General features: G+C 42.0%; 6 protein-coding genes, 2 long non-coding RNA genes, 2 other non-coding genes and 1 pseudogene across 20 annotated transcripts; 6 read left to right on the top strand and 5 right to left on the bottom strand.

Annotated features, from left to right (window-relative positions):
- Positions 1-1,842: 1,842 nt before the first annotated feature.
- Positions 1,843-2,783, bottom strand: LOC140687058 (olfactory receptor 2C1-like). Its single transcript, XM_072942551.1, is given in 2 exon segments — positions 1,843-2,721; positions 2,724-2,783. Coding segments are annotated over 2 exon segments (939 nt in total).
- Positions 2,784-24,130: 21,347 nt separating this feature from the next.
- LOC102532017 (zinc finger protein 75D) lies at positions 24,131-35,693 on the bottom strand. Of its 2 annotated transcripts, XM_006204305.4 has the most exons (7): positions 35,479-35,693; positions 33,632-34,148; positions 32,289-32,484; positions 31,501-31,592; positions 31,101-31,227; positions 27,517-27,624; positions 24,131-27,330 (listed from the first exon to the last, which is right to left on the bottom strand). In XM_006204305.4, exons 2-7 carry the CDS (start codon positions 34,040-34,042, stop codon positions 26,651-26,653), a joined length of 1,614 nt encoding a protein of 537 aa, XP_006204367.2. In that variant the 5' UTR covers positions 34,043-34,148; positions 35,479-35,693; the 3' UTR covers positions 24,131-26,650. The 2 variants fall into 2 exon arrangements, 1 of the variants encoding a protein (XP_006204367.2); XR_004193876.2 differs by lacking the exon at positions 31,101-31,227 and having other exon boundaries at positions 27,196-27,330.
- Positions 35,694-35,701: 8 nt separating this feature from the next.
- Positions 35,702-41,047, top strand: LOC102532268 (uncharacterized). Its single transcript, XR_012061108.1, has 2 exons — positions 35,702-36,294; positions 37,999-41,047. It is a non-coding gene; the product is annotated as an uncharacterized protein (transcript).
- On the bottom strand, positions 38,623-42,387 carry LOC140687061 (uncharacterized). Its single transcript, XR_012061109.1, has 2 exons — positions 42,168-42,387; positions 38,623-39,070 (listed from the first exon to the last, which is right to left on the bottom strand). It is a non-coding gene; the product is annotated as an uncharacterized lncRNA (long non-coding RNA).
- A 3,489-nt stretch (positions 42,388-45,876) lies between these two features.
- Positions 45,877-85,034, bottom strand: ZNF263 (zinc finger protein 263). Of its 7 annotated transcripts, none has more exons than XM_031687004.2 (7): positions 84,852-85,034; positions 51,907-52,823; positions 50,840-51,020; positions 50,340-50,413; positions 49,996-50,122; positions 48,373-48,489; positions 45,877-47,862 (listed from the first exon to the last, which is right to left on the bottom strand). In XM_031687004.2, the coding sequence occupies exons 2-7, from the start codon at positions 52,291-52,293 to the stop codon at positions 46,694-46,696; spliced, it is 2,055 nt and encodes a 684-aa protein (XP_031542864.1). In that variant the 5' UTR covers positions 52,294-52,823; positions 84,852-85,034; the 3' UTR covers positions 45,877-46,693. The 7 variants fall into 7 exon arrangements, with proteins under 7 accessions (XP_031542864.1, XP_072798629.1, XP_072798628.1 ...); XM_072942528.1 differs by having other exon boundaries at positions 51,907-52,743; XM_072942527.1 differs by lacking the exon at positions 84,852-85,034 and adding an exon at positions 53,055-53,154 and having other exon boundaries at positions 51,907-52,743.
- On the top strand, positions 53,473-58,164 carry LOC140687060 (uncharacterized). 2 transcript variants are annotated; one of them, XR_012061106.1, is made up of 2 exons: positions 53,473-53,983; positions 56,522-58,164. It is a non-coding gene; the product is annotated as an uncharacterized lncRNA (long non-coding RNA). The 2 variants fall into 2 exon arrangements; XR_012061107.1 differs by having other exon boundaries at positions 53,473-54,271.
- Positions 69,024-80,246, top strand: MEFV (MEFV innate immunity regulator, pyrin). The gene is made up of 9 exons (XM_006204307.4): positions 69,024-69,595; positions 71,608-72,444; positions 73,948-74,327; positions 74,761-74,856; positions 77,304-77,534; positions 77,915-77,937; positions 79,471-79,586; positions 79,766-79,798; positions 80,150-80,246. Exons 1-9 carry the CDS (start codon positions 69,160-69,162, stop codon positions 80,179-80,181), a joined length of 2,184 nt encoding a protein of 727 aa, XP_006204369.3. The 5' UTR covers positions 69,024-69,159; the 3' UTR covers positions 80,182-80,246.
- Positions 80,198-80,889, top strand: LOC116284124 (pyrin-like; annotated as a pseudogene).
- Positions 85,035-85,130: 96 nt separating the features above from the next.
- Positions 85,131-100,551, top strand: ZNF200 (zinc finger protein 200). 2 transcript variants are annotated; one of them, XM_006204308.4, is made up of 5 exons: positions 85,131-85,290; positions 86,039-86,370; positions 87,000-87,091; positions 87,394-87,517; positions 98,268-100,551. In XM_006204308.4, the coding sequence occupies exons 2-5, from the start codon at positions 86,124-86,126 to the stop codon at positions 98,984-98,986; spliced, it is 1,182 nt and encodes a 393-aa protein (XP_006204370.1). In that variant the 5' UTR covers positions 85,131-85,290; positions 86,039-86,123; the 3' UTR covers positions 98,987-100,551. The 2 variants fall into 2 exon arrangements, with proteins under 2 accessions (XP_006204370.1, XP_006204371.1); XM_006204309.4 differs by having other exon boundaries at positions 98,265-100,551.
- Positions 93,235-93,307, top strand: TRNAA-AGC (transfer RNA alanine (anticodon AGC)). Its single transcript has one exon. It is a non-coding gene; the product is annotated as a tRNA-Ala (tRNA).
- On the bottom strand, positions 99,178-108,258 carry LOC116284123 (olfactory receptor 1F1-like). 2 transcript variants are annotated; one of them, XM_031687007.2, is made up of 2 exons: positions 107,347-108,258; positions 99,178-99,210 (listed from the first exon to the last, which is right to left on the bottom strand). In XM_031687007.2, exons 1-2 carry the CDS (start codon positions 108,256-108,258, stop codon positions 99,178-99,180), a joined length of 945 nt encoding a protein of 314 aa, XP_031542867.2. The 2 variants fall into 2 exon arrangements, with proteins under 2 accessions (XP_031542867.2, XP_031542866.2); XM_031687006.2 differs by lacking the exon at positions 99,178-99,210 and having other exon boundaries at positions 107,317-108,258.
- Positions 108,259-108,559: the final 301 nt, after the last annotated feature.

Here is a 108,559-nt window from a genome sequence, read left to right as displayed (position 1 = left end):
CTTCTGAGTGAGTGTGTATGGCAAGAGAAAGATCTCCCTCTCTTCATCTTCTTATAAGGTCAACAATCCCATCAGCATGGGGCCCCACCCTTATGATACCACTTAACCCTAATTACCTACTAAAGGCCCTAGGTCCAAATACAATTACATTTGGGGTTAGGGCTTCAATGTATGAAATTGTGGGTGAGGACACAGTTCAGTCCATAGTACTATCTGATAGCATACAATGAGAAGCATGCAACATCACATCTGTGGAATTCCTACCAAAGATGCTTAACTAGAATTTGATTATGAAGAAACATGAAACCCAAATTGAGAGATGGTCTACAAAACTATGGGCTAATAACATTTTAAAGTGTTGGGGCCACGAAAGTCAAGAAAAGACTGAGAAACCACTTCATACTGACAGAGATTAAAGAGACAAGACAACTACATGCAATCTGTGATTCTAAACAGAATCTTTTTGCTATGAAAGACATTATTAGGACAATTGGCAAAAGTTGAGTGGGTTCTAAGGATTAGATAATATAATATATTAATGTTCATTTAGCAATTTTGATGGCTATGTGGTGTTCCCATAGAAAAATGTCCTTGTATCTCTGAGATACACCTTAAGATATTTGGGAAAGACAGAGTAAGTATCAAGTTGTCAACCTACTCTCAAAATATTCAGGAGGAAAAAGTCCTTTGTATTGTGATTCCAACTTTTTGGTTTATTGATGATTATTCAAAAAAGATAAACATATATTTTGAAAAGCACAAGCTTCAGAGTCAAAAATAATTGGTTTTATACTGAGCCCAACGACTGTGCTGTGAGCAAGTTTCCTCTTGTGCTCCAGTGTCCACATCTTAAAATGAGGATGGTATATGTTGCTATGAGGATTAAGTGAGTTGATTCATGTAAAGAGTTTAGATCATCATCTAGCACTGCGTAAGTACTCAGTAAAGCTGATGTAGTCAAATCACCAATAAATAAACTCGACATTTTCACCCAATCAGTAAGGGAGATTCCAAATTAGTCTGTAATTTAGCACCCACATACTAGAGCATGAGGTCATTCAGCCAAAGTCCCTTTTAATTCCTATTTCCCACCATCTCCTTTATTCCAGCATCTCCTAACCACAGCCATGGAATTGAGACTGAAGGCTGTAAAGACAGAAAAGGGATTGACTCCCTTCACTGGCAGGTTCAAAATTCAGTCATTTGATTCAGGTATTCATGCACAATTTGCTAGTTCACAAAGCAGTAGAGGATTTAGACAGACTCTATGAGATGGGCTCTTAAACTCATTTAAATCCACTGACTAGACTAGCATTTTCAAATGCTGTCCATCGCTGTTTTACTAAGCTTGTTGAACCTTCTACAATTCTTAGTATTTCTTTTGTTTTCCATTTTTAAAAATTTTACTGCAAGTGGAGGTGCTTTCTATATGAGTACAGAATTCTCTAGAAATACATTAGTATACATGTAATATTTATTACACATAATAAATATGTAATAAATAACAGGTGGGTAGCAGAGACAGTGAGCTAAGTCAGTACTAAGTCAACAACCGCTGAGCCATTGATGGTACATATCTGAATCGGCCCTGTTATTTGTGGTCCACAGTAGGATTTTTGGTAAAGTGTAGAACATTAGAAATAACACTAACAATATAACATGAAATCAACTACACTTCAATTAAAAAAAGAGAAAGAATACTAACCATATACCAACAGCTTAGGATTGTCAAGAACATGCTTGGACTAGGGTTAGTATTCCGCGTGTTCACCTGTCCAGAGAGAGAATGAGAAACAGTGTGCAGAGGTGCAGATGTGGTAAATGACGGAGTTTTCCCTTCTTTCAGCTGATTTCCCTTCCCCTCCCCAGCAGCCTCCTCAGTGCCCCCTTCACCTCCTTGTTCCTCAGCGTGTAGATGAGAGGGTTCACCGTGGGTGTGACCACAGAGTAGAAGAGGGAAATGAATTTCCCCTGGTCCTGGTCGCTGGACTTAGCTGGAAGCAGATACCCATAGACGGCTGAGCCGTAGAAGAGCAGCACCACCACCAGATGGGAGAGGCACGTGTTAAAGGCCTTTTTCCGTCCCTCGGCCGAGCGGATCTTCAGCACTGCCTGAGCTATGTAGCAGTAGGAGATCAGGATGATGCTTAGTGGGATGGCCATGAAGAAGGTGCAGACACCATTGAGCACGGCTTCATTGAGACTTGTGTCTCCACAGGCCAGTTTGATCATAGCAGGCACCTCACACAGGAAGTTGTCCACACGCCGGTGCCCACACAGAGGGAGCTGCAGGGTGAATGTTGACAGGATCACAGAGTTGCCCAAGCCCCCGAACCAGGCAATGGCAGCCAGCAGCCAGCAGAGCCGAGGGTTCACAATGGTGGCATAGTGCAGGGGCCGGCACACTGCGACGTAGCGGTCAAACGCCATCACCACCAGCAGGATGCACTCAGTAGCCCCTAGCCAGAGGAAAACATAGAGTTGGGTCACACAGCCACCATAGCTGATGGTCTTGTCTGATCCCCATAAGTTGATTAGCATCTGGGGGACGGAGCTAGTAGTAAAGGCAAGGTCCAGGGAGGAGAGGTTGCTGAGGAAGAAGTACATCGGTGTGTGGAGCTGGACATCCAGGCTGGAAAGCAGGATGATGGTTGAGTTCCCAATTAGGGTCAGCAAGTAGGAGAAGAGGATGATGACAAAAAAGATCATCTCCAGCTGATCCATCTCTCAGACACACCCAGCAGAAAGAAGTCCCCTAGGGATCTGCTGTTGGCCCTTTCCATCTCTGGTTTCCTTCAGTCACTAGAGGAAATCTGTCCAGGGAAAACCAGGAGTAAAGCAAGTGAAGATGCTACTGGATAAAGCTGATCTGCATCAGGGTGTGTCTGGTAGTCTCTGGGCTTCACAGTTAAGTACCAATTAAATTTTATGATTGCAAGCTTTCATTGCAATCCTCAAACACTGGCAGTCCCAATATGAATGGAAACTTTATTCCCTCTGAATATGAAATCTGAGCTATCACAGAAATGAAGGAAGGTCCTTATGAAGAACAAAGAGATTAGGGCTCTTCAGTTCAATACAGTGGTTCTAACAGGCTAGTGGGAATCCACTATTAGAATTAAATGTGGAAAGTCTCAAAATACACATTTCCCCAGCCAAGCTTGTGGTATACTCAGGGAAGGAGGAAGCTTCCCAGAAGCTTCTGATAAATTTCTTCCCTTCTCTTCAGTATCCTTCCCACCCAAGTGATGACTCCTGGTTTAGAAAGATGAAGCCTGAGGGAGAACATGATGAGTCTATAAAATAACGAAAAGAATGGAAAGCATGAATATTGACTTATTCAACAAATATAGAAGACACAAAGATGCGAGTTAAAAAGAGGTGAATATAGAAAAAAACAAGACTTCACTTAAGCCCAAGTAAGTGTAGGTCAAACAGGCCAAAGACATAAACAGGGTTTACCTAAAAGAGTAAAATCACCTACTTCAAAGGAGTTAAATCAGCTATAGGATACCCATAATTAGTAAAGGAAAATAGAAAACTTCAGAGGAGATTCCCCCCAATTTTCATGGTACGTGACCACTATTCCCACTTCTAAACCAAGGAATAATTCTTAACATCGCATGAACAAAAGGTAGCTCTTGTTAATAATGGGCCAATTACCATCTCCTTTCACTGGGCAAGACCTAGGCTTTTCTGAAGACCATAAACCAAAGCCCTTCCACCTTCTTTGACTAATAAATGAAAGGATCTGAGAAGAATACAAAAATTGTCTTGGGTCAGCTGTCCTCATCTGGACACTGAAGACTGGGGATAAATGCTCTGCCTCTTTCTCTGGACCATGACCTGACCCATAGGAACCCTGGCCGCCACACACAAAGAGCAGGCTTGATGGGGACACTACTCAAGGGAAGCGTGCAGTTGTGCTTATCTGGTTCCGGTGCTCCAGACAGGGACAACCTGGTTACACCTCATGGCTAAAGACCCTGAGAACTGTCCCCTTCATCAGTAAGAAGCAAAAATACTGGAAAACCTGATGCTAGATTCCACCCAGAGGTCAGGCAGGAAATCTCTTTTAATGATCCATCTCGTTAGGTCAGCAATGTGGCCCTATTGAATTTGGGATGATAAGGATTTCAGAGCATTTCCCCACCCTCCTTCATACCTCTGCCTAAAACTTAAGAAGTGACTACATATTCTTTCATTTAGGACTTAAGGGAGCTGAGGAACTAAGTTACCACTCTGATAGCTTTGGCTTTCCCCCTTCCAAAGTTCCTGATACCCATGTCACTACCTCCTCCTACCAGAAGTGTTTATCCTCTGGTATCCCTCTAAGGGAAAGAAACTCAGACAGACATGGCCCATCTTCTTCCATGAGTTGTCTGGTCTTGTGGCTGCTCAGTGATGCTAAAATTTCCTTCATTCTCCACTCTATGCATACCAAGTAGTTTTTAGCCCAGGAATAAGCCAGGCAACATGGAAAAAGGAAAGATATACCTACAGCAGGAAGCGGTTGACCCCAGCCACTCAGACAATTCAGGAGGAAATATCACACCAGCTAGATGCTTGGCTTGAGTCTGGCCAACAACCCAAGCAAACATGACTGTCACTTCAAGTTTGAATTCAGCAACTTGACTGCTACTCAGGCTATTTTTCTTCCTGAAAGGGGCCTCTCTACTTAGTTCCTGTTCTCTTGTAACCTGGAATGTTAAATGTCTGCATTTTAAGAGGAGCCTAGACAGGAGACTACTGAACTCAGAGGATGAGCCATATATGATGCAATTTAGGAGCACCATGATGGAGTTTGCTTGGGTACAGAAAGATTTTTAGGAATCACTCATGTGATATACAGATGGTTCCCATCCCAGCCTGCCTGTAAATTTGGTTTGAACTTGCAGGATACTGAGAAAAGATGTCAAGACTTGCTGCTTCTTAAAGAGAATCCTGGATGTTGTAAGTGCCCATCTGTGCCCAGTTTACCGCCCATTCCTCCCTTAAATTTCACAGTTCTCCATTGGCCACTGTGACACAGCCACAGCAAATCTGGAATTCAGAGTTGGCTTTCTCCTATCACAGAAACTGCTCCTGAACTGTCAGCCCTCCCCATGTGTGGGTATAAGTTCTCAGAATTCAAGCCTTGCTTTAATATTAGTCTGGAGGGGGAGGGTGTAGCTCAGGTGGTAGAGTACATGCTTAGCATCCATGAGGTTCTGGGTTCAATCCCCATTATCTCCTCTAAGAATAAATAAATAAATAAACCTAATTACCTCTCCCCACCAAAATAAAACAAACAAAAACCTAAAATATTACCCTGAGCAATAAAGGGAAAGGGAATCATTAAAAAATAAAAATAAATACACAAACCTAATCCTGAATTCCTAATTATGGCAGAGAAGTTTTTATATGTTTTATTTATAAATATTTCTTTTTTTGGGGATATGGCTGATAGTGATTTTCCTGAAGCTAAGTTTGTGCCTTTCTTGGATTTAAGTTCTAAGTTAATCTTTTCATGAGGACTTGGAAAGAACTGGAGATACGGTTTTTCCGGGTAGGATAACACTGGGGCAGTATAGCAGGCAAGAACTACACAATGAACAAACTTTGTCTTGAAGGATGAGGTCTAAGATGGAATACAACACAATCAAAACCTCTCCAATCAGAAAAATTTAAGGTATTTGATGAGTGAACAGGAATTCTATCCCAAATCTTAGAATTCAAGAATTAGAGGTAGGGGAGTTTGAATCTTAAAAGAAGTAAATATAGGACCAATATGGATGTGCCCACAAAATAAAAATCATAACATAGTTCATAGTCAGCCTTTGGAAATTATTACTAAGAGGCATCAGAGTTTAAAAAAGCAAATTGAAATGGAAGAAACAGAGTTAAAAAGGGAAATGAAGGGAATCTACACTGTCTGGAGGGGACTCTACATTTCATGTCCGCATCAGGGAATGCAACCAAGCTTCCCTAAAATTGACTTCTGATGCTACTGTTGGGAAAAGAGTGGTGGCCGCATGGACTATAGTCTAGCTCAGGTGGCAGTTCTAATGAGCACAGGACCTTGCAAAATTAAAAGGCGGCTAAATGCATGGCAGTACATCAAATATGTATAAAAATTCACCACCACAAACTCAGACTGGAAAAGGCTGGATGAGCATAGTGTTCCAGGAGTAACTCTCCAGGGTCCATTTTTGTGCAAGCTGAAGGCATATGGCAATGAGTCTCCAAAGGGAAAAACGGACAGAGGACTGCTAAGGCGAGGGCCAGGAAGTAAGCTGTCTTGCTAGACAGTTCCTTACTGGACGGTCTTACCTGATTGCCTGACATTTTAAGTAGAACATGGAGATTATGCAGACTTTTACAGAAGGGAGAATAGGAGGAAATAGGTTCTATGGAGAATGGCTAAGATGTTAGCTTGTTTAAGAAAAAGAAATTCAAGAGAGGATTTTTACTTCCAGTAATGTCTTTACTATATGATGAGCTTTTAAATATGCCTGGGTGCAGAGCAGGTGCCCTCTTATCTAGGGAAAGCAAAAATAGGCTTAAATTAAAAGCAAGAGAAATTGCAATTAGACATTTTGAGATTTCGGCATGATAAAATATGGGTAAATTCCTTGGCAAGAGAAAAAGGATTAGAGATTTTGTGTTTAGACCTTTGCCTGATGAAGGGCACTGGGCTGTACCTAAGTCTTCAATGACCCTTTTCTGCTGGAGGATTCTGTTCCTAGAACATGGATGTGTCCACCAAAGACACTTTTTTTTTTTTTTGCAGGTGGGGCAGGTAAGATTTTTCCAGCTTGTCTCCTGGACCGTTCTAGAGATGACTTTTGTTCTTAATTTGTAGTTTTACAATTCCTTTGTGCAGTTTAAATATTCTTCCTTCCATCTCTTGTCTTAGGTGATAGAGAAGGTCACACATGTGGTTTGGGGCCCAAATACCAGGTAACCTCCAATCTTTTCCAGGAAGGAAGAATCCAGAATCAGAGCCTCTAAAAAGCCATTTCACAATCTCCCTCTTTGCTCTCTGATCCACATACCTGCTCTTTCCTTCTCCGTCTTTTTCCCTCTTTGCCTTTCTTTCCTATACCCTGGATTCTCCATTCATAAAGTCTACAGATTGTCTACGGAGATGTACCTTTGGCTTCAGGATTCCACCTGAATCTGTTATGCTGACACCGGCGCTGGCAGGTCAAGTTGGAGAGAGTGTGGAATTAGGACAGAGGCTGCGCTGCGAAGCTGCCCCCTTACCCACCAGCTGGCACTGCAGGCTTTTAACCTTGGTGGCCCTGCCACCTGGAAACCTGGCTCGCTCTGGCTAATTCTGCAGAGTCCAAGGAGGAGGAGTGGGGGTGTGCCCTGCAGGCAATTAGCACAAAGCACCTGCCTGGCCCAAATGCAGGAAAAAGGCTGTCCCTGAAGAACTGACTGGTTCTGTTACCTGAACTCAGTCCCCAAACACAGATTCCTAATTGAAATAGCAATAAGAATAACTGAATTTGTTGAAAAATTACTTGTTATATAATTTTATTCTTTTCATGGTATTTCACATAATATAGCTTAGTTCTTAAAGTGCTTTCTGTGGTAGGTGGTAGATGAATAAACCAAGCATAAAATGAGGATAAAATGACTTGCTTAGTGTTGAATTGTTTTTTTTTGTCACTAGGCATAAACAGAGCATTTTCCACAGAGTAAAAATGTTTTTGAAGTGTAATTGAATTACAATCTTATGTAGTTTCAGGTCTCCAACATAGTGATTCAATATTTTTTGTAGCTTATACTGCATTTAAAGTTATTACAAAATGATGGCTATATTCCTGTGGTGTATAATATATGCTTGTTGCTTGTTTATTTTATACATAGTAGTTTGTATCTCTTAATCTCCTACCCCTCCCTTGCCCCTCCCCCTTCCTTCTCCCCACTGGGAACCACTACTTTTTTCTCTACACCTGTGAGTTGGCTTCTGTTTTGACATATTCATTTGTTTTATTTTTTTAGATTCCACATCTGAGTGATAACATAGAGTATTTGTCTTTCTCTGTCTGACTTACTTCACTAAGCATAATACCCTCTAGGTCCATCCACGTTGGTGCAAATGGCAGAATTTCATTTTATTTTATGGCGTAGTAGTATTGCACTGTATGTATAAAACACATTTTCTGTATCCACTCATCTGTTGATGGACATTTAGATTGCTTCTATATCTTGGTTATTGGAAGTAATACTGCTATGAACATTAGGGTGCAGGTATCTTTTTAAATTATAATTTTTGTTTTCTTAGGATATATATGTAGGAGTGGAATTTCTGGATCATATGGTAGGTCTATTTTTAGTTTTTTGAGGAATCCCCATACTGTTCTCCACAGTGGCTGCACCAATTTACATTCCCACCAACAGTGCATGAGTATTCTCTTTTCTCCAGATCCTCGCCAAAATTTGGTTTTGTAGATGTTTTGATAATGGACATTCTGCCAGGTGTGAGGTGGTATCTCGTTGTGTTTTGCATGTGCATTTCTCTGATAATAGCAATGTTGAGCATCTTTTGTATGCCTGTTGGCTATGTGTATATCTACTTTGGAAAAATGTCTATTCAGGTTCTTCTGCCCATTTTTAAATCAAGTTTTTTTTTGAAGTGAGTTATATGAGCTGTTTATATATTTTGGACATTAACTTCTTATTGATCATATAATTTGCAAATATTTTCTTCCATTCAACTTATTTGTGTCTTTGGATCTAAATGGAGTCTCCTACATGCAAATGGCCAACAGGCACATCAAAAAATTCTCAATTTCACTAAATACTAGAGAGATGCAAACCAAAACTACAAGGAAGTATCACCTCACACCAATCAGAATGGCCATAATTTTAAAGTCCACAAGCAATAAAAGCTGGAGGGGGTGTAGAGAAAGGGAACCCTCCTATACTGTTGGTGGGAATGTAGTTTGGTACAGCCATTATAGAAAATAGTATGGAGATTTTCTTAAAAACAAAAAAATAGATGTACCATACAATGCAGCAATCCCATTTCTGGGCATGTATTTGGAGAAAATTCTAATTTGAAAAGATACATGCATCCCAATGTTTATAGCAGTACTATTTACAATAGCCAAGACATGGTATCAACCTAAATGTCCATCTTCTTTATCCAACCAACCAAATGACTGAATAAAGAAGATGTGGTATGTGTATATATGTGTGTGTGTGTGTGTGTGTGTGTGTGTGTGTGTGTGTGTGTGATGGAATACTACTCAGCCATTAAAAAGAAAAATAATGCCATTTGCATTAACATGGATAGATCTGGAGATTGTCATACTAAGTGAAGACAGAAACAGAAAGAAAAATACTGTATGATATCATTACATGTGGACAGCAAAAAAAAATGAGGCAAATGAACTTATTTAGAAAAGAGAAACAGACTCACAGACATAGAAAACAAAATTGTGGTTACCAAGGGGGAAAGTAGGGTGGAGGGATAAACTGGGAGTTTGGGATTTGCAGATACTAAATACTATATACAAAATGCATAAACAGCAAGGTCCTACTGTATAGCACAGGGAACTATATTCAATACCTTGTCATAGCCTGTAATGAAAAAGAATATGAAAAAGTGTGTGTGTGTGTGTATAAATATATATATCACTAGGCTGTACACCAAAAATTAATACAACAGTGTAAGCCAAAAATATTTCAATAGAGTTTCCTGTAGACAACATAAGTTAAATCCTGTTTTTAAAATCTATCTCTGCCTTTTCATTGGAGACTTACACTCACATTTTTGTAATTACTGATAGTGAGGAACTTACTTCTACCATTGTGCTATGTTTTCTACATATAAAATCTATTTTTCCTTCCTCCATTACCATCTTTTTAAGTATTTGATTTTCCTAGTGTACTATTTTGATTCCCTTATCATTTAACTACATATTTTTTAGTTAGTAGATAAAATGTGAATTATAATATATCTTAATTTAATAAAATCTTGTTTGAATTCACACCAAATTAGTTTCAATAGTACTTAAAACTTCACTCCTACATAAGTTTTTCATCCTTTATGTTATTGTTACAAGTTACATCTTTATAACCGTGTGCCCATTAGCATAGATTTATAATCATTGTTTTATGCATTTGTCATTTAAATCATACAAAAAGAATTACAAAAAATACAACAATATTGGCTTTTATATTTACTTACATAGTTATCTTTACGGCTTTGAGTTACTGTTTGGTGTCCACTCCTTTCAGCCTGGAGGACTGCCATTAGCATTTCTTATAGGACAGTTCTATTAGCTACAAACTCCCTCAGCTTTTGTTTTTATGAGAATGTCTTAATTTCTCCTTCATTTTGAAGGATAGTTTTGATAGGTATAGCATTCTTAGTTGACAGTTATTTTTTTTCCTTTCAGAATTTAAACTATATTATCCCCTTTCTTCTTGCCTCCATGGATTCTGATGAGGAAAAGGCTATTGATTTTATTGAGGTTAATTTGCACATGATGAGTCTGTTTCTTCTTGCAGTTTTTAAGATTCCTCTCTACCTTTGGCTTTTGAAATTTTACTGTAATGTAACCTGGTGTGGATTCATTCTTCTTCCATTGTTTCCCTGTCTGATGTTACACAAGTGCATTCTGTTTTTACTACTATGGATTTGTAGTATGTCTCAGAATAAGGTAGAGCAACTGTTCCTGCTCTTTCCTCATCTTTTTCAAAACTGACCTGGCTTTTTGTAGAAGTTTTTCTCTCTGTTAATAACTGTAGAATGTTTATAGCATTCCTTGAAAAATACTGCTAACATTTTTATTACAATTCACTGCATTTACAGATAAGTTGGGGAGTAAGAATTGATACTTTACATGTGAAATTGTCACATTGGAGGATATGTTACATAACTATACTTATTTAAGCTTTCTTTTATATAACTTAGCAGGGTTCAAATTTTCCCTTTAAATGTTTTGTGTCTTTTTTCTCATGTTAATTCCTAGACGTTTTAATTCTGGTTGAATTGTTTGTTTGTTATTGTTAATAGTATCTTATTTTGTTATATTTTCTAGTCGATATGGTGGAATGGAACCTATTGATTTGTAAGTTGATCTTGTTCCTAAATATTTTTTTTAGTCTGAGTAATTCACATGTTAAAACTTTTGGATTTTTTTCCAGCACAAGCAGACTTTTACTCAAACTGTCATAAATCACAGCTAACCTTCAAAGGCCAAACCAGTAGGGATGCCCCCACACTGGGGGTTGTAACTCTGACTACACCACTGGCCCTCCAGGAGCTGGTCCCATATGTCTTGTCCTCAGAACTGCCTTTGGGGCTCTTTTTCACAGGGAACAGATCTGGGAATGTGAAGGTCTGTCCATGCACAAGCTGTACATAAGCCATCTTGGTTTTTTCTTCCTGACATTTCTGTAATTCTTCTTCATGCTGGAACTGTGCTGTATTCTTGCCTGCACTGTGGCCACAGGCATGTGGGAAATGTGCTGAAAATAACTCCTGAGGTCCACTCTGGTTGCCTCCGTGGGGATACGGAACTGCACAGTGTCCTCAGGATAGGCCGGGCCCCACCAGCAGAATGAAGAAGTTGGTGTGAAAGACGTGGAGCTGAGGTTCGAGCAGCTGGTGCAGACAGCACAGCATGTTTGGCACCATCGTGGGCTTCCAGGGCTGAGTAATCTTTTGGATTTTTTAAAATGTCAGTCATAATAATATCTACAAACAAATACAAGTTTGTATCTTACCTTCCAATCTTTCAACTGTTATTTTCCTACCTACTTGCAATAGTCAGAATCTCCAGTAATATGTAGAAGAGTAGAGGTTTTTGTGTATTTTCTAAAGGAAGGAACGGAAAATTAAAGTCTCTCATTAATCATGAGCTTACTATACTTTGTAGGAGTTTAGTATTTGTAGGGAAGAATCTTTCCTTTTTTCCTTGTAGTCTGAAAAAATTTTAAACTCATAACTAGTTCATGAAATTTATCAAAAAGCTTTCTCTGTGTAAAGATATCATCATATGGTATTTCCCATTTAGTCCATTAATGGGGTAAGTTATATTGAAAGATTTTCTGATTTTAAACCTCCATGAATTCCTGGGACAAGGTGCACTTAAACGCAATGGATTATGTTATAATACATGTTATATTTTGTTAGCTAATTCTTTAATATACGATTTTTGCCTACATGCTCATGAATGAAGTGAAATTTGTTCTGCATTCTCCTTATATGGCACTTGCTTGGATCATGGTTATATTAGACTTATACAATGAGACTTTTTCTTTCTTTGATAGGATTTTGTTCTACAGCTGCATGAGAAAACATCCCCAAATCTCAGTGGCTTATGATCACACATATTTATTTTTCTCACAGGTCTGCAAGTCACCTGAGTTAGCTCTGCCTCAGACTGCAGGTTATCAGAACTGTCCACATGTCTTGCATCCTGGACTAGAAGCAGAAGTGCAACAGGGTGAGAAGACATACATAATGTTTCTAAAGGCCCCAGCTCAGAACTGGAACAATGTCATCTCTGCATTTAGTGCACTGGCTAAAACAAGTCACTAGGTCAAGCCCACTGTGAAGGTGCTCGGGAAGTTTCTGCCATCAAACAAACCATGACAAGGTGAGAGAGGAATGGAGAATTATCGACAAAATAAAACCTACCAGGATAGTTTCTCTCCTGCTCACAAATATCCACTTACGTTCTATAGAAGATACACCCTTCCATTCCCTTAAGACATCCCCAAACTCTCATCTAATCCTGTAAGAGGCTCAAAGTCAAGATCCTGTAATTGTCTACATCAGGACTGAATGTGGTTCCTCTTGATCTAGAGATCTAAAATTTTTTTAGAAAAGTCGTGTGCCCTACACATGCCAAAACACTTAAGTAAAATAAAAGCAGCAAAAACTTAATACGTACTCATATTCGAAAGGCTAATATTGATACATATAGTAGTTACAGGCCTAGATTTTCAAGTTTACTGATACTTTGAAAGTTTGTAATTTTATTTATTTCTATTGTGTCTACTTTATTTTGCCATATCATCTGTATTTTGTACAGTAGTTAAAATGAAAGAACTAGAACTACAAGATTAAACATGGATAAATCTCAAAAATCTAATATTGAAAAGAAAACTAATTCAAGAAAATATCCAATGGATGGAAACAACCTAAATGTTCAGATGACTGGATAAAGAAGTTGTGGTATATTTATACAGTGGAACACTACTCAGCCATAAAAATAATAAAAGTATGCCATTTGCAGCCAAAAGGATAGCCCTGGAGAATGAAGTAAGCCAGAAAGAGAAAGAAAAATACCATATGATATCACTCATATGTGGAATCTAAAAAAAAAGACAAATGAACTTATTTATAAAACAGAAACAGACTCACAGACATAGAAAACAAATTTATGGCTACCAGGGGGGAAAGGGATGGGAAGGGATAAATTGGGAGTTTGAAATTTGCAGATACTGACTGGTACATATAAAGTAGATAAACAAGTATATTCTATAACACAGGGAATGATATTCGATATCTTGTAGTAGCTTATGATGAAAAGGAATATGAAAACGAATATACATATATTCAAGTATGACTGAAGCATTGCACTGTACACTAGAAATTGATACATTATAAACTGACTATACTTCAATAAAAAGTATAAAAAAGAAAATATCCAATGGTATGAAAATATTTGTATAAAAAACTAAACATGGAAAACAGTGCTATATACCATTTGTTGATACATGCATACACATACATACTGCTTTAATATAACCAAAAATCTTCTAAGCATTTATCACTAATTAATTTTACCAAGAACCTCACAAGGTAGCCTTTATTTTTTTAACTTTCACTGTACAAAATAGAAAACTGAAAAATGAAGAGTTTAAATAAATTGCTCCAGGTCACACTGCTATTAAGGAGTGGAGCTGGATTATGAATGCAGGTAGTCAAACTCCTGAGTCATTGCTCTGAACTACAAAAGACACAATGAATACAAAACTCAAGGTAGTGGTTGTCACTGGGGATGGAGGAAGAGGAGTAAGCATGAGAAGTGTAACAAATGATTTTCAGTCATACTTGTTATGTTTTACTTATTAAGTTGGGTAGAAGGTCCACAGGTGCTCACTGTATTATTATATTTAAGAAAACAATCACACATATACTGCAGGTATTATGATGAGATACAAAAAGAAAAAAACAGATAAAAAGGAAAAACCAGTAAAATATGGAACAACAACAAAACTACAAGTTAGTTTGTTGGGAAGATTAATAATAAGAGAAACCCATCCCTGGCAAGGCCGATAGAGAAAAAATGGAATATAAAATCATAAGATACAAATTTCAAGAAGGAAAATGAAAGAGACACAAGAAAAATTATATGAGCAAGTGTGCAAACTAACTACTTTTAAATAAGTCCAGAAAGAGGATCAAAGGAAGGAATGGACACCAAGGAAAAGGAGAGAAAATTCCTCATTAAGAGGAAGTATGGCACCAAATGAGGAAGAATACAGAATAGGAATATTAAATTTCCACTTCATTTTTCATGTTAGCAGTTACAAAAATGTGATGGTTAAGTGTTAATTGAAAAGAAATTTAATCAAGCAGGAATGCTTAGAGGAAAGTGAATTGTAACAAATTCTAATGTTTTTTGTATTCATTTACACATTATGCCTTGGGGAATAAAAGATAAAAACCAAAAAAAGTAGGTAAATAAGGATACTATGAGCTCCTGGGAAAATGTCCTATATAAATATGTTAGAAAATAATTATTATGATTATTTTGTTTTTAGTGGCTTCCTGGAACTAACAATTAACTGTTGCCACTGAACTCTTAATGAGTGAATCACTCTGGGGCTTGTTAAAAGTTAGTAGTTGAAAATGTAGTTTCAACTTATTAATAAGTTACTCTGGTGTTGATTACAGGCATCCAGTATCCCTTCTGGACCACTCTCATTATGAGGCATTTGGGTTGCCTGTTGTTCTCCTAAGTGGATACCCCAGGGAGAAGATCAAGAGGGTCCTCTTACAAAGCCATTTTGAGAAGCTGCCAGTCAAATTCTAGTTGCCTTCTTAGGGAGGAAAAGGCAGCTCCCATGTTTGTGATCAATCTTGCCTCTTGTGGGAGGGAAGGCCACTGCTGAATGGGAATTCTTTCTCAAAGATGGGTTAGGGCAACATTGCCAAGATTTATCCTTTTCAAATGAAACTATTTATGCATGAAATGTTGTAATGTCTGAGATTTGCTTTAAAATACTTCAAAACAAACAAACCCCCCCAAAACAAACAAAATTAAAAAAAACTGGAGAGGATAAATGAAACAAGATAGGCAAAATGTTGATAACTGTTGAAGTCTACATAGAGGTTCGTTGTATTATTATTTTACATTTTATGTGTGGTTGGTAATTTCTGTAATGAAAACTTTTAAATAGGTATATATAAAACAATTGTTCGTCTCCTAATATATGTTCATAAATCAGTTATTGCTTTATGTATTAAAACTCTTTCAGTTATGATGAACAGAAACCCCAATTCACACTGGCTCAAACAATAAAGGGAAATGTATACATTCACGCAGCTGAAAAGTCCAGGGCAATTCTAGGTATCAGGGGATGGTTTGATCTTACAGCTCAACAGTGTCACCAAAACCTGCATATTTATCACTCTGCTCTGTCTTCTATGGTGTTACCTTCATCCTAAAGCTTATATCTCTCCTGTTTCAAGAAGCCTGTCAACATCTACTGGGTTCCGTGTAATATCCAGCAAGAGCTGGATTTGTTCTATCATTTCCAACAAGTCATGATGGGACCGGCTTAAGGTCATATGCCTAACCCTGAGCCATCTTCTAGCCAAGCAGGTAGAACCTCCTCTTTTTAACTTGGTTTAGGTCACATTCTTCCTCATAGAAACCAGGATCAGGAACCTCAGAGGTCTCCAAATTGAATCAGAGTTGTTAGGAAGACGAAATCGAAAAATGGAGGCTACGATGCAATCAATAAATGTCTACTACACTCCCCACCTGTTAAACTTCCAGTAGACTAGAATAGAGGGCACTGAATGTCATCTTCTAAAACCACAATATAGACAGACGTGAAGCTGTGGTCAGAGATCAGAGACCTGGCTAGTCCAAAGAGATGAACGATAACCTTAATGAAAGGACATGCAGTGTCTTGGGTGGATGGGAATAGTGCTGAGTAACTCTGAGACAAGCATTACCCTAATAAAAATGATTTAAAAAAAGGACATTACAGAGCAGTATTCCTCGTGAACACAGATACAAAAATTCTCAACAAAATATTAACAAATCAAACCCAACAATGTATAATAAGAATTATACAGTGGGGTTTATTCTAGAAATGCAAGGCTGATTCAATACCAGAAATAAATTAATGTAATCCATCTCATCAACAGGCTAAAGAATAAAAAATCACACAATTGTATCAATAGATGCAGAAAAAGCATCTGACAAAATCCAACACCCATTCATGATAGAGACTCAGAAACCTAGAAATAGAGAATTTCCTCAACTTGATTTGAAAAAAACTACACAAAGTATACAACTAATACCACACTTAATTGTGATAAGCTAGATTTCCCATTAAGATAAGGAATAAGGCAATAATGTCCCCTCTCACCACCTACCTTCAACATCATACTGGAAGCTCTAGACAATGTAATAAGAAGAAAAAAGGAAATAAAAGGTATACAGATTGAGAAGGAAGAAATAAACTTTTTTTGTTTACAAGTGACATGGTCATCTATGTATAAAATTTCAAAGAATCAACAAAAACTCCTAACACAATAAGGCATATGTATCAAAGCTGCAGGTTACAAGGCTAGTATACAATAGTCAATTACCTGTGTACTAGCAATGAACAATTGGAATCTAAAATTAAAAACATAATACCATTTACATTAGTACCTCCAAATATAAAATAATGTGCTTAAGTATAAATTTAATAATGAATGTACAATATCTACACAAAGTAAATTCAAAGATGAAGGAAATAAAAAAGAACTAAATAGAGAGATATTCCATGTTCATGGATAAGGACTCAATACTTTTTAAGATGTCAATTCTTCCCAACTTGATCTATAGATTCAATGGAATCTCAATAAAAATTCCAGCAAGTTATTTTGTGGATAATGACAAATAATTTTATAATATATATGGAGAGGCCCAAAACCCAAAATAGCTAACACAATATTGGATAAGAATAAAGCGGGAGGACTGACATTACCTGACGTTGACTTATTCTAAAACTACAATAATCAAGACAATGTGCTACTGGTAAAAGAACAGACAAATAGTTCAATGAAACAGAACAGAGAGCTCAGAATTAGACCCACTTAAATATGGGCAACTGACTGTTGACAAAGGAGCAGAGGCAATAATATGGGTGAGAGACAGTCTTTTTAACAAATGGGCTAGAATCACTGGACATCCACATGCAAAAATAAAAGGAATCTAGATGCAGATTTTATACTCATTAAAAAATAACTCAAAATGGATTCCAGACCTAAATGGAAAACAAAATGACAAAACTCTTAGAAGATAAAATATGGGAGAAAACCTAGATGACCTAGGGTTTCTTGATGACTTATAAATACAACACTTATGGTATGCTTCACAAAAGAAATAAGTTGGACTTCATTAAAATTTAAAACTTTAAAAAAAATATTTATTTTTATTCACAAGTGACAGACTGGGAGAATAAAATAGCAAAAGATATATCTGATAAAAGAATTAACTAAAACATACAAGGAACTCTTAAAACTGAACAATAAGAAAATAGACAACCTGATTTTAGAAAAATGGGCTAAAGACCTTAATAGATACATCACCAAAGAAGATATATAGATGGCAGATAGGTATATGAAAACATGCTCCACAACACATGTCCTCAGGGAACGCAAATTAAAACAATGGGATGCCACTGTACACCTATTAGAATGGCCATAGTCTGGGACACTGACAACATCAAATTAATGCTGGTGAGAATGTGGAGCAACAGGTATTCTCATTCATTGCTGGTGGGAATGCAGAATCATATAGCCACTTTGGAAGACAGTTAGGCAACTTCTTACAAAACTACACAGTCCAACAATCATGCTACTTTGGATTTACCCAAAGGAGTTGAAAAGTACATCTATACAAAAACCTGCACATGAATATCTATAGTAGCTTTATTCATAATTGCCTAAATTTGGAAGCAACCAAGATATCTTCAGTAGGTGAATCAATAAACAGTGGTACATTCAGACAGTGGAATATTATTCAGCACTAAAAAGAGATGAGCTATCAAGCCATGAAAGGACATGGAGGAAACTTAAGTGCATATTACTAAGCAAAAGAAGTCAATCTGTAAAAGTTATATATTATATGATTTCAACTATATGCATTCTGGAAAAGGCAAAACTATGAAGACAGTAAGAAGATCAGTAGCTGCCAGGGGTTAGAGTGGAGGCAAGGATGAATAGGCAGAGGGTTTTTAGGGCAATGAAACTGCTCTGTATGATACTGCTATGGTGGATGCATGTCATTATACATTTGTCCAAACCCACAGAACATACAATGTTGAGGAGTGAACCCTAATGTAAACAATGGACTCTAAGTGATGATGTGTCACTGTAGTCTCATCAATTGTAACAAACATACCAATCACTCTGATGGGAGACGCTGATAATGGGAGAGGCCATGCATGTGTAGGGGCTGGGGTAGGGTATATGGGAAACCTCTGTACTTTCCATTCAGTTGTGCTATATATGTAAAATTGCTGTAAAAAATAAAGTTTAATTAAAATGTTTTAAAATTTAAAAAAAAATTTAAAAATAAATTTAAATAATTATTTTTTTGAAGGGAAGAGGTAATTAGGTTTGTTTGTTTTAATGGAGGTGCTGGGAATTGAACCCAGAACTTCCTGCATGTTAAGCATGGGCTCTACCACTGAGCTATACCCTCCCTCCTAAAATTTAAAACATTTGCTCTGCAAAAGACAGTCAAAAGAATGAGAAGACAGCCACAGACTGTGAGAAAATATTTGCAAAATATATATTTGATAAAGGACTTTTATATAACTTATGCAAAAAACTCTTAAAATTCAACAATAAGAAAATAAACAATTTAATTAAGAATGATTTAGACACTTTACCAAACAGGGTACAAAGACAGTAAAAAAAAAAAAAAGAAAAAGAAATCAAAACCTGCACATTATGTCATTAGAGAATTGTAAGTTAGAGCAACAAGATACCACTATGCAACTATCAGTATGGTGAAAATCCAAAAACACTGACAAGAACAAATGCTGACAAGGATGTGGAACAAGAGGAAATCGTTATTGCTGATGGGAATGCAAAATGGCACAGCTTTTCCTATTATTCTTCTGCAGGTCCCAGACCACTTTGTGCCTGTGAATGGTTAGAGGACAGACTGTTTCCAGGTTCCAGACTGTGTACAGGAAAAGAAATGATATTGGAGGGCAACGGACCCTGGTTAACTCAAAGGGATTAGCCAGCGAGAAAATGGGGTTCCTTCTGGTAACAAGACTATCCTTAAGAAAGGATTCCTGGCATTTGGGGAGAGAGGTGAGAGATCATGATTTAGTTGAGAGTGATGGTACTTCCTACAATGTCAGTGCCCTGGTCTCTCCTTTTCCTCCTTCTGAGACAGTGAAGGCTGATATGAGTGGTCAGGATGGTGGTGGAACAGAGCCTGGACTGACTGTCTCAGAGAGCAGAAGGGGAAGAATGGGTAATAAGGAGTCAGCCAGGAACCTTGACTCCTAAATCCTGCTCCACAACATGCATGGACAAGAATTTTCTCTCTTCCTAGAGCCCTTGTTGTATCGGAACTAAGAACCAGCAAACTCCAATTCTCTCCCCACATCTTCTCCATCACATCTTAAGACAACGACTTCCTTTCATTTAAATGTCTTATATGCCTGACCTCTCAAGTGGGAATGATGATTCCTGTTGTTCACCCCTCCTGAAGAGTAGATGAAGTTCAAAGATGTACTGGTTTGTCAGCTTTGTAAGTGCCACCTTCCAAAGTGTTGTGTGCAAAATACACTTTGCAATGGCAGATGGTGAAAACAATTGTCATTGCTAAAACGCTTAGATCTTCTACTAGGTACAGAAGATACCAAACACAATTGCTGCCACTTACCATGGAGAAACAAATTCTTCGGCTGGGCCATTGCCAGAGAGAGGTCCCCAAGTCCTCTCTTAGAAAGAGGGTGAATGGGTACTGGATACTAGTTCTACTGTGCCCGCAATATTTAACCATGGGACCTGAACTTCCTAATGTTTAATGGCAATGCTGGCCCACTACCCAAGAGGCTCTGTAGTGTGCAGGAAAGGGCATTTAATTGTGAGTCAGGTGATGTGGGAGCTAGTTTTGTCCCACTAATTCAGACAGTCTCTCAGTTCCCGTAACAGTGAAAAGATGAACTAGGTCAGTGTTTCCCAAACTGGTGTTCCACAAAGCTGTCTGAGAGATGTTAGGTGTAAATGTCACATACACCACCCCCACCACAACGATCACATAAGGCTGACAATCACCACATGCTTATACACCTCTCCCTTGACCCAGAGATTATACTGTACACTTACCATATATACTGAGAAGTCCTCCTATAACAAAACATTGACTTTAACCTATTGTCTCTGATTTACTTGGGAGCAGAATACGTTTTTCATGGAATAGCTCTGCGTATCTCACTGTGCTCCTGTCTACAAGTTTGGGACCCACTGACAGACCAGACTGCCTCAGTGCTGAGAGAGCCCATGGGAAGAGAGGTGCCAAGTGCCTGCAAGACCCCTAGGTCTGTGTGGGTATTCAGGCCTTTGCTACTGGCAAGTGCTAGAGAGCAGACGTGGTGGGGGTGGGTGCTGGGAGGAGAGGTAACATGAGTGGAGATGCCTTTCCTGGGGCGCCCACGGAATCCAGACTTCCTTTTCCAGGGTGAAACTCCCTAAGCTCCACGCTGGAACATCCCTGCGGACAGAATGATAGCCTTCAACATTCCAGTGTCCCAACATATGAATCCTCTTTGCGTCCCTTCAGAGGACCTGCTTGCTCTTCTCTTCCCTCTCTCCTGGTAAAGAAGAAGACCAGGACTGTAGCCATTACACATCTGCCAAGCACTTAATACCTGAAGAAGGAAGACTGCTGGGCCAGGGGGTGCTGTGAGTAACCAATGCTGATGCTCAGGAGACCATGGCAGGTTTTCCTTCTTGATGTAAGTTGACCCTTGAAGAGCATGGGTTTGAAGTGTGCGGGTCCACTTACACACGGACTTTTCAATAAATAGGTACTATAGTACTACATGGTGCATGGTTAGTCGAGGCTGTAGGTGCAGCACCACACATCCAGAGGGCTAACTGTAAAGTTATACATGGATTTCCGACTGTGGGGGAGTCAGTATCCCTAACCCACTGTATGTTTTTTTCATTTTTGTTTTTATTACATATTTTGATATGTCTTGTGTTTGACAGTGAAGATTCAAGGCTACACAGTTCAGACACAGCCGCTGCCCTCCTGATACTTCCATTCTAATGGGCTCAGACCAAAACAAGTAAACAAACCAAAGAACTCTACCTTGTGACACGTGCTATGAAGGGAATTAACTCAGTGCTCAGAGTGGCAAGGGCAGACCTGACTGCTATAGGAGTAAAGGTCAAGGGAAGAGAAAGCCCTTCTGCAAGCTTGGATTTCAAAATGTGGGAGCTCTGGAGAGATCCAGAGGATACTATAGAAGTGCCTCTGAACTCAAAGAGTAACATTGGAAATATGAGCTTCTCCTTTAAGGAGGTTAAACAGCTTTGATGCTGGGTAATGCTTACTCACCATAGTTATAGGATGAAGGAAATATAGGGAAAACATTTCCCTAACTCCTCTGTGTAAGTAATTATTATTCCTTATGCTACTAACATTTTTAAAAAGATTGTTCTAAAGTTAAAAATACCTGACTTGTCTCTTCATAAACATTAATGATCCTTTAGTTTTTGGGTTTTTCAAAAGCTTTCAAACATTAAGTGTTTGTACCAGTCATGGACAAATGCTTAGTGTAAAAATTATGACGCTGAAAGTATTATATCCATGGTTGAAAAAAATCCAACAGAAAGATTTCTTACTAAGTTTTTCCCTAAAAGTGCAGCATATTCAAATACTATTACCCTTACACTTTTGTGTTAGTGCTTAGGCCTGTGCAATGCGAGATTCACCATCCTACTGTGGGGGAAATGGGAAGTCATTCTGATAGCTCTCCTAAGTCTGAGACTGAGTGAAAGACAAGAGCTTGCTTGTATAATTCCTCTCACAAGAGCTGCTTTAAGTGCAGTGCAGGAGTGATCAGACAGGAGTGAGTCACACAGCAGGAAAGCCTTACAGACGCTTGCCTGCAGAAGGCACTTCAGTACAGCTGGGGATCACTGGGCAGTGGAGATTCACATACAAAGGAAACCCGACACATAGACATCAAGGTCGGCAGATGCTTCCAAAAGTGCTCCAGCCTTGCTCCCCACTGAACCCAAAGGAAGAAACTAGAAAAGTGACAAGTGTGGAACAGATTCAGCAACAGCAATATATTTTTGTACTTCTCTGGGAAGAACCTTAAAAACACAGTGTGGGTAAGGCTTGATTTCCTACTGAGGGCACTTCAGAGACTCTGTATAAGCAAGAACCCACAGAAAGAACCACAGACCTTTAGCAAGTAATCCACTGTGAGGAGTAGAGGGAAAGCTCCTAAGAGAGAAGTAATGGGCAACCTTGATCCATTACACCTGAGTGGGAACGAGCCCGGAAATGAGAAAGTGCTTAGTAAACACCTGTCAGCAGAGGGACTTAGCGAGTGTTTGGAAAATTCTTTATGGCATTCAAACCTTTCACGTTATCCCAACTGTACAGGTGAACAGGCTGCTTAGATTCTTCCTCTAGCTCTCTAGGAAAATTAAACACTGTCCTCATAGTTGCAAAAGCTGATCAAAACCCTAGCTGTTTCAGTTTTATCCCAGTTCCCCTCTGGTTAAAAGACAGCTGAGGGTCTCAAGATCAGTATGAGGTTATAGTCAGCTTAGTGGGGAGAACTCTGCGTATGGGATGGTCCCAGGACTGGGGCCACCGAGACCAGTGCAGAGAAGGGATCGAGGACTTGGGGACTAGACTAGGTCAGTGATCCAATTCTCAGAACCAACCCTGGAGCCCCTGTAAGGCTGTTAAGTGACACACTAACAGCACCTTCTGGTTTGTCCTAGAAATCATCTGGTTATGGAGGTCACAGTAGTAACAACTTTAATTCTAATGTTTGAGGCTGAACGTAGGGTTGTGTCTTAAATTCCACTTAAACGAAGCCTCAACAGTTTTGATTTTAGGCTGTTGTTTTAGTAATCTGCTCTCACCCCTGTGACGACGTACAGAAATGCCTTCTTCCCACTTCCACACATCCATCCCATGACCCAAACACACGGAGTAGTAAGACGTTGTGCTGCTGAGTAGCTAAGATTTCCCACTGGAGGTCTCTCAGTCCCCAACAGGAGGGTCCTGCTCCTCCTTTCCTGCCCAAGTTTCATCCCAACTGTCACCTTTTGGTCCAGGAAGAGAAGCCACCTTCCTCTCTACATGAATCTGGGGAAATTTGGTGACTTGCATCCTGTTTATTGAGGCACAACTCACAGATGTACAACTGAGGTATTTAATAAACCATTCCTTGAAGTCTCCTGTACCAAAAAGAGAAATGGAAAGCAACCCGTACACTCTCCTTAACCCACTGATCAACAGAAACTTGTTTTCTGCATGTGGAGCTGTGGGACAGAGTGGGACAACGATGAGGAAGTGGCGTAAGGCCGGAGAGGGAGGAAGAGATCATTGTCTTGGCCATTTCAACAACTGACCTCTTCAGGATTTGTCCCAGGTAAGCAATCAGTCTTTCTTTCCTATCACCCACAGTCTTGGAAGCTTCTAAGTGTTCCCGTCAGTGCTACATTAGCTCAGTGGAGCACATAGAGGAAAACAAATCTCTTCTGAGGGCCAAAAGCCAGGTGAAATGAAAAACAGAAGGTTCCTGAGCTCTAAGCAGAAGAGCCGGACCTATTAAGACAGGCCCGGTCATGCTGCAGAAACACACAGCACCAACATCTGAGTGATTTAACCCAACAAAAGTTTATTTCTCTTTCCCACAAAGTCCATTACAGGTCAGGGGACTCTCCAGAATAGATACCCCTCTCAGCACTGTGGGGGCTCAGCATTCTGACTACTTTGACCTCTGTGTTTACATGACTGAGGCAGGAAGAGACAGCAGTACAGAGTCCTCCACCAAGAAATAAATGTTTCAGCCCAGAAGTGAGACTTCTGTTCACAACCCATTGCTCAAAACTATCTCAGGACCCTGTCTAACTCTTTGAAAGGAGCAAAAACCTACAACCATACCCTTTTTACTGTTCACTAGGATACAAGCTTCATGAGGATATACATTTTTGTCTGCTTATCCACTACTATAGCCTTAGTTTAGAAGAGTACCTGGGCACATAATGGTCCCTCATTAAACTGAATGAATGGATGTATTACCAGCAGGAAATCCACAAGTATGTCTTGGGAAAAGAGACAGAGTCCCAGGGGTGTAAGGCTGAGGGTGCTGGGTAAGAGATGTGCAGACCAGAGCTTCCGAGCTGGCTGTGCTTAAGAAATAATACTTGGTAGTTCATCTTAGGGAAGAAAATGAAATCCTGCTGAGATCCCAGACCAACAGCTCAGGTGACTTACACCATAAAGCACTGAGGCCAAGCACTAAATCAACTGAGCAAAACACCACCACCAGTGCTCAGCTCCTGGAAGAAGCTGCAATAGCCACAAATGCATCTGCTTCTCGAAAGTAGTCAGTCCACCCAACATATCACCGGGGACCCAGGGAAAAGGAAGGAATATACACTGATTAAGACTGAACTGTTGGCCAGACTGTTACAAGTGTTTTCTTTATCAATCCCTCTAATCCCCAGAGAAACCCTGAGTTAAGTGTTATCTCTACTTTATAGGGAAAATGGAGATTTAAGAGTGTTTCAGTAAGGAATCAAGAAAACAAACATGTTTTACAAGCTAGAAATAGATACAATATAACATGCAGGCTGGCTGTGCAGGGATAGCACACAAATCCGTCCTGCTAATCCTGCCTTCCATCCTGACTGATGAAGCTAAGTGACAGCCAACAGACCCACAAGCTATGGGGTCTCAACAGGCCTCTGTATCTCTCTGAGCCCTAAGTTCGCTGTTTATAAAGTATGAGATTTGGAAGAGATAAATTAACTCCTTTCCTGATTATACAGAAACGCTCTAGCAGGAACACATCTGAATCACTAGTGTAGATAAAAGAGTGAGTTACAAGAAAAATCCACAGCCTAGAGATTTTCAGCAGTCTCTCAAATTTGTCACCTAAGGCTGCTGTTAAATGCCACGATGGAGGAAACAGACAGGATGACCTGCTGCCTAACAGCTGCAGTGCAAGTCAACCCCCACAGACGTGCATTTGCCCATCCCTGTCTGCCATTCAGCATCGGTTCCCAAATCTTCCCTTTTGGAAACCTGGTCTCCAGCTCACTGGATTCCCAGATCACCCAGTGAACCACATGATCCTGGTGCAGCATACACTCTAGATCCTCTCTTGTAGTTAATAACAAACAAAAACCAAATTAAAATGCAAACAGACAAAAACCTGAGAAGTTGATCCCGAATTCCCATTAGTTTCCATTTAGGCCTCAGAAAAGTGCTCATTTTTATGGCTGTTTTCTCCAGCTGACCTTGTGTCGTAAGCAAAGTCTAGTTTCTTTTACTGCAGAACATTCTTTACATGGCTAAAGATTCCAACCCGTTTCCATATTATCTACTTTTTAGAGGTGGTTTCTTTTTTCCATCCACCACCAGAGAGGCATAAAACAGTGATTAATTCATCCGGTACATTCTACTGGTGAAGCTAAAATATGATTTCATCACAGCAAAAATTGTACTAATAGGATTCAAGAGCTAAAACTGGCAAAAAGTTAAAGAAGGAACTCAAACAATGTCCAAATTTGTGAACAATGTCCAGTGATCAGAGAGTAAGAAAATCCAATTTGGTTCTTGGAAAGGTTTATATTAGAATTTATGTCTGCCCCAGGAGATTATTGAAATTGGTAAACCTGGAAGACAATGGTATGCAATTAAACATGCACATTATTGCTTTTTGTTTTGGAAGACCATGCTTCAAATGTCTGTATGTACATTTAAGAATGGCTGGCGAGATCAATGTGAACCAACAACGTTCACCTCTATGACCACAGAAGATTGATGAATTCGTGGCTGCATCTACTATTTGAAACTGGATTTGCTATTTTGCCAAATACAATCCCAAAACAGCTTTTCCCTTCACTCAGAATATCCTTAGGACACCTCTCCTGCTAAGGAATTCTCTGAAAGTTTTTAGTAAAAACAGTAAGCAGTACAACTACTAAAGCATCCCCTGCAGAGTCAACCTTGATTCCTTCTGTGAAATATGTTTCTATCCCCAAATTTTCATGATGAAAAATTTCACTGATGAAAAATTCTTCATGCTTCATAATTTTGTATTTCTCATAACTTTAGGGTCACACTTCATTTGAATTTTCTCAGACTGAGGACACTAAACAAGCTTCCCTTTACTGGTGGAGTTTCTGGTGTCTCAGGAGGCTTGAGCGCCTGCTGAAGTTCCTCCTGCATGTGCCACAGGTGTAAGGCTGCTCGCCTGTGTGAGTTCTCCGGTGTTTAATAAGGTGGGAATTCTGACTGAATTTTTTTCCACATTCATGACACGTAAAGGGCTTCTCTCCAGTGTGAGTTCTTTGGTGCGTGTGGAGGTTTGTATTTTGACTGAAGCTTTTCCCACACCATGAGCATTTATATGGTTTTATTCCTTGGTGTGTTGTTAAATGCTTATTAAGATCTGAACTCCATCTAAACCTCTTATCACACTGTTGACATTTATACGGTTTCTCTTCAGTGTGAATTCTTTGGTGCTTAATAAGGTCAGAGCTAACTCTGAAGCTTTTCCCACATTCCTGGCATTTAAAAGGCTTCTCTCCTGCACGTTCCTTTTTGTGACGATTCATAAGTTTCAGCAGCTCTTGCTTCCAGGTTGAAAGTTTCTTTTTTTTCTTCACTGGAAAATCTCGGTGCCATTTCCCTGCCCTGTGCACATCACCATGATTTTCTTTGCCCATTGTTTTCTGGGAAACTTTCAATCTGGACTTTTTTGATAGTACATCTACTGGTGCTTGTATTTCTAAGTCAGAAAAACTAATAGGCTGAAGATTTTCAGTGTCATTTTTGAGCTTTAGCCCTGTTGGAATAAACATAGGAAATGGCTAACCATATGGCAGAGCAAGAAAACCACAGTAATGAAGAGGAAAAATAAAAGAATGAACACTAATTAAAAAAAAAGAAACAGATAGGAAGAATCATAAAATGGTAAGCCCTTGGGAAGGTTCCTGTCAAGGCATTTCCCCTCTTTCCATGGTGTACTTACCTGGAGGCAGTTCAGAACTCTCTCTGACCTCCAGGGATCTTTGAATCCACGGCTCTTCCCCTTGCTCTAGACAGGAGATCACTTTAGGTTTGGGGAGCACAAATAATGCTGTGAAATGGAAAAACTGAGATCAAGGACTCATAACTTAACAATGGTCCACTAATACCAGAATATTTCAGGAAGACCAAAGGATACTTTAACAGACTGCAACCCCAAGTGGTTAAATGTGTACTCTTATATCTGGTATCAGGTTTATAATATACTACATTAAGGGGTGGATATGCAAAGTGCAGACTGAGAAATAAACCTAAACTGGACCAATGAAAAGGATATGGGGGTATAGGAATCCAGTGCAAATTCCCCATCTTCTGCTAATAAGCATACCCCATAGTGGGTAGGGTATAGCTCAAGTGGTGGATTGCATGCTTAGCATGCACAAAGTCCTGGGTTCAATCCACAGTACCTCCTCCAAAAATAAACCAATCAACCAACCAACCAATCTAATTACCACCCCCACGAAAAAAAGAGTAAAACTTAAAAAAAAAAAAGAATACCTCATATTCTACTAAGATGGAACCAAACTCCTAAGGCTGCAAGAAATACAGGCTGGTCCTATTAGCTTTTAGGAGGCTATGTACTGGATAAGACCAAGTCATAAGGAGCCAAAATGAAGGTCAGTGGGTTGAATGAGCATCAGATACACACGTGATTCACATTATAATTACAGCAACTTTCAACTTGGCTCTTAAGCACCAGATACATGACCAGGAGAGATTTCTACCACTCCCATAGCTCACTGGTTCACATTCAAGTGGAGGAAACAGGCCAGAATCACTTAATGGACTTTCTCTAAACCATATTACGAAGTATGGAAAGTATTCATCACCCAGTCATTTAATAAATTTATACTGAGTGGTGATGGTGTTCTGGGCACTCTCTATGTGCTAGAGATACTGTGCTGAATAAGCCAAGTCCCCTGAGCTCATGGAGCTATCTTCCAGTGCAGAGTGAAACAATAAACATCAATAAACAAAATGTCAAGAAGTGATCAAGGTTTTGAAGAAAACTAAAGCTGGGTAAGAGAGCATTTAAAAATCTGCTCCTGTGAAGCTATTTTAGATAAGGTTATACAAGCCTCTTTGAGAAAGTGGTATCTGAACAGAACCCTAAAGTGAGTTTTGCCATGTGGCTGAAAAGTATGCCAGGTAGAGGGAAAGGGAAAGAAGAAATGAGCAAGGCAAGTTCCTGAAACAACAAAATGACCAGTGTAAATAAAGAGGACTGAGCAAGGGCACAAGTGGCCAGAGACAACAGCAGGTTGGTGAGGAGTAACCAGATCTTAGAAGGTTCTGGATACCTCAGTAAGGAATTTGGATATATTCTGAACTTCTTGAGAAATAATCTCAAGGTTGTGAAACAGAAAAGGTCATGATCTGATCAGGTTTTTAAAACTCTGGCTGCCATACAGAAAAGAGACTGGGAGAGCCAGTGTGGTGGCTTGGAGTGGCAGTCAGAAAGTACTGAGGTGGACTTCGACAGAGACAGCGCTGGCTACGGCCAGGATGCTAACAGCACAAGAGGTTGAGATGCAATCAGACTACACAGGCTATACTGTGAAGGTGGAGCCAAGAGCATTGTGTTAGATTTCGTGGGGGTGTTATGGGAAGATCGAGGTAAAGGATGACTGTTTCTTGCTCTGAGCAATTGGATGAGTGGGGACACCTCTTATGGAGATGAGAGAGATGTAAGGACAAGTTTGTTGGGAAGAAGACATCAATTCTATATAGGATAAGTAATGTGTATTTGGATAAAGGACCTTGGTGATCTGGATACACCTTTTTCCTGCCCACACCACCTAGTTGAGAACCAAACAGCTACTGGAACAAAGACTCTCTCAAGGCAGGTGCATTTCCAGTAAGTTAAGAACATGACAGATTACTCAACTCCTATGCAAAGGGGAGAAGCTTTACCTAGAGAGATGACAGTCTCATAGTTTTCTTGCATTACATCATTATAGAGGGCGTTCTGAATGGGATTCAGTAACTCCCATTCTTCCTGGGAAAAATACATGGCCACTTCTTCAAATGTTAACAAGCTCTAAAGAGGAGAATGGGTTTTGGCTCAGTACTTGCTATTACAGAAGAGGTCCTACATTCTCTGCCATGAACTGCATGGTAGGCCAGTCACTAAAGGAATTCATAGCAGTTCATTTTTTTAAAGTGAGAAGACAGAAAGGAAGGAAGCAATGGATCAGCAAATACCCTGGGAGGTGCCCAGTTCCCCAAAGGGAGCATCTGGGCCTACATGCCTCTGAGCATCTGCTGGGCAGTATGGGTCACACACAGCAGGGAAAGGCAGCCCTGAAGAGCTGGGAAGCACAGCTCACCTGGGACTCAGGCAAGAAGAGCTCAGGTGCCACAGTCCAGTCCTTGGTGTCTGTCTGCTCAGGAGAGGCTAGGATCTGGTAAGCAGGCACAGCTGCGGGTGGAACAGCCAGAGGAAATTTCTCTCCCTTCTGCCTTTGATTATTCTAGGCTCATTTCTAAACTGTAGACGATCCTGATTCTTTCAGTAGAGATGGGATATCTTCACAAGTGTTACCTGGTACCTAGAAGTGGCTTTCTCATTTTAAATAAGAATCAAGTGTCTACTAGCTCCTCCAACAAGTTCCTCAGTTGACACTCCTCAGTCTTCACCAGTGAAGTTGATAAAAGGAAATCCTGGTTTTTTCCTTACATGATATGAATAGTTCTAGTTGGACAAAAATTAAAGGTGTTGGAAAATACAGTACTCAGAGTCCAGTGTGCCAGGTAAAGGAAATGCAAAGGTATAAATGAGATCAGTAAGTTCAACAGCAAGAAGACTAGTGTGGCTAGAGAGAACTGAGCAGGGCAGGAGTGGCAGGAGGTAAGTGCAGTGGGGTGAGACGGGGCCAGAAAAAGAAGGGTCCTGGGAACCTCAGTAAGGAGTCTGGATTTATTCTCAATGTGTGAAGTCACAGTAAGGCTTTGATGCAAGAAATGTCATGATGTGATCCCGTTTTTAAAAGACTCTGGCTGTTTTGTAGAAAACAGATTGTAGGAGGGGAGGAGTGATGGCAGGAGTGCCAGTTAAAAGTACTGAGGTGGCCCTTGTTAGAGATGCCACTGGCTTACACTACAATGCTAACAGCACAGGAGGCTGAGACTTGGTTGGACTCAGGTTACACTGTGAAGCTGGAGACAAGAGGACTAGTACTGCATTAGAACTAGCAGGGTATGACAAGATTGGTATAAAGGATGACCACAAGTTTTCTGACCTGACATATTGGGTGAATGGTGGTGTCCTTTATGAAAATGAGAAACATAAGAGAAATCTGGAGGGAAAGACAGAGGGAGGGATCAAGATTCAGAATAAAGAATGAGTATGTGCACATGAAAAAAGGTCCCTGGTGATCTGGATACACCTTTTCCCTGCCCACACCACCTAGTTGAGAACCAAACAGCTACTGGAACAAAGACCCTCTCACGGCAGGTGCATTCCCAGTAAGCTAAGAACATGAAGATTACTCAATTCCTATGCAAAGGGAAGGGGAGAATCTTTACCTAGAGAGATGACAGTCTCATAGTTTTCTTGCATTACATCATTGTAGAGGGCCTTCTGAGTGGGATCCAGTAATTCCCATTCTTCCTGGGAGAAATACATGGCCACTTCTTCAAATGTCAACAAGTTCTAAAGAATAAAATGGGCTTCAGCTCAATATATGCCTCTATACATGTTGCTGAATCATCTGGCCCATGAACTGCATGGTAGGCCAAGCACAATGGAATTAACACCTCTTGATTTTTTAAAATCTAAGCGGAAAGGAAGGAGGCAATAGATCAGTAAACAGGTGCCCAAAGTCCTGGGGAACACCTTGACTAATACCTCTGAGCACCTGCTGGGCAGTGTGAATCACGGGCAGCAGGGAAAGGCAGCCCTAAAAAGCTGGAAAGCACAGCTCACCTGGGACTCAGGCAAGAAGACATCAGGTGCCACAGTCCAGTCTTTGGTGTTTGTCTGTTCAGGAGAGGCTAGGATCTGGTGAGCAGGCACAGCTGTGGATGGAAGAGCCAGAGGAAATTTCTCTCACTTGCCTTTGAACGTCCAAATCTCATTTCTAAAATACTGAAGATCCCGATTCATTCAGGAGAGATGAGACACTTTTACAAGTGTGTGTGGTGCCCAAAAATGGACATCTCATTGTAAATAAGAACCAAGTATCTACCAGTCTTTAAAACAGTTCCCCAGTTTTCAAAAGCAAAATTAATAAAGGAAAAACTCCTTTTATTTTCCTCTCATGACATAAACCGTTCAGTTAGGCAAAGATGAAATGTTTTTGAAAATGACATACTCAGGGACTCCAGTGTACAGCAGGAGATATAGGGTTTTTTTTTAATCACTTTTTATTTTTTTCCTGGTACACAACTCTCTTCACATCCTGCCACTGATAACCCATTTCTAATCCCAACTCCTGTATTTTATGAGGATGAAGCAGGTCCGACCTTTCTAAGAAACTGAGTTCACGATGTTATTACCAGGAATCTGTTGTTTGGAGATTTCTGTACCTTAGGCCAACCTGCACCTTCACCCACGTGATCTATTCTATCGCCACCTGAGGGGCATCGTAATTGTTAATGTGGCTGCACTTGTAGGTCCACAGGGCAGGGTACCCAGAAGGTGTTCACACATTCTGGCTTAACAAATCACTGTCACAGCTCCCAGGAGAAGGAAAATTACATGAAGATCCTTACCCCTCTCACATATGGGCTCAGTTTCTTTGTGAGTATTTCTGCTCAGTGGTTCCTGTAGACCCTGGTGTGTATTCCAAAATTCTTCATTCTGGGACATGCCCAGTGGCTGCGACTCTGCTGGCTTCAGCTTGAAGCCTGGGGCCTCTGCTGTTTCTCCCAAGAACACTGCTTCCTCTCCCAGCTCATGGACTGCAACCTAGAAATAATCCCCATCCTTGTTACCAGAGCATTCATGTTTGTTTGGGGGTTGGTGGTAGAGGCAGGAAAAAGCAGAGTACAGACTGTAGGAGGTGGGAGACAATAAAGGAAATTACAAAAAGACTTAAAGAGATACTGGGCCACCAATTTTCCACAAAGAACTAGCCACAAATCTGGGAAAACTGGAATAAAAGGAAAAAAGCTGTGGCTACTGCCAGTACCCCAAGACAGCAGCCCACAACCCTCTGCATACAGCTCAGCTCAGACCACTAGCAGGGTTACACCAGCCACCTGTTCTCATGCTGCCTTAACAGGCTATCTCTCCCAACTTAGACCCCTGCCTCGGTGGTTTCCTGTCTTCCAGTTTTCTCAAAAGATTTAAGGAATTGTCCTGTCAACATGATTTTCCATATGGATGAAATGGAGAAAAAAAGCAAGAGGAAAGAATCATGGCTCCAACCTTTCTCCAAATGATTTTGACACAAAATGTGCCCCCCCAACCCGCCCCGGTATGCACAGCAGGTCTGAAGCCAGCCGGTATGCTGCCACCTGCCCAGGAGCATGCCCCGGATCCCTGCTCAGCAGCAGAGTCAGGGAACCACCATGAAGGGAGGGCAGTGGAGGCTCCGGTCCATGGTACAGAGGACACTACTCCTCAGCTGCTGTTGGGATTTCCAAATCTCTCTTTCCCCGTTTTCTTTCTACGTTTTCTCTTCCTTGGCAATCTTCCCCTAGTCATGTAGCTTCTCCTTTTCTTTACTATCTTCACTCTCCTTTGGTCTCCAGGAATTCCTCCTTTTTTTGGCTCTGTCCCTTCCTCTCCAACTCCTTATTGCCTTTTGTTTGTTTCTAAGAACTCAATACCTATCTCCCTGGCAAGGCCAGACTAGGATCATGAACCTCAACACGCCCTGGCTCAAAAGAGCACAAAAAGCAACTTCTTCCCTGAAGCCAGAGAAGTCTCTGCCAAGATCTCTGAAACCGGTGGAGGACTGACTATTGCTGCAGGTCTGTGCTTTTAGGACCCGCCTTAGATGTCCTAAAGGAACAAAAGAGCAGTGACCTAATTCATCTTATTTCTCATTTAACTACCCCAACCCCAATATATCCACCTTCACCCCATTTTACCCAGGAATCTTTCTCACCCCATTCCCTGTTTCACCAGATTCTCTCTGCAAGTGTTCTACCAGAACTACAGCCTCCTCGACACTCTGTAGATGGTGCTTCTTTATCTGGGTCTGGGTGTCCCTGGGCAGAATGGTCAGGAACTGTTCTAGCACCAGCAGGTCCAAGATCTGCTCTTTTGAATGAATCTCTGGCCTCAGCCACTGATGGCATAATTCCTGCAGTCGGTCAACAGCCTCACGGGGTCCAGCTGCTTCATGATACAGGAAGTTTCGGAAGTGTAGGTGAGACCTCTCAGGACTGAGGCTGTCTGTTTGTGGGACACACTTCTTGTGCTGACTGGAGCGCTCTGTCACAGGTCCCTTGGTCTCCCACAGAGTACTGATCTGAGGGTTCAAGTACTCAGCCACCTTCAGATCTACTGTCATCATTCTGCTCTAGGAACAATTCTGCTCCTATGTTGGACACGTCACTAGTGCCACCTTTAAAAATTGAGGCCAAGTCGGTCTGCACAAAATCAAGAGAAAGATCTTCTTCCTAAGGTATTAAAGTGAGAAGAAAAGTGCATGTCAATAAGAAAGTCACATGAACCTTAAGACTTCCTACTTATTATGAGAGAAAAATGAACTTTAAAAATCAACTGCCAGGCCCTTGTTTCTCTCCCTTTCTTTCTATTAATCAGATGAATGTAGGACAGCTCATTGACAATAAATGCCAATAAATGACTCTGCCTTTAAAAAAAATAATCAGGAAAGTTTCGTGGGTAAGAAAATTAGTACCCACTAGCTGCAAGATGTTTGGGGTTATCCAAAGATTTAATTGATGTGCTTCCTAGTTCAGCCTCTCCATGCCAGGTAAGGATTAAGAGGATGTTCTGAGGTTCTCTTAGGTTTTAACATATCATCCTATTTTTCTGTCTTTAGTAAGGGGGTACAACTTCTATGACCTTTCATCCTCTTGGGAAGATGGAAGCCTTCACTTTCTGTAACATTTCAGGTGTTTCTTTTCAATACATGAATATGGGCAGGAAAGCTGAAATAGTGAGACCAGAGTAGAAGGAAACTAATTAGGGAAAATGGAGCCTTATTCTTTTCAAAAAGCAGCCCTCAATTAAGTAGCTGCTCAACATTCATCTTGACATTTCTCTGCAAGACGAATAAAGGACATTGGGCTGAAGATTTGTATCTGTATTTCAAATTTCTCTTTACTTGACCTAGGAAAAATTACACTGCTCTTTGTTCACAAAATGTTTCTCCAATTGTCAAGTTGCAAAGAAGGAGAGAATGGGAGTTGGTGGTGATTAAATTCTGCTGACTACATTTCTTCAAGGGTCACTTAGTCCCCTAAGCGAGCCTAAGAAGAACCTTGTGAGTCTCACTTTCCCTGAGGTGATCCAGCAGAAATGGCACTGGAATTCTTTCCAAGGTGCCACGTTACTCACAGATGGTCGGCACCTCCTTGCCCACCTGGCTCAGGAAGCGTGGGCACACTTCCTGGGCTTTTACGTCAACAGATGCTGACCTCTCTGAGCCTGGACTGCCCGGTTCCCCGGCGGTAACATCAGCCAGCAAAGAAAACGCCGGCGGGGGCGGGAAAGTGGACACTACTGCCCACCCCTGCCTCTGGGCCGCCAACACGCGCGCCCGCGAGCACCGTGCGAGCCGCAGTACCGGGCGGGGTCTAAGGGCGCGCGGCCCGGGCGCTGTCTGCGCAAAGCCGGGAAAGAGCGGCCTCAGGAGGCTGACGCCGGGCCTCCCCCAGGACAGTCGGCGCAGCCCCCGCCAGTCCTGCAGCGGCTAAGGGCAGCGGCCAGCGTCTCTCGGGAGCCCCGGAGCCAACGCCGAAGGGGAAGCCGCTTCTCCGTTACCTCAGACGGCTCGGCTTCGTGGAGGCCGCTTCCACTTCCTTGGACTCGAGCGCAAGTCGCCGCCCCTCCGGCCGACGCTATAAGGAGGACACTCTCCCTGCGTCACTCAGAGGCGGACCCAGCGAGGCTCCGGGTCGGGGGCACAGGCTCAGCACCTCACAGGCCCACCCGCCCCCTCAACCACACCAGGAGTGGCTCCTGCGCCGGCGTCTAGTGCCCGCATTCCAACCGGAAGCAGAAGAGACGCACTTCCGGGGCGCCCCCACCACCACCTTAGCCCCGCTGAGTCCGTGAACGCGGCGGCTCCAGGAGTGGTTGGACGACCGGTCGACTGCCCTTGTTCAGCCCTGGTGGCAAGAAAGAAGTTATGCCACCGAGTCTCCAAGCCCGCCAGCCTAGAGGTCCCTGCGCGTCGGGTCCCGAGCCGGAGCTGTCATCTCGGGCTCGGCGCAGCTTTCTCGAAATAGAGGCCGTTTTGTCCCAGTTAGAAACGACGGCCCCTGCGGGGTTTGTACCTACTTCTGGGCCGGGCGTGCTCACGATTCTTTTCTTCTTTTTCTTTTCTTTTTTTCTGTGAGGTAGGTTTTTACCCGTGAAATAGGTTCCATTTATAGTTCTTCACAGAGAATTGAGAGCTTGCTCCCTTGACTGGAAGTGAGTTGCTCAGGGTCACGTAATTTACCAGTGGCAGGTCCTCCAGTGGAATTCAGGTCCCCTTTGTGCTCTCTCCTGATTTTCCCACCGCAGCGTGTTCCCCGGAGGATGGGACCCTACTTTCCATTTGTATGTCCTGCAGCGTTTGGCAGAGTTGCCTGGGTAAGACTGGCTTTCCATAAATATTTACTGAATCATATTTAGAAGAACCTGAGTATTTGGGGTTGTCAGTGTTCTTCCAGTGGTCAGTGTTTTCATAGTGTCAGCTGGTACTAGTCAAGGGATTATTCATTAAGTCTACTACGTGTAGTCAGTGTTCCAGAGTCAATAGGACAATGCCTTTGAGTCAAGGAATCTAGGAAAAGAACTGAGGCAGTTTCATGAATATCAGTAACACAAGGTAGGAAAGGGTAAGACATAGGCTCATCACTGTGGGAATTCCAAGGAAATGAAAGTTGATTTGGGGATGGGGAAGACTATTCAAGACTTTGAGGGGTTTGCCCGCAGCAGGGAGTAGGGTCACATTCCAGGAGAGTTAAGAGCAAAGCCTTGAAAGCTGCAGAGATGACCATGTGAGAGAATCTCTACTAATTAGCTAAATATAATAGGGCTACATTTAGAGAAAGGGCTTAAGTAGAAAATAAGTTCTTGTGGACCTATTAGGGATTGCTTCGAATGGGAGTGAAGAGACTGCATTTAATAAATAAACTAATAATGAACATCATTTGAGGGTTTTTGAGGAAGCTTCTTTCCAGGCTTTTCAACTGGGGCTAAGTTTAAGGTGGGAATGAAAATGGGAGACCACTGCAAGGCCGTTATGCTATTTTTGCTTTTAAATAGACTGGTGTTACACTCCTACGAGGCACAGATCTTTTTGAGAGAAAAGGATTAAATGGTGACTAATAACAAGCATCTGCCTAAGGTGCTTGAATATGTTTCAAAGCAGGTTCATTTCTTTAAAATCTCAGGTTGGTATTTAGTTTCTTCAAATGTAACTCTTGTTTCCAGTCTCTCAGAACCAGTGGATAGTAATGTTCTAAGCATTGAGATCCTCATCATCCAGCCCAAGGCTGAGCATATAATTGGAACTTGTTAAGTTGAATAGTAAATAGAGTTCTGCCAGTAGTGCACCTGGATGTTACTGGCAGGCCCAATTCTGAACATAGTAGGGAGCTGGTTAGTGAACAAGGGGAGAAGAAAGTGGAAGAAGAAACCCTCTGAAAGGAAGAAGAAGAAGCAAGGTACAAAGTGGGGAATAGTGAATGTAGGCCCTGGATAATGTTCATTGTCTGAAGTTTGGTGCCATAGTTGCTTACTCTTGCTGTGGTGCCCACAAAAGTCCCCTCAGTCTTTTCTTTTGATTTCACCTTCCTCTTCCTGGGCACAGTTTGAGAAATGATGAATGTACAGTGTGAAACAAAACAAACGCAAGCAGTTTATTCTGAGACACCACACAACTGCCTTAGGGGACTAAATGTTTTTGCTGGGTGACTGGCTGGATTTAAGGCTGCCGCTTTTGGCTAATAAACACTCTTTCCTTTTTCTGTTTACGATAGTAATTGCCTTAATCAGAGGTGCTTCCTGTAGAAGGTTGCTTGATTTTAGCCTGTCACTGGCTCCACACTTTATTAACTATTGTATTCTTTCATGTTCCTCTTAGTACTCCATGAACCAGTTGACATTTCTTGCAACAATTGTTAGGGGAAAACTAATGGACTCTGGGTTTCTAGATGAGAGGATTTTGAGAATTCTGTGTAGTTGAAAAATAAATGAAAGTCAGTCAGGCTCTGCCCTAAAGGAGAGGGAGAATCACTGAAATACCAATCATTTTTCTTATTTCTCTGACATACTTTTCTTTCTTCATAGCACCTGGAATGGATAAAAGTGGCAGTTTTTGTTATTTCCCATGAGGTTGTGTATCTGGAATGGGAACCATGGAATTAATCTAGATTAGGACATTCCTAAAGACATGGAATGGCATTGGACAGCACCAGGATGACTTGAAAAGAATATTTGAGGGCCCAGAGCTACAGAAGAGTTTGCCAACAGAAGGATTTATGGGAAACAAGGGATCAGAAATACCAGTAGAGAAACCTTTTAAATTTCTTCAAGCAGTGGAAAAACTGAGTCTTGTTTCAAATTAAGTAAAATCTCTACTGAAGAGAAATCAAAGTCTCAAATATAAAAAGTATGTTTCTTAACACTAGGTGTAAATTTAGGAAAATAATCACAAGGATAGATCTTTTTAATAATTTTTTAACTATCATAAAAATTTTATAAAACTTCTGGACTCATCGCTAAGAACTGCCATGATTCTGAGACTCGATAATATCCCAAATTTGGAACAATTTCAGCAAAAAATAACAGTTGAAAATACACTAGATGTACTCAGGGAAGAAGATCTGACAGTGGAAAAGTACCACTAATGAACCCATTATTTACATACTTACAGATTACCTTGGTAAACATAAGACACACTCAAGCTAAAGCTTAGTCTTTGGGAATGCTGTACTGAATGCAGTAAAAGTTGGATTTCATTCATATGGACAACAGAACCTACTTTCTTCTTCACCTAAAGATACTATACAGTTATTCTCAAATTCCAACTCTCCAGACATTGCAGTGTCAGAGTAGCAGGTGGATGGACTGATGCCCAGTGAACATTCCATGCAGAGCAGTGTGTGCACCATTTTCTTTTCTGGCAGTGAGGTAAAAATCAAGTTGTTTGGAGAAGGAGACATCACACTGGACGTCTGCTACACAGTACGACTGTCTTTGCCTTTGAAGCTTTCACACTGTCATCTGAAGCACCACTTTTTGTTGAGATTTATCTTACCTGAGTCTGTTCTTGTGAGCACATCTCACCTCCTCTCTTTTCTGTGTCGAGTTAGGGAGAGTGTGCAGACATTCCTGTTATTCCTGACTGATGCTGCTATACCTGTCAGTGGAGAGAAGAAATGTTCAGAAGAGGGCTTCTGAAACCTGCTCATCCATGTCTTGCAGGAGCAATATGTAGACAGGGCTTTGACAGTGGCAACTTTCTGAGTTCCTAAGACCTTTAGCTCTAGACTAGCACTTTAATCATAAGCCCTCATCCCTTTTAGCCCATTACCCTTCAGGATACATGCCTGTGCCTTCTTGGGCTTTGGGCTAGCTTTGTGGGGGGCAGAGGGAGTTGTTTGGGTTTTTTTTTTCCAATTCAGCAAGGTTTTTCCCCCACTGATTGTTTGAAACCAAATTCAGTATGAATAAGAGAGGGAAATATACAACATTGAATTTGGAAGAGAAGATGAAGGTTCTAAGTAGGATTGAAGCCGGACGATCTCTTAAAAGTGTAATGGATGAATTTGGAATCAGTAAGTCAACATTTTATGACATTAAAAAGAATAAGAAATTGATTTTGGACTTTGTACTGAAGCAGGACATGCCATTAGTAGGGGCTGAGAAGAGGAAGAGGACAACAGGAGCCAAATACAGTGACGTGGATGATGCAGTCTACATGTGGTACCAACAGAAACGCTCAGCCGGCGTCCCTGTTCAAGGTGTGGAGCTTCAGGCTGCAGCAGAGAGATTCGCACAGTGTTTTGGGCGGGTAGATTTCAAAGCTAGCACTGGTTGGCTTTTTAGATTTCGAAATAGGCATGCAATTGGGAACCGGAAAGTATGTGGGGAACAAGTCCTAAGTTCAGCTTCAGAAAACACTGAGCCATTTCGACAAAAGCTGTCCATGCTTATCAAAGAGGAGAAACTATGTCTTGCACAGCTATACAGTGGGGATGAGACAGACCTCTTTTGGAAGTCAATGCCAGAAAACACTCAGGCAAGCAGAAAAGATATCTGCCTACCAGGGAAGAAAATAAACAAAGAACGGTTGTCAGCTCTTTTATGTGCAAATGCAGATGGAACTCACAAGTTAAAGTCAGTCATTATTGGAAAAGCAAAGCTGCCCAAAAATGTGAAAGAGGACACATGTACATTACCTGTGATATACAAACCTAGTAAAGATGTTTGGTTCACCAGAGAATTGTTTTCGGAATGGTTTTTTCACAACTTTGTTCCTGAGGTCAAGCATTTTCAACTTAATGTTCTCCGATTCCATGAGGATGATGTCAGGGCCTTGTTACTTCTGGAAAATTCCCCAGTTCACCCTTCTACTGAATCACTGACCAGTGAGGATGGCCGAATAAAATGCATGTTCTTTCCCCATAACACTTCAACCTTGATTCAACCAATGAATCAAGGTGTGATCTTGAGCTGCAAACGACTTTATAGGTGGAAGCAACTTGAGGAGAGTCTTGTAATTTTTGAAGAAAGTGATGATGAGCAAGATAAAGGAGAAAAACAAGTTTCCAAGATTAAAATCTACAATGTAAAAAGTGCAGTTTTTAACTGGGCAAAGAGTTGGGATGAAGTAAAACAAATAACCATAGCAAATGCTTGGGAAAATCTTCTTTACAAAAAGGAACTTGAATATGCTCTTCAAGGCTTAGAAGATGGGGATTATAGAGAAATTCTTGAGAAATGTGAGGAGTCGGAAACCAAGCTGGATGATGATAGGGTGTGGTTAAATGGGGATGAAGAAGAAAAGGATAGCCCCCCAGAAACAAAAGGAGGAGGAGCTGAAGAGCAGACTGCTGAATTTAAGTTATCTGCTGTCAGAAAGAGTTTGGACTACCTTCTTGATTTTGTTGATGCCACACCTGAGTTTCAGAGGTTCCATTTTATGCTGAAAGAAATGCAACAAGAAATAATCAAGAAACAGCTCCAGAGTAGAATCCATTCTAGAATTGGTAGCTTTTTGAAACCTTGGCCTCATAAGGATTCCTTCAGTATGCCTTCAACTTCTGGTTCTAGTAATTAGATTTTGTGTTTAAAGATTTTTGCAATTATGTGATAATATATGAAGTAGACTTATTGTGAATTGTCATTTTTTTATTTACCTCATTTTGCATATCAATGCCCATTTATATTGTTTATAAAACATAAAATTTGGAAGTAAAATTTGTTTTTAATGTATAAATATATTCATTCATCCATATTTTTCTATTTTAGACTAAGATTTGAATAATGAGGAACTACTGTCTCAGATTATCTAAGGTAGGATGGATGTGGGAAAAGCATTAAAATCTAAATGTGTTCAAGGCATATAACAAGCTATGTATATGCTGACTAGTTAAGAAGATAAAAAAGGATTTGGTTTTCAATTTAGTGCTATGACATGCTCTGCTCTCTTAAATCTGTTAACCATCTGTTTAGTATTTGTTTTCCTCTTACTGTGGAAGACACATATGCTGGTTATAAAAGATACACACACAAAAAAGATAATCACCCAAATTCTGTCCACCAATGGTAGTCTCTCTTAATGCTTTGGTATATTTCATATATTTTTAAATAGGTAGGTTATATTGTAAATACAATTTTATATCTTATTGTCTTAACATTTTTGTTACTTAAAAGTTAGCATTTGTTGAGACACCTTTCAAGCCTAGGATAGACCGGTATTGTGGAAGAAGTTGAGGGAGAATGTGAGATAAGCATACTGGACAGCTCTCTAGTTCATTGCATTAAACATCTGGTTTTCCCCAATGGTCATAAATTTCCATAATAAATGACCAGCAGTTACACCCTTTTCAAAAGTATTCATTGATTCTGCAAATTTCACGTTGCCTTTCCATGTCAAGCAGAGTAAGTTGTTGAGCATTTAGACCTGAATTAGAAAAAGAATAGAAACAAACCACTGTTGGTTGTGTACAGAGAGGGCTTTGAGAGCGTTTGCATAGTAGGGAAGTATCTGAGTCAAGTGTGACTTTTGAGCTGGGCTTTAAAGTTTGGGGGAAGGAGGGAGGACAGTCCGGCAAAGGGAGTGTGTGCGGTGCATCTCCTTGGGAAGCTGCGAGGTCCCTGGATGGTGGCTGTAGGTGCAGCTGGCAGAGAAAAGGAGGAAAGAAGTCTGGGCCAGATTTTCAGTGCCTTTGGAGGTTATTCTAAGAATTCAGGCTTAGGGCTGGACACATGTAAAGCCCTGTCAGCTCTACCTCCCGAATGTCTCGTCGCGTCTCCACTTCTCCCTCCTCACTGCTTGTTTCCTGGTCCGGGCCGACATCACTCTGCCTGGACGACTGCACGGGTCTCTAGTCTCCCTGCTCTTCTTTCTTGTCCTCTCCCCATCCGTTCCCCACCCTGCGGCCAGAGTGAGCTAACCAAAACAAAACTGAGGAGGCGTCCCCCCTGTCGAAGGTCTTTCGGGGGCTACTGGGCCCGTCCTTCCCCGACCCCCTAGACGCCCCTTTCTCCTGCCCTCCCCGACTCGGCTCGGCTCTTCGCTCGCCTCCCGTTGGACCACCCAGCCCCGCCTGCGGCCCCTGGCTGGCGCACGCGCACCTGAGGGACTGGGAAGTTTCGCGGCTGCAAGCGCCGCCCGTGACGGCTCCGGAGGAAGGAAAGGGAAACCCTGCGCCGCGTGGGCCGGCCCAACCCCGGAGTCTGAGCCCGCAGGCCGAGCTAGGCCCGGCGGTTGGGGCGGGGAGAACCATGGGCGGAGGGGGGGGCCTGAGGAGAGCGCGCGCCCGCGGTCCCCTGGGCTCTGAAGGGCGGCCTCGGAGGGGTACGTGGCAGGTGCGGGCGGACGGGGCCAGAGGCGGCCCCGAGGCCCAGGACGGAGGGTGGAAAGGTTTGTTGGGACGCAGCCGCCAAATGCTACCCCCCGCCCTAGCCGCCCTAGCGCCTCCCGGGGCGGGCGCGGGAGCCGTCCTCCACGGGGCCAGCCCGGTGCCGCACGCTGGTGGTTCTAGCGTCGCGCCCGGTCCGGTGCCCGATGCCGCCGGAAGGCGAAGTTGCGGGACCCGTACACTCTTTTACTATTCCCAAGCCTGAGAAAGGACTAAAGTTTTGGGTTCTGGAAATCATTTCCGAAGCCTGGAGCTCCTCGGAGAAACGCAGGCACCCCTTCCAGTGGCTGGGGCGAGATTCCCAAACTTAAACTGGACCCTCTCCCAAGAGAACGGGAATCCCTCAAGGGCAGCTTCACCCTCTGCCTGGGGAACCACACCCAGGTCATAGAACGTTTTCCTGATGGAGAGGGAAACACAGTTCCTCATTATGTCCAGAAATACATCCCAGGATTTCAGTAACTTAGTATTTTCTTTTCCCATCCTTTCTGCCTGGGGAAATCTTACTCTCCCTTAAGCAGGTTTGAACCACCAGTTTTGATTTCTTAACAGAAGCTTCTGAGACATTCAAGGTGTCTCAGTGATGAAGTGAGGATATTAACTGGAAGGTCTGTTGAAGTTTGGGGTGGAGGGGCTGAACCATTTTTCATCAACCATTTTGACATTGTTGAATTTACTAGACCATTCCCACTGCCTCCTAACTGTGTAGCAAGGTGGCAAGACAACCCCTCTTAGTAAGAATTGTATGATCAGAAGGAATTATCAGTCTCCTTTTCAGAAATGGAAGCCAATTTTTAATCAGAAGTGATTGAAAGCTAGATTGAGGACTAAAAGAAAATGCTTCTAAGAAAAAAAAGACTTACAAAGAAAATACTTCTAATAAATGACTTTTGCTTTAATTCATCTTGCTGTTCTTGAGTTCTGACACCCGAAGCAGTTAGCCTTCTAGTGCTAATAAATTGGTTAGTTGGTTTCCTGTAACACAACATTAAAACCCTTTTACATAGTTGTTTCAGATGTTTGTGAAAGGTTTACAAAAATTACAAGTCTTAAAGCACTCTCTAAAATTTTATCAGTTGGTAATGTAAATGATTCAAACACTAAACTCTTCTTTAAAGGGTTTGGAATCTGAAACCAAATTTCATGTTACTGAGACCTGTAAGTTCATACATTACTACAGTAAAAATTCTTAAAGTTATTTGTGATGGCTTTTTCTTGGGAAAAACAAAAGAACAAAAAAACTTAGTGCTATCTTTACACTTCTTCTGGTCTCTGGTGTCACAGGGCTTTGTCGTTATCAACATTGGCCCTGCTGCTTTTTATCTGTGTCTGCCAGGCCTTTTCACATTGCCTAAACGTGGTCCTGATTCTCCACCCAGGAGCCTTTCTGCTGATTTCCTGTGCTACCTTTGCTACAAGAGTGTTTGGCTGATGTTCAGGGTCACTCCACATCTCCCAGATCTCCATTTGGACTAAGGGGATAGTGGTCTTTATTACCCACTGCGTTAGTCTCCCTCTGACATAAAAGTCAGTTGGAATCTGTTCTGGTTATTCTCAAGATGACTAGCTGGGTAAAAGTATTAGTGTAAAAAGTATGTGTGTACTGTAAGAGTATATATACTTGGCGATCCCTTGCAGTGACTTCACGGGTGCCTGCAGTAAGGGCCTCTGGCCTGCTTTTTGAAATACGACTACAAGGAAGAAGTTGTCAATCCTGCCTGTTACCCTAACTTCCCGCCAGGTGCTTAGAATAAAGGCAATTTGCCCTATTATCTGCTCACAGATGGCACAAGTAGATGAAAATAATTTTCTATGTGCCAGGCTCTGTGCTAAGTGTTTTACATGCAATATTTTGTGACATCATCTTATTAAAAGAAGACCAAGAACAGCTCTACACGTTAAGTTTGCTAGCAGGGGAGCCAGACTGGGGACTGGGTCAAGTCTCCTATTGGAAAGCCTTTTCAGTGCTGGGAGTGAATACCTGGGGGTCCCCAGTGCTCTGGCCCCAAGCTGCAGTTCTCCAAGTAGGAGCAATGCCAGTTAGACCCCATCACAGATCTGTATGGGTGATGAGAGGAAGGGGAGATCTGAAGGGGAGGGTGCTTTCCATTCCCTTAAGATTTGTAATCCACGTAAGTTCCCATCTTAACCAGAGAGTGCTTAGTAACATCAGTTTTCCACTACCCACCCATTTCACGCCATCAGCAGCCACATTAGCTTTGTCCTGCTCCTACCAGTGCTGATCCTACACTAATGTTTGTCAAAGCCTTGCCTCCCTACCCTGACCCCCAACCCCTACAATACCACTGCCCTCTTGTGGGTAAGAGAAAGGGACAGAAATGTGAAACAGGAAGATTTTCTAAAATTGGCACAGAAAACCAAGGAAAAACTCATACTACATTGAGGCAGAGCTAAGACTGATAAGCAAAGGTAAAGGGCATGCAGGGTTGTTTCCCTCCCTTAAAATTGCAATATTTAATAGCCAGTTGCCAAAGGAATGTTTCATCTTTTTCTCCCGATGAACAGCTACTTAGATACCTTCCTCTAGGACCAAATCCTGAGATGTTGTCCTGGTATCAGAATTTTCTACTCCCAGAATCTCTCCTCATATTCGACCTCTTTCCCATAGATACATACTCCTAGAATTCCTGGTTCCCTATTCTAAAATGTAATGCTTTCCCCTAATAATTTTGCCCTCCCCAATATCTCCCTCCATTCATAACTCAATTATATCAGGACCATCTTTTCCTGGGAAACATTTGCTAGACTAAACTAACTTGTCTTTGAAGAGCCAGGCCTTCCTTTAGCTACTTTACAAGAAAGTAAACATTCTAAACAAAGAGACACATTTTCATTGCTGTACACCAGAGCAGAAAAAAAAAAATCCTTCTAGGACACCCTTATGACATCACCCCAAGCAGCCACTGGGCTTGACCTTTTGCTACCACACAGCAGTCCCTGCCTGGAGCTGCCCAGTAAGACCACAAAGAGAAAGCAGGTCCTCTAACCAAAGCAGATGGAAGACAGATCAACACTGGAGGACAAGAAAAAGACCCTCAATGATGAGCCACACACGTTCATGTTTCCTGAAGATATTTATTACCATTGAAACCTATTTTCAACAGGGCAAGGCATGATCCCGAATTTTACCAGGATCCACATTTTCAAAGTCTCCCAGGGAAACCATCTTTCATGGAACCCTCTGAAGACTCAATCTCTGTAAAGCGTACATTAACTCAGACTGTTTTCCTCTGCCAACTCCTGGGCTGACCTGGTCTCTGGTTCCTTTTTGTTTGACATGAAATTTACATGCATGACCTGCCAACGAGCCCTACTGTCAAGCCACTGAGGGGGCGGTGCTGGCTGCCCCGGGCGGCCTATGGCTTCCCAGCCAGGCCTTCAGGAGAGCTGCAACTCACTACCAGTCTTTTGGTGCCTCCAGCTGGCTTCCCAGGAGACTTCTTTGGTCTCAAGGGCCCCAGGAGCCCAAATGCTCCTGCCGAGTGTCCCAAGTGAGGAAGCAGCAACAGAAAGTCCACGGACTCCCCTAGTTGTTGGGATACTGGACACAGTAGGGCACCCAAGTCGAAAGCTGGCTTAATATACTGAGGGGGAAGGTGTGCCCTGGGACAAGAAGAACGTCAGAGAAAAGTCTACCCTGAGCAGGTCCCCTCAAAGACTTGCCTGTCCTCACCAGTTCAATCGGAATTCCTTTTCAGTTTTGTGCTAATCATTTCCTGCCTCTGCACCTCCCTCACAGTGACCCTCCCCAGTTACCTTAAAATGCACATCATCTGGTCAGCTGGGTGAGAAATACCAGCTCTTAACAACAAAACCCTCTGAATATGCCACCTTATGGGGGGGAGGGGGGCCAAGAAAAAACCCCACTGTTTCTACCCAGTGTGAGTTCTCTGATGACTCATAAGGCGTGAACTCCGAGAAAAGCTTTCTCCACATTCAGAACATTTATAGGGTCTCTCTCCCGTGTGGGTTCTCAGATGACGAATCCGATTGGAGCTGTGAGAGAAACTGTCTCCACATTCATGACAGGTATAGGGTTTCTCTCCCGTGTGAATTCTCTGGTGCCTGATTAAGTTGGATCTGTGAGAGAAGTTTTCCCCGCAGAGGCTACATTTATAGGGTTTCTCCCCTGTGTGCGTTCTCTGATGTCTGGTCAGGTGCATGCCCTGTCGGAAGCTTTTCCCACAAGTCAAACATTCAAAGAGTTTTTTCTCTGCCTTATGGGTCCCCTGATTTGTAAGAAAGAGAGTATTGTCACTCGTGGCTTCCCCACACTCAGAGAAGGGGTAAAGCCTCTCTTTCTCATGAGTTCTCTCGTGGATGACAAGGTGTGAACTTCGAGAGAAACTTTTCCCACACTCGGTGCACTTGTAAGGTCTCTCTCCTGTGTGAATCCTTTGGTGCCTGAGGAGATTGGAACTGTGGGCGAAGATCTCCCCGCACTCAGGGCACTTGTAGGGCTTCTCGCCCGTGTGCGTTCTCTGGTGCCTGTGGAGGTTGGAGTTGCAAGAGAAGCTTTTTCCACACACATTACACTGATAGGGCTTCTCGCCTGTGTGGGTGCGCCGGTGGCGAGTCAGGTGGGTGTTCTGACTGAAGCTTTTGCCACATTCCAGGCACTTATGGGCCTCCTCTCCCAAGTGGGCTCTGTGTAGTGACAGCAAGTGTGGGTTCCCACCGAAGATTTCTGCGCACTCCACCCCCATACACAGTCTTTCCGCTGCATGGATTCTCTGGTGCCTAATTAGATTTGAGTTGTTAGAGAAATTTTTGCCACACAAGGGACATAAGTGGAGCTTCTTAGGCTGCAGTTCCTTTGGTCGCCCTAGTTCTCTGCAACTGGTGGCCCCCACTAAGGTCTGTTCCGTCCGATCCTCTGGGGGAGGTTCCCAGGGCTCTTCCGCCCTGTCCTGAGGCCTTCCCTGCTCCGGGCTCCAGGGTACCTCCCCTCTGGCCTGGCCAGGCTGCAGCGCCTGAGGGTGGACACTCTCAGGGGAACTGGACTGAGCACTGTCTTCCAGGTTCTCAAATTTCTCTTCCCCTGGAAGAGTTAGAGAAACCAAACCCGTATTATTTCTACACCAGATAAAAGGAAACCCCACGTGACCTACTACCCGCAGGTCAGAAGTCCAGAAGGGCTGGCATTACCTGTCTTCCGTCTCCCCCACAGATGGAAAGCACTCTAGACAGGCACCCATATAAGGAGCATGGCCATTGCTCAGGAATCAGAGCTCAAACCCATCTTGAATTCCCTGGTAAGGGCCCCACTCCCTCTTCAACTGAGCCTCTGGCTTCTGCCCTTGGGGAATGGGGAGATGGCGCAGGACTGGGACCAGGGTGGGCAAGGGAGCCCAAGATTGAACACTTCCTTACGTTTTGCACCCTGGGAGCCTCGCCTGCCATCACTGGGATAGAAGTGGGCAGTGGGGACCCACGGGAAGCCAAGTACCTCCCTGGCAGTGGTGACGGGCTAGCCTTACACCAAAACCTCAAATGCCTCATTCTCAACAGCGGAGGCCAGCTGGTCAGGCCGCTCAACTTCACTCCTTACCTGCAGCTGGGCTTCTGGGGCTCAGGCCCTCCTTGCGAGCCTGGACATTGGGATCCCATGGCTTTCCTCCTTGTTCCACCTGGGCGCTCAGGGCCTCCTGACTGGGAACCTGAGACTCTGTTCACAATGAAAGAAAAGGATTTCTATGTCACACTTTCCTCGACCAGGCAGGGGAAACAAAGATAAGTCTTGTTCCCTGCCCTGAGCGGACAGGTACAGAAGGTGCAGTAAGTCTGACAGTAATTACTTGGAACATACACTAAACTCCACCCACTGGTCACCTCTAGAGAAAGAAATGAGGGGAGGGAGACTAAGGCTTTTTTTCCTCTTTATATATTTGTGCTACTTGGGATTTTTTGCAACAAGAATGTAAAACTTTTAATTAAAACAACAATCAAATGGGTAGTCAGTTCCTTGAGGAATCAGCTTACTAATGTAAAAGAGTCTTGACTCTTACAAATCAATATAAAATAGAACTAAGTATGACTGGTTAGCTCCAGAAAGAGAAAATATAATTTACTGGACAATTGGAAAAGGACTTGGGACTCTGAGATTAAAACCCAAAAGTGCCATTCCTGTACTGTGCTCACTCCAATGGCAGCAAACATGGGACTCTAAAAGGTTTCACTCCAAGAACTTGCAATCTTCTCTTCCTATCTGCCACTCACTGAAAGAGCTGTGCTCAACTTCGGGCACCAAGCCATGGCAGTGAGAAAGAATGCGGAGAAGGCAACCAAACCCAGCAGGAACTCCCTTGCAAACTAGTTCAAGTGAGATGATAGCGGTGCTTCTCTTTGCAAAAACCTCACAAGAGAACAAAGTGCAAGGTGACTCTTTTCTATTGTGTGCATCAACGGAGTTATGATGATAATGTACACGGTCCTGTTCCATGTTGTTTTTTGACTTCCTCCAACTTGTTATTGTGAGGATTTTCACACATGCAGGAAAAAAAAGGAATTATACAATATCTGTACACTCTCCACCTAAATCCAACTATTGATTTTTTTGTCTTATTTCACAGACCTCATTTTTAATCTCTGCATGATAGATAGTTCAACACACAGATGCATCTTAATTTATGCTTAACTTACTTAGACCCTGTTTTGGATATATCATTTCCAAATTTCCACAAAGCCTTTCCCTTTCCTGAATTTTTAAGGACCGGGACAGCCACTAAGCTGGAATGTTGATGCCACAGCCCCTGAAATTTGTGTCTCTGGGGACGGGCCCAGAAATACGAATGGAGCGTAGATAATATAAGTGAGGTCAGAAGACTAAGCATTCTGAAATTGCCAGGGATCAAAAACTTAAAGCCTCAGAGCATCCTGTGACACTGCGTGTGATGAGACGGTGTAGGGGAGGGGAGTGGGAGTGGTGCATCACTGGATTTGATTTGTTCTGCCCTAGAAGTCAGACTCCCTGCCTTCGGCTCTGGCAGCCTGGGTCTGTAAGTGTACCAACTGTGGCACTTGGCAAATATTTTACTAATCCTAGACCAGGGGACTTTAGACAAAGACAGGTCTTCTGACAAAACTCAGAACTTATATCCGGAGGTGAGTGGCTAAGGGACAGGACCCTGGTTAGAAATGGCTCAGTCTTCATCCCTGGAAAAGAAGTCCTTACCCAGTGAGTCCACATTCTCATAACTCTCCTGCACCGTGTCCCCGGAGAGGGCCCTCTTACTAGGATCCTGATGCCCCCACTCCTCCTGGGAGATGTACATAGCCACGTCCTCTAAGCTCTCAGGCAACTGAAACAGCACAAGATCTCCTTTAGGCCCTGAGGCGCCAAGAACAATTCAAGCAGAGTCATGGGTTAAAGGGGCAAAACCCAGGGGTGCCAAGGACACATTTCATGGGGAAGCAGGGTGCCGGGCCTACAAGTGAGGTGTGGAGGAGACAAAGAAGGTGGGGGAGATGCATGTGGTGAAGCAGACTAGGGGGAGATAATGAGAATTTCGACATCACCTGGGGCCCAGTCAGCTCCTTGTCTTCCATGTTTCCTTCAGGAGGAAAGAGAGAAAGCCAGGGAGCAGATAATGCTGAAGGTGACAGAAATTATGATGAGAATGGCATTCCTAGTCCTTGGCAACCCAAGGATTATTATGACACAGTATCCATTCCCCGACACCCAGGCTCTGCTCTGAGGATGCAACACTGAACAAAAGAAAGCAACTGAGGCATAAAGTGGTATCCAAAACGACAGAATACCAGCAGTCTCCTGCTGGCCCAGGTATTAAAAGTCCTCAATCATTTATTCAGCTCTAAATGTCTCTGTTCTGCATACAAAAGGGCTTAATAAGAGATCCCCCCACCTCCTCCTCCCACCCCTAGAGGAACCCAAACCACTTTTAGGTCTTTTACTCCACACCTGACAACCCTCAGGTCAGAAATGCCCTTTCCTGGGCAGTTCTGCTCAATCCCAAAGCCCTTCCTCCCTCCCACCTGCCCAGATAACTGTTCCTCACCCCTCTCCTTTACAGTTTGGGGGTCCCTTTTGGGGCTGGGGCCTAGCAGCTCCTGCAGCTGGGGCCCAGGGCTTCGCTCAGTCTCCACTGGCTCCAGCTTGAAGCTCGGTGACTCTCGTGCTGTTTCCAGAGGCAAAGTCTCCTCCAAAAGCACTTCTGTTCCCTGCCCATGGTTTGTGACCTGGGAACCAACCCACATCACTCATCATCACAACAGGGCCGGAAAGGAAGGGAAATTATTACAGAATTCTGAGGGCAAGCCTTCTATAGAGAACCACTAGCAATCCCTTTGGACCCAGCAAGAGAAAAAAATGGTTTCCACTAAAGGCTTTTCTGATCCTGTGTACACCCAAGAAAATGTGTGTTGGGGGACGGGGTGGGGGAGAGTTCATTCCTAGTGCACACCTTCCCCACACAGCTCTTCTGACACACCTCACTCCCTCTTGCTTTCCTCCACCTTTTCTAGATGCACCTATTCCTCACTACTGGATAAGTTAAACTTAGGTGGCCCTGGGGGAAGTGCCCTCAGAACCTCAATGCCAAACTGTTTTTCTAAGTCCACTATTAACTGCCACCCAGCTCTGTAGATATTAGACTGCTGACCTTTATATAACAACAGCTAACAGTTATTAAACACTAACTGCAAGCCAGCACTGTGATCAAAACTACATGCTGCTCTTTCTAATCCTCAAAGCAACCCTTGAGATATCTTACTGTTCTCATTTCACCAGTGGCAAATCCGAGGCCCAGAGAAATTAAGTAACTTGCTCAAAGTCCAAAAGCTAGTACGGGGCAGTGAGGATCTGAAACTGGCAAGCTGACTCCTGGGCTCACACTAATGCAGAGACACTGCCTCTATGTGGAAACAGGGCACTCTTCACTGCTCACTCTATCCACTTGTGGGAAATCTGGAGAACGAAAGTTCCTGACTAAACTACAAAAAGGCCTCTTGCCCACGTAAGGTCTACTGAGGGCAACCAAGTAAATTCACGCGGTGAACTGGGCCAACGCGGTGTCCCAGTCCTCGGGGCCAAACAAATCGTAAATAAAACAGCTCTTTCTCTCACCTGTTGCCTCAATCTCCCAAGCTCTTTCTGCATATCCTCCACAAGGGTCACCGCTTCTTCGCCGCTCTCCGGATGCAGCTCCTGCACCCTGCTCTGGATCTCCTGGGGCAGGATGGTCAGGAACTGCTCCAGCACCAGCAGCTCTAGGATCTGCTCCTTGGTACGCATCTCAGGCCGCAGCCAGCCATGGCAAAGCTCCTGGAGCCGGCTGAGTGCTTCCCGGGGCCCAGCGGCCTCTTGGAAGCGGAACCGTCTGAAGCGCAGGTGGGAGGCCTCAGGGCTGGGACCTGGGTCTGGCGGGGGCAGCTCCTGGCTCCAGGCGCAGTCCTCTTCCAGTTTCACTATCAGAAGACCTTCCCGATCCTGGGAGCCCGGACCCGACGCCATCTTCAGGCCCCGGGAGCGCCTCGGCCCCGAAACCAGCTGCGCCCGTCTAGGAAATCGCTCCGGACCCCGTGCAAGGATGGCCGGAGTCCCCAAGAGCCAGGGGACCCGCGGCGCCAAGTCTCGGCCAGGAAACCCAGATCCAGCTCGGGCGCAGCTGGCTCCGGCCCGTCGGCCTCAGTAGGTCCTGGGCGCCACCGCGCCGACCCCTGACCCGCCCCGCCAGGACCGCCCCAAAGCAGGACCGGAATGACGCGTTTTTCCCCTCTCGGCGGACTCACGCAGGACTCGGCGCTTGGCTCCCACGCCGGAAGTCCCAGCGCGCGTTAGGCGTCAACAGCTATCGGCGCCTGCTCGGAACCAACTTCCGGGTCACGTTCTGGGAACTCAAGTGCCCATTGGGTCAGGTCTCGCCACAGACTCACCGCCGACCAAACAGAAGAAAAGATTTCCCTACGTAGGCGGGAAGAGCGAGGGGCCAATTGGAGACGAGAGGCCGGGCCACTGGGCGATCCCAGAGGCTCCATAAGTCCCTGGGGGAGGGCAGAGACGCGTTGGTTTGCTAAGTCCATTTGGAACTTAAACCCAAATCGTCTGTGACCGGCCGGCTAGGGGGGAGGTCAGAACCCCTCGGAAAGCTTAGTAAAAAGCAAAGCTCTAAGACACGCGAGATCCTGTGCTTCAGTATCAGGGTAGAGCCCGAAAACCTGAATTAACGAGCCCCTCCGAGAAATTCTTCCCCCACAGACAAGTTTAAGAATCACCGTCCCGGTCAAAACGGATTCCAAGGCAGTCCCTAACCGCCCCGGCAGCCTCAGAGGCACGTGAGCCACGGATCACTCGCCCGCCTGCTCCGCTCCAGGGGTAGGCGGGGAAGAGCGGGTCCCGCCGGGGTCAGCGCCGCCGCGGGGCCTGCCGGGAGATGCAAGGTGGCGCGAATCGCGCCTGCGCCCTGAAGACACGGGGGGCGCTTCAGAGAGCCCCGTACCGAGCTGTCTGAGGGGAGTGGGGCTTGTGGCCCGTAGCGATCTTCTGCCCGGCTGGGGTCCCGCTGCAGGCGGCTGGACGTTCCCCGAGGCCGCTCGGGATCCAGCCTGCACCGCCGGCTTCCGATTTTAAATTTGCCCGGGGCGTGCTTTTTTTTGGGGGGGGGGGTGTCCAGCCCTGCGGGAGCGAGGGCTCTATTCATCTCCCTCCAAGGTCGGCTGTGAACTTTAATCGTGAGAGCCAAATGGAAGGAAACCCAGAGGGTCGATTCCTTGGCCGGCGCAGTCGAGGGTCTGTGCTGCTGAGGAGAGGGCTGCCCAGCTTTGAGGCAGGTGACCACGGTCCAGGTCGGCCCAGCTCCTCCTTTCCTTAAAGCGACGGTCAGGCCCGTGGTCTCAGGAGATAGAAGGGTCATGAATTGAACCGTGACAAACAGTAGTCGTTTATTGAGCACCTGCTTACGTGCAGCTGGATCCTCACAACACACAAAATTGTGTTGACGATATTATAATAATAGACGGTATTATCATCCGCATGTTACAGGGTGTCAGTTAACTCACTTACCAGGATCACATTTTAGTCTGTCGCTAAAGTTCAGCCTGCCATGATGGTAAAGGGTGATGTATGGAGGGAGAGGGTCGACTTTCAGTGACCGGGTGTAAAAAAGTCTGAGTATTTTTTTCTCTTGTTCCACTCCAGAGGAAAGGTAGGAAGCTGCTGTGGCAAATGCAGAACCAGAGGCCTCACAGAACACAAGCTAGTATAGGTCCATTTCAGAACACTTTATTAAGACATGTGACCTCAGAGTCCTGGAAGACCCACTTTTTCCCATGTTTTGGACATTCATATTTCAGGAGACAACAGATTCTGACCTAATATCCACTTCTCTGGGATTTACCATGTCACCTCAGACAAGTTATTAAATCTCACTAAGCCCCAAACCTCAGTTCCATCATCTGTTTTGAGAGGATACTACTATACCAACCTTGTAACGGTGAGGATTAAATGCGCTTACATATGTAGGATGCTTAGAATCATACCTGGCACTTAATATGAATTCAATATTAGCTGTTGCTAAGGCACAGCAAATTCCTGAAAGCTTACCCTATCTCATACAAAAGTGACTCGGATTATTGTTGCGGGACATGGGGCATGGGAATGTTTACAAACCTTTGCATACCTTGAGACAGTAAGAATGATGGATGAACCATTTGCTATCTCTTTAACTTTAGGTTATTAACAGGTACTTAAAGCTGGATAGATTTTTAAAGTTATTCAAAATTACTGTTAGTCTTCCTCCATTTCTTTGAGATCTATCTATATTCAGACAGAGCAAACAGCTTTTATACACAGTATTTTACAGTCAAATATCAACTTGACTGGGAGTGGGGTTACAGGCCAGCAGAACTATAGCGGTTCATTTGGGGCAGGAGTTCTTAACCTAGAGTTCATGAAATTCTAGAGCAGCCCTGTACAGTAGAGCTTACTGTGATGGTGGCTACTGAGCACTTAAAATGAAGCTAGTGTAGCTAACTACCATCAACGCAGTTCTAGAGGATCACATCGATGGATTTGGACATTTTGTAAACCTTTTATGTTGTTTACAGAACTATGTGTATTTTCTAGGAAGTGGTTTCATGGTTTTCATCAAGTTCTCAAAATCAGGAAAAAGATTAAAAACCACTACTTTAAAGCTTGGTGAAAAGTAAGTTAAGGGAAGTAACTATGCACTTCTGTAACCACTGGTGATTCTGCTGTCTTATACAGTGGACCCTTGAACAATGCAGTGGGGGTCTGGGGCACTGACCCTCTACACATTGGAAAATTCATGAATAACTTTATAGTCGGTCTTCCATATCTGTGGTTCTCCATCCACAGATCACTGTGGGTTGTGTGATTCTGTAGTACATACTTATTGAAAATTGTCCATATGTAAGTAAACTCACACAGTTCAAACTCATCCAAGAGTCAACTGTATTTTCTTGTCCTCAGCTATATCGGTCCTCAGCTGGCTGTCTATTACGTAGAAGAAAAAACAAATTTGAATTTCAGATTTTAAAAAACCCTGCTCCTGGTCTTAGTTCTCCTGAGCACTAAAGTCTCTAGAGCTGCTTTCAACCCTTACCTGGATCTCACAGATTCTCCTGCACTCAGGGTGGGGCAGCTGTCTGTGCCTGGGTTTAAACTGACGTCTGATGAAATCTACAGTGTTGAGACTTTCAAGTCTGTACTCTTTGGCATAGGAGCAAATAAGCAGTGCTAGTCATTCAGAAATGCTTTTCCTGAATCTTACCTTGGGATATCCTGGCCTCCAGGCTTCTGCCAGCCAGGCCTTTGCAATTTGCTACTCTCCCCAGTTATGCTTTCTTCCCACTTTCCCTGACTACAGCTTTCCTGTGATCTGTGGCTTAATAAAGTTTGCTTTTACTGTAACACATTACTCTTTGATCTCATGCTTAGCTTAGAAATCCAATCACAAACAAAATAGTGACTTTAAATGGCATTTCATTTGAAGTGCAGTTTACTTTTATTAATCTGAAATATACTGTCCTTTCTCCATGAAAATATAAAATAAGGCATTTTGAAAAAGTATTCTGGAATTTAAATTTTCCTTTGGTTTAATATTAACCAAGCTAATTTGCTAATACTGTTTGGTAATGTTACTATTTAAACATTTTCCTCTATTTGGATCTTAAATCACTATTTACCAATCCACATTTTACTGCAGACCGGTAGACTTTGTTAGATGTGAGGAGGGAAAGGAAGGGACACAGAAAGAGAGTACAAACTATAACTTGCTCTTAGTAAGGAAAGCAATGGTAGGACATGGCTGGAAATTGAGCCAGAGAAAATTTTACTAGTTGTCTTTATGACTGCCAGAAACAGTTAGTTACTTAGGTTAATTTCAAGATAATACACATCTAGACTACAGCTAAAAGAAACATATAAAGACAGTTTTTGCTGGTCACCAGCCATCCCACTTCAGGTACCAATTTTTATTTTAAAAAAACCTCTTAACTGAAGTTAATCCAGGACATAGTTCCAAAACTCCCACTTTTACGTCTCTGTCTCCTCTCTACAGACTCAATAAGAGAATGTTTCTCGGCTTTAATACAGTCAGAATTTTAGGATGATTCACTTTACATTTTAATCCACACTTAGATAATTCTATTATCAAAATATTCAAAAGGGAATATAAAACTAGTTTATTGACTTTAACACAGAATTCACTGCTCTTCCACAGGCTGGAGGACGATGACCTTGAATTGAGCACAAAAAGAACTTTCCCCTTATTTTGGTTTTGTCCTAATGTTGAAGAACTGCCTGAAAGAGGCTCCAAGTGGAATAATCCTAACTGAAAGAGACAGAGAGAGGTCGTCTGCCCCAGAAATCAGTCTGAATTCAGAAGAACCAGTGGTGACCCAAACTGTCATGCTGCCTGTCTTTCTCATGGCCAGGATATCCAGTAACAAAGCTGGCCTGAGCCTCCCCATGGAGCACAGAGAAGAGTCATAGGTGAAGGAATTGCAGGTTTTCAAAGAGACGAAACAATGATTTGACTTCAAGATAAGTGAGTGTTCACTGGCTACAGGGAAGAAAGAAAAGAAAAATTCAGCCTTAGTTAAGAGTAAAAAGTTTTGGGATCTGCTTAGGAGTTTCTATCATCCCATTAATGGTTTAACACAACTATTTTCCCCCATCTCTTTCACCTTGAACAGGAGGATATGTTCAATTTCTATTTCTTCTCCCAGTTTTTGAGATCAGGAGAGAAAATGAAGAAGCTTCTTTGAATCAGAAAAAAAAAACTGGGCACTCTGCATCCATTCATTATTACTTTAGAGGGAGATGATCTCTGTGGTTCTCTTTTGCAAAAACAAAAAACTAAAAACTAAAAACTAAAAACATTTAGAAAGTCAATGTGGAAATCTCCAGACTTAGCAATGTTTATAGATCATCGTAACCACGCTATAGAGAGAGAACCCAAGAACTCAAACCTGGAAGAACTTCTTGACTTTAGACACACTGAGCACCAGAAGATTCATTCAGGAGAGGAACCTCACAAGTGCCTTGGCTGTGAGAGGAGGTTCCTTCGTTCAGACCTTTATTGATACCAACATCGTCACATAGGAGAGAGACCCCATGAATGCATTACACTTATAGAAAGCAATATGACAGTGTATTTTTAGAATGTTAATATATTTCTCCTCTCTTATCAAGCGGTTCCACATCTGAGAAACTACTCTAAGGGGGAAAATTTTTTAAAGCAAAAATAAAAATAAAGTCTTTACATATCCACTCACCCCGACACACAGAACCTCCAGTGGTTCTCCACTGCCCTGAAAACAAAGCACAGATTCCTCAACAAGCCGTAAAGATCTTCATGATGCAGGCCCTGAATTGTGGCAACAAGCACTGTGGTTCACTCCTAACCCCCTCCTCAAGTCAGAATTACTCTCTTCTGGGCTCCCTCAGTTCTTTGTTTAGACCTCATTTTTCGCTTTTAACACAGTTCTCCTTAGCTGGGAGGGTTAAGTGCAACCATACTGCGACCTGTCCTCTCCTGCACTTCCAGTATACGTACATCAACATCACACACATGACTGAAGTTCTGCAAGATACAGAACAGCTATTATTCATCTCTTTATCCCTTAAAGTGCCCTGTATACACTAAACATTAATAAATGTAGCACTGAATCAAGAGAGATGTGAAATGGCTCTTGGAAACTAAGGACAGAGAACATGGCATAGATACACTTCAGAGTTACACTTCTGAGCATTTTGAAAAGATAAGGGAAAAAAACAGTGCCCACCTGATAAATACTACAAAGATTAATGAGATATATTTAAGTGCAGGCTCTACATAAAATAAACTTTCAATAAATATCAGTGTATTTTATTTCTAGTCTTCATTGTTTAATAATAAAAGCATTTAAGGATATGAGTTTTCCTCTAAGTGCAACTTTGTTTATAACTCTTAATTTTTTATATAGACTATTCTCCTTATTGATGATTTCAAAACAGTTAATCACTGCAGTTTTCATATTATTTCCTCTTTAAGCCAAGAGTTGGTCAACTGGTCAAGCTAGTCAAGAAAATTTTCCTCTTCAAAAATTTTTTTTTGGTCACAGAAAACAAACTGTGGTTACTAGGGGGGAAGTGGGGGGAAAGTATAGATTAGGAGTCTGGAATTAATAGATACACATTACTATATATAAAATATATAAACAACAAGGACCTACTTATATCACAGGGAACTATATTCAGTTTCTTGTAATAAGCTGTAATGGAAAAGAATCTGAGATATATATATATATATATAGATATCTATATATATTTATTTCAGAATTGCTCTGCTGTATACCTGAAACTAACATTGTAAATTGATGACACTTCAATAAATAATAGGAATTTTTTAAAAAGAAAAAAAAATGACTGCACTGATTAGAAAAGGAGATTCTATTTCTGCTTTGAAAAGCTCATTTCAGTTTTCTTGTGGACTTAGATTTTTAAAAACTTGTTAAGTATCCCAAACACCCTAGAAAACAAGGGTTCTATTTGTAGGACACAAATCTAGAATAGTCTTGGATCTCTCAAGTATTATTATTTCTTTAGAAGCACATTTCGTGTTGCGTGATGGAGAAGTGAGAGAGGAGTTTGACTTGCTTCCCAATTCTGTCCCCTGGGTTTTTTTGTTTTTTGTTTTTAACTTCCTCTTCCCTTGCTAAGTGGTTTTAAAAACAAACAACAAGCAAAAAACTACTGTATGGATTTTATATAGCAACTGTTAATAGCTGCCTAGCTATTAAAGCTGGCAGTTAAAAATAGGAGACTAAAGGACCTAGGAGAGGCTCATTCCTTTATCTAGCTGAGACAGTCCTTAAGATGCCATATTGTTTGTCTTTTGAAAGCAGAGAGATCCTGCAGGAGCTACTTTAAGATTTTTCTCAATTATGACCTTCCAGAATCTGCAGTAATTCTTTCACAGTGTGTTGAGAATGTTGTCTAGGCTAAAATCAAGGAAATGAGCAGACTGAGGAAATCCACCTCCAAGGGGCTCACAATATGGTGGGGAGTGAGACACAATATACTTTGCCCGCTGCACCTACAGTCACCTTCACATTCCCCAAAAAAACATCCTAAGGGCCCTCCAGGAAACTTCATAATCTTTAATGCTAAAATGAGTACCCATCCTGAAATCCTCTTTCATTTCTAGCCTAGTGATCTGGGTAGAATAATGTCAGAAATGCCAAAAGCTCAGACATAAGCCTTTAGACCTGGCTCCTGGCTTCCTCTCAAATCTCCTGTAAAGATGTGGAATGGGGTGAGAAGGACAGCTCAGCTATTGGCCTCTTTTTAGCCCTTATAATCAGTTTATTTAGTCCCTAAATCTGGATATTTTAACACCCAGAATGGGAGCAATTTTTTTCATTCCAGGAATAATATAGGTTAGCCTCCATCCTGTCTTGTTCAGTGTCTGTGGTCAGACAGGACCTCCCAGATGTTCTAGCCATCCCAGTCCAACCAGACAAAGGAAGGGAAATAGTCATTTTTTCTATTCCCAGTCCCAGCAGACACATGCGGAGAACCCAAGAGTCACCTGCAGACTGCCAGTACTGAGGTCTCAGACACACAACTCCAGTCAGTTATAGCTGTTCCAGTGATCTCCAGACATCTGAGCCACCCCAACTGAAGTTCCAGTCACGGAGCAGACCTGAATTGTCCCTGCTGTGCCCTGACTGAAATCCCAAACACAAAATCATGAGCCATTAGAACACACGGACTGTTTTTACAATAAGCTTTGGGGTATTTGTGGTGCAGCGACAGATAAGCAGAACAACTGTAATACAAGAATAGAGGTGTAGAGAAAGAAAATGAGGAAACTTTCCCATCACCCCCTTGTTTCACTTCTTCTCCCCTTTTTATAGGTAATGGTTGGACATCCTACCAGTCTCCTTCTGATGTGTTTGCATATGTATATGCATTCATTACATATATTTATCCCACTACACGTATTTTCCCAGATTTTTTTTTAACTTCGCAGTGTGTCTCTGAACCTATCTGGATCAAGATGAATAGGCCCTTCTTACTCTTAATAGCTACATGATATGCGATAGTATGAGTGTATCAAAATTACTTACTATTTCCTCTGTTGTTGGACGTTCAGGTTGGTTCCAATTCTTGCTTTAATGAACAACTCTGCAATGAACATCTTTTAATGCAACTTTGTGTTCATTCAATAATTTCTTTAGAATCCTAGAAATGGAATAACTGAAGCAAAGGGTATGTGCATTTTCAAGTATTTTGGTGGTAAAATATACATAACATAAAATTTACCATTTTAACTACTAAGTGTACAATGCAGTGCCATGAAGTGCATTCACACTGTTGTGTAACCATAACCACCATTCTTCTCCAGAATGTTTTCATCATCCCAAATTGCAACTCTACTCATTATCAACACTCCATTACCGTCTCCTCCCAGCACCTGATAATCACTATTCTATTTTCTGTCTCTATGATAAATTTGACTATTCTAGGTGCCTCATATCAGTGAAATCATAAAATATTTGTCCTTTTGTTATTGGCTTATTTCACTGAGCATATTTTGGGGGTTTTAAATTGACAGTCAATAAAAACAATGTTGTGTCAATTTCTGGTGTACAGCATAATGTTTCAATCATACATATACATACATATTCCTTTTCATATTCTTTCTCATTATAGGTTACTACAAGATATTGAATATAGTTTCCTGTGCTATACACTTAGCATAATGTTTTCAAGATTTACCCATGCTGTAACATGTAACACAACTTCCTTCCTTATCAAGGCTGAATAAGTAGTAGGTACATCACTCAGCCAGTGTCACACAACTGGTTGACTAGGGGGATAGTATTCTCACTCAGGTTATCTGACCCCAGAGCCTGTGCTGTGAAGGCACATAAAGCCCTCACATGACACTTGGTGCATATAATGTGCTCACTATGTGTTATCATCCACCGTAGTTTCAAAGCCATGATTTTTGGTATTTTGACACCACCACCCACCTCCATTACAGCCATGATTTTTGGTATTTTGACACCACCACCTACTTCCATTACAGCAGCCTTGGAAAATGTTTTCTGTGGACTCTGATGTCCAGTTTCAGGTTTGACACACATTGTCACTTTCCCCTACTTCCTGCAGCATTAATAATTGTTTCCAGCTGCCAGTTTCTGTGGAGGACTGTCCCTGGGGACGGGGATGGGAGTGGGGCGTCCACTGGGCTTCCAGCTGTAGGCCCAGAGACGACGCATGAGGATGCCCTCCACAGGACCACAGGTGAAATGCCACCTGAGTTTTGGTACTTTTCTGTGGGTGAAGGTACCTGTCCAGATACCAAAACATTTTCCAAAGCTGCTGTAATGGAGGTGGGTGTGTTGTCAAAATACCAAAAATCACGGCTTTGAAACTACGGTGATTGATAACATATAGTGAGCACATTATATGCACCAAGTATCATGTGAGGGCTTTATGTGCCTTCACAGCACAGGCTCTGGGGAAATGGCCCTCCAGTCATTTCAGCTTTTTTAAACTATATTTTAGAAATTTAATCTTCTGCCCTATATCTTCAGGGGAATCAAGGCATGAGACTTTATGCTTTTGCTAAAGAATCTGTGTCTGCATTAATTTGATGCCTGCAGTGTGTGTCTGTGTGTTTACTTTGGAGTTAGGTCTGTGCTGCGTTCCCTTCAGTACTGCCAAATATCACATATTACTTGAAATTTTCACATATTTGTTTCTCTATGGGCACAGTTTGCCTTTTAAAAACCATTTTCCTAATCCTCTTCACTCCAGCGAAAAAATGTTCCAGTTAATGAGATTTTCTTTAAGTTTTTATTTTTTATTTTTTTGAGAGGGGAGGTAATTAGGTTTATTCATTTATTCATTTTTAGAGAGGGAAGGTTATAGCTCAAGTGGTAGAGCACATGCTTAGCATGCATGATGTCCTGGGTTCAATCCCCAGTACCTCCTCTAAAAATAAATGTTTTTTCTTTTCATTTTCTTTTTTTGGGGGGGGGGGTGTGATTAGGTTTATTTATTTAACTTTTTTTAATGGAGGTACTGGGGGTTGAATCCAGGACCTTATGCATGCTAAGCATGAGCTTTACCATTTGACCAATACCCTCCCCCCTCAAGTTTTTATTATAAAAGTAATGAGAAAAACATGAAAGTCTTCCTCTAACACTGAGCTTGCTATATTTTCTGTTTTGCTTTATTATCTTATATTGAAAATATATTCATGGACTCTGTCTCATGTGTCATAAAATGTTTAAATACTCATTGAAAAATCACAAAAATGTATAGAAGGGAGTAAAAAGCACAATCTCCATGCCCAATTCTACTCTCTAGAGGTTGCCATGTTATTTCTTGAGTCTCCCTTCAGATATTCACATTTAAAAAATATTTTCCTATTATTTACAAACATGGGATTACACTATCACATTGTACAATAAGCGTGCTTGTCTCATTTAACAATATATACTGACCATTTTAGCACATTAGCACATTGTTTTCAACGGATGCAGAGCAGCCCGTGGAATAGAGTCACCACAATTTACTAGGACAGTCCTCTGGTGACAGCTATTTAAACTGTTCACAGTTTCTAACTAACTGGCAAGTTTGGCAGGCAGGGGACTGTTCCATAAGAATGACAAGGATTTGAGTAATAAGCAGGTGCTCCTCACACTATGCTGGTGAATTTAGTCTGGTTATGCTTACCTGAGACTAGAAAGTAGTCTTGATGGGAAGGACTTAACACGAATAGAAAATTGGAACTAGAAATACAGCTACAGCTACACCATCTACCTGGCAGTCTCTTCTTTTTCCTTTTCCTGCAGTACATTTAGATCAAAGGAAATCTTTCTTGAAGGTGAAATACGTAAAACAGTTAAAAAGTAGGGGCTGCCCTCGCTGACGTGGGGGTCTATGCCTTAGAGGCCCCTGCAAGGTTTCTCTACATGGACTTCAGCAAGTCCATGAATCTCCTGAAATGACCTAAGAAATTGGAGATGTATCTGCTTTTTCCCCTGGGAAACAAAATAGAACAAAACACTATTCCTATGGCCAATAGCATTCCACTAGATTTTTCAAAAAGAATCACGATACAGAGTTTAAGAATCTGTACTCCAGGGTTCCTAGAGGCAGTGAGAACCGAGAGGACGGCAGTGCTGGGGTTGCGCCCAGTGATCCACTTCTTTTACAGGTCTTCTCATGAATGGCAATTACCGTTTACCCATTTCTCTCCACCCCAGGAGACAAGCCCCTTGAGGCTGGGATCCCGCCTGACCTGACCATCCTCGCGCCTGACACAGTAAATAGAATATAATAGGCACTCAGTAAATACTTGCCGTAAACATGAGTCAACAAGATTCACACGCTCATCAGGGGCAGAAGGCTTTAGGGATCTACGGCCCCACTGCGGCCCCGGAGAACCCAAGCTAGCTAGTCCGGATGGGAGATGACTCCATTTGACCACGCTGGGCCCAGTATACTAGCGGCTACAGCCTCTCCTCCTCGGAGCAGGGAGTGGCCGCTGTGGCAGAAAGCAGCTATAGGTCGAGGGAGCTGCCAATCCGCAAAACGGCGGCGCGGCCCAGCGGCCTCTGGAAGACGTAGGAGACCATGAGCCCGCCCCCCCCGCCTCCCGATTGGCTCCGCGTTCTCCCAGGGCCCGCTGGGAGGTGTAGTTCTCAGAGTCTTATGCACTAATGCCTGCTCAGTGGGGGTTTCCCTTCCTCCAGCAAGCCCGGCGGGGTTCTGGACCTCGGCGCCTGCCTGCCTGTCTGTGCCCTGCGCTGACACTTCCCCTTTATCCTCTGGCCGTTTTTCCAGCACACAAACCTCTCCTGCCCCAAGCCGCTTCCCCTTGGAGCGATTGCCCCAGGGAGGTGCTGTCCAGTGTGAGACCTGTCGCCTTCCTGCCCCAAGCGCGTAAGGGGGTACAACGGTCGGGAGCCGCGGTGTTTGGGCAGAAGAGGTCCTGGAGGTGATGGTCATGCTGGGGCAGGGATCTCCGTCCACCTCCACGGACAGCGCCCACCACGTGCCAGGAGCCGGAACACCAAATTAGGAAGCGGGTACTTCTCTTACGGTGCCAGGCGCGTTTGCAAACATTACCTCATTGAATTTCCGAAACGACCCACTTGACAGACTGGAAAACAAGTCCAGAGAAGTCGAGTAATTTGCCTAGGTCACACAGGTCCTAGATCTTGGAGTCTCCTATTTCCCCACCACTCCGTGCAATTTCCAAACTCAGGAACAGTTTCAATGCAAGATGGTGAGCAGGAATGACCGGAGCACCAGGCAGGAGAGGTCAGCTCTGCCAGGGGTGAGAGGACGAGGAAGTGGGAGTGGGGGCAGGATTATGTAAACCGAAACTCAAAGAGTGCGGGTAAGGGAGAGCAGTTGCCTTTGGTGGTAAAAGCCAGCCTCCTGGGTCCCTATAAATACTGGCAGGAAAACAATTTTAATTATAAAATGTTTAAATACATGGAAAAATATAGAGAGTGAAATAAACAATCACCGTCCATCTAGATTTAACAATCAGAATAAATAATGTGTATAGCACTTTATAATTCATAAAGCCTCTTGCTTAAGGTTACCATATGGCAAACGAAGCTCATTGGTGAGCTGATCTACTTGCACCCCATTGCTGTAACACCTCGGACAGGTCAAAGCCACCCACCACCCCCACTTGGGAAGCTGGTTTCCTCTCCCTCCTTTCCCATCCTGCTCAGGAGGTTGGAGGTTGTCCCAGAACTTGATTTGCACAGTTAAAATATGTTTCTTAGTGGGAAGTTCATTGCCTGGAAGTACACTTTGAACTTGAATGGTTAGTTTCTTAAAGTCTCAGATTTCTCCCTTAAAGTTCAATATACTGATGAGTGAGGGAGAGTTTGAGTCACAATGAGATCCATTATTTTCAATTCCAGATTAATACAGGAACTCTTTCACGATCTTCCCAACAGTTCTTTCCACTCGCTTAATAACAGGCATGTATTACATTCAAATATAATATACCTACTTTATGATGATGGCTGGGGATAGGACTGATATCCGCTTAGAGGCTAAGCTAATTATAAAATACTTTTAAAACTATCTTTTTTCTTATTATAAAAGTTATATATATATACATATCCCAAAATGATGCAAAAATGAATGTGATAGAAAGTGATACCCCTTATCACCTAACACCAGTCAGAATGGCCATCATTAAAAAAAACCCACAAACAATAAATGCTGGAGAGAGTTTGGAGAAAAGGGAACCCTCCTACACTGTTGGTGGGAATGTAGTTTGGTGCAGCAACTATGGCAAACAGTATTAAGATTCCTTTAAAAACTAAAAACAGAGTTACCGTATGATCCAGCAATCCCACACCTGGGCATATATCCAGAGAAAACTCTAATCTGAAAAGATACATGCACCCCAATATTCATAACAGCACTATTTACAATAGCCAAGACATGGAAGCAACCTAAATGTCCATCGACAGATGAATAGATAAAGAAGATATGGCATATATATATATATATATATAGTGGAACACTACTCAGCCATGAAAAAAAATAAAATTATGTCATTTGCAGCAACGTGGATGGATGTAGAGATGATCATACTAAGTGAAGTCAGTCAGACAAATACCATATGATATCATTTGTATGTGGAATCTAAAATAGGACACCAATGAACTTATTTACAAAACATAAACAGACTCACAGACATAGAAAACAAACTTAGGGCCACCAAAAAGGAAAGAGGTAGGGGAGGGATAAATTAGGAGTTTGAGATGATCAGATACAGACTACTATACATAAAATAGATAAACAACAAGGCTGCACTATATAACACAGGGAACTCTGTTCAATTTCTTGTAAAGGGCAGTAATGAAAAAGCATATGTATAACTGAATCACTACGCAGTATACCAGAAACAACACAATGTTGTAAATCTTGAAGTATGTAACTATACTTCAAGAAAGAGAGAGAGAAAGAAAGAGATACTCCTGAAGACCAGGAGTGGAGTAAAGGTCAGGGTATTTGAACTATGCATCACTTAGGAGGAGAGCAAAGTTTGGAGCCTTTGCAGCAGTTGCATTGGATTTAGATTTATCCTGTCCCCAAATAAGGGCACACATGGTCACAGAGGTACAAGAAAGAAGAGTCAGTCCATCAACACTCCACTTTATCTGTGAAATCAAACATTTAAAGTGAATCCAAAGGGCTATAACCCTATTTTCACATTTCTTCATTAAAAAGAAAATCACTGGAACCTCAAAAGTGGAAACTCTGTAAGTCTCTCTTGACCTGGAAAGGCCAAACAGTAGCATCAAAACACTGCCTTTCAAGAAGTCCCTGTGACAGAATTGCCCCTGTTGCAAAAAGAGCTGCTGAAATTGCAACATATCCTGCTGTAGACTGGAAAGGCCCAATTCCTCCCCAAGTCTGTCATAGGTGCCTGAGTTTTAGCTAAGAGGAGTTTCCTGGCCAGTCAAGATGGTGTCAGAGATCCCAGGAATGCAACTAACCCTGCGTGGTATTGCACAGTTTCATCATCTCTGTTTCAGCAGTGGGAAGTTGACTTCCAGAATCTTGTATAAGTCCTGGCCCCAGAGACACCCCAGTCAATACCTTCTGGTCCAAACTAAAAATTTCACACATCAGACATTTGCACCATCAAGGTGCATTTGGGTTCATTCATTTTTTTTTCAGGGAATACATTAGGTTTGGGTGTTATTTTCTCAGCAGCATCCAGAGAACTGACGTTGTCAGCTGTTAAACTCAGAACACTGACTACTCTGTAAAATATAAAGCACGTGGACCCATCGGACATTAAAATAAATTCTACCAACTACAACTCATGGAAGCCTTGATCCCAGGTTGCTCATATACAGAGCTGTTTTGTTCAGCCAGGCATGAACATGTTGTAACTGACCTATGGGAATGGTCAGCATGGCCCATTTTGAGCCTCACTGGTGACAACGTGACATCTGTGGTTAGAGATGAACAGTGAAATAACAAAGTATTATCATGCAGGAGACAATATAGCAAAATGGTTAATAGAGTGAGTTTGAACCCTGGCTCTGGACAAGTCTTTAAGCCACTAATCCTGGGTGTAAGTGGCAATGATGAATTCTATACTGAAGGGGTGCTGCAGAGATTTTAGGAAATAATGGATATAAAGCAAACTCTGTCGGGCACAGATTAATCACCGTTGAAGGGTAACTGTATTACCAACAAAACATTTGTAAGCCAAACACGTCATGAGAAAGAAAGTTTAAACCAGGATACGTAAATGATGCCAACTAAGTGATAGAAATACCACCATTTTGCAACCACCATTGTAGCAACTGATTTAGGAAAGGATCATCAATGAATGAAACCATGGGAGGAAAGACTGTGAGAGAACAGGGCATTTCCACACACCCAGGTTACTTATTACACAGAAAAAAATGACCTTTTACAATGGAGAGATCTCAAAGATGCGTGGATGTACCCTCAGGCCAATAATGAGGAAACAATCACACAAGTCTAAGCTGAGGGACATTCTGCTTGGAACAGACTTTTCAAAAACATTAATGTCTTGAAAGAATTTTAAAAGGTGAGGGGGATGTGAAAGTGTTCTAGATAAAAAGAGACTACAGAGACATGACAACCGAAAGTAATGCATGATCTCTGATTGGATCCTGGATTGGGGATTTTAAAAAAAGCTATCAAAGACATTATCAGGACAATTTGCAGAATTTGATTATGGACTGACTATATTATAAAATAATATTCTTGTATCCTTATTATGTAGGGTATCTAAGGTATTTGGAGTGATATCTGATATGTTTTCAATTTATTTCCAAATTCTTCAGAAAAAACAAGTGTGTCCACGTGTACATGCATGTGAGAGAGAGAAAGAGAATCACTAAACATCATACAATATAAATGGTTGGCAAACCAAGGTAAAGGGTATATAAGTGTTCATTGCACTCTGCTCTTATCTTGGCTGTGGGTTTGAAACTTTTCAAAACAAAAAGTTGAGGGTCAAAATCAACATAGCAGAAAGACAGGGCAGTTAATGGAGAAAGAAGTCAGCTCCTCCCATACAACATCCATTAGCTTCGGAGCCACCACTGGGGCCCCACACTAAGCTGTGAGCTCCGAAGAACGCCTATGCCTTTGGCACCCCTGTTTCTCCAGCATCCTGGCTGGAGTGTCCAGAATATGTGTTCAGTAAATGTGCATGGATGAGCGCTCTCCCTCCAGAGTCTGCTCCCAGTAAGCTGTGGCAGAGTTGGCGCTGGGACAAACAAATCAGGATGGTGGTCCTAGGCATGGCATTCTGAGGTTTTCGTGTTGCTGTGAGTACCAGACTGGAGCTACATGAACAAGGGCAACACCAGGGATGTCTCCTGACAGTGTCCTTCTGGCTTCACCTGCCTTTTTGGGCAGGGAAGGGCAAAGCTTGCAGGGCTGTATTTGCTGCTCCCCATTCCCCTGTCATTGACTCCAGAGGGTCAATAAAATTCCAAGAGTCTGGAGGAGAACAGTTGGCCAGAGGGGCTGACCCTCATCATGGTCCTCTCCCTGGGACCAGGGGCTCCGTTCCTCCCGGTACATCCCTGTATCCTGGGAGGAGTGAGGGAATCATATGATTGTCTGCCCAAAGATCAAGAATCTGGATTCCAATTCCAGACAAAGAAGTCTGCAGTCCAGCCTGGGTCACTGAGAGCTGGAGTGCTGGACGACCACATGTCTGGCAAGGAATTGAGCCCTCCCAGGTGGAAAACTCTGAATCTGTGAAAAAGAGCATAAGCCAGCAATGATATACTCACAAACTGAGTCTCAGTTCCTATGAAAACACAGAACATTTCCTGTGCCTTTTCCGTTATTTCACAAGCTGCCTCGTCTCACTCGCCCTCTGGGCTCCAGGACAAAGAGCTTTTGCTCCCAAAGTGCTTTTGCTCCCCTCAGAAGCCAGACAGATGTCTCCAGCCTCCCTTGGTCAGCACGATGGCCAAGACCCGTAGTGACCATCTGCTGTACTCCCTGGAAGAGCTGGTGCCCTATGACTTTGAGAAGTTCAAGTTCAAGCTGCAGAACACCAGCTTGGAGAGGGAACACTCCCGGATCCCCCGGGGCCAACTCCAGACAGCCAAGCCAGTGAAGCTGGCCACTCTGCTGGTCACCCACTATGGGGAAGAGTATGCCGTGCGACTGACCCTGCAGGTCCTGAGAGCCATCAACCAGCATCTCCTGGCAGAGGAGCTCCACAGGGCTGTTGTCCCAGGTAAGCGACCTCATGCCCCTCCTCTCCCAGTGTGACCACTCGCTGTTCATGGAGTGGGGTGGAAGGTGCAAGGGGGAACGTATGTTCGACCAGTGCATCCTGACTTGGAGGTGAGGAGTTCCAGGTCCGCCACAATCCTAGTGACTTAAGCCAAGCAAGTCTTTTCCCCTTCTCTGGTCTTTGGAGCTGGGGTAAAACTAAGGCTCCCAATGGCTTAAAAAAAAAAAAAACCCAAAAGGCTGAGGTTCTCACTATGGGGTAGGATCAAGAGAGGCAGGAGCTGGGTGACTGTTGGCAAAGAATTCCTCACTTCGTTTGTGATTAACACTTACCTACAGACGAGGAACTTCAGGTGAGCAAGAAGCGCTTGCCCACCACTCATATTAACAGGGCTGATGGGTAATCTCATTGTTATCCACCTGACTTCAGTTTTGATTCCTTCTTTAGCACCAGTTACAAGTGTTCTTTAAATTTTTTTGAGGGAAAGGAGGTAATTAGGTGTATTTATTTATTACTATTTTTTTAATGGAGGTTCTGGGGATTGAATCCAGGACCTCATGCATGCTAAGCATGCGCTCTACCACTGAGCTATACCCTCCCCCACAAAGGTATTTAAAAATTCTTAAAAGGACTTTCTACTTTCTTTTCTTTTCCTTCCTTCTTTTCCTCTTTTTCTTTCTTTCTCTCCATCCTGTCTCTCCCTCCTCCTTGTTTTCTTTCCTTGTTTCCTTCCTGATCTTCTTCTGCTGCCCTTTTGCTGTTACTTTCTGACTTTACTACATTGTGATCAAAGAATGTGGCCTATGTGATCTCTGCTTTTAAAGACTTTCGGGGGAGCTTTGTGGGGGACTAATATGTGATCAGTTTAAAAAACTATTCTTTGATGTTTGAATTTCTCTTCTATTTCTAGACTTTAAGAATACATTAGGGGGGGAAATGAATACATTAGGAATGCTTTCCATGTTTTTCTATAAGGCAGAAGAGTTTACACACCATAAAAAGTCTCTGCCCTTTGGAAGAGTGATAAAGTTAAACCGTAATCTGAGTCTGGTGTAATCTGATGAGTAGAATTTTTAAATTAATTTTTGGTATTTTAAAATCTGGCTATTAGCATCTTCAGGGTTTCTCACCAGTTCTTGAGCCAGTTTTGTAACTTCTGTCTTCCTAGAAAGCCAACAGCAAAGTGTTTAAAGCAACTTTAAAGTAATTTTAATAAGGGCTTTTTCACACCAAAAATTAAGGTGTTAATTATAGGTTATCTTCATTTCTTTATTAGAGTAGTGGTTTTCAAAGTTTATCCCAGGAAGATATCTCAGGGATTCTTTAGAATGCTAACAAATATTTGATTCAAATTTTATTAATTTTTTAACTTAATGAAAGTAGCATTAATATTAAAATGTATCATATACCAAATTTTTAAATATTTGAGGCCATCAGTGTGATAGTTCATGTTATACTAAAACTCCTTTTTATGTAGGCCTTGGAATTCAGTCTTTCCTGTCACTTCTGTTTAGTTAAACAGTATCCTGAAATTTCCAGGCAAGTTTTTTTTAATCACCATTACACTTATCTGCGTGAGTTAGGGTTTTCTTCATCTCATGAAACCAAAGAAAAAAACAGCCGAAAGAAATTATTTCCTGAAGTTTTAACTGTCCTTCATAACCCCTGATTTCAAATTTTTCTGCTGATCTTTATTGGTTGAGTTTTGTACACCTATAATCACACACAAATGTATACCAGTAAACTAGAGTTTTCACTCATTTTACATATTAAGAATTCCGTGTAAGACCTTATATTGGTAACAAGTTCTCCTGCCAGAAAAGTTTGAAAGGTGCCATTTCAGAAATAAGATAGCAAATAATGAGTGTGTTCTTATTTAATGGTAATGACCACTGTTGTCTAGACTGTCCTGAACTTCTCTAATTTCTGAGAGGATTCTCCCCTCTCTTGCCCTAAACCTTGATCCTGAGCACCGGACATTTTCATGCCTTCTCGTTTCACTGTCTTTTCAGAGTATCAGATGCAAGAAAGTGGCACAGACAACTCAGCCATGCCCTATTCCTCTGCGGAGATTAAGCCCAAGAGCCTGAAGATACCAGATGGCCTGGAAGGGGACAAGCAGCGACAAAGTGGTGATATGGCTGGCTGCCCACCATCCATCCAGCCCGAGGCTGGTAGAGGGCCCCAGAAGAAGCCTCAGGGAAAACGGAGAGACCTGAAAGGCACTGAGGTCCTGGATGTGCAGAGCAAGCCAGGGGCCAGGAACATGACTCTGTCTTCCAAGAGAGGCCCATTCCCCAGCAAGCCTCAGGGGGAGAAGGGGAGCGATTCCAGCGTCAGGCTACGCAGGAATGCCAGCTCTGCGGGAAGGCTCCAGGGATTCTCCAGTGGGTCATTGGCTGGGTCCCTGGGAAGGAGAGAATTGAAAACATCTGAGGCAAATTCACCTTCAGGAAAGAAGCGACCCAAAAGTCTTGAATTTGCCATTTCTCCAGTAGAGACAGAATCCCTCAATCCAGAAATTCTTCTGCTTCAAGAGAAAATGAGAAGTGAGAATCCAGGCTCAGCAGCCACTCCCCGTGAAGTGGCCATTCTGACTGTAGGGGGTATTGGGGCTCCAGAGAGAGGATCCAAGAATCCACAACATCCCATGACCCTGGAAGGAGGAGCACTCAGGAATACACTTTCCAATGTATCATTGGCTGGAAAGAAGACCTGGGAGCACCCAGAATCCACAGTATCTTCAGAGCAGAATGGAATTGCGGCTTCAGAGACCTCTAAGACCTTGGAGGAGGTGGTAGGCGGTGTGCTCCAAGAGCCTTCAGATCCAGAAGTCTATCCGTCTTCAGGTAAGAGGATCTCAGAATCTAGAAGACCTGGCTTCCTTAGGAATGATGACCTATGCAGGTTTCCCCCATAAATCTGCTTTTATCCCCACTGTATTCATTTCATTGGATGTCTGGGTGCCCCTTGAGGTCCTCAACCCTTTGAGAATCTGATGTAGGCCTTGTATCCTGAAAAAACAATGCATATATGCACATCTTCACAGAATGTTGCATACATTTCAGTGAGTTATATCTTAGATACTCTGAAGTCCTCCTTTGGAATTCCCAAGGGCTTCATGAAGCCCAGGTTGAGCATCTGGGAAAGGGTGGGTATCACCTTCTCACAATACCCCATGGCAGTATGTCATGGAGCTGAGATTCTGCTGTTTGCCTCTCTCTGGGCAGGGGTGGGGCAGGTGGGGAGCCATTGGCTAAAATCCTAGGTCTCTTTTACTAAAGAGGCAGAAATTAGGATGTGACAGGTTGACAGAAATGCCAAATAACATAAATGAAACAAGAAAGAAGTTTGTTTCTCTTTCCCACAAGTGACACACAGGTGGTCCAGGACAAATGTGGCACCCCGTGCACAGCCAGGAACCCAAGCTCCTGCGGTTTTTCTGCTCCAGAGAGTTTGCTCTCAAGGTCATGGTCTCTGATGGTAGCCTCCTCGTTCCAGGCAGCAGGATGGAGGGACAAAGGAGAACAGCCACTTAGGAAAGGTTTTCAGAAGTTTTTAGATGCTGCTCATGATGCCTCCATTTATCTTCTTGGCCAGAATGTACAGGCCGACCTCAGAGATATTGCGGGACCACCACAACAAAGTGAATATTGCAATAAACCAAGTTATGAACTTTTTGGTTTACACTATACTGTAATCTATATTAAGTGTGCAATAGCATTATATCCTAAAAAGGATACATACCTTAATTTAAAAATACTTTATTGCTAAAACATGTTAACCATCATCTGACAACACAGGGTTGCCTTCAACCTTGTAAAGTCACTTAATGCTTTCTGAACCTGGATGTGAACAGTGGCCCCTCTGTGCCTTCATTTAACACTTTACCCAAACACTTACTACATACCAGGGATTCTGCTACAGGCTGAGGTTCCAGCCATGAGCAAGTTATCATCCCCTGGGAGCTCTACTCAAGCTATGGGCGGTCTGGGTGGTTTTAAGTGACAAAGCAAACACCAGTCAGAATGTCCCGCTGTCTTTCTATCACCTGCTAGGTCAGCATTATGTGCAGGGGGAAGGCATAGGATTTATAGCCAAAGGCCTTTCTTTAGACCCAAGAATTCCAAGTCTCAGGACTATCATGAGATCTAGCCCTTAGTTCTCAGTCCCAGTGGCTCCTCTGCTGCCTCACTGGAGGGAAGTCAGGGGAGGACAAGTTAGGAAGAGGCCTCAGTCTGAGAACTCACGTGTCCCAGGCATGGCTTCTCTCTCTCTAATGTGTTTTGTAGCATTCCTTGGTAACAACTGGAGTTTGTCACTCAGATTTTTTTCCATTGCTATATCCCCAGGAAGGCTGCAGAACAAGGCTGTGTGTCCCCTTTGCCGCGCCCAGGAAGGAGACCCTGTTGGTGGCAGCTGTGTGCACAACTCCTGCAACTGCTCTATTGCTTCTGGAGATCCTGAGCCCTCATGCGGCCGCTCACCCAGCTGCCCTCGGTGCCAGGACTTGCACCCAGGGAAGAGTTATGGAAGTTGCGAGCAGCAGGAGGGCCTGCAGATGGTCAGCCTGAGTCCCAAGTCCCTGCCACAGTGTAAGCGTCACATGAAGCAAGTGCAGTTGCTCTTCTGCGAGGACCACGGGGAACCTATCTGCCTCATCTGCAGGCTGAGTCAGGAGCACCAAGGACACCGGGTACGCCCCATTGAGGAGGCCGCCCTGGAATACAAGGTAGGGCTTCCTGCATTGGGGCCCTTCTCTGCTGGGCACTTGAACACACCGGGGCCTGCTTCATTTTCCCAACAACCCTGGGAGGTTGGTGCATTAGCCAGTGTTCTTGGGTTGTAAATGGCAAACACAATACAAACGAAGCCAGCAAAGAGGGATTTACTGGTTCATGTAGCTTGGAGGTCTAGGGGAATCTGACTTCAGGTATGGCTGAATCCGGGTACTCATAGAGGTCGTTAGAAATCTCACTGCCTCCTGGTTTTGCTTCCCTTGGTGTGATAGATACATCCTTCCTCTTTCCAGGGACCCCTCCCTGTGCTTTTGGCTGCAGCGCCCTCAGCTTTATTCTCTGAAGCAAATTTTCCCCTTTAGAGTTGACACCAACTAAAGATAGCAGGAGCCAAGTTGAAACTTCAATGAGTGTTCTTTTTTCCAGGAGCAAATTCAGAAGCAGCTGGAGCATCTGAAGGATTTAAGAAAATCTGGGGAGGAGCAGAGATCCCAGGGAGATAAGAAGACAGAGAACTTCCTGGTAAGGCTAGGGGTGTTCTGTAGCCAGACCTTGCCTGGGTTCACCCCTGCAGGAGGGAGAGAGCTGAAAGTGATCAGTACTGAGATTCTATACTGGTTCATAGGGAAGCAGAGCTGGTCATGTATTTAGAATCATCTGTTCTTGTGGGGCAGGGAGATAACAGGTGTCCTGGGACAAGCTTGTTCCTGGAGAGGGAGACCACCCCCAGCAAGAGGGGGCATCTCCAAGGACCCTATCACACTTTCTTACACTCACCACAAAATGATTTAGAGAAACTAATGCCAACAGCTGTGTTTGAGGAATGGGATTGAGGAAAGAGGAAGAGAGACTCTTCAACTTTAAATACTTGTCTGTATTGTTTTTATAATTGTTTTGTTCATTGTCTTCTTTTTTACAAAAACCATATTGATGTTTAAAATTCAGATGGTTAAAGTAGACATTTTCTTTAAACTCTGGTTTTGCAAAACTACATTTCAATAAGTACACCTTAGCAGCCTTCCTGTTAAGCTGTTGTCCAGACTCTTGGATGCGTTAAGTTGCTTCTGTTTTCCCTGCATGGGAAGGAGCCTACCCCGCAGAGCCTGGATTTGTCTACTGCATTTCTGTTGGTTGGATCTCTTCTCCCTCTCTGAGTTCCAAACTTCTATGGGGACCTACCACACTGCAATGGGAAGCAGGCAAAGATAACAAAGGGCAGATGGGAGGGGGTGGCATTGGTCCAAGTGTCCGACTTTGGGAAACTCCTGAATTGTAGTAAAATAAAAACCCTTTCCAATAATCCCAGGTGGCTTAGAGCAGAGGTCAGGGATGCTCCCCAAGGAGGTGGAAGGCAGGAGCCTGGGCTGCTTAGGGAAACCCAGGGAGACACGAGGGTCCAGCCTTCCCTTAAGATACTCACAGTGATGTTGGCCCCTGTGAAAAGGAGATGCTGTTTTCAGGAATTCTCTTTCTCCTCCTCCTTTTTTCAATAATCAAAAAAAATTTAATCATAGGCAAGGGGTAGAGAAAGCTCTTCTTTATAGCATAATGCCAGCTAAAACAAGTATAGAAGAATAATTGAATTAGAAAATTTCCACTATGCAACTGACACTGTCAGGTTCAACAGATGCTAAATTTTTAGAGAAAGACTTTAGAGAACAGGATATTTACAAGTTTCATTCCCCCAAATTACTTAGTAATTGCAAAGTAAATACTGTATCTTTACAGCGGCGATACCTGGTAGACCCCTCCTTAACCAAGTGATCAGTCCTAGTACCACAATAATGGTGACAGCAAACTGGACAGTCTTTACCTCCCAATGGAATGTGCTAAAAAGTCCACAGCATTAGGTATATGGTATTCTTGCCCAAAATATTTATCCTGAATTTAATCATGAGCAAAATTATCAGACACTTTTAGAATATAAGCTATTGAACAAGACAACTGACAAGCCCTCTTTAAAAAAAAAAAAAGTCAATGTTACTGCCGTCAAACACAAAAGGTGGGGAGACATTTCTGGTTCAAAAGAACTAAAAACTAAGTCCTGTCCATTTAAGCCAAAAATGAGAAGATTTCTTATGTCCAGTCTTAATGGATCTGAAGGGCCCTCTCCCTCCTTGAAGGAAGGAAAGGTGCCCTAGAGCCACTTAAAATGTCCCGAGAAGCTTTTCAGTGACAATGAGAAAGAGGGCAACAGAAGAGGTAATGGCTGATGTGCAGGAGCAGTGAAAGTCAAGTTCACCTGCATTTAAAGAAGTGGACTGACTGCCCCTAGTCAGGGCCATATTGAGACTCCGTGGTGGAGTGGAGAGAAGTCTCCCTCCTGGAGACTGTGTGGTCATAACCTTGTCCATTTACAACCCCAGACATATGCCATCCTCACGCTGCTTTCAAGGGGAGAAGGTGACACCAAGTATCTTAGTTTCTGTGGCTGCCCAAATTAAATACCATAAAATGGGTGGCTTAAACCACAGAAATCGAGGCAAGCGCTTGGCAGAGCTGGCTCCTTCTGAGGGCTGCGAGGGAAGGATGTTCCGGGCCTCTCTCTTCAGCTTGTAGGAATCTACCTTTTCCCTGTGTCTCTTCACGTGGCATTCTCCCCGTGTGTGTATCTGTGTCCAGATTTCGCCACTCCACTATGACTTCATCTTAACTCATTACATCTGCAACAATCCGATTTCCAAATAAGATCATATTCTCGGGTACTGGGGTTAGGACTCTAACATATAAATTTTGGAGGGGATACAGTTCAACCCATAATACCAGGTTTAGGGCATTTTCTAAAAGCCAACCTATTTTAGAAGGTTTTGGCCTATTTGGCCTCCTCCTCTGGAATTCAGGCCTCCAAGAAGCTGAGGAAGTCTGCCTCTCATCCACCTCCAGAAGGAAGACTTCTGGGGGGCTCTCCCTGGGCATACACATCCACTTCACCACATAGACCTTATACCTCCCTGACTTCTGTTCCCCAGAAACAAACTGAAACCCAGAAGCAGAGAGTCCAGAACCAGTTGGAACAGTTGTGCCAGTTTTTAGAGCAGCAGGAGCAGCTCTTTGTGGCCTGGCTGGAGGAGCTGGGACAGACCATTGGCCAGGTCAGGGAGACATACGGCACCCGAGTATCCAGAGACATCGCCCTTCTTGATGAGCTGATTGGGGAGCTGGAGGCCAAGCAGTGCCAGCCAGAATGGGAACTAATGAAGGTGAGTGTGGCTGGGCCTGGCCTTCCCCTGTCCGCCATGCCCAGTGAGATGACATGGGCTCCCAGCACTGCCATCAGCTCTGCCCAAGCCAGTGGGTGAGTCCCTTAGGGCTGGGGGTGGACTTGGTCTTGGTAACCCACAATGCCTCTTGTGCCCAGACCCCTTCAGTGAGCTCTCAGGAGCCCAGAGTGGTCCAGTATCTAGGGGATTCCCCTGGCATCTCCCAGGAGAGAGCAGCAGAGTTTGGGTACAGTTGTGTTGTAGGCCCCTGGCCGGGCTACCACCTCCGGAGATTAGGATTAGAACTGAGGAACCCCTTTTTGCTAACACTCTGGGGCTGGAGGAGACTGGTAATGGAGAAATTCTCTTTTCTCTCCTAGGACATCGGAGTCACCCTGCACAGGTACCAAGAGGCTCCCTGATGATTCCTTGAGTGTCCTGCAGGAAACACTGGGGGAGGCAGACCCAACCCCGGGTCTGTGACTCCTCCCTAGGCTCCCCCCATCTCCTGCAGCTTCCTAAGGCCTTTCTGGATTTGAGCAGGGAGAATGGGAACATGGGTTGAAGACTGGAAGGAGTGAACACTGCTTCCTAAGAGACTTCCCTAACAGACCGTGTCCTGTGCAATTCGCCTCATGAAAACTGTTCCAGCAAAAGTGCTTGTGGCCACAGGGAGGGAAGCACTTTCCAGAGTGGAGCTGCTAAGCCCAGCAGGCAGGGGAGGGGAGGGGAAGAGGCTGGATGTTACAATCACCCTGGAGACAAATTAAATCTGAATCTTCAGGAGTACGACCCAGAAATCAAATCTTTTTTTTTTTTTGAAATCAAATCTTTTTAAGTTTTTTTTCTGATGGTAAAATATACCTAATGTAAAATTTACCATCTTAACCATTTAAAAATGTACACAGTTCAGTGGCTTTAAGCACATTCACACTATTGTGCAACCATCACCACCATCCATCTCCAGACTTTTTCATTTTCCCAAATGGAATCTCCATACCATTAACCAACTAACTCCCCATTCTCCATTCCCACAGCCCCTGGCAACCACCATTCTATTTTCTGTCTTTACGAATTTGACTACTCTAACTACTCCATATAAGTGGAATCATACAATATTTGTGCTTTTGTGTCTGACTTATTTCACTTAGCATAACAGCTTCAAGGTTCATCCATGTTGTAGAATGTGTCAGAATTCCATTCTCTTTTAAGGCTGAATAATACTCCATCACATGTATATAACACATTTTGTTTATCCATTCATCCATCAGTGGATACTTGGGTTGCTTCCACCCTTTGGCTACTGTGAATAATGCTGCTATAAATACTAGTGTAAATATATTTGAGTCCTGCATTCAATTTCTGCATGTATATAATGAGATGTGGAAATCATATGGTAATTCTATGTTTAGTTTTTTGAGGAACTATAATACTGTTTCCCACAGTGCTGCACCATCTTACATTCCCACCAGCAGTGCACGGGGTTCTGATTTCTCCACATTCTTGCTAACACTTGTTATTTTTTATTTTTTTAATAGTAGCCATTGTAATGGCTGTGAAGTCGTATCTCATTGTGGGTTTTTTTCTCCTTTATTAGCATTTTTATTTCAATAGAAAGAAAAAGATTTGGGAAGTGTAATTAATTCAACATAGGTAATTCTGGGCTGAGCATTTCAATATCAGCACCATTTTAGGGCCATTATCAAAACTTGCTGTGGTTTTGATATAGTGGTTTCTAAACCCCCCCAAATGATGCCAATTCATAGCCAAAGTTGAGGACCAGTGTTTAGAACCAGAAGTCCAGGGAGAACGTTTTTTGCAAAGCCGAGGCTGGGCTGGGTGTGCCCTGTGGAGGCTACACCTCACTTCTAACCCATGAGAGCTTGGGCTGCTCCCATGCTCCAGCCCTCCCAGGCCAACTGTCTTTTGTTTCTAGGGCCAAGATGGTAACTGCCCCTGAGCTACGGACCACCCCTCTAGAGGTGAAAGAAAGGATCCACCTGCTCTACCAGAAATCAGAGTTTGTGGAGAAGAGCATGAAGCACTTCTTGGGTAGGTGGGCTTGGGGGAAGATGGGAGGCACCTGCTCACCTTCTCCCTGAGATCCATGTAGCCCAGAGCCCCCTGGTGTCCCTTCTCCATTTCCCACAGCCTTTCTGACTCTGCCTTCAGGGTCTTCAAGATCTATCCCTATCCAAGGAACCTAACTCAAACTCCTTTTCTCCTTTTAGAAACCCTGCGCTCAGAAATGGAAACATTCAGTGGTGAGTATGGTGCAGGTAGTACGTGCTGGCCAGGGATTAATGCAGTTTTCCCTTAGGCTATTGATTTTGGAGCATTAATTTGGAAAGAGAAAAATACCTGTAACAAAGGTGGGAGAAAAGCCATGACAGGCTCTATGCCAGAGTCATTGGCTGAGTCAACTCACCAGACCACAGAGTATCCAAGGCAAGCCTGGCTGCAGGGAGGAGGGGGGTTATATCCAAGCAGAAGAAGCAGGGTCCTGAGCAGGGAGGGAGGTCCTTGTCTTTTCTTGTTGTGGGGATCAGGGTAGATTTAGCCCCTTTGAATGGGAATGCTCTGGACTCTTTTTCCCATCTCCTTTTTCTCTGTAGTTCCAGAACTGATTGGTGTTCAGGCACCCTGAGGTGAGAGGCCTGGACCTGCCGGGTCCCTGTGCCATCCCCCAGCGTGTTACAGAAGAACAACCCTGTCCATGTTTCCCAGATATGGGGAGAATCCTGTGGGGATGTTGCCCATGGACCTCCAGCCAGGAATTCTAATTCTCTCTGCAGTTGATGTAATTCTGGAAGCGGAAACTGCCCACCCCAACCTCATCTTTCACCTTCTCTGATGACTTGAAGTGTGTGAGACTTGGAAAAAAGTGGGACCATCTGCCTGATAGTCCAGAAAGATTCGATAGCTGAATCATTGCCCTGGGCTCTCTGAGCTTCCTCTCTAGCCACCATTGCTGGGAAGTGAAGGTGGGAGACAAGACAAGGTGGGGTCCTGGGTGTCTGCAAGGCAGCCACCAGCAGGAAGGAGACTATGACTCTGTCACTAGAGAATGGTTACTGGGTAGAGATGATGATGAAGCAAAATGAGTACCAGGCATCCACTTTTCCCCTGAACCAGATGCGGGAAACTGAAGAAGCACATGGGTACCTTCCTGGACTACAAGGCTGGGGACACTTCCTTTTACAACGTGACACATTGTAAATCCCACATCTACACAGTCACTGGCTTCTTTTCCTCTGGGCCCTTTCAACCTATCTTTAGCCGCAGGACACATGATGGAGAGAAGAACTTGGATCCTCTGACCATCTGTCCAGTGAGCACCCAGGGGCCTCACTGAATGCTCAACACTCTGCATCTCTCTTCAGGCTCCTGGCCTTGTATCTTGAATCCATACACTCAAGAGTCACTATGGAACACCTACTGAGTTCTGGCTGCTGTGGGGAATATAATGAATAAGAGAATAGTCCCTGCCATGGATTTCAGAGAAGGAAGTACATGGATGTTGCTTTATACATCCTTGTATGAATTAGCACCCACAGATGCTCCTGAGTCAGAGAGCCCACTGTTGTTCGCCCTCAGGCCCCCCAAACAAGGATTTGTTCCCTCATTCTATCCTCCCTTGTCTTGAGTACTTCGGAAGCCTAAGGAAAAAACAAGTAGAATGGACTGTCATCAATCATTTTTGTACTTGGATTAATGAACTGTGGTTCTTAAGAGTACTGGCTGAGCCTCATAAATAAATCCATTAGAAAATGTCATCATAATTGCAGTTGTCACTCAGTCGATCACTATGAGATCCCAGATCCCTACAGAAGATCACAAGGGAAATGGGGCTGCTGTCAGAAAAACATCTGACACATGTTCCAAGTGTCAGATTATTCTCCCCTGATCTGTATCTGCAAAGCTGTGGGCCTGTAGAATATGAGACGTTCTAGTTCACAGATGTTCCTCTATTATCCTCCACTTAAAGAGATGTAAAGAGAGGGATGTCAGAGAAAAGGCGAGTCAATGAAGATTCAACTCCAAACTCTCCTACCCCAACCTCTCTTCCCATCTCCACACTAGCGCCTACACTGGACTTGGGTTCTCCATGGTTGTCACCAGAGCACAAAACACTTGCTTTGCTTTTTTCATGGAGCTTTGTTCTACGTGCATAATGCACATGCTGGCACAGTTCACATATGCTATTTTTTCAGTGTTTCCTACAGTTGGTCATTTGCTGTTCCCAAGTCTCCCTCCTTCTCTTTCCATGAACAGCATGGTGTGTATTTCCATCAACTCCCCATACACATATTTCTTCTACTGTTTTTCCTAAAATGGTTCTAGAATGTGAACTATTTTGATAACACTTGCATTAGTTGACCATACAATCCTTTGGAAAAGATTTTTAAATGTTTCATGTTCGAAGCAATGTTTGTCATTTTAAATATTTTTGCTGATTTAATAGAGATTTAATGGAGTTTTATCTGTGTTTTTATTTATTTCATTACTTGCCAATGAGACTAAGAAATTTTCCATGTGAATTTCTTTTTTTTCTTCATTCTGTCACACACATAATCAAACAATCTGTAACAGTAATAGAAAAGAGTTTTATTTGAGCCAAACTGAGAACTATTGCCTAGGAGACACAGGTTTAAGAAGCACCTGAGATGTGTTCCACCAGACTACAAAATGGGGTGGCTTATATAGCAAAAGCCACAAAGCTAAGTTGTTTGTCAAGAATTATAATTGAAGCCGGCAAGAAGTAAAAGAGCTTTTAAGTAAGGATTGGTTGGGGTATGAAATGGTTGCGTAGTTATAAGGGGAGACCTTGAGACCATTAGGTTGCAGCTGGCAGCTACTACCAGACCTTGTTTTGAGAATGGTTTGCGGTATTCCTGAGTTTGATACAGTTCAGAAAATTCAAGTTCTCAACGATACAGGCACATGTCTGAAACTACATTACAATCACCACCTGGCTCTATTTTGGATGCCTGAACCACAGTCTTATATCTTGTCAGAACAAGGAACAAACATCAAACATGACAGGCATACATTCCTTCAAGGTTTCAAAAGAGATAGATTAGCATGTATACAGCTAGTTAGCATGACCTTGGTGTCTGGGAAGGGAACCTCATTTTCAAAGGAGTACTAGCATTGGTGTCATGGTGGGTGGGGAAGGAATGGCATTTGTCTCTATCTTCAAAGTGGATGCTCTAAACAATCTGGTAACTGTATTTTTTTTTTCTTAATGGTTAAAGCACATGTACAGTGTATGTTTGACAGCCCATAACACAAGCTGTTCTATTCAGCATAAAGTTCAAGCCAAACCATGTATAAGACAGAATGACTTCCCCATACCTCAGTATGTGAAAATTGCTTCTATCAAGTCTACAATAATGGCACAGCTCCTTTACTTGTTATGTAGAATATAGATATTGAACTTAGTTGTTTGTAGTACTTCTTTTTTTTGTAGTACTTCTTCATAAATATTTTAGACACTAAATATTTGTTTCTGTAAGGTGAAGTTTTCCCTGTCTGGTGGGGTTTTTTAAAGATAAAATCCACATACCATAAAATTCACACTTTTAAACAATAAAGTGGTTTTTAGTATATCTACAGTGTGTACAAACATCACCACTAAGTCCAGAACATTTTCATCACCCCAAAATAAGCCCTGCACCCATTAGCAGTCAGTCACTTGCATTCTCCTTTGCCCCTGGCCCCTGACAACCACTAACCTACTTCCAATCTCTATGGGTTTGCCTGTTCTGGACATTTCACATAAGAATAATCATACAATATGTGCTCTTGTGTGACTGGCTTTTTTGGTTTAGCACATTTCAAAGTTCATCCATGTTTCAGCATGTATCAGAGCTTCATTCCTTTTTTATTGCTAAATAATCTGTCATATGGATACACTACATTTTGTTTCTCTGTTTATCAGTTGATAGACATCTAGGGTGTTTTCTACTTTTCAGCCATTATAAATAATGCTGCTACTCAAGTACAAGTTTTCATGCGGCCATGTTTTCATTTCTCTTGAGTTTCTACACAGGAACGGAATTGCTGGATCCTACTGTAATCCTATGTTAACATTCTGAAAGACTGCCAAATTCTTTCCAAAGTGACTATGCATCTTTTCAAATGTTAATGACCATATAGTTTTCTTCCTCTGTGGAATGACTTCACAGCCTTTGCTTCATAGCCTTTCTGCCAGTTGACAAAAGCTCCTTGTATGCTGGGACTATCTAACTCTTTATCTGGCATATCTACTACAATTACGTTCCAGTCAATTGCTTGTTTGACATTTGTCTTTTAAGTTTTTTTTTTAAAAAACAATCACATAAGTTTATATTTTACTTTAAGGCACCCCAGTTTCCTGTTTTGCATCAACATTAAACTTTACGTTCTCTTTAGTGCTCTTTCACTGGTTATTAAATTCCATTTTGGGGGGTAAGTAGTTCAGGGATTGAAGCCTTACTTTTTTTTTACCAGAAGAACAGACAAGTTTTGCTAGCAGAAAGTTGAGCTGCTACCCTTTCATACAGGCCCACATACATTCAGATCAAATTTGGCACTTATTGTTCCACTTATTCACTCCTAGTTCATTGATTAAACGAGGATTTTTAGTAATTTTGATGTCTGGAAAGGCAAGTATAATTTTTTTAAAATTTTTGTTGCCACACAGTTTTAACATGCTTTAGACCATGGCTAAGTGAGTCGTCTATAGTTAGTGTTAACAAACGGGATTCATTTATATTTCCACTTTAGTCATCCTGCCTGAGGCTGGTGCTACCTAGAGGAATAAGGCAATCCCTACCCTTGTATTGTCCCAATCCTAATCAGTACCTCACTGGGGAATTAACCGAGTAGGGAACAATGCAGAAAGAAAAGACGCTGTTAGACGTCCGTGAGAGGCTGAAATCGAGGACTGAAACGGAAATGGTCTGAGAAAGAAAGCTAGAATTCTTTAGAAAATAAGACGGTCAATCCACACCGCAGTGTAAAAGCTGGCAAATAGGGGAAGGTGGGGTAGCCCTGCTATCCAGACGAAGGGACGGCTGTAGCAGGACCCCAGACCTGGCGGACGCCTTGACCCGCTACTGACTCGCCGCCTCCGCAGTTTTTTGGTCGACCTCGGCTGCTGCAGCGGAAATTGCGGTAGCCTCTTGCAGCCCTTCCGGCCCGTGAAATAGCCCGCTTCCGGTCGAGCCCTAGCCCTGCCCCCACCCCAATCTCTTCGCCTGGCGACCTCCCATTGGCTGTTTGCTTCCGAACTACATTTCCCAGCAACCAGAGGACTCAGACAGTCCGTACCTGGAATTGTGCCAGCCGGTCACGGAGGGCTGAAGCCAGCCTTCTGCCTTCCATCTCCCAAGTACAGCCGCAGGGAGAGCGGCTGCCGCCAACCTGGCCTCCCTGCGGTCCTGAAAGCTCCGCCTGCCGGCTCCGAGCCTCGCCTTCTCAAGCGCAGACAGTCCGCTCAAAACGAGGAGACCAAGTTTCCGCACCGGAAACGAGGCACCGGGCGTGACGTCACGGCTGCCGACGCGCTCCTCCTCCCAGAAGGCACCGCGTCCTTGCCGTCTTCCCCAACTGACGGCGGCGCACACCAATAGTCGCCCGCTGCCTGTGAGGACACTCCGAAGGGCGAGAGGTGGGCTTGGCCTCTCGCGCCTAGTTTCCCGGTCTCTCCCCGAGTCTGGGTCTCTGGTCTGTCCCCAACGAGCGCCCCGAGGCGACAGAACCTCAAGAGGTGAGGGACTCCGGGAGGGCGGGAACCAGGCTGAGCGGGCTCCGGGAAGCGGAGTGTAGTCCATTGCTGGAGGAGCCTGGCTGGATTGGTAGCTGGGGCACGCCCCAGGCGATGCCGCCAGCGGTGAAGGTGCCCCTTGGCCAGTGGGAGAGGCTCCAGAGTGGGCCTGGCCCGGTGGGCCCTACTGTGCTGTCCCCTGCCTCTCTTAAGGGGCTTTGAGGGCAGAAAGGACTCAGCAAGCCACATGTAGACACCTGATGCGGCCTTGCGTTTGCTCCTTGAGCCATCAACTGCCCCCTCCCCACCCCGAATGGCATCCCAGGGACCTGCGATTGAAGAGATGCAGTGAGGCCAGATTTAGTGGCCAAGCTGACTTCTTAAGCAGATGCTCTCCGTATTGGACCCCAGATTTCCTGTCTTCTAGACCATTGTTTTTTCTACCAGCATGGGTTAAGCCATTCTTCCCAGTGGAGTTCTCTCAGGAAGATGGCCCTTGATCTTCTGCCGGCTGCCTGTGCTCCCTTCTGTTTGGCCCTTGAGGTTTGGCCATCTTTTGGCTTTCAGTCTCAGGATATTCCTTTCGGGCCTTGCTAAGAGTATAAGATTGAGGCGTCTTCCTTTCAGTTTTGAGTTCCTTACCCCAGCTTGTCTGTCCCTTCGGATTTAGATCTTCTGTGGCCTCACTACCCAAGACACACATTGGAGTGCAGGCATGCCCAATCTGACCCATGGTTTCTCTCATCTGCAGTGTGGCTGTCTGACAGGTTTCCTCCAGTTAGAGGTGGCTCTTGAAGCTCTGCAGAAACAAGGGTGGCTTGTGATTTCAAGACACGATGGCTGCCAAAGTGGTTCCTATGCCCCCAAAGCCAAAGCGATCCTTTATACTGAGGGTTCCTCCCAACTCCAAGCTGGGCCAGGACCTACTTCGAGATGCTACTAGTGGGCCCAAGACCATCCACCAGCTAGTTCTGGAGCACTTCCTCACCTTCTTGCCCAAGCCAAGCCTGGTCCAGCCCAGTCAGAAAGTCAAGGAGACCTTGGTTATTATGAAGGACGTGAGCCCAAACCTTCAGAATAGAGGTAAGAAGCACATACTGTTTCACTCAAAGAGAAGGGGATGCTACTGGGGACTGAGATAGGCTTCCATGTTAGTAATGAATTCAGGTTAGGATGATGGGTATTGGAAAAAGGAGTTGATTTTAATAAGTCAGCATGCCAAGGAGAGGGAGTATTTTTGTTTTCAAGCTGGAGCTTGAGTGGTTTGCTGAGTAAGTGTAAAGCCATAGAATGATCAGCGTGCATCTTTTCTGTAGTGCTAGTTTTACTCGAACATTTTTAGGGGTGGGGAGTATCTTTCTAGGATAAAGAAATGTGGATAAATTATTGAATTGACTTCAGCTCATGTGGAATTTTTGGAAGTTTTGTGCTTACTATGGACATCTTCAGCCTTTACCTTTCCCCAGCCTTCCTTTTAGTAGCAGTGGGAATTTTAAAAGTTGCTTAGGGGGGTCATCCTTTCATAATGAGGAGACCCCATTTAGGTTCAAGACCCTGTAGTTTGTGGCTTGACCTCTGATGGCTCATAAGAGCATAAAAAGCAATGAGTTACCTGCCAAAGGAATGAGGATAGCCTGGCTTCAAGGTGTGGGTAGAGTTGCCATATTAGAGTTACTGACTTTTCTATTTACTACAGCTTCCTCTTTCCCCAGTGCAACCTCGTCCCTTAGTGAAGCTTCTACCCAGAGAAGGAATCCAGCAGAAACAGGAGACAGTGTCTCTGTGTTTGAAAGCTGAGCCTGAGGTGGGTTCAGTTTTCCTGTTCACTGTTTGACTGCATTGTCTCCTCTGCTTTTATAGCCCTCCCATATATAAAAACACACTCTTGGGAGTCAGCAGGGAGATTGGACTCATTTTTCACTGCCTCCTTGGACATTTGTCTTCTGTTTTTCCTCTGGCTTCTCTCAGCCTGGCTATCCTGTCTGCATGGGACTTAGAAATCCCTTTTGCCATCTGTTCCCTGATCTTTGGGTCTCAGTCTTTCTTAACAGGAGGGCTGTCAAGGAACCTCTGTTACTAAGAGGAAGGGGGCCTTTGGTCTTTCAGGAGCTGGTAGTCTTTGAGGATTTGAATGTATTTCACTCCCAAGAAGAATGTGTTAGCCTGGATCCTGTTCAGCAGCCCACCTCAGAGATGGAAGAAGGCAATATTGGGGAGATGATGTTACTAGGTAAGAAATCAAATCCCTTGTGTGGTAAGGTTGAAGACTGGGAAAAGCATGTTCTGTTTCATGTCAGACATTTTTGAGGCACTGTTCACACCAGCTAAGTACATAATCACACACATGTTTAATTTTTGTTGTATTCCATGAAACAGAGCATTCTCCGGCTGTGAGAGGCCATTTTACCTGTATCTTGGGGGCAGCAAGGGTGGAGGGGACTTCTCTTGGTAAGCAAGACCTGAGACCTATGTACTAACATCAAACATTTAAACACGCAGAAATTGCAGGCATACTGTTTCCAAATCCATTTTCTGCATCCAGTAGTATTCTCTCAACAGGTGCATTTTACATTTGTGTTTTCATTGGACGTATGACTAATTCTTTTATGTCTTTTTTTTAACATTTTTTATTGATTTATAATCATTTTACAATGTTGTGTGAAATTCCAGTGTTCAGCACAATTTTTCAGTCATTCATGGACATATACACACTCATTGTCACATTTTTTTCTCTGTGATTTATCATAATATTTTGTGTATATTTCCCTGTGCTATACAGTGTCATCTTGTTTATCTATTCTACAATTTTGAAATCCCAGTCTATCCCTTCCCACCCTCTACCCCCCTGGTAACCACAAGTCTGTATTCTCTGTCCATGAGTCTTTAGATTCCACATATGAGCGATCTCATATGGTATTTTTCTTTCTCTTTCTGGCTTACTTCACTTAGAATGACATTCTCTAGGAGCATCCATGTTGCTGCAAATGGCGTTATGTTGTCGGTTTTTATGGCTAAGTAGTATTCCATTGTATAAATATACCACATCTTCTTTATCCAGTCACCTATTGATGGACATTTAGGCTGTTTCCATGTTTTGGCTATTGTAAATAGTGCTGCTATGAACATTGGAGTGCAGGTGTCATCCTGAAGTAGATTTCCTTCTGGATACAAGCCCAGGAGTGGGATTCCTGGGTCATATGGTAAGTCTATTCCTAGTCTTTTGAGGAATCTCCACACTGTTTTCCATAGTGGCTGCACCAAACTGCATTCCCACCAGCAGTGTAGGAGGGTTCCCCTTTCTCCACAGCCTCTCCAGCATTTGTCATTTGTGGATTTTTGAATGACGGCCATTCTGACTGGTGTGAGGTGATACCTCATTGTAGTTTTGATTTGCATTTCTCTGATAATTAGTGATATTGAGCATTTTTTCATGTGCTTTTTGATCATTTGTATGTCTTCCTTGGAGAATTGCTTGTTTAGGTCTTCTGCCCATTTTTGGATTGGGTTGTTTATTTTTTTCTTATTGAGTCGTATGAGCTGCTTATATATTTTGGAGATCAAGCCTTTGTCGGTTTCACTTGCAAAAATTTTCTCCCATTCCGTAGGTTTTCTTCTTGTTTTATTTCTGGTTTCCTTTGCTCTGCAGAAGCTTGTAAGTTTCATTAGGTCCCATTTGTTTATTCTTGCTTTTATTTCTTCTAGGAGAAAATTTTTGAAATGTATGTCAGATAATGTTTTGCCTATGTTTTCCTCTAGGAGGTTTATTGTATCTTGTCTTATGTTTAAGTCTTTAATCCATTTTGAGTTGATTTTTGTATATGGTGTAAGAGTGTGTTCTAGCTTCATTGTTTTACATGCTGCTGTCCAGTTTTCCCAACACCATTTGCTGGAGACTGTCTTTATTCCATTGTATATTCTTGCCTCCTTTGTCGAATATTAGTTGACCAAAGGTTTGTGGGTTCATTTCTGGGCTCTCTCTTCTGTTCCATTGGTCCATATGTCTGTTTTGGTACCAATACCATGCTGTCTTGATGACTGTAGCTCTATAGTATTGTCTGAAGTCTGGGAGAGTTATTCCTCCAGCCTCTTTCTTTCTCTTCAGTAATGCTTTAGCAATTCTAGGTCTTTGATGGTTCCATATAAATTTTATTATGATTTGTTCTAGTTCTGTGAAATATGTCCTGGGTAATTGGATAGGGATTGCATTAAATCTGTAGATTGCCTTGGGCAGTGTGACCATTTTAACAATATTGATTCTTCCAATCCAAGAGCATGGAATATCTTTCCATTTTTTAAAGTCTTCTTTAATTTCCTTCATCAATGGTTTATAGTTTTCTGTGTATAATTCTTTCACCTCCTTGGTTAGATTTATTCCCAGATATTTTATTACTTTGGGTGCTATTTTAAAGGGGATTGTTTCTTTACTTTCTTTTTCTGTTGATTTATCGTTAGTGTAAAGAAATGCAACTGATTTTTGAACATTAATTTTGTAACCTGCTACCTTGCTGAATTCTTCAATCAGCTCTAGTAGCTTTTGTGTGGAGCACTATCTCTTTTAATTCCTTCAGCAATTTGATCACTCCTTTTTTGAAATCTTGATCTAGTAGGCTATTGATGTCTATTTCATTGATCTTTCTTTCAGGGGATTCCTCTTGTTCTTTTAATTGGGAAAGGTTTCTCTGCTTCTTCATCTTGCTCATACCTCTCTGGCACTGTGGTTTATGGAGTATCAGTTGTGTATTTTGGATCTTAAGGATTTTATCTATCTAATGCCTATTTATGAATAGAACTTAGGAAAAAAAAGAAAGAAATAATAAGAGAGAGAGAGAAAGATTTTTAAAAGAAGGGAGAAAGAGGGTTTGAAAACAGTGTATAATGAATAATAGAAGAGCGAGTTGAAGCAGAGTATTAATCGGGTTGAGACGTCCTTTTAAAACCTTTAAAAAAAAAAAAAGAAAAAAAAGGGGTGGGGAGATGAATAGATGTATTTGAAGCCTGTGTCTAATCAATAACAGGACATCAAAACCCAAGAGAAATAGAAATGAATTAAGAAGTAAAAATTAAGAGAGTAATTGAAAATAGAACAGGTAAAAACAGATTTAAGAACAAAACAAAAAACAAAACAAAACAAAAAAGGGTTGTCGGTGTTCTCCTGGAGTCTGTGTGCTTTTAATGTGAAGTCCTTCTGTCTTCGTCCTGTTTTGGAAGCTCAGCTTGTTTTCATAGGCCCTCCGTTGGCGCCCTCTTCTGTGCTGCTCCCAGCACCTGTTGGCAAGCAGATCGCGCCTCCTCCTAACACGGGGTCAGATGCAGCTCTCCTCTGCTGCGGGCGGGCGGGTCACTGCCCCTCCGGATGCCGCAGTCAGATGTTGCAGACTGGCCAGGCAGGAGGGCGGGTCGTGCCCCCTCCCAGCACCTCGGTCAGGGGCTGTGTTCCTGCCCGACAGGCTGGGGGGCCGCCCTCCCTCTGCCTGGGCCGCCGGTAGCGCCGCTGCTCTGTGCGGCTGCACGCTCCGCCCTGGTCGCGCTCCGCCCTGGTCGGCGCTCTGCCCTGGTCGCGCTCCGTGGGTGGGCAGATTTTTGGCGTCTTTATCTTTTGAAGAGCGCGATGTTCTGTCGGAGTTCCGCAGGTGCTCTGGTTGGCTGAGTGGGTCTGTAGATGTGGGTCTTGGTGTATTTGTGGGAGAGGGTGACTTACAAGCGTCCTTCTACTCCGCCATCTTGCCTCTTCTCTCGTCTTTTTTTTTTTTTTGATGTTCAATATCTGTGAAGTATGTACTAGTATAAGAGAAAACATCATTTTCAATGGAAATAACATCTAGCACTTACTAAGCACTTGTATGCCAATGTACACTAGTCTAAGTACTTTGCATGCATTTATTATCTCATGTTATTCTCAAAATAGTACTGTGGGGCATAGGAATTATTACTATTTTATAGATGATGGAACTGAAGCACAGGTCAGTGAAGAAATTTGCTAAAGGTCACACAGTAGGTTGTGGAGTGGGTATTTGAACTCAGGAGATCTAACATCAGAGCTTGCAGTCTTGACCCAGAGCTATACTGCCTCCTTGCTGCATTTCTCATAATTTTGTCTGTGAATTTCCTGTATGGTGGGTGAATGGGGCCTTCTTCATTTGTCCTCATTTCCCAGTAACGGTTAATAAGTGTCCTCAGTGCTACATATGAACTCATCTGGAAGCAGCTTAGAGATACTTCAGCTTTTCTTTAGAAATATACTCGTACTGTAGAGTCAGGAGCCCTCAAAAATCATTTTGCTGAGTGCCTGGTACTTTTTACTTTGCCTTCAAGACTGGCTCTGAGGCTGACATAGAGCAGAGAGGGAGTTCTTTGAGTTGCCTGGGGTGACAGAAATCCATGGTTATTGAACTCTAGTTGTCTTACAGTGCATAGTCAGGGTAGCCGTACCTACTGGGCCTGGTTAATTTCCCACAGATTATTCTATGTAATACTTTCTTTTTTTAAAAAAAATTTTCTTTATTTTAAGGAAAAGTGTAAACAGATCAGATTTATTACACTAAGTTTTTCCTGAGCCTTAGGCAAACCTAGAATTTATTTTGGGTGACTGGTGGATATCTTGACAGCTCCAGTAACACTGCACATTGAGGGCCTGAGAATCAATCCTCACCCTCACCTTTCCCCTCCCTTGCCCAAACTCTGCAGCTGGTGATTTAAGCTTAGAGTCATTCACCAACATTTAATAAATGCTATTTGGTTTTTTGTCAGGCAGAGTTGGCTTTTGGAGTTGATATTCAGCAGGTTAAAAAAAATACATAATGCTAATATGTAATGCTCCATTCCTACCCTCTAAGGACTTCAAGTTATAGCTATAGAGAGCTATGGTAAGGCCATGGCAGGGTTTGGACCCAGGAGCAGAGTTTGGAAGAAGACAGTTTTGATTTTAGATGAGATTCAGTCCATGGCAGGAAATAAAACAAGGTTATTTTCTGGGCACTTGGACAGTGGGGATTAGAGGTCAGACATAAGGATATAGAGATTTGGGAGTAATCAGCATATAGTTGGTAGCTGGAATAGTAATATTTGGTTGCTTTGCAAAGGGAAAAGTGTAAGGGAATGAACCTCAGGACAGGAATCAAAAGGAGAGCCAGACAGAGGAAGACAGAATTTGTGTCTCAGTCCAAATAAACCACATGAAAACAATAAAAAATGTAGAACACTTAAATTGTCAGTGAGATGGTTCTTATCGTTCTATTTGTCTTCTACTGTGGTAAAAGAATATATCTTTCCAGGATTGATACAAATTGACTATGTACTGTTGCAATAAAGGAAGAATCAGGAGAGTCCAAAAAGTAGAAATAATACATTAGGATCTATCATAGTGTGGTACAAACTAGAAATTAATAATGAAAAATTTGTAAATTCTTTCTACCTGTAAATTTAGAAACTATTAAGTAACCTTGGGTCAAAGGAGAAATACAAATTAAAATAGCATAATTTTTCTAGAAAACACTACATTTCAGAGTCTATGATATAATCTAAAGTGGTACTCAGAAGACTATTCAAGGCTATAAAAAATGTATATTGATATACAAAAATTAAAGTAATTAAGCCTTTAACCCAAAATTCGGAAAACAAGATATATGAAAGGAAAACAGGAGCAAAATATTAATAAATAGAAACTTAGAAATCCATAAGTTAAAAATAAAGGACCTAATAAGTAGAAAGATTTACAAATAGAGAAAGCAATTTCCATAGAGGAAATTGAAACTCAAAAAGCCTAGTCCCACACACAAGAAAAAGGACCAGCCTCAGTTTCACAGAAGATTCTTGTAAATCTTTAAAAATTAGACAATTCAAATGCTGTGAGGACTTCCACAGTATACAAAAAGAAGGAAAACTTCCAGATTCTTTTTATGAAATTAATGTAACAAAGATATCACAACCTGGTAAAAATTGCCTTGATCAGGAGGATATGGCTCAGTGGTAGAGCATGTGCTTAGCATGCACAAGGTCCTGGGTTCAATCCCCAGTACCTCCATTTAAGTAAATAAGCCTAATTACCCCCCAAAGGGGAAAAAAAATTGCCATGACCAAATAAGATTTATTCCAGGAATGCAAAAATGAGTTAGTCATAGAAAATCTTTTTATTCTAAGTCTTTCCATCTTATAATAAAAAGAAGAATCCGATGATCATTTTCATAATTACTGAAAAGATAATTGACAAAATACAAACTCCTTCTTCATAAGAAAGATAACAAAATAGTAACTAATGGATTTTTCCTTAATGGACTACTTATCCTTTCAGCCAGCATCATCTTTAATGGGAAACACTGAGAGGTGTTCCCACTAGAATTAGGAATACGACAACGAAGCCCACTAGCACTGCCACTATTTAATATTGTGGTTCAGGTATTAGCCAGTGCAGTTAAATGAGAAATTAGTCGTATAAGAATTTGAGAGAAATTCAGACTACAGCTTATTTACATATGATAATGGTGTAGCTGAGAAATCCTAGAGAATTTCTGAAAACTTATTACAAATAATATGTGCATTCAGTAAGACAATGGGATGTAAAATTATTATATGGAAATCATTAGCTTTCATATATGCAAACACAATTGTTTAGAAGATACACAATAGGAACAAAAAAGATTAAACACCTAGGAATAAGCTTAGGAACTGTGCAGAAATTATAAGGAGAACTTTAAAATACTTTTAAAGGACATAGAAGTAGATTTGAGTGAATGGAAAGAAATACATGTTCTTGGTTGGGAAGATTTAACATAAAGGTTAGTTCTCTCTAAATTGATTTATAAGTTCAGTGTAATCCCTTAACAAAGCCAGTAGGATTTTTTCCCCTGGAACTAGGCGATCTGATCTCCAATTCAAATGGAAAAATAAATACAAGTAATGAGGAAAATTACAAAGAAGAGCAGTGGAGGAGGAGGGTTCTAGCCTCTCAGGTTTAAAGCAGTGTCTAAAGCCTGCCTTGAAAACAGTGTTATAGTATTGGCATGTGAGTAGATAGACCAATAGGATGGAATAAAAAGCCCAGAAATAGCTTCAGATACACATTTGGTTTATGGTAAAGTTGGGATCTCCAATCACCAAGGTAAAGAGGGATTTTTGATAAAAGGTACTGGGACAATTTAGTAGCCGTTTTTAATGGCCATTTGGTGAATCATACCTTACTTTGCACACGAAGAAAATCTCCAGGTGGATCAAAGATTTTAAATGCTTTTTAAAAAACACACAGTTAAAGAATGTGGGTGAATTCCTATATAACCATGGGCTAGGAAGACTTTTCTAAGACAGAAAAATCCAGAAGTCTTGAAAGACAAGATCAATAAAGTAAACACATAAAAAAAAACTTATGTATGACAATATAAACAAATATATGAGCAAATAAAATGCAGTATATTAAGGGAAAATATTTGCAACTTATCAGACAAAAGCCTAATCTCCCTAATTTATTAGAGATCCTAGAAATTGGGAAGAGAAAGACCAACAGATTCTCTTAGAAATACAAATTACTCTTAAATACATGAAAAGATGCCCAGCCCTACTCATAATTAGAAATGCAAATAAATCCTTTACTGAGTTACCTTTTTAAAAAATCTGTCTGATTTATAGAAATCAGAAATTTAACAACACATTGGTGGTGAGGTTGTTGGGAGACAGGTGTATTGCTGGTTGGCAGGCAGAGTGGTGCAGTCCCTATGTATGGGAATCTGTAATTACCCATGTTACAGGCGCATTTACCTTTTGATCTAGCAGACCCACTTCTGGGAATCTGAGCTACAGATAATAGCAACAGCATATGTTCAAAATAAGGTACAGGGTTATTTATTGTGGTATTGTTTGTAAGAACACAAGGTTGAAAACAATCCAAGTGTTTCTGCAGGGGACTCGTTGAATATAGTATGTTTCCACACATTATAGCACAATAATCTCTCTGCACTGGACTATAGTGACTGAAATAAGACAAGTAGCAGAAATATACATAGTGTATTACCTTTTATATAAGAAAGGGGGAGAAAAAGAAAAATGTATTCCCTAAAGGAATAATGGGAGAACAAAAAAATTAATGAACCTGTCTGGGGGATGAATAGAATGGATGCGGACAGAGATTATAGAGTAAGGCTTCTCAGTGTATAACCTTTCATGTTCTGATTTTTGAGCCATATCAATATATTTACTAAAATACTTTTTTAAATATAAATTTTATTTTTTTTATTGAGTTATAGTCAGTTTCTAAAATACTTTACAATTAGTACATTTAAGGAATGTAAACTACAGTTGACCTTGAACAATGTAGGGGTGAGGGGTGCCCACCCTCCCAGCAGTCAAAAATCTAAGTATAATTGATACCAGCAATCAGCAGGGATAGCCATACCTGCTGTTCCTCTACATCCATGGTTCTACATCCGCAGATTTAACCAACCTTGGATTATGTGGTACTGCAGTATTTACTGTTGAAAGAATCTGCATATAAGTAGACCCAGGCATTTCAAACCTATGTTGTTCAAGTGTCAACTGTATTTTCATTGACTTTTTCAGGAAAATAAGAAAAATCATATGATTTTCTTTTCTTTTCTTTTTCTTTTTTTTTTTTGTAGTTTTCTTCTTTCTTACATTTATTTTTATTTGGGGAGGGTAATTAGGTTTACTTTTTTATTTTTAGAGGAGGTACTGGGGATTGAACCCAGGACCTTGTGCATGCTAAGCATGTGCTCTACCACTTGAGCTATACCCTCCCCCTCTGAGTTTCAGTTAATTGTTCTCAAAATAGAGATTTAGCTCTTAAATATAACCTAATGTTTATAATCATTTATAAAACACTGATGGTAATTCCTTTAAACTGAGAATAAGGTAATCTGCTGTCACCATCAATATCATTAATTAGATTTTCTAAAGCAAGAAGATAAGAAAAAGGGGTTAAGAAGAATGAATATTAGAAAGAAAAGGCACCAAAATATGATCTGTACTTAGAAAATCTAAAAGGATCAACAAAAACATTATTATATGTAATAGTTTTAAAGTAGGTCTATAGGGATAAATATTTAACAATCAGTAGCATGCTTAAATACACACACAATAATGAAAGCTCTCATTCAGAATGGCTATAAAATAGGAGTAAACTAGAGACGTTTTATTGGTTAATAGAAGATTCTTAAATATTAGAAACAGGTCTAAATGGGAATCATGTAAAGGCATCAGTGCCCTCCAAATTTATTTATACTGTAAACACAGTCAAATTTGTGAAAAGGTAGAAGTAGATATTCTGGCGGGTTTTACCAATATTAGACATGTTACAAACAACACTGTGATACTGAATTCCATATGTGTCAGAGTTAACTGTAAAAATAACTCATAAAAGAAGGGCCAGGACAGAATAGAAATTTATCAGATTCTGAAAGACTGATTATATACATATGTAAGTGTGTGTGTGTGTGTGTGTGTGTGTGTGTGTGTATGTGTGTGTGTGTGTGTGTGTGTGTGTATCTTAAGTTGTTGAGTTATTACAGAGGAAGACTTTGATTAAAAAAATATATCACAAATATATAACAATTTGGGTCCTGGGTTCAATCCCCAGTACTGCCATAAAAAATAAATGAATGAATGAATGAACCTAATTACCCTGCCCAAGAAAAAAAAAATGTATCAGTAGTGACTGACAAAAAGACTAAGATTTGTAATATATAAAATTTATTTTAATTTATAAAGGGTCTCAGTCCAATAGATGAATTACTGGTTTGCAGTAATCAAAGAGTAAAATAAGGCTACATTGAAAAACCATTTTATATCTGTTAAATATTTGAAAATTATATCTAATGCTGGCAAGATTAGGTAAAATTGATAGCCACATGTTGACAGTTGTACTGAAATTTGTACAGCTTCTTTGGAAAGCGGTATAGCAGTTCATATCAAGAGCTGTGATAAAAATTGGCACATATTTTGACACAGCATTTTCATTAACCTAAGGGAATAATTATAAGAAGTAATTAAAAAGAAAATCTATTGGTGTGAATCTACTAAATCCAGCAGAGATTCATATTCCAGCTTCAAGATCAACCACATATCTAAGTGGTTGCTTTAATCCTTTACTTTATTCTCAGTAAGTTGCCCAGACAAGTCCCTTGTCACACTGTCTGTTCACAGCATACTTTTTTTCCCACTCTGTCACCTAGTCTTTATAATCTCTTATTTTATAGACTTTTTTGGGAAATACAAATACAGAAAAGTCTACAAATCATAAATGTAAAGCTCACATTTTTGCAAAATGTACACATTTGTCTAACCACACCCAAAGTTGACTATTCTTAACACCCCAGAAATCCCTCTTGGGCCGCTGCCCAGTCACTACTCTCCTTCCTCCCCCCAAAAGACAACTGTTGACGTCTTCCATAGTCTCATTTTTTGTCGGTTTTAATAATCCTTTAATGTACAAATAATAATCCATTGTGTGAATATACTATGCCTCTTTTATTTTTGGTTATTTTAATTGTTTCCAGTTTTTCACTATATAGGATATTATAATGTTACCTAATACTATAATATTGTAACATTGAATGTGGTGAAAACCTGGAAGTAACTCTTACCATTCACTTATTGGCCTCCTAAAGATTATAAGTGGCACACTTTAGTATTTATGTCCTCATCCCCATGCTCCACACAGAATATAAGGTCAGTATGAACTTGGTGAGTGAGTAATTAGTGCCATTCAGAAAAAATATATGAAATCTTGCAGTGTAGTTCCACTCATTTCAATTTTTTAAAGAAAAGTAGAAAGAGGACTGTGTGCTTGCATATGGGGTGTGGAAGGGTTTATCAGTCATGTATCCCACCCTCAACAAGAGTGGGAAAGCGCTGATAGCAATTATTTGCTGGGGCTCAGATTTCTGACTTTCAGGGTAATAGTTTCATGAGAATTGGACTTGTTTTTCCCCACCTGGTGTCATACCCCTCAAAAGTTATTAAATTCTCTGTTTCAGCAGTCAATGACAGTAATCCTGAGGGTGAAGATCTTCAGAAGGAACCTGTAGAGAATGAAGATTGTAGAGAAAAGTCTTTAGATTACGATGAAGTGGATTGTTCCGTGGTCTCTGAGCAACCCCCAGATTGCCAAAAAGAGGAAAGACTAAATACATCCATTCCAAAGGAAAGGAAAATGAGAAATCTTTTAGTTACTATTGAAAATGATACTCCACTAGAGGAACTCTCAAAATACGTGGATATCAGTGTGATTGCACTTACCCGAAATAGGAGAACAAGAAGATGGTATACTTGTCCACTGTGCGGAAAACAATTTAACGAAAGTTCTTACCTTATTTCCCACCAGAGGACTCACACTGGAGAAAAACCCTATGACTGTAGTCATTGTGGGAAAAGCTTCAATCATAAAACAAACCTTAATAAACATGAGCGAATCCATACAGGAGAGAAACCTTACTCTTGTTCTCAGTGTGGGAAGAACTTCCGTCAAAATTCTCATCGGAGTCGCCATGAAGGAATTCACATAAGGGAGAAGATATTTAAGTGTCCAGAATGTGGGAAAACCTTCCCAGAAAACAAAGAATTTGTGATTCATCTGCAGAGTCATAAGGCTGAGAGGCCATATGGTTGTAAAAAATGTGGGAGAAGATTTGGTCGTCTGTCAAACTGTACCCGGCATGAAAAAACGCACTCAGCATGTAAGACCCGAAAACAGAAGTGAGACCAGGAAAGGTCGGATAGTCCTGCCTCAACTGGAAATGTTCCATAAGGAATTCTGAATTCCCAGGCTATCTGAAACAATACAGATACCAAAACCTCACTAGAGCCAAAGATGGGTAAATACCCATCTTGGCTGAAACCTCAAGTCTTTAGAAAATTCACAGGGGAAAAAAAATCCTCAAGGGCTATACCTCAGTTAGCAACCAGGCTTTTTGGACTAAAGAGCTTTCTTTTGTGAACTTACACAACTATGTACAGGCCACAGATCCCTTTTCCAAGAAAGGCTTTGAAATAGGAGTCTGGAAGCTGCTTACCTTCAAGGTGAACAGAGTGTTCTGAAAGTACGTCTATTTTTTCTCCCACATAAGAGTTCACACTTGAGAAATGATGCACATGTCCTTTTCTGGAACTGTGTTCCCCTGAAAGAACCAAACTACTGATTTGTTAAGCCAACAGCTTCTATACAGCAGTTCATGTAACCCTCTAAGGACACCAGTAAGCTTGAGAGTTAAAAGGGAGTGTTTACTTTGGAATATAGGAAAATACAGCAATTGAATGTCAAAGACTTACTCTGTCATTTGTAGGTGATCAAAGATCAGTTTCAATAACATTTGCAATTAGTGGGGGAAAGTAAAACTTAACAGAAATCCATTTCACAACATGATTGAAGTAGCTAACGTTCATACTGTATTTTGTTCAGCCATTAATTGCTCAAACAGCTCTCTCATGCCTTTCCCTTGCCGAAAGAAATTCGGGGTGCTCAGGCCTGGCCACCCAGCCCCACTCCTGGAAAAGCTCTTTGGAATCTTGTCCCTCTGTTGAGCCAAGAAGAAAACCTGCTAGGAGGGGAGCCCCAAGAGCCTGAAGAGGAGGAGGAAGACAGGACGTTGGTTTGGATCCATGGCTGGTCAATAACCTTATTTACCGTGTGCTTCATTCCCATCTAAGTGGTCATCAGACCTTTGGCAGTGGGTGGGCACTACCTCATAAGCAAAGTGTTCTAGTTTTAGAAATTATGTCTCCAGTCGCTAGCTCACATTACCCCTCAAGAGACAGGATTCCAGTGTTGTCGTTGTAGTGGGTATTTGTTCTCTTGACCTCCTGATCCCAAGACTTCTGACATCTGCCAGAGGCAAGGCCAGTGGTGCCTTCATGGGACCGATCCAGTGATGGGAGATTTTAAGGATTCTTGATCAGTTTTGCTCTTAGTTTTCCTAAGGTTTTACATTGGTATTTTGATTGGAATAGATTAATCCTATAAACTATTGGGGAAAAATTACCTTTACAAATTTGGTTTCCCATCCAGAAACATACTTTCCATTGATGGGAGTATTGTATCCTGAGTAAGTTTTTCTAATTTTCTTCATGTAAGTTCTACACAATTTTGTTATTGTAAGTAGTTTTTTTCCATTATATTTTTCTAGTCGGTATTGCTTTTACATAGGAAAGTTATTTTTACTTATATATTTGCAAAATTGGTGGCCACTTCTCTGAATGTTCTTAATTTTCAGTAATTTCTCAGTTCTGTTAAAATTTGTGGTTAAAAATTATACCATCTACAAATAATAGTTTTGGTTCTTCCTTTCTGCCTGTTGCTCTTTTTCTGTTGTTGCTTTTTGGATATGTGGGTCTAAGCTTTGTTTTGGGACAAAATACACCAAAAGAAGGACATTTTATGATATAATTCTGTCCTGAGTCTTAGAGGGAAAAAGAAAAAACCATCACTTAAAGCCCACATTAAAACAGATCTTTATCAACTTTGTGTTTCAAGCCTACTCTACCCCTTAAAATAAGGGACAAAACTGGCTGCTGACGTTATTCTCTTGTTTCTTTGGAAGTCTGGCCAGGCCTGCCCAGTTATCATGCAGGGGACCCCCCTGCACACCTGGAAAACTTAAACAGCTGCTGGGCAGTGACTAGAGAGGGTGGGGTTCCTGGAGCACGATGGTCCTGGTCCCTGCCCAGGGGTCTTGCCACAAGGTCCCCAAGGTGTTTGGATGGATGATGCTCCCATGACCCAACTTACCCACCTCCCCCCCAACACCCAGCAAGTGCCTCTGCCCTGCCTGTGGCTGTGGCAGAACTCAAGGTCAAGATCCCCCAGAGGGCAGGGCCTGCCTTCCCCAATCGTCTGGTTCACAGAGAAGCTGTCAGACAACGACTAAGTGCTTAATGAGGAGCCCAGCACCAGTTAATGAAAAAAAGTAAACACAACAATGAATGGTTTTCACGTAGAGCAGCAAGGGCCAGTTACAAAATGAAGGCCCAAAGATCCCATTCCAATAACTACAAACCTAAAGAATGCACCCCCTAAAGAGCCAGTGCCAGGCCCTGGGTTGTAAAAGGGAGCAGCACACCGATGGAGCTTCCTGGGACATGGGGTGCAGGTGGGGGCAGAAATTCAGTTAATCTTAAAAATGCATGCAGCTACACACTGACAAGTGCTAGGAAGGAAAGAATTCTAGGAATGATGCTAGTGAGTCTTGTAGGGAGAACTCTGGGGAAGTGGCATGTAAACTGAGACCAGAGGGAGGAGATGGGGGGAGTGGGGTACGGGAGCAGTGAGGGAATGCTCCAATAACAGGACATAAACATAATTTTGAGATTAAAAAAACAAGAATGGCCAAAAGAAGTATATGAAAGGATGGATGTTCAGCCTTACTAGTAATCTAATGATTATATATTGAAAGAACAAGATGCCATTTTAGGGGTATTAAATGAGCAGGTTGTGCATGTGTGTGTATGTGGTTGGCTTTGCGAAAGAGGAATGAAAGCAGCATGCATCTACTGTGACAAGAATGTTAAAATTATTGCCCCCTGACCCAGCAATTTATCTTCTGTGTACAAGGGAATTTATTATAAATGCTGAAAAATTAGAAACATCCTAAATGGTTGAATAAATATGGTGGGATATTATAAAGCTAATAACAATGCTTCTCATTAAGGTTAGTTGTCAGGATGGGTCTCATCCTCTGTTCTCTCCTGAGGCCACTCCAGTTTCACCTTCAAGTCCAACACTTCACTAAGGATTCATAGAATATTTCACCCAACAACAGAAGACACATCCTTTTCAAGCCCCAACGTCAAACATCACCAAGACAGACCACATCTGGGCCATGAAACACACCTTAGCAAATTTAAAAGCGTAGGAATCATACAAAGTATACTGTTAGATCACAGTATACTAGAAATTAATAACAAAACATTAGTTGAAAAATCCAAAAATATTTGGAAATTTAACAACACACATGTAAGTAACATATGAGTCAAAGATGACTCAAGGGAAATTTTAAAATATTTTAAGCTAAATGAAAATGGACATACAACTTACCAGAATTTGTGGGATGCAGTGAAAGCAATGGATGCATATATTATAAAAGAGGAAAGATCTAAAATCAAAAATCCAAGTTTCCACTGTAAGATCTACAAAAGAAGAGGAAATTAAATCCAAACAGAAGAAAAGACGTAATAAAAACTAGAATAGAAATCAATGAAATTGGTGGGAGGGTAAAGTTCAGTGGTAGAGTGTGTGCTTAACGTGCACAAGGTCCTGAGTTCAATCCCTAGGACCTCCATTAAATAAACAAATAAACCTAATTACTTCCCCCCTAAAAAAACAAATCAATGAAATTAAAACAGGAAATCAATACAGAAAAACAAAACCAAAAGCTATTTCTTTGAAAAGATGTATACAATTGATAACCCCCTACCCAGACTAACCAATAAAAGAAAAAAGGTACAAATTACTATTATCAGAAATGAAAAAGGGGGCCATCACTATGAATCCTGTGGAAAATACGATAGTAAAGGAATATTATGAATAACTCTACACCCATAAATTTGATAACCTAGATGAAATGGACCAATTCCTTGAAAGACACAACCTACCAAAACTTGCTCAAAGAAAAATCATCTGAATAACCCTGTACTGAAGAAACTATAAATAATTAATAACCTTCCAAAACAAAAGGCACTGGCACAGATGATTTCATTATGAATTCTACAAAATGTTTAAGGAAGAAAACATGCCAATTCTCTACCATCTCTTACAGAAAATACAAGCAAAGCAGAAGGAACACTTCCTAACCTCATTCTACCAGGCCAGCATTACTGAAATACCAAAACCAGACAAAGCCATTACAAGAAAGGAAAACTACAGACTAATATCCCTCATGGGCATTGATGCCAAAATTCTCAACAAAATATTATCAACTAGAATCCAACAGTGTATAAAAAGAATTATACACCATGATCAAATGAAATTTACTCCAGGGATGCAAGGCTGGTTCAACATTTGAAAATCAATGAATGCAATCCATCACATCAATAGGCTAAAGAAGAAAAATCACATAATCAGATGTAGAAAAGGCGTTTGACAAAATCCATCACCTATTCATGACAAAAACCCTCAGCAAACTAAAAATAGAGGGAAACTCCCTCAACTTGATAAAGAACATGTACAAAAACTTACAGCCAACATCATAATTAATGGTCAGAACTAGATGCCTTCCCCCTAAGATCAGGAATAAGGGAGAAAGATCAGGAACAAATATATCCCCTCTCACCACTCCTAGCCAACACATACTGGAAGTTCTTAGCTAATGCCACAGGACAAAGAAATGAAAGGTATACGGGTTGGGGAGGAAGAAAAAATTTATTTGCAGGTGATGTGATTGTGGAAAGTCCCAAGGGGGGGGGTACTTCTGGAACTCACTAGCAATTATACCAAAGTGACCTTAATTTTAGATACATAGAGAAATATTTACAGATGAAATTATGCCTGGAATTTAAAATAAAGCAGGAAAAATAGGTAAGGCATATAAATGAAACAATATTGACCATGAATTGATAATGATTGCATCTAGGTAATGGATACAGGGCAGTGTCATGGGTTTTAAGTGGCCACAACTTTGACCTGGTGAAAAACAGTTACACTTTCTGACTCCACAACTTCTGGACTATTTTCCCTCTAAGTTCTTCTTAAAAACTAGACAGTTGTTTCCTGAGTTCATTATTTTTTTCCTTATATAACCAAATTAACTATCAATGTCTAACCAAATATCTTTCCAGTTGATACTCATATCTTTCCAATAACCAACAAGAATCAGCTCTCCACAGTCAACCAATAGTGCCAGTATTCTGCCTCACAACATCCTTGCCAAATGCCACAAGGTTTTTAAGGCTGCCAAGTTACTGAAGACAACAGTTTTACCAAATGTTTCACCAGTATACAACACAGTAACCATTTTCCATCCTCCTATAACAATTTCTTCACCTGATCCTAAGACCAATACCACATATTTTAGGCTTTTGTTACAACACCCTCCACATCTTCCACTGAATTAGTTAGTTATTGCTCCAGTGCTGCTTGGGAAAGATATCCCAAAACTCAGTGGATTATAGCAAGCATTTATTTTTCTCACTCATGGGTCTGTAGGTAGGTTGTGGTGGCTCTGCTTCACCCTAGACGTCAGGTTGGATTCAGGTCTGGTTCCTGTGTCACATTCTGGAACTTGGACTAGAGGGATAGCAGCTCCCTGATGAATGTCCTTTTTGTGGCTATCATAGGAGTGCAAGGGACAAACCAAGCTGCAGAAGCAGATTTCAGGTGTCATGTTTTGACTGCTCACATTTTGCTGACTAAAGCAAGTCACAGAGCCAAGATCAAAGTCAACAGAATAGGAAAGAATATGTTACCCCAAGGGGAAGTGAGTGGGGACTGAACATTTGCCAAATAATAATCTATTACAAACAGTGGTCAAAACAAATAAAAATCCTTGTCCTTATGGAGATTACATTCTAGCAAAAAGGATAAATACAAAGAAGTCAGAAATGGGGATAATGTGGTCTGAAAAGATATTCTTGCACATGTAAGCAAGGTTATATGCACATCTGTAATGATAAAACACTAGAAAAACCTAAATATTCACCAATCACAGCTATTTAAATAAAATTATATGACTACTAGACTGGTGGGGGGGGTTCTTTATTTACCTATTTTGATAAACTTGATACACAGTATACATTTCTTTGAAAGATGAGGTAAGTCCATATGTATTAACACAAAAAGGTGGAACTGATTAAGAGTTTTGGGGTATCTCTCCTAAAAGTTTATGCCCATATAATCCTTTATTTTTAGCTACATAAAAGGGATTATTCTATAAAACACTCCTTAAATTATATCCTAGGAATTCTTTCCACATCAGAACTTACAAATCTCCCACATTCTTTAAGTGGCTATACTGGACTTCTTTATAAGGATGGATCATAATTTACTGAATTGGACACTTGGGTTATTTCCAAGTGTTAAGTCTATGCATGTTTACAATAGTAAACATTTCTATGCCTGCAACCTGGTATAATTTTGCAAGAATAATCTACCAGATATTACAAAGTACTACAAAGCTTCAAAAAAGCCTCAAACTAAAGTAGCATGGTATTATCACAATAATAAAAGCTCATATCAATGTATCAGAACAGAGAATCTAAAAAATATATCTATCTCTATACCTATATTTATATATCTATAGCTATAGGTGTTTATATGAATTTGTAGTCATTCAGAGGATGTACTTGGTCATGGATCTGGATATGTAAGAAACCTGGTCCCACCATGTCCAAACTGTGGGACCTTGAGGCAGTCACTTAATCTCTCTAAACCCAGGGATGGCCTTGAGTGGGGATGATAATGATACTTACCTCATGGCTGAAATATTAAGATAAATGTGAAGCCAAAGGCCAATAGGCTAGCTCATTTTAAGTTCCCAACACATATTAGATATAATGATCAGTATTTTACAAATGATGAAAGTAGTGTTACAAATAGTGAAGTAAGGAAGGGTTGCTTAAAAGTAACTGGAGCAATTTTATAAATACACGAAGAAATGAAATTAGAACCTTAAACACAAATTATCAATTTAAATTGTTAAAACTAAAAACAGCTAGAAGAAAATATAGCTGAAGAATTAAGTAATGAAAGAGTGGGGAAGAAAACATAAAGCGTAAGAGAAGTGGAATAAAATGAAAAATAAATTCTTTTGCTAGTTATAATTATAGAAAACTAAAATATATAATATGGCCAAAACTTTAACAAAACCAAAAGATAAAGCATAAACTGCAGAAAAATAGTTGTAGCATTTGTGAAAAGTTGTCTAGTGAACAAAAAATATTGTTCAACAATTTACTATGGGGTCAACATTTAAAGAACTCTCACAAATAATAAAAACAATTTAAGAGAAAAATGCCTAGGAAAGAAAATGAAAATCAAGAACCCTATATCCAGTAAGGCTTTCAGAAATGATGCAGACCTGCTTTACAAAAAGTACTAAAAAAATTCCTTCATGCTGAAAGCAAGTGACCACAGATGGCAATTAAAATCCACACAGAAAAACAAAGAGCACTGATAAAGGCAAGTAATTATGAAAGATAAGTGCATTTTTTCTCCTTTCCTCTCTTAAATGATTTAAATCGCAAGTGGATAAAATAATATGAATGTAATGTATTGTTGGGCCTATAGCATATAGAAATATACTTGCCAATAATAGCACACTGGAGGTGGGAGGGAGTAAAACTGTAATAGGTTAAGGAAATGACCACAAATGGAAAGATAATGATTATAAGAATGTACTGTTGAGCTTGTAACATTGATATAATATGTAAACCAATAATACACAAAGAATACTCAAAATGGGGAAAGGTAATAGAGCTATAAAGGAGAAGCATTTCTTTATATCACAGGAATTAAGCTAGTATAAATCTGAAGCTGTTTTGATAAATGAAAGTGTATATAGTAAAACCTAGAGCAACCACTTAAAAAAATAGTGAAAAAAATTATTACTGGGGTTAAAATGCTACATTACAAAATATACACATAATGCAAAAGAGAGCAGTAAAGACACAGAAAAGACACAAGATATATGAAAAACAAAGTAAAATGGCAGGCATTAATATTAAAAGTTAATTGGTTAAACAATCCAACCAAAAGTCAGAAATCATCACACCAGATTAAAACAACATGATCAAAGTATGCATTGCTTACAGAGTATGCACTTTAAATTCAAAGACACAGTAGATGGAAGTAGAAAATTGGGGGAAAATGTGTCATGCAAACAGAAGCCACAGGAGAGCTGAAGTGGCTATACTCATATCAGACAAAATAGACTTTAAAACACAAAAAGTTACTATAAACAGGGATATTGTAAATCAGCCATATTTCAATTGATAGTAGATGATTCTCTCACAAAAGACGAAAGCTATGTTTTACACAATCGAAAAAACAAAGATGATTTTCCTAGCAGTTAGTTCCCTTCGTGATTTTCTTAGCCCATTTCATTATTGAGTTGAAAAAAAAGTCATTGCAACTTTTCTAAGAGCCCCTTTTATATCCTGGTTTCTCAGGCTGTAGATGAAGGGGTTCAGCATGGGAGTCACCACTGAGAACATCACAGCAGCTGCTATATCTGTCTCAGCAGAGTGGGAGGATGAAGGATTGAAATACAGAAATATGATGGTGCCATAGAAGAGGGCAACCACAGCCAGGTGGGAGCCACAGGTGGAGAAGGCTTTCCATCTTCCCTTTGTGGATGGGACTCTCAGGACAGCACAGGTGATAAGGATGTAAGATACCAGAATGCAAATAAATGGAGCGATCGTTATCAGCCCTGCTTCAGATAGAATCATCATCTCATTGAGATATGTGTCAGAGCAGGAGAGTTTCAGGAGGGAGGTCACATCACAGAAGAAGTGGGGGATGGTGTTGTCTGCACAGAACGAGAGCTGAGCCATCAGCAAGGTGTGCAACAGGACACTCAGGTTGGCAATGACCCACGACCCAGTGACCAGCAGAGCACAGAGCTGGTGGGTCATCTTTGCTGAGTAGTGTAAGGGGTGGCATACAGCAACAAAGCGGTCATAGGCCATCACAGCCAGGAGGAAATTGTCCATGTCCACAAACATGAAAACAAAATACATCTGCGTGAGACACGCAGAGAAGGAGATGGTCTGGCTCCCGAGCATGTGGTTGGCCAGCATCTTGGGGACAATGGTGGAGGAGAAGCAGATGTCTACGAAGGACAGATTGCTGATAAAGAAGTACATGGGGATATGCAGGCGGGAGTCCATGCTGATGGCCAGGAGGATGAGCAGGTTTCCCAGGACCGTGGCCAAGTACATGCTCAGGAAGAGCATGAAGAGGAGCTGCTGCTGCTGCTGGGGCCGCCTGGAGAGCCCCAGGAGGAAGAACTCAGAGACACTCGACTGGTTTGCCCCTCTCATGGGGCTGCACTCAGATGCAGAGAAGAGAAGTAGAGGTTGGAAACATAAAAGCTAAGGGTTTGGATACAATAATCCAAGCTCCAGTCATGATCATGTTGGTAAAGCTGTGTTAGACTTGTAGACTCTGCCCCTACTCCCTACACCCTCATAATCCAACTCCCAATCCCAGATAATTCTGGCCTCACTAGGCTGATTTTAAAATTTTTATCGAATATAACATAACAACACACAGGTACACACACAGCCCTTCTCTACCATTATGTAAATCTCTTTTAACATTCTCAGGCTTTCTCCCACTTCT

This window comes from Vicugna pacos, chromosome 18 (assembly GCF_048564905.1).
Source record: "Vicugna pacos chromosome 18, VicPac4, whole genome shotgun sequence".
Lineage (NCBI taxonomy): Eukaryota > Metazoa > Chordata > Mammalia > Artiodactyla > Camelidae > Vicugna > Vicugna pacos.
Note: the sequence above shows the minus strand (reverse complement) of the source record. Positions and strands in the feature narration are given on the sequence as shown.

Bases quoted from the DNA above. Each gene is read 5' to 3' on its own strand.
- MEFV (XM_006204307.4), top strand. From the start codon at position 69,160: ATGAAAACACAGAACATTTCCTGTGCCTTTTCCGTTATTTCACAAGCT. The intron at 72,445-73,947 runs GTAAGAGGATCT...CTATATCCCCAG, and splicing joins AGAAGTCTATCCGTCTTCAG to GAAGGCTGCAGAACAAGGCT. The intron at 79,587-79,765 runs GTAGGTGGGCTT...TTCTCCTTTTAG, and splicing joins GAGCATGAAGCACTTCTTGG to AAACCCTGCGCTCAGAAATG.
- ZNF263 (XM_031687004.2), bottom strand. From the start codon at position 52,293: ATGGCGTCGGGTCCGGGCTCCCAGGATCGGGAAGGTCTTCTGATAGTG. The intron at 50,414-50,839 runs GTGAGGAACAGT...TGTCACCTTCAG, and splicing joins CCAAACTGTAAAGGAGAGGG to CATTATCTGCTCCCTGGCTT. The intron at 48,490-49,995 runs GTAAGGACTTCT...CATTGTGAACAG, and splicing joins TGAGAATGTGGACTCACTGG to AGTCTCAGGTTCCCAGTCAG.
- LOC116284123 (XM_031687007.2), bottom strand. From the start codon at position 108,258: ATGAGAGGGGCAAACCAGTCGAGTGTCTCTGAGTTCTTCCTCCTGGGG. The intron at 99,211-107,346 runs GTTGCAATGACT...CACAAAAGAAAG, and splicing joins TAAAAGGGGCTCTTAGAAAA to CTCTTTAGTCCAAAAAGCCT.
- ZNF200 (XM_006204309.4), top strand. From the start codon at position 86,124: ATGGCTGCCAAAGTGGTTCCTATGCCCCCAAAGCCAAAGCGATCCTTT. The intron at 86,371-86,999 runs GTAAGAAGCACA...CTCTTTCCCCAG, and splicing joins CCCAAACCTTCAGAATAGAG to TGCAACCTCGTCCCTTAGTG. The intron at 87,092-87,393 runs GTGGGTTCAGTT...TTGGTCTTTCAG, and splicing joins GTTTGAAAGCTGAGCCTGAG to GAGCTGGTAGTCTTTGAGGA.
- LOC102532017 (XM_006204305.4), bottom strand. From the start codon at position 34,042: ATGATGACAGTAGATCTGAAGGTGGCTGAGTACTTGAACCCTCAGATC. The intron at 31,593-32,288 runs GTAAGGATCTTC...TTCCATCCACAG, and splicing joins TGAGCCCATATGTGAGAGGG to CTGTGCCTGCTCACCAGATC. The intron at 27,625-31,100 runs GTAAAGATTCTC...TCCATTTCACAG, and splicing joins TGAGACTGTCATCTCTCTAG to CATTATTTGTGCTCCCCAAA.